The sequence below is a fragment of the Balaenoptera physalus genome (assembly GCF_965194825.1).
Source record: "Balaenoptera physalus genome assembly, chromosome: 20".
Classification (NCBI taxonomy): domain Eukaryota; kingdom Metazoa; phylum Chordata; class Mammalia; order Artiodactyla; family Balaenopteridae; genus Balaenoptera; species Balaenoptera physalus.
Genome location: NC_138901.1, coordinates 25,857,598 through 25,984,885, shown reverse-complemented (window position 1 = coordinate 25,984,885; position 127,288 = coordinate 25,857,598). Strand labels below are relative to the sequence as shown.

Genomic DNA, 127,288 nt, shown 5'->3' with positions numbered 1-127,288 from the left:
GAAATCAGGCAGGACTTGAAGTGGGGGCATCCCGGCTATACTGATTTTGGTGTCCTTTAACCTTGGCCAGTCCAACCAGGGGCAAAGACCTTGCCTGCCAAAAGCTGGTCCTCTGTGAATCCACGAAGAGACATGGAACCTAAATCTCTTTTGAAGGCAATTCTCCCCTCTCCACCTGCCTCCCCACTTGTTTGATAGAAGTTTCAGGTGCAGGAACTGAAAAAATAACCATGACCCCTGTGCTCAGATGGTAGACGCCAGCTTCATCCACCTGAGATTACAAAACAAAGTTAGGCGCTTGAATCCCCTCAGGGAGGTGGGGACAGACAGGTCTGGCTGAATGAAAGAGAATTTTCTGTTTACAAGTCCTATTTTTCCAGCAGTGGGGATGAGAAGGTCAATAATTCCATGTTCAGAGTTTCTTGTAAAATGCTGAGAAGGAAAGTGCATTTCAAATAGTATTACCTCAAGAGAAGGATGTTCCCCCTCTGGTTGTAAGGTAGGAAATAGGAGTTAAAAAAAAAATAGAGCTCTCAGGTCGGAGAGACCTGAGTTCATGTCTCAGCTCTAGTATTTACTCCAGTGGTTGTTGTGATCTTGGCGGGTATGATCTTGGCAAGTTATGTGACCTCTCTAAGCTTCAGTTTCCTCATCTGCAAAATGGGGATAGTAGTAACTAGTCATAGGGTGGTTGTGAGGATTAAACAGTAAGACTTGTAAAGAAAGCACTTAGAGGCCTTCCCTGGTGGCGCAGTGGTTGAGAATCTGCCTGCTAACGCAGGGGACATGGGTTCGAGCCCTGGTCTGGGAAGATCCCACATGCCGCAGGGCAACTAGGCCCGTGAGCCACAACTACTGAGCCTGCGCATCTGGAGCCTGTGCTCCGCAACAAGAGAGGCCGCGATAGTGAAGAGGCCCGCGCACCGCGATGAAGAGTGGCCCCCGCTTGCCGCAACTAGAGGAAGCCCTCGCACAGAAACGAAGACCCAACAGAGCCAAAAATAATATAAAAAATAAATAAATAAATAAATAAATAAAAGATTACTATTAAAGGAAAAAAAAAGCACTTAGAGTGATACAATGTAACACTCAGTAAATGGCAGCCACTATTAGTAATGAGATCTCAGCCACTGAAAGAAAACTTAGAGACAGGAAAATGAAAATTATCTAAGAAGAGTTTGGAAGGGGCAGGATTTGAGCACAGAACACAGGTTTATTCTTTTAAAAACCCCATTTTATTATAAAAATTTCAAACATATACATAAATAAAAGAATATAATGGACTCGCATATACCCAACAATACACAGCCTCACAACTAACAAACAAGGCCAATCTTCTATCATCCATACTCCCTGCATATGTATAGTCTGTTTTAAGTTAGCTCTTTTGGCCACAAGTGTAGATTATTTTCTTATAGGAGAGGGAATATGGGATTTAGAGTCTAAAAACATGTTCCATCCTTGATTAGCTGTATGACCTTGGGCAGGTCGCTCTCAGTTTCTTCATCTGTAAAATGAAGTTGATAATAATACTACTTGCCATGCATATTTCACAGAGCTCTTACAGAGAGGAAATAAGATATCTGTAAAAGGGCCTTGTAAAAGGAAGTGCTATGCCAATAGTATTGGTTGTTATAGCCCCACCCACCTCTCACTGTGGGTGGCACCAAGTATGTGCTCAACAAACATTTATTGAGGTCTTGTGCAGTGCTAGGTCAGGCCAACGACCTGCTCTGCAGTCTTAGGTGGCACCCCTGTGTCTAGCTGGTCACATTGCAAATGCTGTCACTAAGGCAACACCGATCACTCAGCGTGTCCCGGCCCCACACTCAGAGAAGTATATCCCTCAGTCTACACATCCTGTTGGACCCAGAGTCACTTCTTATACCACTTGTCCTTGTTCAATGTCAAGGCCTGGAAAATGTCACGTCATGTCCACAGTCTCCAGTGCTATATCTCTGTTAAGGTTCAGAATGAGAATTACAGAGACAGTGGGTAAGACCTCAAAATTACATTTTGAAAAAGAAGCTATCAGGAACATAACCCAAATCACCCTTTCAAAAACTATATGGGGATAGGTCTTAGATCCAGCATTGAAAGCTGCAATGGGAAACCAGAGGGTGACTCAAAGGGTGACCTTAAAGTTATTTAGGCTATAGCTGGAGAGATGCTATTTCTCTCTCGTTTTTCTTCCCTTAGAGAGAAGAGAATTTCAGAATTTCATCCTTGCCGCAACCTCTGCATCCTGGGGGCCCACAAAAAAATATTTTCCTGCTCAGCAGGGCAAAACCTCTTATTTCCTGATGTCCTTTTCCCATCTCCTAGCTCCACACTGAAGTCCTTGCTGTAGACAGATTTCTCTAGCAAGTTATTTTCTCACCACTGAGCCCCAGCTGTTTTGCATCCCTGGAGCCCGTCAGGGCCAGAGCAGAAATGAAAGGACTGAGGCAGTGTCAGTTAGTGGGGCGTAGGTCACTAGTGATCAGATTTTTTAATGAACCTGAGGGCCAGGGACTTGAAAGGAAGGTCAGGGTTCACAGAAGGGTGATAGCAATATGCGTCTGGATTATTAAATCCTGAATGTGTAGACATCGATGTTCTTCTAATACCCACTCCTCCCAGGAGCTCCATGCTGCACTGAGCAGTCAAGTCTTTGACTTCATGCTGTCAGAGGAGCATGAAGGACATTTGACAATTGGGTTATATCCTAAGACTTTGGTTCCTACTCTGACTCTCTAGGTGACTGACTTCTCCTTTCTCCCAGAAAGAATCCAAGGCCAAGTTTTCAAAGTAGTTCAGGAGAAAGATGTGGCCTACAGATCGGAATTCTTGCTCAACAGTCCCCTCTGGCCTGTCCCTAATGCAACTGTTTCCCTCATTCCCATTTGATTACACCTTTGAGTTTTGGAGATCTTGATTTCTTGGTTCCAAGAATGAGAGCTTTCTTAGCATTATAATCCTAAGCATCATTGGAAGGAACACATTTCTTTTTTTTTTTTTGGTTGCGTCAGGTCTTCGTTGCTGCTCGCGGGCTTTCTCTAGTTGCGGTGAGTGGGGGCTACTCTTCCTTGCAGTACGTGGGCATCTCATTGTGGTGGCTTCTCTTGTTGCAGAGCACGGGCTCTAGGAGCCCGGGCTTCCGTAGTTGCAGTACATTGGCTCGGTAGTTGCGGCACACGGGCTTAGTTGCTCTGCGGCATGTGGGATCTTCCTGGACCAGGGCTCGAACTCGTGTCCCCTGCATTGGCAGGCGGATTCTTAACCACTGCACCACCAGGGAAGTCCCCAGGACACATTTATTGATGGGAATCAATCTTTATTTCTTTCACGTCAGAGTTGTTTTCTTTATTTGCTTCTAGGAGCAAGATACAATCCAGTCCTCCATAACGAGGTGATGCCCATCTTCAGTAGTGGTTGTGGTTAAGCCAGCCATGCAAATGTTCACAGGACATATGTTCACAGGAGATATGGGGGAAGACCCAAAGGGAATCTTAGAGTCATTGAGAGATCTCAGGGTCACCTGGTCTAGGCTCCCACCCAAGAACTTTCCCTTCAGTATCCCTGACAGATGGCCATATACTGATGCTTTAACACCTCAAGTGATAGGGAGCCGATTAAGAAGCCCAGTTCAATTTTGGACAGTTTTATTATCAAAAACTTCTTCCTAATTTCACTCATAACAGCAAAACAAGATGAATGGAAGCCCTTTCAAGAAACCCATGTGACATTCCTTCAGATCTTTGAAAATATCTATAATATCTGGCCTAAGTCTTTTCTACTCCAAGCTAAGCATTTCCAGTTACTTCAACAATACCCTCCACAGGAAAAGAACAATGAATTGGGAGTGAAAAGACCTGGGTTCAAGTCCTAGCTCCACCAGTTATCAGCTGTGTAGCATTAGGAAAGTCATTTAACTTCTCTTAAGTTCACTTTCTTCCTCTGTAAAATGGAGATTAAATCTATATACCTTACTTATTGTTATGAGGATTGAATAAGATAATATAATACCACAGAAATACAAAGGATCATAAGAGACTACTATGAACAATTATATGCCAACAAATTGGATAACCTTTAAGAAATGGATAAATTCCTAGAAACATACAACCTACCAAGACTGAATCATGAAGAAAAAGAAAATCTGAACAGACCAATAAAGTCAGGAGATTGAATCAGTAATCAAAAGAAAAGCCCAGGGGACTTGCCTGGTGGCGCAGTGGTTAAGAATCCGCCTGCCAGTGCAGGGGACACGGGTTCCATCCCTGGTCCAGGAAGATCCCACATGCCGCGGAGCAACTAAGCCCGTGCACCACAACTACTGAGCCTGCACTCTAGAGCCCACGAGCCACAACTACTGAAGCATGCATGCTGCAACTACTGAGGCCCGTGCTCCGCAACAAGAGAAGCCACCGCACTGAGAAACCCACCCACCGCAACGAAGAGTAGCCCCTGCTCACTGCAACTAAAGAAAGCCCGCGCACAGCAACAAAGACCCAACGCAGCCAAAAATAAATAAATAAATAATAAATTTTTAAAAAGAAAGAAAGAAAGAAAACCCCAGGACCAGTTGGCTTCACTGGTAAATCTACCAAACATTTAAAGAAAAACTAATGCCAATCCTTCTCAAACTTGCAAAAAATTGAAGAGGAGAGAATACTTCCAAACTCATTTTACAAGGCCAGCATTACCCTGATACCAAAGCCAGACAAGGACACTACAAGAAAAGAAAACTTCAGCCAATATCCCTAATGAACATAGATGCAAAAATCCTCAACAGAATATTAGCAAACCAATTCAACAGCACATTAAACGGATCATACACCACGATCAAGTAGGATTTTTCCCTGGGATGCAAGGATGATTCAACATATGCAAATTAGTAAGTGTGATATACTGCATTAACAGAATAAAAGATAAAAACCATATAGTCATCTTCATAGATGCAGAAAAAGCATTTACCAAAATTCAATATCCTTTCATTATTCACAACTCTCCATAAATTAGGTATAGAAGAAATGTACCTCAACATACGAAGGCCATATATCACAAACCCACAGCTAACATCATACTCAGTGGTGAAAAGTTGAAAACATTTCCTCTAAGATCAAAAACATGACAAGGATGCCCAGTCTCATAACCGCTATTCAACATTGTACTGGAAGATCTAGCCAGAACAATCAGGCAAGAGAAAGAAGTAAGAGGCATCCACATCAGAAAAGAAGTTAAATTCTCTCTACTTGCAGATGACAGGATCTTATATTTAGAAAACCCTAAAGACACCACCAAAACACTGTTAGTACTAATGAAAGAATTCAGTATAGTTGCAAGATATAAATTGAACATACAAAAATCATTTGCATTTCTATACACTAACAATGAGCTATTGAAAAGGAAATTAAGAAAACAATCCCACTTACAATAGCATCAGAAAGAATAAAATACAAGGAGGTGAAAGATCTGTATACTGAAAACTATTAGACACTGATGAAAGAAATTGAAGAGGATGCAAATAAATGGAAAGATATCACATGTTCATGAATTGGAAGAATTAATATTGTTAAAATGCTCATACTACCCAAAATGATCTACAGATTTAATGCAATCCCTATCAAAATTTCAATGGCATTTTCCACAGAAATAGAAAAAAATCCCAAAATTCATATGGAACCACAAAAGACCCTGACTAGCGAAAGCAATCTTGAGAAAGAAGAACAAACCCGGAGGAATAACAACTCTTCACTTCAAACTGCCTTGTAAAGTTTTAGTAATAATAACAGTATAATACTGGCATAAAAACAGTCACATTGACCAATGGAACAGAATACAGAGCCTAGAAATAAACCCACACATATATGGTCAACTAGTCTTTGACAAGGGCACCAAGAATACACAACGTTAAGAGGTTAGTCTCTTCAATAAATAGTGCTGGGAAAATTGGATATCCACATGCAACAGAATGAATTGGAACCTATCTTATACCATACACAAAAAATAACTCAAAATGGATTAAAGATTTAAATGTAAAACCTGAGACCATATAACTGCTAGAAGAAAACATAGGGAGAACTAAACTAAAAATCTTCTGTACAGCAAAGTGAACCATCAACAAAATAAAAAGGCAAACTATGGAATAGGAGAAAATATTTGCAAACCATATCCAAAATATACAAAGAACTCATACAACTCAATGACAAAAAAATAAAAATAACGATTAAAAATGGACAAAGGTCAGCTCAGTGCTTTGCAATGACCTAAAGGGGTGGGATAAGGAGGATGGGAGGGAGGCTCAAGAGGGAGGGGATATGGGGACATGTGTATGCATGTGGCTGATTCGCTTTGTTGTACAACAGAAACTAACACAGTATTGTGAAGCAATTATACTCCAATAAAGATCTATCAAAAAAAAATGGACAAAGAACCTGAATAGACATTTTTTCAAAGACATACAAATGGCCAACAGGTACATGAAAAGTTGCTCACATGACTAATCATCAGGGAAATGCAAATCAAAACCACAATGAAATATCACCTCACATCTGTTAGGATGGCTAGGATGGCTCTTATCAAAAAGACAGAGATGGGGCTTCCCTGGTGGCGCAGTGGTTGAGAATCTGCCTGCCAATGAAGGGGACACGGGTTTGAGCCCTGGTCTGGGAAGATCCCACATGCCGCGGAGCTACTGGGCCCGTGAGCCACAATTGCTGAGCCTGCGCGTCTGGAGCCTGTGCTCCGCAACAAGAGAGGCCGCAATAGTGAGAGGCCTGCGCACAGCGATGAAGAGTGGCCCCCACTTGCCGCAACTAGAGAAAGCCCTCGTACAGAAACGAAGACCCAACACAGCCATAAATAAATAAATAAATAATTAAAATATATCATTAAAAAAAAAAAAAAAAAGGGGTAAAATAAAAAAAAAAAAAAAAAAGACAGAGATAACAAGTGTTGGTGAGGATGTGGAGAAAGGAACCATTGTACACTGTTGATGGGAATGTAAATTTGGACAACCATTATGGAAAAAAGTATTGGGGCTTCTCAAAAAATTAAAAATAGAATTATCATATGATCCAGTAATCCCTCTCCTGGGTATATATCCAAAGGAAATAGAATCACTATCTTGAAGAGATATCTGTATTCTCATGTTTGTTGCAGCATTATTTACAATAACCAAGATATGGAAACAACCTCAGTATCAATCCATTGACCGATGAATGGATAAAGAAAATGTGATACACACACACACACACACACACAGAAATATTATTCAGCCATAAAAAAAGAAATCGTGCCATTTGCATCAACATGGATGAACCTGAAGGACATTAAGTGAAATAAGCCAGCCACAGAAGACAAATGTTGTGTGATCTCACTTATATGTGGAATCTAGAAACGTTGAACTCACAGAACCAAAGATTAGAATGGTGGTTGCCAGGCACTGAGATGTAGGGGATATGGGGAGATGTAGGGGATATGGGGAGATGTTGGTCAAAGGGTACAAACTTTCAGTTATAAGATGAATAAGTTCTGGGGAACTAATGTACAGCATGGTGATTATAATTAATAATAGTGTATTGTATACTCTATATTTGCTAAGAGTAGATCTTAAGAGTTCTCACCACAAAAACCAAAAACAAATAAACAAACAAACAAAACTATGTGAGGTGAGGGAATTCCCTGGTGGTCCAATGGTTAGGACTCCGTGCTTTCACGGCTGAGGACACAGGTTCAATCCCTGGTCAGGGAACTAAGATCCCGCAAGCCGTGCGGAGTGGCCAAAAAAAAAAAAAAACCTGTGTATATTAAATCATCACATTGTACACCTTTTAAAAATCACATTGTATAACCTAAATACATACAAATTTTGTTTGTCAATAATACTTCAACAAAGCTGGGGGGAATGAAATAATATATGCCTACATTATTTGATGATTATAAAAGGTACACATGCTTTGTAGTCATCATTACTTTCCTCCCTTCTGGTTGACTTCCTCTGATCTCTCTAGTTCAGAATGTTCAGCTAAATATAACGTTTGCTAATTCAATAGGAATTTATGAGCCACTGTTCTAGGCACTGGGAAAACAAAGACTAACAAGATGGTCTCTGCCTTCAAGGCAATCGGAGGATTATAATGCACTGGACTAAAAGCCATAATAGAGGCACGTTCAGAGAGCACTCTAGGAATACAGGAGTAAGGCTTCTAACTCATACAGGAGTGGAGGAAGTGACAACTGCGCTGAGTCTTGGAGGATGCATAAGAGTTATCCAAACAGAGGCAGGTACAGGGATATTCTAGGCAGGGATGAAAACATGCAAAGCCATGAAATTTAGTTGGGATAAAGGTAAGCTACTTTGAATTCAAAAAGTCACTGTTGCAACAAAGGACACAATCAACAGAGTGGAAGGCAACCCTCGGAATGGGAGAAATTATTTACAAATCACATATCTGATAAGGGGTTAATACCCAGAAAATATAAAAAATTCTTACACTTCAACAACAAAAAACAAACAACTCTATCAAAAACGGGCAGGGACTTCCCTGGTGGCGCAGTGGTTAAGAATCCGCCTGCCAATGCAGGGGACAAGGATTTGAACCCTGGTCCTGGAAGATCCCACATGCCGTGGAGCAGCTGGGCCCGTGCACCACAACTACTGAGTCTTTACTCTAGAGCCTGAGAGCCACAACTACTGAGCCCATGTGCCACAACTACTGAGGCCCACGCGCCTAGAGCCCGTGCTCCAAAACAAGAGAGTCCACGGCAATGAGAAGCCCTCCTACCACAACGAAGAGTAGCCCCCGCTCGCTGCAACCAGAGAAAGCCCGCGCGCAGCAACAAAGACCCAATGCAGCCAAAAATAAATTAATTAATTAATTAATTTTTAAAAAGGACAGAGGACTTGAATAGACATTTCTCCAAAAAAGATATACAAATGGCCAATAAGCACACGAAAGGATGCACAGCATCACTAATCATTAGAGTAAAGTAAATCAAAACCACAATGACATACCACCTCACACCCATTAGGATAGCTACCATAAAAAAAAAAGGAAAGAAAGAAAATAAAAGAACAAGCATTGGCAAGGATGTGAAGAAATTAGAACTTCGAACACTGTTGGTGAGAATGTAAGATGGTGCAGCTGCTGTGGAAAACAGTATGGAGGTTCCTCAAAAAAACATTCTATGAATTATCATATAATCCAGCAATTCCACTTCTGGGTATATAACAAAAAGAAATCAGATCAGGGCCTTAAAGAGATATTTATGCATGCATGTTCACAGCAGCACTATTTACAACAGCCTAAAGGTGAAAGCAACTCAAGTGTCCATCAATAAATGAATAAATAAATAAAATGTGATATATACATACAATGGAATATATTCAGCCTTAAAAAGGAAAGAAATTCTACATTTCCCATGCTACAATGTGGATGAAACTGGATGATATTATGCTAAGTGAAATAAGCAGTCACAACAAGACAAACATTGTATGATTTCACGTACATGAGGTACCCAGAGTAGTCAAGTTCATAGAGACAGACAATGGAATGGTGGTTGTCAGGGGCTGGGGGAGAAGGGAATGAGGAGTGCTTGTTTAATAATTATGGAGTTTCAGTTTTTCAACATGAAAAGAGTTCTGGAGGGACTTCCCTGGTGGTCCAGTGGTAAAGAATCCACCTTTCAGTGCAGGGGACTTGGGTTCAATCCCTGGTCGGGGAACTAAGATCCCACATGCCACGGGGCAACTAAGCCCGCGTGCCACAACTACTGAGTTCACGCACCTCAACTAGAGCCCATGTGTCGCAACTAAGACCCGTCGCAACCAAATAAATAAATAAATATTTTTAAAAAAAGAAAAAATTTCTGCAGTTGATTGCACGCCAGTGTGAATGTACTTTACGCTAGGGCTCTGTATGCTTAAAAATTATTAAAATGGTAAATTTTATGTGATGTGTATTTTAAGATATTTTGGGAAAGTTAGAGAAGTTTGTAATGATCTGGGTATTATTGCTAAATTTTTAAAAATAAATTTATTTATATTTTTATTTATTTATTTTTGGCTGCGTTGGGTCTTCGTTGCTGCGGGGACTTTCTCTAGTTGCAGCGAGCGGGGGCTACTCTTCCTTGCGGTGCGAGTGCTTCTCCCTGTGGTGGCTTCTCTTGTTGCGGAGCATGGGCTCTAGAGCACAGTCTCAGTAGTTGTGGCACACGGGCTTAGCTGCTCCGCAGCATGTGGGATCTTCCCAGACCAGCGATTGAATCCGTGTCCCCTGCATTGGCAGGCAGACTCTTTTTAAAAAAAATATTTTTTTACTTTTTTATACAGCAGGTTCTTATTAGTTATCCATTTTATACATATTAGTGTATATATGTCAATCCCAGTCTCCCAATTCATCACACCACCATCACCCCCCTGCCACTTTCCCCTCTTGGTGTCCATAGGTTTGTTCTCTACGTCTGTGTCTCTATTTCTTGGCAGGCGGACTCTTAACCACTGCACCACCAGGGAAATCCCACTAATTTTTTTAGGTGTGACAACTGGTTATATAGGACAATGTCCTTTATTCTTAGGAGATGCACACTAAAAAATTTAAAGATGAAGTGCAACCTATTTTGAAATGCGTTGATGGAAGGATGGATGCATAAATAAAAAGTTATATGAAACCAACCTGACAAAATGGTAACCACTGAATTCAGGTGGTAGATGTACAGTGCTCATTGTACTATTCTTTTAATATTTTCTCAATATTTGACATTTTTCATAATAAAAATTTGGAAAAAATACCTTTTAATTCACTGTATGAATCTAGGTGGAGAAAATAAAACCAAGCCACCATATATGCAAAAAATAATTAGATGTTTCAGTATGAGTTAACTCTGGGTATGACTGCCAAAAAAAATGTCAACAAAACAAAAAAGAATAACCATGAGCTGTATTAATAGAAACATAGTATTTGTAGTGTGACTCTGTTCAATGTATTTATCCTCTATAAGTCTCAGTTCCATCGTGTGCAAAATGGGAAAAGAATTAAAGGAGACAATGTGTGTAAAGGGCTTGAAACAAAAGTCAATGTTCAACAAGTCTCCATAAGTAGCTGGTAGGACTACAAGAATGAAGAAAATGTTATAGTCCTAATGGACTTCTGTGCTGATACACCATGCAGAACAGTTTACACTTTGCTCGGGGCGTTGTCAGAGGATATTCCTCTGGTTCCTTGTGTGACACTGTCGTGTCATATAATGAGTTGCTGAAGGATAACAGGGTTTCACCTGGAGTGGGAAAGACTGAGGTAAGGAAGGCATTATGAATGTCTTCTGGTAGCTGAAGGAATAGCAATAAGAGCAAAGGGGGAAAGTTTCAGTAAAACAAATTTCATCTTAAATAAGGAAAAGCAGTCAGAGTGGTTTGAAGAGAAATTTGACCATCTCAGGAAGTTGTGAGCTCCCTGGATCTGGTGATGGGTGGGTTGCAATCAGAGGCTGGACAGCCACTTGATGAAAACATTGTCATAAAAAGGAGATTGAGCCAGATAATCTTTACGGTCCCTTCCAATCTAGGCAGTCTAAGATGCTCTTAAAATATGGCACCTGGAACTGAATGTGATGCTATAGATGTGAGTTAGTGAGACAAATACCCTCCTTAATAAAGTTATTGTTATTTAAATCTTGAAGATCTTTATGTTACATGAAGAAGATAGAAAACCAAAAACTGAATATATTTGCTATATCTATCAGCTATTAATATCATGCCACCTATGCCAAATGTTGGATCTGTCTCATCTTTACTCTTGTATTCATTCATCTTTTCAATATTCCATATATATTTACAAGATATGTCTTATCCCCTAGGTACTAAGGATACAAAAATGAACAGACATATAAACAAGTGATACATGCAACATAAGGGCCCAGTGGTGGAATTAAGGAGACATGGACTCCAATAAAAATTAATAAAAATTTTTTAAAAAGGAGACATGGGTAGAGTAACAAGGACAGAGATTCACTCTGTCTAGGGATGGTGGGAAGGCTTCCTTGAGGAAGTGATGTTTGAGCTGCATCTTGGGAAACAAATAAGGTTTTCCAGGCATAGAATGAGTAGAATATCTTTCAGGAAAATGGAAGAGCTTATTAGAAGTCAAAATAGAAAGAGTGCCATGTTTTGGAGGGGAAATTAACCAGGTAAGACCGGGTCTTAAGGATATATGAAAGGCCAAGAACATTAGGAACACGTATCACAATTCCAACAGGAGAGACAAAAGGAGAGACAGAGAGAGACTTAAGCACCCAGCCTTCTCTTTCTTCTCACTTTTAGAGATCCCCTCTCCTAAAACCTGGTATATTTTCATTCTTTAAGCTGGTGACCCCATTCACACTATGCTTATCCTCCCAGTTATCCTTCAAGAGAATTTGCAGCTATAGCGATCTGGAATTAATCTCTTTCTAGTTGTACATTTCAGATTATTGACCCTTCGAAGCACACCCCACCTCCTTACTCTACCTTTCGATGGGCTTGTCTTGGATCTCCCATCAGAACCCTCTCTGCAAGCTTGTCATGTGTGGGGCACTCTCGGGTTCCTCCAATATTGCCTCCAATTAACTGAAATTTCTTGTTCCTCCATTTCTTTAGCTAACGAGCAGGGCTGATGATGGGAAGGATGAAAGAATGGAAGAGACTCATGAAGCCTTAATTTTTTTTTAACATCTTTATTGGAGTATAATTGCTTTACAATGGCATGCTAGTTTCTGCTTTATAACAAAGTGATGAAGCCTTAATTTGACTATAAAAAGAACTCTAATTCCTGGCCCCTCATCACTGCTATTTAATAATTTTTACTGATTCTCAGCAAAAATTGATATTCCCTTTGGTCAGGGGGCTGAGTGACTATCTGCAAAGTAAGTGAAGGATGGCGTGCTTGGAGTCCCTTAGCTTGTGAAATTACCAAGACCCATTATTTCAGCATGGTTGTCTCCAGGCTGGCTCCAACACAAGAAAAAAGGACTGGTAAGATGCCTGGCTCCTGCCTTCCCATCAACTATTTAATTTGTTTGACACATCTTACTGGTAAAAGCTCAGGTGAAGGGATACTGAAGCCGGATGAGGGCTAGGATCTCTAAATATGTTGAAAATGTTATCTGTTCTTTCTCAAATATGTCTCTCCCCTTCAGGTATTTGCTCTCTGATAGCCTTTTCCCTTGGCAGCTGTTGAGTCTCTGTGCCTTGTATTTCAAAACCGATAAGGAAAGGCGAGATCCTCCTGCATTGCAGGGCACCTGGGGAAGAGAGGCCATGTGTGACTTGGGCTGCGTAGCCTCACAACCAGCGCTCACCCACCTCCCCCTTGCTGTGCATGCCTTGCTCGGCTAGAGAGCAGAAGGTAACAGAAAAGGAGAAAATAAATGGGCTTTCTCTGAGGGACTCACACATGCATTCTCTCTAGTGATCTCCTTATCTGCAGACTTTGCAAATTCTCTACAACATCTGATCAAGGAAGGGCTTTCTTGATGTTTCTGCATGTTCTCGATTTACTGCCCTGCTGCTGGGATATGATGAGATGCCCTTATCAGGAGCCCCTTCAGAGCTTTCCAGACGGGTTGCAAAGTCTGTGTATTTTTAAATAAACAGCAAACTAGTCCCGGAATGTGGCTTCTTTGGAGCTAAAGCAACATTTGCATAAAGCAGGAGGGTAGATGCCAGACCCAAGTGATCTACTGCCCCTAATCTGACTCTGTGTCCCTCCTCTCCCCCCTTCCTGTCTCTCCCTAGACTCCCCATCATGTTAATTCTGCTGTCAGGACCACTCTATAAGTCCCCAGGGCCTGGACTGAGTTACAGGATGGGAAGCTGCTCGTGGCCTCCAGGCTTCTACCTTGCATCTGCCTTGTGCCTGGCTCTGCCGACCAGTGCTGGGAAGCTCACAGGTGGAAGGGGCTGGAGATTTGGACTTTTTGATCTGCTTATTCCTCAAAGTCTTCAAAGCTCTGGTCTATATGTCTACCATGACCAGGATCTCCAACGAAGTGGTGGGGTGGGGGAGATATAGGGGGAGGCCGATTAATGTGAGAGCAGGCGCATGAGGAAAAAAGCTGAAGGCCCCCACTTCTTGTTAAATTAATTAATTTATTTATTTTTATTGAGCTATAGTTGTTTTACAATGTTGTGTTAGTTGCTACTGTACAGTGAAGTAGAGTTCCCTGTGCTATACAGCAGGTTCTCATTAGTTATCTATTTTATACATATTAGTGTATATATGTCAATCCCAATCTCCCAATTCATCCCACCACCCCCCTTTTCCCCCTTGGTGTCCATATGTTTGTTCTCTACATCTGTGTCTCATTTCTGCCTTGCAAACCGGTTCATCTCTACCATTTTTCTAGATTCCACATATATGCGTTAATATATGATATTTGTTTTTCTCTTTCTGACTTACTTCACTCTGTATGACAGTCTCTAGGTCCATCCATGTTTCTACAAATGACCCAGTTTCGTTCCTTTTTATGAAAGTTCCCACTTCTTATCCATCCCTGTATCATGACTCCCAGTACCTAGGAAGTCATAGCATTTGCATACCCATCATAAGAATTTGGAAAGATGTGTCCTCAAGGAGAACCCCTTCCCAAATTCATGTTAATAGCCCCCTTCCCATTGCCCCCAGGGTTGCTGTAATATGCCAAACCTGAACCCTTTCAACATCAAGATCGATCATGTTCAAAGTGCCTACATCTTTCCAAACTTGGAGAAGACCCCCCCACTTCAAGTGGAAGGTCTCTAAAGCAAGACCTCCCATAATGGCCAAACCCTGACCGTTAGAGGTTTTCACAGAATCTGTGAGTCAACCAATATCTGACTTGGACACTATTTGCGGGAATTCTCAATCTTTAAGAGTTACAAAGACAGAGAGAGATTCCCTAGTTAAACCTGGTAATCTTGAATATTGGGGTAGTCTGCTTGATTTCTCTCTCCCAAAAGGAAAAAAGCAGTACCTCAGACTCTAAGCAATGCCTCATGGTCTGATAGCTAAGGCAGGGTTAAGAGTAGAATGAGGGGCTTTCCTGGTGGTGCAGTGGTTGAGAATCTGCCTGCCAATGCAGGGGACACGGGTTCGAGCCCTGGTCTGGGAAGATCCCACATGCCGCAGAGCAACTGGGCCCGTGAGCCACAATTACTGAGCCTGCGCGTCTGGAGCCTGTTCCCTGAAACAAGGGAAGCCGCGATAGTGAGAGGCCCGCGCACCGTGATGAAGAGAGGCCCCTGCTTGCCGCAACTGGAGAAAGCCCTCACACAGAAACGAAGACCCAACACAGCCATAAATAAATAAGAGATCTTCTTTAAAAAAAAAAAAAAAAAAAAAAGAGTAGAATGAGGTGGAAGAGAGGCTGACATCCTAAATGCATTGCATATTCCAGATATGTGGGCTTATATATAAATCCTAGAGGGCCAGAGGCACAAAAAGAAAAATGATGTGTTGCTTTTCAGGTATGTGATCTTGGGTACATTATTTATTTTCTCTGAGCCTCGGGCTCCTCATATGTGAGAATAATGATCATACTAACCTCCCAGAGATGTGATGAGAAGTAAAGACTAATAGCAAAGTTCTATATAAATGTCAATAACATCAACAATGATAACAAAAATAATAACAGCTGCCACCAACAAGGGAAGTGGGAAAAGCATTGTGAAAGAAGTAGAGTTACCTGGGCAGCAATGATAAGGAGCAGGACTGGAGTAGCTGCCGTAGCCGAGGTAAATCGGCACTTCCTTCCCTTGAGATAATAGGGCCACTCCTTCTCACCTTTCACATTGCTTCTCTACTCTAATGCTCCTTTCCCTTCTCACAAATTAAACAGTCTCTGCTCAGCAAATGTTTGTTCCCCATGATGGCTGCCAATCTGGCAGCTCCCTCACAGAGCTTGGGGATTTGTGTGGATCATGGTATCAGTGACTACTGCAGCCCTAGAGGTCAAGTAGATGGACACAATTTGAAAGAGAGAAAGGATTCCTCCTATTTCTCAGCTGCCACCAGCCTGCCCCGTTGTTCTTTCCTGTGCAAGCTATCCTGCCTGTATCAACAGAAATATAGTGCCCAGATCGAGGGATATAATATTTCCACTCTACTTAGAACTGATCCAGTCACACTTTATATTTTCTGTTCAGTTTTGGACACTTTGTTTTGTAGAAAATATTGACTAAGGAAGAAAGAGCAGGATGGGGAAAGATCTGGAAATCAGGTCTTAGGAGAAACAAATTAAGGAATTGGGAATGTATATTACTCTAGGGATACACACGACAGCTGTCTTCAAATATTTGAAGGGGTAGCATGTGGGAAAGGAATTGAGTCATTCTCTTGGCTCCAGAAGGCAGCAAAGAAGTAAGATCAATGGGTGCAAGTCCCAAGAAGACGAACTCGTATTCCTTATAAAGAAGTATTTTCTAGTATTTAGGACAGTCCAACATCGGGGAAATCTCCCTTATAAATAGCAATCTTCCCATTGCTAGAGGTGTCCAAGTCCAGGATATTGTACTAAAGATTGGGTGAGGGTATAAAGGATAAAGTCTTTACGTTCCTTCCATATCCAAGCTTTCAGTTGTCGTTTTGCTTTGATTTGTGCCACTTTCATTCTCCTAAGTCCATCTCAGGTGGGCACTAGTGAGGTTGAGAAAAGCAAGGAATTCCCAGCAGTTGTCACCTTCAGCCCTGATATGTCTTGGGAAACTCAATCACCTAAGGAGAAACAAAAAAGCTCCTGGGTTATGTTCAGGAGGTATATGGGGAAAGAGAGAAAGGAACCAAAAAGCGTTCAGCGATGCAGATTCCTCACCTCTCTCTATGAGCTAAGAAGCAGCTAGATGGCCATCAAAATATCCAAAGGCAATGTTGATTTGAAATCTGGATTAGTAGTTAATGGTATCTCATTATTGAGCAGGAATTTCTCTCCACATCTGCCAAAGTTCTGAAGAAAACACCTCTCCCTGTTGCCGGAAGCAGATTTACAAGTAACTCCCTCCTCCTCTGTCTCCATTCCATTAAACAGTAAAATTCCTTCATTAAGCTTGCAGGGTTGTTGGGTGTGTGTGTGTGTGTGTGTGTATGTGCGTGTGTGTTGGGAGGAGAGGAAAGTCCTTTCTCTCCAGGTTCACCTACATAGAAAGACCTGCTCTTCACACCTATCAGGGACCCATGAGCTTTTCTCTCTCCTCTCTCAATCAAGGGCTTCAGACCTCAACAGAGAATGGACCCTGGGACTCAGGAGGCTGCTCTCAATTCCAAGCTGAAGTGGGAAGGGGCTCTAAGGGTGCTGAGTGAGACCCTCTGTGACTCCAAAACAACTATATACGTCTGGAGCCCTGCCTCAGTTGAAAGGAGAGGATGGAAGAGGGCTCCTGACCCCAGAGAAGAATCTGAGTTATGTCTCAGCAACTGAGCAAACATTTACACTTGTCACCAAAAATAAAACTGAAAACTAAACTTTAAAGTTCTGGGGAGGGAAAAAAAAAAGAGAGAGAGAATCCGGTCTTTTCTTGTTTCCCAAGGAGAAATCTGAGATTGGGAGCAGCTCAGCACCTGGCCAATGCAAAAGACATAAAAGCAAGAAGTTTTTGTACTGATTAAATTAAATTCAAACCCTGGACCCCTTTTTTTCCAGAGAACTGCGTGCAAGAGGGCTGGAGGAAGAGAGAAAGAGTAAAGCAAAAAATCACTTTGACTTAGAAAGAGTAGAGACGGAAGGAAGGCTGCTCCAGATAAACCCCCTTTCTTATTCAAAGAGAGGAATTTTTTAAAAAACAGATATTTTTTCTCTAGTGAACTAGAGGGAGTTTTTCATAAAGGGAGGATTTTGGAACACACTCAGATTATTTTTGGTAGATTTATTGAACACACTTTTGAAACTATGTTTTTTCTTTTTTCTTTTTTTTTTCAAAATAGGATGTTGGAGAACCCAAAGTTAGTATTGGTATTGGGCACTAACTGGATGCTATTTTTCTTTTATTTTTGTATCTGTCCCTCTGTTCTTCATCATTAAATTCTAGGGATAAGCACAAGCTCTTTTTCTTTTTCCTACTTAAGGTGGGAAGACTCAGGTAAAGCCTACTAAACTCTGGGTCCAAACACCCAAATGAAAACCAGGGGAAAAATCAGCTTTCCAGATCTTTGGTATTCTGTGAAGGAAAAGTAGGAAATTAGTCACGTTTGGGATTTTTTGTTTGTTTGTTTCGTTTTCTCTTAATTTTTGCTTTCCCTCTGAGTGCGCAGCCGCACACCACCCAGCACAGAGAGGTGACTCATTACTCACCTCCTTCCTTTTCATTTCCATTCTGGGAATTCTGTAGAGATGAGACTGAAGCATTTTTAGCAAAAGGCCCTCTTCCTTTTCACCTCTTTGCGGAGAACTCTTCTGTTTTCCACTCACACTTCTCAGAAGCTTCATTTGGTACCACTTAACAGTCAAAACATAAACTCCAAAGAGTGAAGAGAAACAGAACCTTTCCACGCAGGTAACAATACCTGTCTCTCCAGCCCGCTTTCTCTGGCTGTTGCAGCCACGTGTGCAGAGCTGCGTACAAGGTCAGTTTATTTGCCGGTCTGAGGCACGAGTAACAATGCTTGTTTACAGACAGGTCTGCGAACGTGTGAGGGAGGTTGGCGTGTCCCTTCGGGGATGTGTCAAGGTGTGGATTTCAGTGGGTTTTGAAATGTGCTGCTTGGTAAGGCGGGAGCCTGCAAGCATGCAGACCCTTTCAAAGGTGTCTTTGCAAGTCCCCATCCAATGCACCCAAATCACTGAATTTGAATTGCTGAATACAGACCCCCTGCTGGATTAGGAATTGCCCCACCCACCCCACCCATCCTCCAAGGAAGGTGTTGCCCTCCTGCCTTCCTCTAACTCTGGGTAGTGTCCCTCCTGCCAGGCCCCGAAAGGTGGGGATTGAAAATTGAATTCCGGAAAACGACTGAGTGTAAATTGGAGAGACAGTGGAGTAACTGGAGGCGGTGGATGGTGGAAAGAAAGCTCAGGGCTGGAGAGGAGCGTGGGACAGCTCTTTCCACCAGCTGCCAGCCTATTTCCTCACATACACCTCAAAGGCTTTTCTTCCGCACATCTTGTTGTCCAGATTTTGCCTCTTCAGACTCCCCATCCCCCAAAACAACAGCTCCCAGCAAAGGCTGTGTCTGAAATGGGGAATCAGAGAACTCTGGCCAAATTTGTCAGAGCCATGCCCAGAAGCCTTGAACCTTTGAGTTTTTTCAGGTCACTGCTGAGGAATTCCATTCCCCAACTCCGTTCTTCCTAGGGGGCCCTTGATCTGGAAATCTAATGCCAGGGAGGAACAGGAGGTGGAGGTGTCTTTTCCTTTTCCTTGACACTTTTCCCTTCCTTTTTCTTGCTTTAAATCAGGTTTCCTGTTCTGTGATCAGGATCCACGTGTGTAGGTCTGTGGCGGGAGTATGCAAGAGGATGTCATCAATTCCCAACAATTTCCAAGAATGGTAACTGACCACACCAGAATGGGTGATCTTCTCAAGCATTCTGAGAAACTTCCAACAGGTGACCATCCTTGCCCTCGAGTTTCACTAAGCATTAGAAGTAATGCTTCCCCTCGCTGTCCCCTTTCAGACCCAAACAAACCTAAGTGAATTCACTTTATTGGGCCTAGAAGGGGAAGACTTCCCAAAGGTTTTTAGAAACGGAAAACTTGGTCCATTGGCATATAAAGGACACTGCACCCTGCGGGGCTGCATTGGGTGATGGAGAGGAGAAGGGAAGGCTTGTCTGCAGCAGCTGCACCTGCCTGGATCTCTCAACAGAAGGGTTGGCTTCTCTGTCTATTTTCTACCAACATTTCTACCAATCTAAACATCCAGCTGGGCCTTCAAATCCTTTGCATTTCTAAAGTTGAGTCTTTTCTTGAGTTTACACTTGCTAAAGTAAAGGAAGTTCAAACAAAACAAACAAACAAAAACTCTATGGGTGAACCCTGGGAGCAGACTCGCCCTGAAGCTGTAAAAGAAACTCTGTCATTTGCCTGAGATAAATACCTTTAACGAATGAACGGAAAGTCAGAGAATAAGAAGATGCTTCCCAGGTCCCCTTCCATCACTTGTCCTACTTTCATTATTTTCATATGAATACACTGATCAGGTAACACTCTTGGACTAATCAAACATCTAAAACTGATGTCATTTCAGAAGACCATTTTGGGGGGTGACTGGCTTCTAGACAAGAGAAATTTGCTTCAATGTTCACTTGTCCAACAAATATTTACTGAGCATCTACTACATGCCAGGCATTGTTCAAGGCACTAGAAATGCAGCAATGAACAAAACAGAAATCTCAGCCTTCATGGATCTTATATTCTAGAAAGTTAGGAGGTTAGAGACTATTTTTCATATATGGTTGCTGAGAACATGCATGTCACTTCTTTATCATATTAGCCCTTTTAGTGTCTTTAGAAAGAGAGTCCAGACCATTACAAGTTTACCAAATTTCTCTTCCATTAGACATAGTTTATGACACTAATAACATGCAGATATGTGGCCCTTTGCAGTCCTGGATGATGTTCCCAACCTGACAGTCCCATTTTAGCCAATCTCCCTACACCCCTTCCCCAAAAAGACAATCATTTCCTGAGTCGTCTCTCCTCTGGGAGGCTCAGGCACTGGTCCAGCAAGAGTGGAGAGACCAGGGCATGACCCCACGACCGGGACCCTTCCCCCGCCCTCTGGCCTCAGCAATCCCCTGGACAGGCAGCTCCTCCAGGGCTGGGGGGTGGGGGGCTGTAAGGCATTTCAGGGCTGAACTCTCCATGAACCAGGAAGGGAAGGGGGTGAGGGCTGCAGAGCAGAGCCAGCAGGAGCTGGCTGGGAGGCAAGGCTTCTGGGCAAACCTCTCCGGCTGAGTAAATACTGAGCTGCCTCATCTCCAAGGTGGGGTAGAAACAGAGCTGTCAGGCCAGAGTAAACTCAAGGGAGCTTCGGGCCTCTAAGGAGCAGAGGGCACATGCTTTTTGGGACTCCCTCCCTCCTAGGTTCTCCCTTCAGGCAGAAAGGGCTACAGGGCTCAGAATTGTCTGGACCCAGGCCAGTGATCTTGAGAGCATGGAGGAAATTGACCCGGGTGGGGGGGAGAAACAGTAATTTTAATTAGCTCCAACTTGGCCAGTAGACTATGTGGGACATGATGCTTCCCCCACCCCACCCTACCACCCCCCATCCCAGACCAAGTTTAACATTCTTTCTTACTTACATCTTCTTCTATCATCAGAGGGAAGGATCAGTAAAGCTGCAGTGAGATAATGCAACTTATATTAAAGACTGGGAAAGCAGGCCCAGAGAGGTTAAGTGATTGATTCAAGGACACACAGGAGGCCCTTGGTAGAGGAAGCTCTGGTCTCCTGACTTCCTACAAAATTCTTTCTTCTCTGAAGTACCTGATCCACTTATTTCCCGATGAAGAGAATGACAGTGGCCAAGAGGTCCTACTCTGAGCTGAAGTTAATAGCTGCTTGAGCCAATCTGTTCTCCCAGAAATGGGCATTAAATATTTGGCATCTCCAACTCCTGTTCCACCCAGGACCCACTCTGAGGATATCAAGCATTTAGAGAGCCTGGGAAATAGCAAAAGTTAAAGCATCTGGAATATTGTGGTTGAGTCATGTAAAGGAGGCCATGCAAGGAAGTTCTTAGAGCTAGGACTGAGCCATCAGGAAAAAATCTGGTACAACTGCAGGGCGTGCCAACCGCATGGACCACAGTGAGAACGTGCTACCAGAGTTATGCAGTGAGACTGTCCTGCCAAAAGCATGTCTCATTACGATGCTGCACTTACTATGAACTAGTATTCTGTGGAATTACCCTGAACCTTTTCATTCATAATTATTTTATTCCCTAGCAGCAAATTCCATGGTTACAGTACTAGATGAGTCTGCAGGTACAGTGCTGGAGGATGAAGGCTAGCGAATATCTGCTTCCATCACACCAAGGCCAAGAAAAACTCAGTACAAGAAAGTAATAAAAAATGTCTTGTATGAATATATAAAACAGAAACTCTCTACTGAACACTGCCAGGCAGTGTTCTAAGCATGTCTCATATATCTCACTTATTCAACTTCCCTCATTTTACATCTGAAGAAATGGAAGCACCGGGAAATTGAATAACTGGCATAAGCTCACTCACCCAGCTGATAAGAGAGGAACCACGTTGAAAACTAAGTTACACTTCAGAACCCTTGCCCTCCACCACTCGAAATCAGGAACTCAAACTGTCTGCCTTCAGGACTTCTGAGCCTTCTTCCCAATGGAGAAGGGAGGGAGAGTTCAAGAGGCCCAGGACAACTGTCCTCTTCTACAGGTGAGTGGGCTGAGACCTGAAGGAAAGGAAAGGGTCTCAGCCAGACCCACCTGGGTGTTCTCAGCTGCTAAGAAGGGAATCCCCTCTACCTGTCCTTAGCCCCAGAACCTGTCTCTAGTATCATATACCTATCAGGGATCAAACAAGATATGAATATGAGAAGTGAGAGGGTGTGTGCGCCCCAAAGGGTCAAGATGTGCCCTGGAATCAATTAGGGACTATAGATAGGGGAGAGGACATGTCCCCTTTAATAATGATAAGTATTATTATAGCGCATATTTATTTATTAGGGACTGCTCTCGAATATTTTACACATATAAACTTATTTATTAACATCCACCCTATGAAATAAGTACGATTATGATGCCCATTTTGGAGAAAATGGCCACAAGGCTGTGAGAGGCAGGGCTGGAAGGATTTGAACCCACGTATCTTGGCCTTCCTCTCAGTTTCATCTGGATCTCCATGCTCTCAGTCATCTGCAGATGCCCCCAGCCTCCCCATCTCCACCTTCTTCTACTCCGCATCCCACCAACTCCCTTCCAGCAGCCCAGTGGTATTGGTGCAAAGAATGTTCATAACAAAGAAACCCACATTAAAAGTAAGAAGAACTTTAGGGTTTTTTAAATCTCTTTTCCTTGTCTCTCTTGTCCTGGAGATCAAAGGGCCTCACGTTGGGAGAACAAATGCTGAAGAAGAAAGCAAATGAAAGAGGAAAAGTTCACACTTGGGGCTGAGAAACAGATGGTGCAGAGTGTTGGGTGGAGTGGAGGCTACGTGGTGGAGGAGGGGCTGGGAGATACTCCTCAGAAACCTTGACAAACTTTCAACCTGAGAAGAATTCTCCCCCCCATAAAGAATCAAAGGGGGAAAAAAATCTCTATTTTAAGATTTTTATTTTCAAAATAGGAGACTTTTTGGAGATTTGGTAAATGGAGGTGTTGGGGTGGAGGGCTTTAAATCTTGCAGAAAATGTACTTTCAGATCTTCTGGGAAATATAATTCCCTTTGCCCCCTCAAGGGCTGTGAAAAACCCACCTATCTGAAAGGCACGGTGGAGTCTATGAGGGAAGCAGTTTGTCATCTATTCTGGAAAGTTTAACAATGTGTTTTTGTTTGTTTGATTGTTTGTTTTTACCAACCTCTCCTTTGTCATTTATGATAGGAAAATACAGTGACCTTTTGTTTCTGCAAATAAATGCTTTCCGTGTAGACCAGTCTGAGGCCTCAGATAAGTGGGACTTTAGGAGAGCACAAAGTGGGGAAGGGGTTAGGATCAAAGGAGATGGGGGGGCTCAGATGTATTGCAGATTCTTCTGAGCCTGCCCCTCTGTTAACAGAGAATTCATTTGCCCCTCATCCCTCCCTGGGGGAATCTGATAGTTCCTTCTGCTGTGGCCAAAAACCAAAGAGACCAGCCTCCCCCAGGACCTGTCAGCCCCAGTCTAAGGCCCAGCTTCACCATCCTTGGGGTCCTGCTCTAACCAAAGCTCCTTCCTCTTCCCTGATCTTCTGCCCACTGGTCCAAAGGTTGCAGGATCCAGAAATATCCCAACCAGAAGGCTCTACCAGCTTACACTGAATGGCTCCAAGCAAGCGTTTTGTTTCCACAGACACTGCTCTGTCCCCTCTGTCAAGGTGACCCCCTTGGGAAAGCCAACCTTGGTGGCAATTTTAATTAAATGCAGAAGAGCAGTTAATAGATTTTTTTTTTTTTTTAAGACAGAGGGCAAGGCATCAAGCTCTGGGAAAGCTGAGCTTCCTCTTGCAAACACACTTCTCTTCCTCTCCAGCTGGGCTGTGACATTATTGATAATTTGGCCTCTCCTATAATAGCACCAATTTCATTAGGAAGCAAACGCTCGGCTTTTCTTGCACACACTCCTAGTCCTCTTCGCTCCTTGTCTTCCTCTGAAAGGTCGAGAATTCAGTAGATGGGGTGGGTAAGACGCCCCCTTTGGTCCTGCTGCCCGACCCCAGCTGTCTTGACTCCAGGGCATCGGGGGTCCCCGTTAGCAATAAACCGGTCGGGAGCGCGCAGGCCCGCGTCCTCCGGACGGCACTGCAGGGCGAGAGCGCTGGCGGTTAGGCGGCCGTCGCGGCGCTGCCGGAGCCAGGCCCGCCTCCGCCTCCGCCAGCCTCCGCCGACCAAAGGGTTGTCAGTGGGACCCGCCAGGAGACAATAGCTGCCCCCGAGGGCGCGCCGTCGGCTTGTTTGGAAAGCCCGGGGGCGCTTCGAGGTAAAAAGGTCAGCGCGGGACTGAGGTTTACCTCGGCCTCCTTCGCCCACCCCAGGCCCTCGGGACTCCAACATGCCGCTCCCGCCGCAGCCCTCCCTTCCCCGCCTCCCCCTCGGCCCTTTCTCCTCGCCTCCCCTGCTGTCCAGCGCCGGAGACCCGGGAGTCACCGGGAGCCTGGTGGACGGCACTTCGGAGGCGGGCGGCTGCGGCCAGAGTCTCTCAGCCTCGCCGGCTCCCGAGCCCCGACGTCCCGGGTGGGTGGAAGGGCGCCAGGCTGGGAGCGGGAGTGGAGGGGTAACCTGTGTGCCAATCTGAAGTTTGTCGGGGGACCTGTCCTCTGACTTTCTCTGAGCAAGAATTGGCGGGGAGGGGGACGATGCACAGCCTCCCCAGCAAATATTTATATTTACCGAGGCACACTCTATGCCAGGCCTCGCTCTGGACGTGGGGGACGCAGAAGGGAGAAGGGGCAGTGGGCCCTTTGCCTTCCCCCGAACTTCCTCCTCTTTTCACACCCTTTTCTGTTCTCTCCAAACAGATCCGTTTTTCTTCTTTCCTGCCTTCCTTTCAGGACCCTCTCTGCACTGTATCCTCCCCACCACCCTTTCCCTCCAGGTCTTCCCACATTCCTCCAATGACCTGAGGGCTGACGGCTGTCAGATCTGGAAACCTAGGGCCCTGTTCTGCTTAGGCCCCACCCAGTAAGTCCTTCTCTTTATCCAGCCGAGCTCTTAAAGCTCAGCTCCTTCCCGCCCAACCGGCCTGCACCTACTCTTTCCTCATCTCTCCCCCAGGGCTCTTGGAGAGAGCCTCCTTTACCCCTAGGTGGAGGAGCAGAAGAGGCGGAAGAGGGGAAAACACAGACTTTATTGAAATGAGGCAGCTGGAGGTACAGAGAGAACCCGATTGCTTGGGGCTCAGGTTTCCAGAAAGAAGTGGTGCCTCCACTGTCTCCAAGGTTCAGAGAAATGCTTGCTGCTGGTAGGAGCTCTCCCTGCACCTGGGCCTCCCTGGGCTGTGCCAGGGGTCGGGGTGGAGATGAGGAGGAGGGTCCTGGCTTTTCCAGGAGGCAATAAATAGGGGAGGAACTAGTGGGGGCGTGCCTGCGCCTTCCTGGTAGAGGCTTGCTGGGGTCCAGCCTCAAACAAAATTGCAGAAGTCTCCGAAGTACCAAGTTCCAAAACACTTTGGTAGCTTAGAGATGAGGTCACTGGTGGGAGGGGAGGTAGGTCTCAGAAAACAACCTCTGGAGGCTGCTAGTGCAATACAAATGTGCCAGGAGGGGGTTAATAGGCTTAGATTTGGGGGGGGGGTGCTTTTTGGTCTGTCGCAAGGCAGCTGGTGCTATTGTAAGGTCTGTGGTGACTAGAAAGATTAAGCATTGGTAATATGCCTGCACCCAAACACCTCCCACACCAGAAACCTCAAGGCCTTCTCTCTGTCCTGGGCCTAGAAGGGGGAGTTAGGATAAGAGTGCATGAGGAGAGTCCTCGAAGCTCAAAGGCACTGGACTGAACAAATCGAAGTTGGGAGGGAAAGGAGAATCCAGGGGGCTGGGACTTGTTCCCACCCCGGCCACATGCTGATCCCCAGATTAAAGGCAGAGGGAAGCCCTTCCCTTTACTCTTGACAGGTTGGGTGTCTCCCATGCCTCTGGTCCTCCTGTAGGGTCCCCAGCCATCAGCACCTTGCCCAGACCGGAGAAAAGGGGCCCCCATTCCTCCCCAAAGCAGCTCTAAACTGGCGCCCCAGCCTTGGTGAGGATCGCCTGAGTAGTAAAGCCGAGGCCCAGGGTTAGGGAGAGCAGAGGAGAGGGCTGGACGGCGGCGCTCCGGTGCTGGGGAGCCCCGTCGGTTGCGAGGTTTAGTTCAGGAGGTGACGGAGCTGGGCGAAGCTTCCGGGGAGGTGCACGTGGACTGGTCGGAGGCGTCTCCAGCCGCCTCCTTGGGACAGCCTGAAGGGGCTGCGGGCACCCGGCCTCCCTCCCGCTCGCGCTTCTTCTGCTTCATGCGCCGGTTCTGGAACCAAATCTTGACCTGCGTCTCGTTGAGCTCCAGGGTGGCGGCGATCTCCACCCTCCGGGCCCGGCTCAGGTACTTGTTGAAATGGAACTCCTTCTCCAGCTCGGTCAGCTGCCGCGTGGTGAAGTTGGTGCGGAGGCCACCGGGCGCGCCCAGGCCCAGCTCGGACACCTTCGCTAAGGACGGGGCGAGAGAAAGGCCACGTCAGTTCTCTCACCTCTTTCTCCTTCCCCTCCCCTCCCCCCTGGCCAGCTCTGCACCCGCATTCACCATGCTGTCCCGCTTCAGCTCTCGAAGCACCAAGCACCCCTCCAGGTGATCTGGATCAGCCTCCCCTCGCTCCCATCCCCCATCCCTCCGCAGGACAGCGGGTCCTGGGCCTGAGCTGGGCACACAGATCCGGAAGTGCGGCTATGTGTGGAGACTTACTCTTAATGGCAACCGGGCACTCTCGGGGTGGGGAGACCCCACCTGACCTGAGACCGGGCAGAGTGCTCTTACCTGCCTCTACCCGGCGGCGCAGAGACAGGAACCCAGCCCAGGACACCTCAGTGCAGAAGCAGCAGAGCCGCTCTGAGCCCCAGAGAGGGGGTGGCCACGTCTGAGCCCTACCTGTCTTGGGTGGGTTCCTCTTAACCTTCATCCAGTCGAAGGTCCGGGCTGTGGGGAGGCTGGTTTCTGACGCGCAGGGCGATTCCTTGGCCTCGGAGAGGAGCTCAGCATAGGCCGGTGCAAAGTTCCCTGTCTGCTCGTTCCCGTAAGGGGGCTGCGGCGGAGGGTACGGCCCCGGGCCCGTTCCAGCGGTTCCATAGCCGTCGGGCAAGGCCCCCAGCTGGGCCCCATAGCTTGAAGGATGAAAATAGCCTCCATCTCCTTCCGGCTGGCCCAGAGGGTAGTACTGAGAAGGCCCGTAGCTGGGGCTGCAGGCAGCCGGGGCGTACCCCGAGGTCGCGGAGCTGGGGAAGGGCACCCCTAACGCCGAGGGCGGGTGCTGGGCCGGATAGCCTGAGTTCTGCTGGAGCGTGGGGCTGGGCAGCCCCCCACCATAGCGGGTCTCGCCTGCATAGCTGTCAACAGAGGGAGCCGAGCTGGGGGGGAAAGAGGTAGGGGCGCTGTAGGCGCTGGGTGCCCGGTTACAGAGTGGGTACTCTAAGAAGGAGTTCATCCTATTATAGTCCATGCGTCGAGGCCGCCGCAGGAGGGTCGGCCCGTTTGGGGGAGACACCCTCTTGCCCTACAACCTTTCCGCAGTATGTCACAGCGCCGAAGCTTGCATCCATGGCCTAAACCCAGCTCGCCTGGGCCAGGGCTCCCCCAGGAAGGGGGTAGGGAGTGGGGGTGGAGGGGCGCATGTGATCTCTCCCAGACCAATGGGCGCAGCGGGCCAGAGTTTGGCAGCCCCAGCGCCCATCCATCACCCCCTGAGCATTAGCATGACAAAGACACTTCAATCACCCGCAGCCCATCCATCTGAGGGCGACATGGAAGCGTCAAAAACATCTTTCTTCAAAGACTTTTGGAAAGAAGGGACCAGAGGGAGAGGGGGGAAAAGTTAGAGGAATATTCAGGACTTTCCTCCCCTCCCAACCCCCAAGGCCTTCAATAGGCTTCTAGGTTATTAGATTTGGACAAATTCAACCCAGCTGCCCTTCATTCTTCCCACCCCCCACCCAAAGGAGCCTTCCCCCCTCACCAAGTCTGTAGACCAGGAGATGGGGAATCCAGCCTCCTTTGCCCAGAACTCCCACTCTGAGTTTCTTTCTCCCAATTTGGGGTGATGGGCTAGGACAGCCGAGTGAGGTATGTTATTTTGGGCCAAATGGATGACTGTGAAGGAAGAGGGTGCAAAAACACCTAAGGGTGTGGGGCAGGGCCCAGAATCTAGAGGAAGAATTAAGTGAGGGGTGGGAAACTGGCATATCAAGGAGCAAGACGAGATGACAGAAATGTGGAGAGGAGGATGAGAAATGCCCCATTCCTCTCTCCATCTCTCCACATAACCACTCTCTCCTCATTCACACATGCATTTCTCTCCCTCGGCTTCTTTTTATATTCTCTCTGTCTCAATCCATCTCTCTCTTCGTCCATCTCTCTCCATATTTATATTCGTTCCCTACCTATCCATCAACTCATTTCTCTGGATGTATTTATCCTCTCTCTAGCCATCCATAGCTGTAGCTGGCTCACTCACTCAGACTCAGATAACTCCCTGTATCTCTCCAGAGAGCCACAATGAGCACAGAGCTAGGTAATGTTTACTTACAGGTGAAGAGGAGGGAATTTTTATTCTCTTTCTGAAGTGTTTAAAACTAGTGTAGTGCATTCTTCTGGTTCATTCCTACCCCACAGCACACCCCCCCAAATCCCAAGCCTCAAATCCATACATTCAATACCAATTACATCTTAAAGATGACTCAAATTTCTGATGACTTTCTAGAACAGGTCAAAGGAGTTTGCTTAGAGAATGGGAGCTTCAGGCTCAGGAGCAGAGTTTCACCCCTTTCTGCTCCGTGTGTCTGTTGGGTTAGGGTTGGGGGAGGGGAGGAGAACAGGAAGTGGCTCCTTCACTCTATTCAGACAGGGATGGAACTGGAAGGGAAGCTCTTAGGTAGAGCCCATTGATTCTCCTCCTCCAGACTCCGAGGACAAGAGCTGGGCGCAATCTAACACCCACGCTCATTTGTAACCTGTCAGGGTGTCTGCCTGGCCGGAGGCCTGGGGCCAGGGCTAGGGCAAGTCCAGGAGGGCAAGAGTTCAGGGGAGGATCTCTGTAAACAACTGAGCTGAGGAGAGGAAGGGGAAGCAGGTGGGACAGGTCCAGAGAGGACCCTCAAAACTTCTCAGGTTTCCCTGCCCCAAAAAGGGCAGGGTGAGTACTCATCCCTCTGCAAGGAGGCCCTAAGTTGTCTCTCAGTCACTGTGTCGCTCCCTCTTTCTGTTTCCCGGTCCCCTCATTTTGCCTGTCCCCTCCTACTTTCTGTCTCTATCACCAGAATCACACTGCCTTTCTCTTTTCTTAATAACTGTGAGCCTTGCTTAGCCCTCAGCTATGAAAGAGCTTAGAGCATTTCACAGGACCCCTGCCCCCCTCCCTCCTCACGTGTACTCTGCTTCAGACCCTGCTTCAGAGCAGGACAAGTTGGGGGGAGGGGACCAGCTGGCAACTCCTTTAAGAGAGATGCAATGGGGGAGGGTGAGAGAATGTTCAGTGCAAAGGGATGAGGGCAGACAAAGGAAAGGAGAATTGAGGTGGGGGGCGGGGGCGTCCTGCAGAGGGACTGAAGAGAAAAGGAGTGTTGAGGTGAGAACAAGATTTCTTTCTATTTCCCCTTTTGGGTCTGTAGATGCTCCCAACAGTTTCCTCTCACTTTAAGATGTTCTCCACAGAGGCATTTGGAGAAGAGGGAAGCAGGGAACCAGGGTTTCTCTTCAAACCCCAAATCTGAACTAGGTCTATATCTGACCTGGCTGTCTTGCTTCTGGGAGACTTGAGACTCTACTTTCCACCTTTCCCTCAACCCAGGGAGACCCTCCTCACCTCATCCCTCGCCCTCCTAATTAAGGGAACAATTTGAGGTCTAAAGGGGGAAGTAAACTCCAAATCAGTTTAATAAAAGAGTAGAAATCATTCTGGGAATTGGGGAAATGCAGTCTCCCTAGTAACAGCTGAAGTCACCAATAGTCTATTATAAAGACTAGAAGGAAGGGGGAGGAGAAAATGTGCCTCAAGTTATATTGTCAAGTGCAGTGGTTGCTTTGGTCTCAGCTCTCCCAATTCACTCTGCTCTCCAATTCATCCCTGAGCCTTGCTACCTTCTCTTGTGTAGCAGAAAGAGGAAAACTTTTCAGATTTCCTGGTGGCTCTCCCAGCCCCAGCAGAAAGGACTGGGAGAAAAAGCAACATGGGTCCTTAGGTTCCCAAGTCTCTTCCTCCTTAAAAGAAACTCCACTGGCCTCTGGCCTGAGGAGAAACCCTATGGAGCCTGGATTCCTTGCTAAGCCCATAGCTGAGTGAAACACAAAACAAACAAACAAACAGTGTAATCCACATCTGAAGTAACCTATGGCCTATAGGATTATCTGGTTGACCAAATTAAAGTCACCAGAGATGGTCTGGGAAGACCCAACACCAAAGTGAAATATAGTTGATTTCCTCTTTTCTATAATCTATTTAGACATATAGGAGAGCAAGGAAAACACAGGCATGTTTAGTACTGAAATGATCTTTGAGAGATACTGATCCCTGTACCACTAAGGCAGGGAGACCATTCTAATCAGAATGGGGAAGTGTTAGAAGTTTGCACCTAATTCTGGCCTTTTCTATGGAGGAAGCTGCTTTAGCTGGGGGTTGGCAGGAGCAATCTAACAGTTCTTTCATTAGGCCCTCAAGTGCCTTTCTGCCTGCTCTCCCCAGCCCAGATCTTGAAGACCAAAGTTCAAGATCAAAGATTGGAACTTAAGAATTTAAAAGATATTCAGGGTTATAATTTTTTTCTCCATAAGAAATGGTTTCTTGTTGCTGTTTTGGGGGAGGATGCAATCTGAATTCAGTGCTGTTTGTTTTACTACAAGCTCATTAAAATGTCACAAATCTGGCTGAGAACCATAGGCTATGGATGGTGCATAATGTACTGGGAAGACTATTAGTTTTGGGGCCAGAATACTTGGGTTCAAATCCTTGCTTGGCCATTTCTTAGCATTATGGTCCTGGACAAGTTTCCTGGTTCCTCTGAATCTCAGCCTCAGAGAAGAAGAATGGGTTTAATACTGCTTACTTCACTGCATTGTTAGTAGGATTAAAGCAAACAAGAAAATATAAACCATAGAGAACTCTATAAGTGTATGATATTGACATTACATGCACATTCTGAAATAGTGTGAGTCAGTCTTCAGTTTTTTAATATAACTAGCATATTAAAATATGGAAATATGTGATAGGAAAATAGCACATGTGCTATATCTTTATGTAACATATCACCATATATTGTACAATATGTACTTTATCATATGCAGATTTCATTGAGAATTCAGAAGGCTGGCTCCGTTTAGGCAAAGGATTTTCTTCTAAACTGAAGAGTTTTTTTGAAAAGTAAAGCCTAATATTTTATAATCTATAACAAATCCAAATGATTAAAACTGCAGCAGAGGGACTTCCCTGGTGGCACAGTGGTTAAGAATCCGCCTGCTAATGCAGGGGACACAGGTTCGAACCTTGGTCCGGGAAGATCCCACATGCCACGGAACAACTAAGCCCATGCGCCACAACTACTGAGCCTGCGCTCTAGAGTCTGCAAGCCACAACTACTGAGCCCTCATGCCACAACTACTGAAGCCCGCGTGCCTAGAGCCCGTGCTCCGCAACAAGAGAAGCCACCACAATGAGAAGCCCGTGCACTGCAACGAAGAGTAGCCCCCGCTCACCGCAACTAGAGAAAGCCCGCACGCAGCAACAAAGACCCAATGCAGCCAAAAATAAAATAAATAAATAAATTAAAAAAAAAAAAAACTGCAGCAGAAAGATTTGAGGTTGGGTATTAGCAAGAACTTCCTGACCTTCCAAATTTTGGAGAAAAGTTTTCTAGATGTTTTCTCTCTTCCCTTGAAGGGTTTAGCTTAGAAACTGTCCTTCCCAAGGTAGGGGTTGAACCTGACTTCTGTGATGTCAGAATAGGATGTAAACTTTCACCTGGAGGGAAAAGTAGGTCAGAGAGTCGGGATCTTTCTAAAAGGAAAGATTAGAGAAACATGAAGAATTGAAATAACTTTCTACTTAATTGGGTCTATCCAAGTATGGTGGTTGCAGCCAAAATACCCGCAGTGGAGAACTTACTGAACACCCATCAAGCTGAATTTGTATCTGAATGACTGTCCAGACTGTGATTTTTCTGTGGTGGTTGGGAATTAGAGAAGGTTTTAGGAAGGCACTTTTACTGTTGACTCTCTCCTCAGAGGAGGAAGCAGTTTGTTAGATCTCCTTCAGGCACCAAATATCTGCCTCACCACTGAGTGTGGAGAGGGATGGGGGTGGGGGAGCAGGAGGGCAGAGCTGGGCTGGAGAGGTCAGTGGAGGATTTGGGCCACACCAGCCATAGCAGGTGAAGGGAACGATGTAGGGCCCGAGAGTCTCCTTTCTGCAAACTGAGGACATGTACTTGATAGACCATATTTCAGGAAGATGTACAGTGGGGCCAGTGAGTGTTTGTCAGAGACTTGGAGGAAAGGTGGGCAGGGGGTTCAGCAGAGCTCTTTAGGGGGACCCAGAATTTGTACCTATGCTCTGATACCCTAGCAACCAGATAAAACCTGACCACAGGGGACTTTTAAAGTCTAGTACACTGGGAATTCCCTGGAGGCCCAGTGGTTAGGACTCCATGCTTCCACTACAGAGGGCAGGGGTTTGATCCCTGGTCCTGGTCTGGAAACTAAGATCCCACATGCCTCGTGGAGTGACCAAAATAAATAAATAAACATTAAAAAAAATAAAGTCTAATACACCATGACAAAGAAGTTTGGTGCCTCTTTTTGTATAAAATGTCCTACTCTTTTTCAAACAAGAGTAAACATAACCAAATGTTGGGGAAGGTGGCAGAGAATGAAAGCCAGAGGAAAACTTGGCTAGGACACTTTTTTTGTTTTGTTTTCATTTATTTTTTTTTTAATTAACTGTTTTTAAAAAGAAAAGTTTAATTAAAGACCAAGTTTAGTTCAGAAACAATGTTCATCAGGCAATAAATTAAGCACCCTGTATAGTGGACCAGAAATTCTATTTCTCTGCTGCCTTTACAGGAGTAGCACCACAAAGGTGAAACTGGTAGCATGTAATGCTCGAGTACTTGGTTCACATCTTGCTGAGTGTTGTGTCCCCCGTGCCCAGCTCAGGGCACGTAGTGGATGCTCATTAAACACCAGGGGGAAGTGACTCTGGGGTCTTGATGGAAGAGTGAGAGTCAGCCTGCAGGATCCCGAGACTTAAAAGGGCCGACCCTTGAAATAAAGAACACTGTCTAGCTACAGATGGTTCAGAGCTCCCTGTATGATGCTTATTCTCCTCTTTTAGCCCATCAAAATTTGCATTCTTGGTCCTCCTGCTGTGGGAAAATCCAGCATCGCTGAAGTGTTGTCCAAATACTACAAACTGCATCACATTAAATTGAAGGATGTCATTTCTGAAGCCATAGCAAAACTGGTAACACTTTTAACTACTTTATTGGGAATTTTTATATTTTTAGGACACTTCTTAATACTCATATTCATTGAATACCTGGCACCTGGCACACAGCACTACAACCAATTACATGCTTGTTGAAAAGATTTCTCTCCCTGCTTTTAAATAGTGATTGGGGCATGATTGTTTGTGTAAAGATACAAATTGAAATTTGTTAAAATGGCTGTACCAGATACTTGGGAGGTGGGCTATCATCAAACATCAAGAGTCACCACCTCCATTTAAAAGCACATGACACCAGCCATAATAAATATTTGATACATTGTTTGTGAAGTCTACTGAATATACTTTTGGCATATACTGACGCAGAGAACATTAGAGGCATTTAGTTCTTCCATTTATTTTATAGTTAGAGAAACTGAGGTCCGGAAATGGGAAGGGATTTACCCTGGCATAAGTTTAAAAAAAAAAATTTTAATGACTCATGGTTATCATGATTGCAAATAATTCCTCAATCTAACGGTCTTTTGCTTTCACCATAATATTAATGGGCCATTCTTCTTAAAAGAATGACTCACCAAGAGCAGGGCAGACTGACCAGCAGCTTTCAGTACTGCACTGAAGCCTTCCCACTCCAACCACAGCCAGTTTATAACCAGTCTGTGCTACATACCACTCAAGAGGAGTCCTGCCCCATCAGGATAGGATAAGTGAGTACAGCCACCTGGCACTGCCCTCTAACCTGCCATCACTGGGGGGTCTGCTGCCTTATCTGGGAAACCATCCTCTTCTCCTTCCTTCTCCATAGCCAGGCTGGAAAACTCAGGTTAAAGAGGATGACCCTAGAGATGAAACAAGGAAAAGGAGCTAATTTGGAACACAGGCATCCTGAATCCTGGCCCCTTATGAATCCTAAATTGCCAGGCATTCCTTTGAATTTAAAATTGGTTGGGATAGAAGAGAGGAGTCATTTCCTTTTGGAAATACCTTGCCTCTTTGTTCTGCTCTGGTGGCATCAGAGATGGTGAGTTACGTGAAACACGGGACAGAAGAAAGAGAGGGAGGCTGTGTGTTGCCTGTAAAAGGAGTTCTAACTCCTCTCTAATTAATAATCAATCAAGGGAAATGCTGGACCTCCTGCTTCCCTGGATTGGTTGCTTCTCACTCCCAGGACACACAAAGTACCTAGATCTAAACAGGTAGATTGAGCCTTTTGTTGGGCCCTCCACTCACTTTGGCAGGAAGGATTAGGGAATGATGCAGCCTCAGGCAGGAGCTGAAATTCAGTGCCCTTTGGGCCACTGGTTTGGGTTGGGGTAGATTGGAAGGCAGTGGCCAGGTAAAGTGGGTCAAAAATTCTTAAGCATGGGAGGAAGGCAGGAAGAAAGGTGGCATTATGATCCAGCAGTACTTCTCAAACTTTAATGTGCATATAGATTACTTGGGGATCTGCTGAATTGAGATTTTGATTCAGAAGATTCGGAGTGGGGCCTAAGATTCTGCATTTCTCTAACTAGCCCACAGATGCAGCCGATGCTGCTGGTCCATCAAGTCTCTTAGAGAACTGGAGCCTTAGAGGCCCCCGAGTACTGCAGACCAAGCCATGATTCCAGGAGGTGAATTCTCTGCAGCGGAGCAGATCCTGCATTTTTGGCAATGATCAAGGGTGCTCTCCTTCTGACCAAAGAAAGCCGGAAGGTGGGCAGTCAGCAAGGTCCTTCTGGTGTTCTCGCTCTTTGCTATAGCTGAAAGAGCATTTTTAATTAGACCGAATTATCTAGTTTGGCTGTCCACAGAAATCAACACCCCAGCTGAAATGTCTTTATTTTGTTGGTGTAGAGATAGCCATGTGCTGTGATTTCAAAGATGTTAAACACTGTCTATGGGCATATTTTATGGAGAAATAAACACACAGCCCAATGAGATGTATAGTGTGGTTTTAATAGATTATATGTTCACTTATTTATGGGGAAAATAAACACACAAGCCAATAAGCTGTGTATTATTACTTTAATATATTGAATTTATTTCATACCTATATATTTTATGAGGGAAAATAAACTAATAAGATACATGATATCATTATTAATAACACATCTAATTGTTCTATATTAATTTATTTATGAAAGAAATAAGTGCAATTTAACGTGGCATAACATTATTTAATGCAGGAGATGAATTCTATATTAAGACAGTTTAAGGGATTGATTAAATTCCAGCAGAATAAGATGTGTGTGCTTCCCACACTGAGGGACCAGGTTAAAAAAATATGCAAGGGCCTGTCTGGTCCTATATGTCACGACCTATGTTGGCTCCTGGCTCTTCCTGACAGTTGTTGCCTCTCGGTGCCTGGTACTCCAAGTCCCCGTCCTGCTGGTTCAGGGGAAAGTCTGGGAGGCCTGGGAAATAAACTGCTTTTCAAGAACGGCAGCATCTGCTGGGGAGGTAGCCCTGTGGTGTCTGTTTCTGAGCCCGAGAAATATTAAATAAACCTAAGGAGGATGGATGGCTTTCCAGGGCCCTTTAAATCTCCACGTTCCCCGGAACAAACCAGGAGGCAGATGGGGCGATCGATCCTTGCTTCCCGCTTACCGGGTTTGCAAGAAGCCTGGCAAGGTGCGGTGGGGGATAGGAGATAGTGTTGAGATGGCAAATGAAGTTGTGGGCAAAGACAGGTAGGTCTGCACTTGGAGAAAGCTCTGGCCGGGCATCAAATCCCAGAGCGAAGGATCAAAAGTCAGATTCGGCTAGGCAGACCCGGGCCAACAAGATCCGCCGTTCACCCCCTCCCACTCCCACCCCCTCGCGGACTCTCCGTCCATCTCGCGTCCTCAGCATCCGTTGGGCTGATTTTTTAAACAATACAAAAACCAAAAGGAGGCTCCCGGGCTCCCTTTCTTCACTGGCATCTGGATGATCCGGAAAGGCGAAGGTGGGTGCGGGGACGGTCCCCGGGGCTGGCCCCGCGCATCCCGAGGCGGCTGTCATGGCGGCCACAAGCTCTTCCTTCGCCCTCCCTGCCGCCCGGCCCCAGCGCCATTTTGAGCATCTTCCTTGCTTCCCTGTGTCCCTCCCGCGTTCCTCGCTCCTCCTTCGCTGCCTGCAGGCCAAGCGCCTCCCAACGCAGCCCGGGATTCCCGGGGCTTGTCGCCCGGCAGCTCTTCGGACTCTCCTCCCAACTCCAGGAGCCTTAGGGTGACTGAGGGGCCCGAAGAGCATTGGTGCCCGGCCCCCGCTACATTTTCCACCCGGTCTCCTTTCTTGTCCACTTGGAGGTCAGTTACCATCCCTGGGCACAGGCCCTGCTTCCCCAGAAATCCCCCGACCCCACTCCACTCTTTGGCCCTGCCCACGACCCCAGGAGTCGGGTCCCCAGGGGTCCTGGAAAAAGCTCCTCCACCCTGCTTGGGGCACTGAGGCGAGAAGCCTAGGAAACCCTAGGACCCCTCCCAATCTAGCTGAACCTCTGCGCCTCCCACCACGACCCCGAAGCCTCTTCTCCTGGCACCCACTTCAGTTGGCAGCGCACCCTCTCCCCCTACGTTTATTTTTAAGCAGAGCCAAAGGCTATCTGTTAGGGGGTGGCAACAAACGCCCAATCTCGTCAGAGCTGCGGGCGGAGAGGCGGGCGGCCAAATAGGGCCCCTTTTGTACCACCCGGGCTTAGTCGGCCCAGGGCCAGACAAACCTGGCGCTGGTCCTGAGGGAGTGAGGGCCGGCCTAGGGGGTGCGAAGAGGAAAGGGGCTGGGTCCCAACACAAACACTCGTTTTCGTATTATAAAGACATTTATTTAATCTATGAAAATAATGTACAATAAATACTTTTCCCTTTTCCTATTATTAAAGAGTTTTAATAAATAATCTACGATCTAAAACTTAAAAAAAAAAGAGGAAAATAGGTTCCTCTAGTTCCTTTTAAGAAAGCACACCCCCGCCCCCGCGCCAGAGTTTAATTATTCCTGAGATTTCGTTGGAAGGACTCTACCAAACGGACTTTTTCTGTGTGACTTTTAAAAGACGCCCGAGTGCCCAGTATTTTAAAGAGAGAAGAAAGGAAGTGGATTAAACGGTAATTCAATAATACCTGAATTTTAGCAAAACACATAAAGAAGTCTACACAGCTCGGGGAGGGGGATCCTCGGCAGCCGTGGGGGGCGGGGGTCGAGGGCCGGGAGGAGGAAGCAGGTTATTAGGAGAACTGCAGGTCGATGGCACAGAGGGTGCTGGTGAAGAAGTCCAGCTCTTCCTCGGAAAAGGGAACCGGGCTGTCGAGCGAGCCCTGGAGGCTGGGGGAGAGGCCTCCGGACAGCTGGAGACAGGAGTCGGCCGCGAAGAAGCTGAGGTCGGGGAGGAAAGGTGAATCCTGCCGCTCCGGAAAGGCGTCTTCTGGCAACGGCTCCGGCCCCAGCCCGCCCGCCCCGCGCAGCGCGCCGCCCGGCCTCCGCGCGCCCGTGTCCTCCACGCGAGCTGCCAAAGGCCGGGGGCCCGAGGCGCTCGGAGGCCCCGGCGCGACCTCGGGCGGGTGACAGCAGGCTTCCCGCGCCGCCTGCGAGGCGGTGGGGCGGCCCGGGCTGGTCACGGGCTCCTCGGCGGGCTCGCCGGTGTCCTTCGGCGCGCCGGGGCAGGCTGGCTCCTCGTCGGGCGGCTCTCGGTGCTGCGTCTGCCGCTTGTGCTTCATGCGTCTATTCTGGAACCACACTTTGACCTGCCTCTCGGTGAGGTCCAGCAAGGCCGCTATCTCCACGCGGCGCGGCCGGCACAGGTACTTGTTAAAGTGGAATTCCTTCTCCAGCTCCAGCAGCTGCGTGTTGGTGTAAGCAGTGCGCAGCCTGCGCGCCCCGCCGCCCGCGGCCTCCTGCAGTCCCGGCCCATCTGCAGGGAAAGCGGGCTGGGCGTCAACGCGGGCCGTGTCCTTAGCCCAACCTCGACTTGGTTGAAATAAAGACTACCCCATCCGCCCAAAACAATATCAGCAGCACCCCCGCCCTGACCGCTTACCAAAGCGGCTCGCTCCCAAGGCTCTTGCCTTCTTTCCCGTCCCTCTCTCGCCTCCAGACTCGGCCCGGGTCAGGGCAAAGCATTCAGAGAGCCGCCCACGAGCCACGCAGGGGGTGGTAGGAAGCGGTTCCCTTTCTCCCCCAGAACCTCAGAGCCCCCTCCCAGGTCCTCTGAGTGGACCCCTCATTTCGGCACTTTCCAACTCAGCCTGGGGGAGAGGGTTCATAAAGAAAGATTGTTCCTCACCTCCTTTCCTCCCTAGCTCCCTAGCTCTCAAATTCCCCCTCTTCTCCTAGAGCTGGGGTAGATGGGACCGAATCTTTTCCTGCCTCCAGATTCGACCCCAGCCAACAACACTCCTCCACACAGATAAAGGTGAAACCTCAATCAAATCCTTTTCTTCTAGCATAAAAAAAAAAAGCTCTTCCCCAACCAGCTTCCAAAATCTGCTGTAGAAAGAAAAAAAAAAAAAAGTGCAGGCAGCGGTCAGGCCTGAACCCCATGGGTCTTTTCTGCTTCCTCGTCCCTGGAATCGACGGGGGCAAAGAACCCCAACAGGCTCGCCAGCTTTTCTACCTCCCCCATCGCTCCTTCTCCCCCTTTCTTTCTAGCTGCCCCTCACCCCATCCCTACCGCGCTTACCGACCTGCGGGCGATCCGACCCCGGAGGCCGGGACGGAGGAGGCGGCCGGGGGAGACGTGGCGGATTGGCTGGGTTTCTTGGCGGATTTCTTCTCTTTCATCCAGGGGAACTCAGGGGCCATGGGGGCGGCGGGGAACGGCGGCGGCGGCAGAGCGGGCCCATCTTCAGCTCGCTTTTGGCTCCCGGGTCTCTGAAGGGTGGAGGCGCCGGGCTGGAGGCTGGGGAAGGTTTGCTCGAAAGGAGGAGGAGGAGGAATTAATGTCGACTCCTTGATTGATGAAGTTTGAAATGTCTCCAAGACAGCGGGGAAGGAAGTCAGACACTCGGCGAGCGATGGCTGGCTGTTTATAAACCCAATCTCCCTCTCAAATTCAAAATTCATGGCTTTCAATGGTGGGGGAGGGGGCCTGCTGGGGGGGCGTCAGGAGGGAGGATCGGAAGGGACCCCCCCTCCTGCCCCCCCCAGGTCTGTGTGATGGAGCGATTTTGGGAGGGGAAGATTTTGCTTTTTTTTTTTTTTAATTTTGGTCCTTTATAATTGTATATTGCTGATAAATACAAGCGTATGGGGACTCTCTCTATTAAACCCAGGACTCCGGCGAAATTGCAGGGAATTCATGGTCACGGGACCGGCCTTGGCCAATCGCTTGTCTGGGCCTGGTGGAAAACAGAGAGCATTATTTGCTTTAATTGATTCAAAAACTCTAGAGGACCATGACCTGGACACCATGAGCTCCCCAGTCCTACACTCCCTCTCCCCATGCCTCCCTTTCTCCAGAAAAGCTAAAGGAACCTTTTCCTCATCCCCTTCAGAGGATGGGAGGTTCTGGAATCCCAGGAAACGAGAACCTAAGGGAGAAATCATCCTCTTCTGCAAATATTTTTAATAGAGTAAATTAAAGCTTTCTTTACAAGGCCAGCAGCATTCTCTTCCCCTCCCCTCCCCCCAAAAGGAAGCTGAGTGAGGATCTCAATGTGAGAGGAAGAGGTAGTAAAAAGAGGCTTTCGCCTTTGGGAAAGGTCGGTGTTACCGTGCAGTAAGCAAGAGATTTGCAAGCATCAGCACCACTATCCCCAACCCACCCCCCAAAAGCAACAGATAAACCTTGGGAAATCGACAAGCACTCCTAGCTGACACAGAGGGGTGAGAGAGATAGTGAGGGGCCCTTTTGCACCTCTGGCCTACATAGCTGTGTGGTCTCAGTTGCATTCTCTGCCCAGCGTTTGCAGCACTACCCCTGCCCCTGTGTCTACCTGCCTCCTCACCTGGAGGCATCTGCACTCCTCTGTGACACCCCCAACAGACAGGGTCTAAGATGCATATGCACCCACCCACTCAAGCCTCAAGCCTGTATCTGCATCTATATCCAGCAACAGGAACAAGAACCAAGGTAGCCACCGATTTAACTTAGAGAACTCTCAAACCTCAGGTCAATGTATGGGGTGGAGGTGGGGCTTTTCCCTCTAGGAATCCCCCTGCCATTTTTGCCATTGTATTAATTAATATCCCTGACAAGATAGAATTCCCTGAACATGGAGGGTGTGAAAAAATAATGACCACTGAGATGATATTCCATTTCTGGCCCCTGGGGGGAATTGTTGTTGTTTATTTCTTTTCAGAGGATCAAGATAGTATGAACTTTAGGGAGTGCTGTAATTTACTGGAGGGAAGGGATACAAGACTCAGGACCCCAAGCAGTCGGTGGGAAACTAGATCTCAAAGCAGAAAATGAAAAGTCGATCTGGGGTAAGATTTTTAAATAAGTGGGTCAGAGGGACCGAGAGGAGATGAGGCGATCAATCTTAGCCCCCCTGACAGCTCCCTCGGATGGCATCAAAGAATTTGGCTCTTTGGGAAAGCAGAGGGAACAGCCGAAATTCCACATCCCTTTAAAAGGCCTGGGGGTGGGGGGTGTTAGCAAAAGAGAAAGGTGATTCTGGGAGAGCAGGGAAACAGATGGGAAATGGGGACAGAGGAAGGGCGCTGGGTTGGGTGGAAAGTTTGTCTGGAGAACTCCCACGGCTCTGGCCTCCCCTCCCCCTCCTTGCTCGCTGCCTCCTAGCAAGAAGGAGAAGGCTGGTTAGCAGAGAAATGGCAACTCGGCCGGGAGCTGGAACTAGAAACTTTCTGTCAATGTAACAGACGCGTGGGTGGTGGTGAGTATTCATCCGCGTGGGTGGTGGGTGAGTAAAAAAAGACAGAGAAATCTGAGGAAAAGTGTGGGGTGGAGGAGAGCCAGGAGGAAAAAAGGGGAGCTGGAGGCGAGGGCTGCAGGGCAGGGGGCGGCAAGCTCTGGAGGGTTCAGATCCAAGAGAGCTGCTCTGAAAAACTGGGCAAACTTGCCAGAGACGATTAGTTGTATCCAACTCAGCTCCAAATAAAGTAATTTTTGCTACTTGGAGGTGAGGATGGGGGTGGCGGTGGGGAGTAGGCAGAGAAGAATCTGAAGAGTAGTTGTCTGGAAGTTGTGCAGTGAGGCCTGAGAGGGTTCTTCCTCCGGCCACCCCCTTGAAAAGCCCTGCAAGTTTTTTCACAACCTCTCCAGCTGGCTGCAGGGTTGAACGCTTCTCTCCGCAACAACTTCGGCTGTCCCTGCAGGAAATACGGCTCTCTCTAACCCTGCTGACAGATTTTATGGCCAGATTAGAGAACAGCAGAAAACTTGGGTGTTAAAAGGGACCAAGAGAACCTTCCTTCCCCGAGACACTGCTTCCCCGCCCCCTTGTTGTGCTGTGAATCTTACAGCACAGATATTTCCCCCTTGACCAGATATTTTCCCCTTCCCCCTGCTTAGCTAGGGCCTGAAATCCCTCAGAGGGAAGGGTAGGGGACACCAAGCCAAGGCAGCCCTTATTTTTCTTGTTTGCAATTACAATTTCAAGCCAAAGCTCTGTTTTTCAAACTTGAGCTAAACTCTGATTTGGCCTGCCTCTCTCCTGCTAGATAAATAATCTATCCACTCTACCCCCAGAGCCAAACATGGCGCTTCATCTAGTTACATCATTCAGAAAATGTTACTCAGGGAAGAGGAAGAGAGAGAGAAAGACAGAAAGAAAGAAAAACCCTTGAGCATTATTTGATCCCAATCAAACTTTGCACGCTCTTATGCCTTTAAATTATAGCCTGACCCAATGCTAAATTGTTTGCTGCTTGGGTGAGCCTAGTCCAGTTAAAATCCTACTTGGTGGTGGTGGGGGAGTGTAGAATTCAGGTTGCTTTTTTATTGTTATTTATTGTTGCATAAAGACTGTAATTACTAACCTTGGACTGCCAGGATGCAACATAAAAATGAAAATCAGCTCTCGCTTTAAGGCTGAGGGCCTGGAACGATTCTCACCGACACGCCCCCCCCCCATCACTATCACCAAATATATGCTCCTAATTAAGCAATGCGGGCGCATCGCTTACAATTAGAATTATGCAACTCTTCAGCAAGCAGCCATCGCTTCTCTTTCAACGAATTAGCTCCATATTTCAGCCGCCCTGTCTCCTCGCTCTTATCGGCTCCAGCGACGCGGCGGTGACATTTCATCTTTGACAGACTCTCTCTATCCTCGCTCCAATGTGATAAAAGTTTTATGGAACCACGACTAAGAAATGAAGTTTTCCCAAGGATCGTGGAAACAGAGCAGCACATTAGCCTGGGGACCATTTTATTTACGCTTGGATCCAACAGCTTCTCCTACCCTCCTCCTCTCCCCTTTCCCTGGCAGTGGAAATCAAACACGCCTCCTCTCCCTCCGTCCTGAGTTTTATTTAGTGATTTAATTTCACTTTAGTTTTAAGGTTTGACCTGAGAAGTCTAGGCCTCAGATTTTTTTTTTTAGATTAATCATTTTCCTTTGTTTTCATTTTAGACCCAATGGTGGTTGGGCTTCGGGTCACGTGACGACTTCTTTGTCGCTCCGGAAGAGAACTGTGAATTTTAGGTTGCGTGTAAGAAGCAGTAATGGGCCAAGTTTTTGTTGTTGTCCATGGGGTGGGGTGGAGGGGGTGGGGGGAGCGGTGAGGAGGTTGTGGCCAAAGAAGCAAAAAGACAAAAGACCAATAAATGAGAAAAACTGAGAGGCAAAGAAGCCAAACAGAAAGATGGAGAGAGAGCGCCCAAGTCTCCTTTCCCGCCAAACTTGTTACTTATATCTTAGCTAAAGAAGTTGGCAGAATGTTCCAAGCTTGTGTGAGAAAAACCAAATAAACCTGAGACACAGATGGGGGAGGTAGGGGCCTGAGCAGTAGACTAAAAAGGCCAGGATAGGGTCTTCACCATTCTTCTTCCCTTGGGGGAAATCTGGCAGTCAGCAGCCTGCTGCTCTGCTATCTAAATTGGACCACCAGGACAAGATAAAATTGATAACAGAAAGTTTATTCAAGAATTGTTTGACAGACAACCCTTTTAAGTAAGGAAAAAAGTAACTACAGAAGAACAAAGAAAGTTCCAAGAGGGAATTAACTCTAATTCTACAAATTCAGGACTATACAGTGACAATTAGGAGCTGAGTTCATGCCTTTTAGAACTAATTACAATTGCTCATAAGTACGAGTTTAACATAAATCTACAGCTCTTTTCTAGAGTACAATATAACTAAAATAGCTGGTTTTACATGACAGGGAACACAACATCCTTTATAACAAGTAAATACTAAAAAAAGTACAATTTTTTCCTTTTTCCTCATATAAATACATAAGGTAGGGGGATAAATAATACAAAAAAGGAAAATATTTTAACAGGCTATAACCAATAAATATATATGAAAATGTTCACTAGAACACACACTTTTTGAGCAATGCTGGACTCCTGCAGGCCCAGGCATCTCTCACAGTTGTTTTTATATCCATTAAAATGTAAACTCTAAGTGCAACAAAAGTGTCCTGTCCCGGTTGAGCAAGGCACACAGGCCCAGCTGCAGACCCCGCCTGGGACAGACAGTTTGTTAAAATATACCCTGTTTTCACGTTAAGTCAAGAGAGCAACGGAAGAAAAGAAAAGTGTAGAACCTCGTGTCACCGACTGCTTTCTGTGGAGAGAGGGGGATGGCCCTGGAGCTGAGATGCGAAGCGGCAGAATGGGCAAACCTTTAGTCCTGACAACTTGCCTGCCCTCACCTCCCAGCTCTGCCATAAAAGAAAAAATATATATATATATATTTATAATATAGACAGCTCTGACTTTCAGGATCTCTCACCATCCCTGAGCCCTCTGAAGACTGTAATTGATGGGGGCGGGGTATAGATATTAATGTCCTAGAGCAGGAAAAGTGTGGGACTAGAAATGGAGGGAGTGCCCAATCAACCTCAAATCGATTGACAGAAATTTGAGGATTCAGGGAAGTGGGAGGGGTACGTGCTTTGTGCCCTTGGTTTTGAAATATGTTTTAATTTTTTTTTTAAAAAAGGAGAATTGCCAGGAAAAAAAAAAATCAAGATTTGGGGGAATTACCCACATAGACGGAAGGTAAGTTGGTTGGTTGGCTGGTGATGGCCTAGCCATCTTGTCTGTTTTTTAAAATGTGCTTCTCTGCCTTGTTTCCCTATCTCCTCTTTCTCTAACCCACTCTCGAGGGTGGAATTCCAACTGGGTATTGCTGGAGGCCTAGGATTGATAGGGTCATCTCCAATCTGCTGTAGATTCCTTTCCAATGGGTTGGCAGGTGGACTTAACAAGAGCTGCAGGACTTAAAAAGCAACTTCTTAGGCCAGGGGAAGGGGAAGGAACTCCAGGCCCTTTCTTCCCGGGAAGCCTGGCTGCCACCTCCCTGCCTCCTCTTTCAGACCTCCAGGCTGTCCCCCAGAATTCCACAGCCCCCGCCCCTCCTGGGTCTCCCCCACCCCAGGACCTGCCCCTCAGCCCCCCCTCTCCCATCACAGGTGTGTTAACTTGGGCGCTTCTTGGATTCTACCCTGAGGAGGAGGCGCATGGTGAGAGGAGAGGTCTGTGTAGGTGGGGTGGGGGTCGCAGGGTCCGTGGTGCTGGCTGGGGGCCATAGGGGGTGCCCCGTTGTAGTCCAGGTTCCCCGAGGGGTGGTGGGAAAGGTGGTTGAGGCCGTAGAGGGAGGGGCCGGCAGGGGGCGGCAGCGGATCCGCGTAGCCGCCCCCGCCCACGTACACCGGGCTGCCCTGCATGGTGGGCGTCCCGTAGGCGCCCCCGTTGGCTTGGAGGACATGAGGCTCGTAATCGGGCGCCGGGGTCGGGGGGTACTTCTGAGGGGCGCCGCAGCCTTTGAGGGGGGGCTGGTAGTTGGAGGGCAGCGCATAGGCATTCTGGTGGGCTTTGCCGAAGGCGGGCGGGGACGGGCTCTCGTAGCTGGGGGTCATGGAATGCAAGGCGTTCATGAAGCCGGCCGTGGACTGCATGGGCTGCGGGGGGCTGCCAGCGGGGGAGGGGCCCCCCGAAGACGAGGCCAGGCCCTTGGCCTTCTGGTCCTTCTTGTACTTCATGCGCCGGTTCTGGAACCAGATCTTGATTTGCCGCTCGCTGAGGTTCAGCAGGTTGGCCATCTCCACGCGGCGCGGCCGGCACAGGTAGCGGTTGAAGTGGAACTCCTTCTCCAGCTCCACCAGCTGCGCGCTAGTGTACGCCGTCCGCGCCCGTTTGGACGCCGCCGACCCCGGGGGGCTCTTGTCCCCTCCCCCGCCGCCGCCGCCCCCGCCGCCGCCACTGCCTCCTCCTCCGCCGCCGCCGCCGCCGCAGCCCTCTGCTGGATCCGAGGGGGAGGGGTGGGAAGGGGAGAAAATGAAATAAAAGATAATTACTGAACACGCCGAAATTGAATGCATCGTTTCTTAATAAATCCAGGCCTGGACTCGGAGCACCCGCCGCCCTCCCCTTCGCGTCCCCGCCTCCTCCTCTCACCGCCCCCCCACCCGCCCGTCGCATTAGCGGACACTCTATAATAGTGGCATTTATTAAGAGACCTGTTCGCCTCTCGCTGCCCCAGCTTATGAAAATTTGATCATGTCACGCAGACAGAGCCGCATGGCCATTTATTTAGGGCTGGATTTTCTCGCGCACGCTTCCTCCCCCTTATCCCCAGTTCCAGGTGTGGCAGACACTCCTCCCACCCCCACCCCGCCCGGTCCTGTGGACCCGGCAGGTGCCTGAAGAGAACCCCGGGGGGAGTCTGGACATTCTGGGCAGGGCACGGAAATGTGGGGCGAAGAGGCTGTAGTGCCTGGAGGCCAGGACCCCGGGCCGCCCGAGCGACTGTGATTAATGCCCACAGTAATCATCCTTAATAATAATCAATCGTTGACGACTCTGCGTCTACTGGCAGCGTCTGACTCTGCGGCCTTGCGAAGGGCTGAGGCCGAGCACCTGGACTTCTGGACCTCTCAGAAGCTCAGGTGGAGGGGGCTGGAGGGAGAGGGTGTTGGCGGGGTCAGGGGTCATTAGGTGGTGGGGGGTACGGGGAAATGCGCCGCTGCCGCAGCCACCTGATATTGTTCCCAGGCCGCCGCCTGGGCGCCTAGGGGCTGGGTGCTAGAATAACAGTGACATTCCTGGCCCGGACAAACGCTGACGACGAGGAAGCCAGAGAGCCGGTACCTGTGCCGGGGGAGATGTTTTTCAGCTTGGACGTTTGCCTCGACTCTTTCATCCAGGGGAATATCTGTTTGGTGAGGGTGGAGTTGGAGCCGGGACCGCACTTGGGGGGGCCGCTTTTGCTGGGGCCGCCCCCGTTACTGCTGTTGCTAGTGGTACTGGTAGGTGCAGCGCTGGGCGGGGGTGAGCCCGGCGGGGCGGGCAGGGGCTCGGGGGCCAGCCCGGGCCTCATGCAGCTGCCATTGAGCTCCTTGCTCTTGGCGTGCGGGGTGGCGTTGCCCAGGGACTGCAGCGAGCACGCTGAGCGCTGGTAGTCACCCTCCAGGTGCGTAGCGGCCTGGAAGGGGGGTTGAGGGGGACCGTCGTAGCCGAAGCCATTGCTGCCAGGGTACGAGGAGTAGCCTCCGAAGAGTGCAGCCGCGGCGTTGTCGTAGTAGGTGGCTTTCTGCATCGCTGGGCGAGGCCCGGGCGGTGGGTGGCAACTTGCAAGGGCCTGATACCCTCACGACCGGACATTGGCACCCCTGGGGTCACGTGGCTCGCCGGACCCCCCTCCCCTTTCTGCCCCCCTCCTCCCGGGGTCTGTTCGTAGCGGTTGACCTGCGGGGTGAGAGAAGAGACACAGGGGGAGAAGAGGACTGGGGCTCGAATCCATCTTAGGAACTGAAAAGGGAACTGACATCAATAGGGTTTTTCTTCTCCCCCACCCAACATCTTCACAGCAGATGCTGAGGCCACTTCCTTGACCTGAAATGGATTTTTCTTATTGCAACCCTTTAATTTTAAAAGAAAAAGCCCACCAGTTTTCATTTCCACTCAAAAAATAAGGACTCGACTCCTTTGGGGACTGCCTAGATATAGAATCTTACTATTGCAAGGGACATTGCTTCTCTCCTGCCTGCACACTAGCCCCTGATCTCTCCTCTTCCCTCTCCCTACACCCCCCCCCCAATCTGGGATAGGTGTTGGGGGGGTGTTGCAGACTCCAAAATAAAAGCATCATCAACACCGTCCTCTGAGCTGAGAGGCCTCCTGCCTTTGCCTCCATCTAGGTTCCTTTCATCCAGAGTCTAGCCTGGAGAAAAAACTGAGTATCTCTGAAAGAGGCAGGAGGGAGAAGCAAGTTGAGCAGGGAACCTTCTGGTGTGAGGGATACTCTCTTTCCCCTCCCACCCCACGAAGACTGTAGCCTGACCTAGAAACTTCCTGAAGATTTTTAACCTCCAGAGCCAGTGGAACTGAGCCTCCTCCATGGCCTTGCTGCAGGTACCAATACCTCCAGTCTGAGTCTTTTCTAGCCAAGTCTGGGACCCCACAGCCAGCAGCCCCCATGGGGCCCCCAAATGGAACAGGATTGTTTCCCTGGCGGGGCTGGTTGGTGCTGTGACCATTTGGCCCAGGTCTCCCCCCACCCTCTGTTTTTTTTTTCATCAGGCTTAATTTTTTCCCCGCCCTTTTCTTGACAGTCTGTTTCCTTTGATTTTTCTAAAGAAGAAAAGAAGAAAGAAATTGGATAACTGCTGGACTTTTCTACTGAGAGATGGGAAAGTGCTTTCTAAAACAGAAAATTTTTCCCTAGGAAAAAAGAAAGTAAACAAAGCAATTTGAACAATATTATTCTCTGGGTTGGAAACTGGGTGCCCCTGTTTACTGAAGTTCTCTGAGGCCAAAAAAAAAAAAAAGATTATTTTAATGCAGGCTTTTAAAAATGTGCTGGAAAAATAAAGGTTCAAGCTGTCATAGGATTTTGTGTATTTCTTCTGAAACTTCTGACTGCATCCCCCCATCTATCTTCCCAACCCCTCACCATCACTTTTCATAAAATGTTAAGACTGACCCTCTCTTCTGACATATGAGTTTGGACTACTTAAATCCCATTCAGCCCAGCTGGTCGACTCCAAAGAAAACTAAAAATAGGAAAATAAAACAGAATGGAGTGCAGGTGAAGGAAATCCCTCCCACACATAAACCCCCTTCTTAATGGCACAGATTTATACTCAAAAGGGAGCTGGGTAGCCTTGAGTTCTGATTGGGTTCTGGGAAGAATTTGTTTCTGGGAAACACGCATGGGTCTGCAAAGCAGCAGATCCTTCCAGGGAGGAGGACTGGAGTTCAATTGACCAGGCTGACCCAATCCCTTTATTATTATTACCATTAGCCTCTGATGATTTAACCAAAATTAGCTTCGGAGTAGCCCTGGCTGAAGGGGGAATTAATTAACAGGCATCAGTTGAGTTTGTTATTAATAGATAGGAGAATGAAATAAAACTGTTGGAGGGGGTTGGCTGGCTGGGCCCTGGCTTTATTTAGTCTAAATGATTGTTACAGCAGTAATGATGATGATGATGATGATAAAACAATAATTTGACTAGACGCCTGGGGCTGAAATTCCTGTCGCTCCCCCTGCAATAAACTCGCAAACCATCGCAGGACCGAGGCCAGGCGAGTGTGGGAAGCAAGAAGCCAGAGACGTGATAGGAAAGAATGGAGATTCCGCTGGCGGCGAGAAAGGGCCGGGAAGGTTTGCGGACAGAGTTAGCCCCTGGCTGCCGCCGCCGGGCTGTCTCGGCTGCTGCTGCCGCGGTGGCTGGCGACGAGCTATGTTGGCCCAAGGAGGAGAAGAGAAAGCGTTCAGGACACGGAAACGGTTAGCAGCGGCAGGTTCCAAGCACACCCGGCCGAGGGCCGAGCCCTAGGGCGGCAGCAAGTTTGGGCGCTGGAGGTAACCGAATTAAAAGACGTCTTAGCAACTCCGCACCGGGACTTTGCCAGGCCGGACTCGGCTGGAGGGCGCAGAGGCCTGGCTGATGGGACAGTGAGAAGAGGGAAAGGTGCCAAGGGGATCCGAGATCTGGGGATCCAGGAAAAGGGGGGGTGGGGAGCAGCTCTACCAAGCCAAACATGTCTATTTCCCGTGCCTCCATGTTGGAAAACTCCAGGCTCCATATGGCTTCTCGGGAGAAAGGGAGGGAGGGAAATAGACGTGGCTCCCGGCTTCCCCCCAGGGTCTCGCTGAAGAAGGGCGGTGAGCCACCCCAAGAAACCCACCTTTCCAGGCACACCCCCGAAATCCTGGGAGAGTAACAATAGCTGGGAAGCCCTGGGAGAGGGGATAGGCCACCGTCCAGGACTTAAAAAAAAAAAAAAATAGAAGGAAGAAAAATAAAAGAACAAAAAAGGAAAAGAGAAAAAGGTTAGGCTCTTCTTAGCAGCGGGGCAAAAATTCAGCCCTGATCTGACTGCTGAAAGAAAAGAGAAGAGAAAAGGAGAGAAGCAGGAAGAGAGAGGGAGAGGGAGAGAGGGAGGGAGGGAGAGAGAGAGAGAGAGAGAGAGAGAGAGAGGGAGAGAGGGAGAGAGGGAGAGAGGGAGAGAGGGAGAGAGGGAGAGAGAGAGAGAGAGAGAGAGTCGCTGCGTGGAAGGAAGCTTAAAGCTTGTGAACTCTTCTTGAACCGAGATTGGAGTCATATGGGCCATAAATCATTGAGACATACTCTCCGCCATTCACAAACTGATAGCCTATTTCAGTCCAGCTTACCTTAGCCACCGATGAGGGGAGAACAGGCAGACATAATATATATTCACATCGAGCCCCAGCGCGAGCGGCAGGCGAGAAATCTCCCCTCCTTGAAGGCAAAGGAAAAAAAGACCACTGTTTAAAGCGGCGTCGCCCCCCTCCCCAACAGCCACCCCGGCTGGGGAGCCTGAGGGGCAGACCGGCCAGAGGAGCCGCGCGGCGTCCGCTTCAATTCACTCGGCTTAGGAGAGGGGGTGCGCAGGAGGGAGGGGGTGGGGGAGAGGGGAAAAAAATAGAAGAAGACCAAAAGGTGCTCGGGCGGCTCAGCTCGCTGAGAATCCAGCTCCGGGCTCCGGCACGGCCAAGCCGCCACAGTGTGGTTGCCCTATAAGACTGGTACGCCCTACTCTCCGTAACAATGGCCTCTGCTTTTGCACAGGGAAAAAAACCACACAGACACACACACTCACACACTCACTCACTCACACACACACAAGCTCACACACACCCCCACCTCTCCCCCTTTAGCAAGCTTAGATGCCTGATAAGGAAGGAAGGTGATGGTGGTGATGGGAGAGGGGCGACATTTTGAAAACCCCCCCCTCAGTTTAAAAGAAAAATGAGTGAGGAAGGAAAGGAGGTAGAGGTTTTGAGTTTTGTCTTTGTTTTTTAAGGACAGGTAAATTTTTAAATTCAGATTTTGGCGGGGGAGGAAGAGGAGCGCAAAGATAAGGCAAAGCCCATGGAGTTCACAGCTCCCCCCAGCACCACTAGTAAACCCTTCCTCTAATTGGAGAAGTAGCTTGGGAGGCCCTAGCCTGGGGGGGGGGGCGTTTCCTGGGTGTCCCTCTGCATTCATTCGCAGTGGGAACACTAGGACTTTTTTTTTTTAAAGTAGTTTCACTCTTGTGGGACTGGTGGCTGCGTCTCTGGCCCTCTGGCTCTGTCTCCCTCCTTCCGAGTCTCCCAGTCTCTGTTTCTTCTCTCCCCCACACCCTCTCTATTCCTCCTCTATCCCGGCAAATCTCCTGGCCCAGTTTCCAACCTGTGTGGGAGGGTGGGGAGCCAGACCTCTCTTTTCTTTTTAACAGACCACCCCCCCCCCAATTTCTGAGAGCAGACAACAAGCGGTGAGTGATTATTTAAAGAATCCAGACCATCTTGTAGGGGGAGGGGGGTTGAGGAGAGGGTGACAAAAGGAGAACCTTGTGTTTAGCTTGAGTTCCAGACACGGCTGCCAATAGAGAGGCTGTAAGAACTGCATGAAGAAGTTTCTGTTGAGATTCTCACCTCTGGATAGGCAGAAGGGGCTAAGAGGTGATAAGGACATTTGTACTTCTAAGAAGATGAGAAGAACCAGCAAAATGGCTTAATTTTAAATGCACTGGCAGAAGAGATGGAGGATAGTTATTTATATTATTATTATTCAGAACAAACCTGTTAATATCTCTTAGCTCTACAAGATTTAGGACTCTTGGAACAGGTGAGGAAGACTACAAAAGCTCAACTTTTCTTCGGGTGTGTTTTAGAAGGGCAGGAAAAGGCGAGGAAGCCTGTAGGAGGAAGACAGGAGGCAAGAATGTAGGTGTCTGCAGATTTGGGGTGGGGGTGGGGAAGAGCCATTCCTGGCGGAGGAAAAAGACAAAAAGAGCACCAGGACTTCTCCAAAAGCAGGAGTGTCTGCAACTCCGCCGAACTGCTGACTCGGGCTTAGAGGATAAAATAGAAGGCCGACAGTCTCTCTGTTCTACAAAGGCAGCTTGGAAAACTTGTTCTCTTAACTTCTCCGTAGACAGAGCCAGCCACTACCTTGTGACCTCCTGGTTAGAATCCTTGGCTTTTGCCTTCTCCCATCTGGATGCACCAGGAGAGAAGGGACGGGGAGAACAAAGGTGAGAGATGGTTTCCAGCTGTTGTCTCCCCTCCAGGAGAGGGTGGCTGTGTCTGGCAAAGCTTCCCTCACACCCCATAGCTCCCCACTCACAGGCTTTTCTTTGGGCTGAGAAAGGGTCCTACTATCTACTCTCGTAGGGGGTGGTCCCTGGCTTCCTCCGGCCCCCACTTCTTTCAGGCCCACTAAGTCAGGCTTCGTGGGCTGGAGCAGCCAGTTTCCTGGGGCCCTGCTGAATGGGGGTGGAGGGGGGGACCCATGGCCTCCCTACCCTCCAGCAAGGAACTGCATGAAGAGTCTCCCGCTGTGATGTCCTGAGGATCCTGCCGCCTGCCTAGAGAGTTGGTGGCTGAGGGAAGTGTGGTGGGGAGGTGAAGACGGAAGGTGGAAGCCATTTTCTGTATTTATTAGTTGTATCAAGAAAAGAAAATGCCCAAGCCAGACCCAGTGCTGGTGCTCAAGCCAGGACCCTCAGAGAAAGCAGTCAGGGCTACAAAGAATCTGTCCTGAGATCTCTGGACCCTGGTTAGAGACCTGCTGGATTGGACCTTATATAGCTTTGGGCCTGGTGGGTCAGGGACTTGCCCATGGCGGCTTCTAGAGGCTTTAGAGAACAGCACCTTTGGGTCTTTTCCTCCCCAAATTAAAAAGTCAAGAATGTACCTCAGACCCTCCAACTCTCCTAGCTGTTGCTACCACTAGCTAGAGAAGGTCATTGTGAAATTAAGAGAAGAGGAGGACCTGTTCACTTGTGGGACTGCACAGCTTTGCCCCAAGGAATAAAAAGAGAGCCCAGGGGGCACACAACTAGCTGCGGGCCTGCAGGAGGATCGGCCTGAAGCTAAGCTGAGGGGAGAGGGGGAGAGTAGTTTTCCAGAGACAGCAGGGGACCCCTCCCCTCTCGGAGCTTCAACTCATGTGGTCCCTTCTGGCTACACAAGGAGGTGGGGTGCAGTGGGGTAGGAGCAAAAAGGAGGGCTAGAAGGAAGAGAGCTAACCTGGAGAAGATTTTCAGAGCACACGTACCCCCAAATGTGGTAGGAAATGGGGTGGGGGCTTCTTAAGGAATTCTGAGAGCAGAGCCTATTCGAAATGCTTGGGACGCAATTAGATCCCAGTTTGGTTTCTTTCTTGCCTTTTTTATCCCTTTCTGGCTGGCCAATTGCCCCTGTTTGGGGCTGGGAAGGTGGCGGGTGGATGGTAGAACTGGCAACCCCAGGACACCCATTTCGTTTGAGGTGTTGCTGCAGGCTGGGGACCTTCCAAACTTCAGGGGATAGGGCAGGGGCAGTGAGGAGCCTGGGCAGGGACCTTGGGGTGGGAAACACCAGAGGGGTCTGAGGGAAGACTTTGAGGTCTGGAAAAGGAGGAGAGAGGGATTTATCACCCCTGACAGTGAAGTCGTGATTTAGGCGCAGACTAGAGAGAGAAGAGGGAACAATCTCTTCCTGGATTCAAGGAGGGAAACTTGAGCAACTTACCATGTGTGAGAGACAGAGAGGGAGAGAACATGAAAAAGAAAAATTGAGAGAAAGATTAAGACACAGGTAACTTAGTGTAATCTAATAAGGGCAGAAATTAATAATAAAGGCAAAAATCAGAGAAAATGTCCACCTTCCTAGACATTCTTTCCTCTCAGGTTCAGTTTCTCCAGAGCTAGAACACTCGCTCCCGCACTCCCCTCCCCCACTCCTAATCTGTACCCAGTACCAGGGGACCGGGCCCTTAAAACCCCCTTGAGGGATCACTGGGCGCCCATCCTTCAAGGCCTTCAGGAATCATGTCTCTCCCCCCAAAAACCATCAAAGAGCAAACGAAAATTCTCCTCTCAATAAGGACAAACTGGCTGGCTCCCTTAAAATCGATTTCTGATATCAGCCTTGGGATGACCAAGGATTCCCCCCTTCCCCAAGCCCCCAGCTCAGCCAGCCCCAAATTCGCCTGGCCCACCGGGCTCCCTGAGAAGCCAGGACCTGGGAGTCGGGGAGGGGGGCGGCGGCAAGGCTTTTAGCGATCTCTTTCTTTCTGGTCCAGTCTGGGTTCCCAGTCCCACACTCTTCCAGCTTCACTGCCCAACTTTGTGGCCTCGGCAGAGTCGTGAAAAGTTCACACGCACACACCCGAATCTCCATCGCTTTTAAATATTAATAAAGATTTCCAAGCTGGGTGTTGTAAAATGGGAATTGCTACTGCAAATCGCTCTTGGTATTTGGATCCCCAACTCCCACCTCTCTAAGATGCCCGAGCGGGAGGGAACAAAGGGGCTGAGGAAACGAGAAGATTCCGAGCCTGGGCGGAGGCCCGTGTAGACCTGGCTCAGTAGAAGCTGAGATTGAAAGAAGAAAACGGCCGCTAAGATTGGAAAAGAAAAATCCGAGCTGAACTCTCCCCTCATCCCAGGCGTGGGAGCGCGAAAAGGAGGCAGGACAAAACAGGGTAGCCACGAGGGTTTGCAAAGTCTGCTCGGTGACCAAGGAGGCCGCACCAGTGGCTGATGGTGCTTAAGGCAAAGTCGGGAGTTGGGAGCTGGCGGCGCCTGGATGGGAATGAGCCTGACTGAATCGGGGGTCCCGCCTCATCTAGAAGCTCTGTCCTGCCCTGGCAAACCCCACCCCGGCGGATGTCGAGACAAAGGTGGGCAGAGTGGAGAAGGCAAGAAGGAGAGGGGAAAATCTTGGACAGCTTGGGGAAGGGTGGGAGTGGGTGTGGGGTGGGGTTTGCTGGGGAAGGAACAGAGAAGCAGACAAGAGAGGAACAGGGCCCAGCCCGCTGCGAGGGACTGCGCAGGTCTCTCCTGACAGATTGGATGTCTCTCCCAGTGACCTCTGTTCAGCAGGCAATAACTCACCGGATTAATGACCAATCAGCGGAAGGCCTCCCGAATTGCCTCTGAATATAAAAAGTCAGAATGGGATAGGGCCAGAATCTGGGCCTGCCGGCCCTTTTGGTTTTTTTCTTTCTCTCTCTCTCAAATAGGGTTTGGGGTGAGGCTCTAAGAAATGGATTATCTGGCCAGAGACTCTGATTTCCAGAACCCCAAAGATGAATTTGTTTCTCATCTCTTCCCACTTCCTCCACCAGAATTCATATCCTTGACCACACTTCCCAAGGCAGCCTGGAAGCCTCCCCTCCTCTGCTGGCCTCCTCATATCCCTGATCCTACAAGAAATCTCCCTTCTCACAACCATGCAACTTCCGAGAAGCCCCCATCTCTTTTGAATCTTATTTTATTTTTTCCCAGTTAGGAGAAGAGATGGAAAATAAGAGCAAGAATAGGACAGGGGTCATCCACCTTGCAGGCCTTCTCTGTCCTGGCTGCCCTGGGAGGAGACCTGGTATAGTGCTGTGGTAGCCTGTGTGTGTCCTCTCCCAAGAAGAGGGGGCCCAAAGGCCCAGGGGTCAGGATCAGGCTGGATGTAGTGGTGGTGGCGGCCTGCTGTCATAGAATCTAAATTCTGAAACCACAAATCAGTCCCTAGGCTATACTGCCAACAACTCCAGCCTCAGCTCCCATGCCTGGCGGGGAAAGTGCCTTTCTCTGAAAGGCTGAGCCCCTCCTTCCTTAGCACCCCCTCCAAATGCCAATCTCAGCCCAACCCACCCAGCTAGCCCCTCCCACTGCCTTCTATCTCCATTGCTCTAGGCCTGGGCTTCTCCTTTGCTGAGAATAAGAACACCTTCAGGAGGAGGAATGGTCCAGATTCCAATGGATTTCTTAGAGCCAGTCTGAGTAACCATGCACTGCTCTGGGCATATGCAAACTCCCTGTATATTGCAAATATGCATGCAGTGACCTATACCCAGATGCCCACAGAACTCCAAGACACAAAAGGGAGCTGCTCCTAAGCACTAGAGAGTTACTCAAGGTCAGAAGAACTCAGGGAGTGTCCTGTCCAACCCTGCCATTGTCAAAGATAAACTGAGGTCCAGAGCCAGGAAGTGGTTTGTCTAAAGTCATACTTGGGATAGGCTTGGATTCTAGGTGGTCCAGATTGACTGTGTGCTCTGAAGCAGAGAATTCATTGGGCCTCAGTTGTCCCCTTCTGAAAAGCCAGATCCTGTGTGGAGGGGAGGGCTTGGGCTAACTGATCTTCCAAGGTCCCTTTTTTGGGCTGACAGTTTGTGGTTCTGTGTGTACTGATGTAAAAGTGAGTGACAATAAGCAGTAATAAACTGAGTTCAGACAGTAATGGGCACCATCTTGGCCAAAGGCAGACTATTTCCTCTTGGGATTTAAATGCTTACACCCCCGCAACTGAGTACCAGCCCCACTCCTGGTCCTCCTTGTCCCCTCAGAGGCTGGTGCACTGGTTTTTACTGCTCTTCTGTGTCAGGGGTGGGTATTCTTCAAATCAAAAGTGCTATTTTTGGACACAGCAACCTGAGCAGTAAATAATTAATTTGTGTAATTAGAAGAGGAAGGCTTAAATCTGACAATTTTTAACCAGGAGTCAATGCACCCATTGTACCAGCCTGGCCTTCTCACCCGACCAACCCCCAACACTGCCCACACACCTACCAGCTTCCCCAACTGCCTCCCCCAACTGGGAGACCAGCATTCCCAAGACTGCCAGCAGGGTTCATGGAATCAGACTCTGCTCCCTCCCCAACAAAGTTCCATTCTCTGCCTTCTCCCCTACAGAAATTGGTCTGCCTGCAGCTGCCCCTCACAGCTTGCTTTCCTGACCCCCTAAAGCTGTGCTGGGCTCCAGGTCCAGGCTCTCTGCTCTTGGGACACATGTAATCTACCTCCCCTGCTCGAGATGCCCCAACAATTCAGGGAGTTTGCATTTCAAGAAACTCCCATTAATATCAATTTACTTCACTGAAACCTCGGGTTCTTCATCAAGTTGATGATTTATGATAAAATCAATTAAATTACAGCCACTTAGGGCCCAGCCGCTTCCTCTCAGATTTCATTGGTGCGGGGCCCAAGTGTCTGGTGGAAAAATGCAAGTTTAGCTGGAGGCGAGGAAAGATAATTCTGTGGCTGAGAAAATTTAATGCAAAACAATTTCCAGGCAAAGCCGGGCGTCTGGACAGAAATGCAAGAGCCACCAGTTGGCCTGCGGAAATAACTATCTGGGGGTCAAAATATTTTTCTCCCCACCTCCATCATCCTGCATGGCTCCTTTGCTCTGTTCCCCTTTGTGCTCACCCGTCCCCTCCCAAACAGACTTTGGGGGAGTTTGAGCAGTACTGGTGGCACCCAAGCCAGCCTCAAACCAACATCCCCTACCACTGCAGGCCTTTTTCTCCACTACCCTACCCTACCCTTCCCTCCCCACTCCCTCCCCTCTTTCCTCCTCCCCCTCTCCTTCCTCCCCCCTCCCCTCCCCCCTCCCCTCCCCCCTCCCCTCCCCTCCCCTTCCCTCCCCTTCCCTCCCCTTCTCCACCCTCCTCTCCTCCCCTCCCGTCCTCCTCCTCCTCCTCCCCCCCACCTAGCTGTGCTCACTAATTCCTCAGTCTCCCATGGCAAAGTTAAAGGTTCAAAGTGAGTATCTGGCAGCGTGGGCAGATGGCACACAGGGGCCAGGGACCAAGCCAGGTGGGCGCTGTTGCGCGTGGCTGTGGGAGGAAAGAAAGCACAGGCTGAAGGAGCACTACTCCATGGTGAGGGCACAAGGCGGCAAAGTGTGTCCAGAGCTACCCCTTGCCAGGGTACCAAGACCTGAGAACACCGAGTCCCCCCTCTGGCTACCTGTGTGCTCACTTGTAAAGCGATGCCGTACCCAACAAACCCCAACCTGAACACAATGTGCACTCACACAATACACAAAACACATCTACGTGTGTGTGCTTTCACACTCTTCTTATACCTCACATCTTGTCCCGGCAAAGGGACAGTTCCCACCATCTCCCCACATCTGGGAAAATAAATCCCAGTGAATCAACCTGGCATTGCCTTCCACTCCAAGGAGAGAGGCTTCTCCCGCCTCTGCTCTCTTTGGTTTTTGGTTTCCAGAGCAGGCAGGGAGTAAACACATCTTCTCTGAAGCCATAAATCACCCCCTCTCCTACCTTCTCAGTTTAACACCCGGCCTCAGCGCAACCCCTTGTAGTTTCAGCTTCAAATAACCCTCGAGGTGCTAGAAGGTTCTGGCCATAGGTGGCAACTGGACTGCGGGAGCAGGGCCCAGCCATCCCCCACCCCAGCAGATGCCCCTCACATTCGCCGCACAACCCTGAGCTCCCAACTCCCGCGGAAAACCGTCTGCAGCCTCCAACCGTCTGCAGCCCTTCCTGAGCGGGAGCGCTCCCCAGGCCCTAACCGGGTGCTGTCCACACCCCACATTCCTCCACACCGCCCCGCACCCTCCGCCCGCACCGCCTCTTTAACTCGCCCCCATCTCTGTCTTCCAATGTTGCGATCGTCCTCCTTCCCGACCCGGGGGCGGGGATTTCAGGCACCCCCCCTGCTCTCCACCCGGAGCCCGGCCTGGCGCCCTCTCGGCACCAACACCTACCTGTGCGGCTCCGCTAGGGCGCGGGCAGCGGCGGGGGGCCGGCCGGGCCCGGATCCCGGGGCGCCACTGGGGGCTGGGCGGCCGGCCGCATCTCGGTCCCGCCGGCCGGCGCGGGGAGAGGCCCGGAAGCGCGCCCCCAGTCCGCCGCCGCTGCCGCCGCCGCTTTGTTCGGCCCTCGAAGCGGCGCGCGGCCGGCCCGCGTGGGGCTGCGGGAGGCGGGCGGGCCCGGCGCGGAGCGGGGTCGCGGCTTCGCTGCGCGAGCGGGCCGAGCGGCCGGGCGGGAGGAGCCGCGTCTGCTGGGGGCACCGCGAGGCGAGGCACGGGGAGCCGGGGGCGCCATGGCGGAAGGCGGGCGCGCAGCGGCTCTTCAATGTCACCGGCGAAATGGGTTCCATATGTCCGGCTCGGCGGAGGAGGGAGGGGAAGGGAGAGCGTTGTGGGCAGGACGGGACAGGAGGATGGGGGGCGCGATGGGGAGAGCCCAGCGGCGGCCAGTGGGTGATGGGAGGATTGGAGAGGCGAGAAAGGTTTGCGTTTTCCATTTTCCCTGGAGTTGTCTAAAGCTGCTTAGGCTGGTGGGAACTTTCTTTCCCTTTTCCCTTTTCTTTCCAGAAAGATCGGGGAGGGAGGAGATAAGCGAGGGTAGCATCCGTTTGTTCAGACTGGGGTGGGGGTGGGGTTCAAGGGAGGAGATGTGGATTGGAGGTGAAAGGGAAAGTTCTCAGGCTGCTGGAAGATCAACTTCTTCTCCCTGTCCCGGAAGAGGGAAAGAAGAGACCAAACCCAGGAGGGGGAGAGAGGCCAAGGAAGGATTCCCTGGGTCTGGGTGTGAGAGACTGACACCAACCACCAGCCCACCCACCCACCCAACCCCACCCCACCCCAGGGATTCAGTTTTGGGAGATTCCAACCTTTAAGTTATTGAAGATGGTGGTGGAAGAGGAGTTTGAAGTGCCCAAGACATCTTGGCCATTCCAGACACTTCAATTCCTACCCCAGCTGCCTCACACCTGATTTAGCACCCCCCAGGGTCTACTCTAGTCCCCTTGTTTCTGGGATAGCCTCGGCTTTGGGCAGCTGCCTGTAAGAAAGCACAGAGTCTGGAGGAGCTTCCAGACCCTACAGCCCTCTCCTCAGTCTGTGCCCGCCGGCCCCCGCCCCGCAAGGGGATGGGCTCTTTCTCTGCATTTCTGTCTCTATTTGTTTTTCTCTCTTCTCTTCTCTTTTCCCTTCCCTTCCTTTTATTTCCCTTTCTCTCTCTCTCTCTGCCTTTTCTAACCTTCTCTGTGGTCTCTGTCCCTTTCTCACAGTCCCTTTGTCTTCTCACACTCTGCTTCTCTCTTTGTCTTAAGTGAATTTGAATTTTGCCTTGCTAAGGACTTAGGAGTGTCTCCAGAAGTCACTTCTGGCCTCACTTATTAGGCTGCCCCTCTGGGCAGTGTGGAGCCTTTGGCCTCAGAGCCCTGTCCTTTTGGCGGGGGGTGGGGAACCCATCCTTCTGCCGTGGAGACATCTTCTTCTACAAAGAAGGGGGCAAAGTGAGTGGTTTCCTTTCCACTTCCCTTCTCACTTAACTCTGGTTTTGTGAGTGTGTTTGTGTACCCATCCAAGTTGTGGGATGTCTTCTGCCAGGACAACCTCCCTGCCCCTCTGAGTGGCCTTTGTCTCCATTCTCCCTGTCATCCTTTCCTTGGCCTCTGCCTTGACTTCCCCCCTCAGAAAGGGATCCTGCTGCTTGTTCTCTCTCTGGGCCCTCTCTTTTTCCTTCAACCTCTCTCTCCTCATCTTTCTATCTAACTCCTCTGCTCATTAAAGCATTAGCAGCCCAGTTTCTTAAAGGCACAGGGATAAACACTATAATTATATAGAGAAAGTGGACACCAGCAGCGTCTGGGGAGAAGACAGAGTCAGCAGCTTTCCTAAAGCCCCTTCCATCAAATATATTCTACCTCATCTCCTGCACAGCAAAAAAGCAAATGGGGTGCGTGTGTGTGCAGAACTGGTAAGAAGCAGCGTGCTTCGTAGCTAAATGAACCAAATGCATATATTTTAAAAAAAACAACAAACTTGCTGATTTGAAGGGTAGGCCTATATGCCTGGATGGAGGGCATCAGGCCTCACATAGGGAGATTTAGCAAGGGGCCAGCGATTGACTAAAAGATAATGGTGGAGAGGGATGGTCTCTCTGCTTTTGTCTCCTGGGCAGAGTCTGCATGTGAGTTGGGGAAAGGGAAGAGGAGGGGGTATCCCGAGGGCCAGAAGAGACAAAGACCTGAACGGGGCTGAGAGAATGGAGAGGAAAAGCGGGGGGACCAGGCCTCCACGTCACAGGCAGAGGCAGCAGGAGGAGGGGAGATGGAGAAGGGGGGAGGAGTTGGAATCACAGGGGCAGGGGCCTGTGAGATTGGCTCCCAGCTCTCCCCACTGGCTCTGGCCTGTCCCAAGGAGCACATCCTTCAGCCTTCTCCTGCTTTTCCCAGCCTCCAAAACAGGTTGAATTCAGAAGCTACTAACACCCACCATTCCACCCTTCATGTCCCTTTTCCTCTCCAAGGAAGAGTTAATCCTTTCCCCCTCTCTCTGGCATTCTAAGACTATGGCCTAAATTCTGGAGCACTGGATTGGGGGTGAACTCACCCTCTCCACATTTACCCCCCTTCACTTTCCAGGTGAGGGAGAAGGAAATCCTTGCTTCCCACACTGAGTGTGTGTGGTATTCTTCAACACCCAAGGATGGGGGGCCTGAAGGGTATGGAGCCCGCTATCCCTCAGGTCTCTCTGCTGCCTCCTCCGGCCCTTCCCACCCGCCCCGTGATCTCCAGCCCTGTCAAAGCTGCCCCTGAATCCAGACTCTCCCCAGGCCCTTTTAGTGAGGCCAGGTAATGTCCCCACCCATCCCAGCCTAGGGTCTTGGCCTTTTCCTCCTCTTTCTCCTTAAACCCTTTTCAACCCAGACTCCCAAATTAGGAGGCCTCACCTACCACCCACCCTAAAAGCTGCCTGTTAACAAGAAGAGGGCTCAGCGCCCACTTGGAGGAGAGCATGGAAGTGAGCTCCTGGACGCCAGCACTGGGGCCTAAGCCGCCACTCCAGGACGCAGCTGATGCCATGAATAATTAACACCTGGGCGCGGCATCACTAATTTTCCTGCTCAAAGGTTTACACTAGCAGGCAGAGTTAAGTATCACAGATAATAGTGGCTATAAAGTCAGTTGGCCAGGCTCCAGCCAGGGAAGGAGAAGCTAGCAGCCCTGACCGAACTTGGCTCTGTCCCTCATCCATAACAACTTCGGGGCGCAGCGCATAATATCCCCAAAAGCCCCCTCTGGCTTTGCTCTCTACCAGCAGACCCTTCCCTAATGGGGAGGTACTCAGACCTCCACGTGAAATCAGAGGGGAAAGTTACCAGCTCTCCCCTTCCCAATCTGTACCCCATTTGCTCCCTTTTTGGATGGGGGTTTAGTGAGGGGAACACACCCCATGTCCTGAAACACTCTCCAACTTTCTGAGACCACCTGATTCCTGGAACATTTCTTTTCTAGAACAACTTAGAGAACTTTTCCCTCCTTTAGCCCCAGACACGTATAGTCCCTCACTGCTGAGGAAACTTTCTTTGTTTCAGGAGGTCGAAGGAAGGCTACTGGGGTGTGAATTCACTTCCTTGTTTTGTTAGACAGAAGGATGGGGAGCCAAAGCTTTCAGCTTCCCTCCCTGCCCTTCAGCCTCTGCCTTCATTGTCTCCCCCAGTTTGGGTAGCTCCTTCCCCACCCTCAGCTCCCTGTCATATATTCAATACATCAGTCCTATAGGTTAAGCTTTAATACTATAACTGAATCCCTCCAGCCCTCTCCAGTTGCAAAGGACCTCTACTTGGTCCCCATCGACTACAAAAATCTTTGCCTTCAACTTCAGTTATTTTTTCCGCTGCCTCCACCTCTCTTGCCCCCAGGTTCCTTCTGCTTTCAGAGTTGGGTTCTTTACCCACAGCCGGCGTCAGAGCAGCCAAACTCCTGGAGGGGAACCGCTGAAAAATGAAGCTCTGTCTGCTGCTGCAGGAATGTTGGCTCTATCAGGCTCACAAACATAATTTTTATATTAGGTTGTGGTCTTTGACTGGGTTTATATGCCAATGAGGCATTTCTGGTTTACCAAATTTATACAGATCTCACCTTAACTGATAATCACAGATGCTGCAATTTAAGACCTCCAGCTATAGAGCTTTCATATTAACTGCTGATATATTACTGAAAATCGTCTGAAATAACCAACTTCTGGGAGCAGAGCAGAGAGAGAGGAAGTGCCTCCGAGAGTGACTCTTTCCCGGCCACAGAAATAGCCCAGCTTCCACATCATTTTCTGTGAGAAATGATTTATCGAAGACATGGCCATAAACAACACAACTCACAAACACACGCAGATGCGCGCACACACACACACACACACACACACACACACACACACAATGGCTGGCATGCCGGCAGAGAAGCTGACACCCATATTGCTATAAATCAAGAAAAAGGTTGGAGGAGAGGGAGAGGGAGAGAGATAGAGAAGAGGAATATTCCTAAAATCTCTATGCAATGCCTCAATGGGTATAAACACACAGAGGACCGTGTGAAGAGAAATGGCAGGAAATGAAGATGGCTATTTGTCACATTTTACGACAATAACATTAATAACAAACAATAAATTTACATGGACATATAAGACGCGGTAGGTAGTGAGAAATCCCTTCTACTTACAATACCCCAGCCCGCGGTGTGGCTCCGGCTGCGGGGCTGTTTTATTGCTGCCTCCCTCTCTTTTTCTCTCTCTCTCCCTCTCTCTCCCCCTCTCTCTTTTTTTTCTCGGGGTACAGGCTTGTTTTTCAAAGGACAGTTGAATTGCACGTCAGAAACAGGGAGACCGAGCCTGCGATTTTCCTGACGAATACATATCTATTCTGCAACCTCGGCATTAATTATTTAATGAATCACGTGACCAGGAGGGGGAAGGGGGTCTTTCGATTTCAGGCTCAAAGGACCACTATGACCTTCCCCTTCAGGAGGAGAAATTTTCCTGCAAAATAGGTTCCCCCCAACCCACAAATGGAATAGTAGCTAGTTCTCTCTCCCACATTCACATCTGTATCTGCTGTATCTACATTCCCTAACCAGCCCCCCCAGAACACACACTTACCCACAGCCCACCTCTCCTCTCTCCCTTCTCCTCCTGCTTCTGCTTAGTTCGTGGAGGTGCAGAAGTAGTCTGCAGGGGCTTCTGGGGGGTGGGGTGGGATGGGCGCAGAGTCCTTCTCCAAGCCCCTGCATTTCTCAGCAACCAGTTCCTCTCTCTGCATCCCCCAACTCTATTCTCTCTCTCACTCCTAGGGTATTTTAGTGGGACCCACTCCCCCTCTTCCTTAAATAACCAACAAAATTTCTAAAGAGACCAGCTTCAAAAGAAGCATTTCATAAGTCCAGATTGTATATGTATAAAGAATGGGGCTTCTGGCTTTAATTCTCTTTTTAAAAAGATCTTTTGTGGTACCTTTTGAAAGGGCAGAAAAGGGACAGGGTGAAGAGATGACTCGGGAGCTTCCAGAGTTGAGAGTAACCACAAGGGGGACTTGTTTTCGTTGTGTTGTTACTATTACAGGAAACCAAATTCTACTGACTGACTGAGAATACGCTCTAGAGACAAAAGACCTGGACTAAGTTTCCTACACAAAAGAAGTGGACACTCAGTCTCTCTGTACCTATGTCACATCCTGTCTCAGCCCTTCCCCACCCCCCAACACACCAGTGAAGACAGCTGGAGATTTGAACTGGAGGGGAGGAGAGGGAAAGGGAAGAAAGAGGCTTTGAAGTTGGCCTGACAGCCCCGTCCCCATTTCCCAGGTGTTAGTACCCCTTGCTTCCAAGCAGCAGACAATGGAGACAGATCAATAGGAAAAAGATGGGGGGATTGCATATTAAAGTGTTAAACACTGGTGATGATAGGAGAAATCCAGTCCCTTGGCCTAGAGAGAGAAATGTACACAGACTTCTTCCTCTCAGATATGAACAAAACAAAACAAAACAAAGTATACCCCCAAACCTTCACATACAGCTTGGCGCCAGAAGGAGCAGACCAGTTACGACCAGAATCCCAGAACCGGAGTATTTGGCCACGGTGTGGGATGGGGTTGCAAAGGGAAGCAGGGAAGACATTCCTGAAGGAGCCCCTCGCCCACACTCCCAGCCTTATCTTCAGCAGCTCTGGGGCAGCCGCAGCGGCCGGTGGACTGGGAAGAACAGATGCGTTTTGGGGAGGGGGGCATGGGGCCGAGGGGCCGCCAGCAGTTTGTTTGGAGGGGTCTGAACCAAAAGCGACTGGATGGGGAGAAGTTTGAGGACCCAGGTGCCCTAACCACCCCCGAAGAAACCGCCACTCCCGGGTGGTGTCCGGTCCAGCGGTAGCAGCAGCGCAGCCCCTGCCTCGGGCACTGGGCCGGCCTGGTCCCCTCGGAATCCCTCTCCCAACCCTCGGGTGGGGCGCCGGCGGGCCTGGGCTCTGTAGGGGGGTGGTCGGCTTTCATTGTGCAGATACAAAACCCAGGCTGGTATTGAATTCAGCCCCGTGCCCGGCTCCAATGAGGGCAACTCCCTGCATGGTCCTGGCCAGAAATCCATTAAAACTGGTCCCCCAAAGAAAAGCAGTCCACTAAAGTCTAAAAGAAAAATACTAGGGCGTGGGGAGTGAGGGGGTGGGGGAGAGAAAAGAGGAGAGAGAATATGCTGGAGCATGGGAAGACAGCAATCTCTGAAACGGAGAAATTATTTTTAAGGACGAGCAAAAGAAAAGCCAGTGACACGAAGGCACGCCGGGCAGGTTCTATTAAAATGCCCACACTCTTCGGATCCTGGGAATGTCCATGTTCAAATAAACAAGCGCCCGGGCGTGAGCAGAGTGCTTTCTTGCTGCCGATAAAGCGAACGTTTATACTGTGAGAAAGGCGAGATTGATTTACGAATCTGAACGCGCCTGTTTTATTGCCGATCACAAATCCGTCAGCGCTCAACTCACGCTGGGAAACTTCCCAACTCCGCTTTCCAACCAGACCCCCCTCCCGGGCCGCTGCTTCCCAGGGAGACCCACCACGGGCGCTGGGGCTGCCCCGGCGGCGACAGGCTCTGGCAGGACCCGGCAGCCCTACTCTGCCAAGACCGGTGCAAGTAGGAGCGAGGGTGGTGAGGGCCCAGGAGCTGGAGGAAGAGAGGTCCAAAGATTCGGAGGATAGAGGTGGCCGCTAGAATTGTAGATGGTGAGCCCAAGGGGCTGGGGAGCCTGCCTGCAGCACTCAGCTCTGCAGAGGTTGGGGTCTGGGAGTGAGGGAGGGGGAAAGTCCCTCAGTTCCCACCTGTGGGGCTGAAACCCTCAAAGGAACCCCAACCTTCTCTTTCCATTGTTTCCCTCCTCTTTCCCTTTGGTGGACCTCTAATCCTCACATTGCAGAAAGCAGGTCGTAAAGACTCAGGGGACTAGACCTTTATCACCTGGGCCTATGGAGGGCTCACAACTGGTTATCTGCCCTTATGAGTTATGGGTGTATATCGCCCCAAATATTTTCATCCCAGGAGCAGTCCAGCTTGCCTTTCTGCTCGCTCCCTTTTCTTACCAAGGCCTCCAGCTCCTGCATTTATTAAACCTCCCAGGGACAAAGGAGAGGATACCAACCAACGCCAGTTATTTCTTGCCTGAGACAGTCCCCAAGACATAGGAGAAAATTTACAAAATGCAAACCAACACCCCACATACATCCCAGCAAGTTTCTTTCTCTCCTAGTCTTAACTCAAGGGAACACTTCCTTCTTCCCAGCTGGAGTCTGTCTGTGTGTCTGTCTGTCTCTCTCTTTGTCTCTATTCCCTCCTAGGAGGATGGCTGCTGGTGTAGATTTTTAAGATACAGCAAGTAGAATATAGATTTGAAAAGGCTCTGTGTTCAGAGTTCACTTCTTAGCAAATCCTCCACACATCTCTTGAAAGTTGCTGGAAACTTTGGTTAACATGGCACAGCTGTCCCTGGCAATGGTCAGAACAGCCTGCACTGACCCTTCTCCCATCTCTCTTGCTCCTCTGGTGGGGAGGTACTCCGTGGGCTCTGTGAATAGCTGGGGTGGGATTGGGGAGTGGGGAAGGGGGTGAGAGTGATTACAGAAATAGCTTCCTAAACAAAGGGACTTCAGAAAATGGGTTAAGATTTTGTGGATTTGGATAACAGACCTCGAGAGACAGTAACCACAATGGGGGCCCTCTGTCCCCTTAGGACCCAGGGGTTTGTCCCCCTAGCCCTCTGAAGCCTCTGGACCACTCATATCTGCCTCCCTTTGTCTTTCTTCCCTCAGCTCCCTCCAACGAAACAGGAAAGAAGGAGGGATGAACTGGACATGGATGGCGGGGTGAGTCTGCCTGAGGGAAGGAGCTCTGCACAGAGAGAGACCAGCACCCTACTTTCTTCCCCCAGCTGAGCTAAAAAAATTTTTTGTTCCTTTTCTCCCCAATGGACAGTAACAGAAAAACAATCCAGAAATTTCAAGATAGCAAAGAAGGGGTTGGGGGGGCTGGTGGGGGGTGGAGAAGATGGGACATACAACAGCCCAAGGACCCCTCCCTGCGGAGGTGTGACTTTCCCTTCTGGGCAGGAGGCAAGAGCCAACACAATGTCCAGTCTCAGAGAGGTCAAGGGGCTTCCGAGGTCATTTTGTGGTTCTAATACTGAGCTAATCGCCTAGAAAACGTGGCCTCTCCATGAACTCTCTCTCCTGCCAGCCTCCTACTTCCAAAGCCTCACTGAGCCCCAGGGAAAAAAGGCCAGCACATTCTGGTCTGAGGCAGAGCCCACTGGCTCCCTCACCCTCAGAAGCGGGGCCCCAGAGGGGAGAACAGAGCCCCCAGACCAAGAGAGCAAAAGGAAACCAAACTAAACTCTGAGCCTCCAGGAAGAAGGAAGGGAGCAGAGTGGAAGAAGAGGAAGATTCCGGCATCAACGAACCTTGCCTGTGAACAGAACAGTTTCCTGCTCCAGAGAGTTGCAAATATTTGTCTAGAATTCCAACCTAGACACAAAAAGAAAAACTGAAGACATCCACCTATACCCTGCTCTGAGGTTGGGGCATTCCATCCAAAAATTGCATTCCATTTTTCCAGGAGGTGGCAGTGACAACTGCTCACCGGTAAACAGACCTGTGGGACACCAGCCCCCAGTGTAGTAGACAAGCAGAGTCACGGAACCCACGGGCCACATGTGCACCTCACCTCGCTACACACACACACACACACACACACACACACATGCTGGGGCTCCCAAGGCCCTCCTGCATTTTCTAAAACCAGAAAGCACTTCTGAGCTGCCTCGTAAACAACCTTTTCTGGGGTTTTTCTGGTGCCTAACACCTCAGTCCCAATCAATTCAAACACTCTCCAGGTGTCAGTCCCTGACCCAAGCATCTGTCATCATAAAAGGCATCAAACCTGACCAACCGTCCACCATAAAAACCCCGCAAAGATAGTTGAAAAAGAAAAAGAAGGAGGCGAGAGAGTGTTTCTTCTTTCCCTAGTAAAAAGAGCTCATAAAACGATTAAAAAAAAAAGCCAGCCCAGGCGGGGCTTTGTTACCTTTGAGCCTCTCGCCTCCTCTCGCCTGAACTCTGCAGATCCCATTCATGACGAACGGCTTCTTCCAAACTGAGAGAAAAAAGTTTTCAGCTTTATGGTTCCAAATTTTTTCCCCCTTGCAGATCCGGGAGTGGCGGCTAACACTTTTTTCCCCCAACAGCCGGTCTGCGGAGATTTGCTGTTGAATAATAACAAAGGAGAGAGGATACGTATTTAAAGAAAAGAAGTGATTAATGGTTTTCTGTATAATTCTCACATTTTTCTTAGCTCTTGTCTACACAGAATGGCTGTGAACTTTAAGCTCCATAGAAATCTTTTTTATTCTATTCATACCTTCCTAAGAGCAGCTTTGATTTGGTTCTATAGAGACATGGGGGGGGGCATATGCTTTTTAAGAACTATTTTCCCCTCTAGAAGGGAAGGGCCGCCGCATCCCTTGGCAGCTAAACATCACACCGCGATTCCACCGAAAACAAAGCTCGCCACTCTCAACCTCCAGTTCCGGGCGATTTGCTACCAGTATCCCCGCAGCATTGAAACGAGCGGTTCAAACGCCCCTTCCCGCGCGGTGGACCCCAGCCCGGGCTCTCCCGGGCCCGACACAGCCTCAGACGCCCGGGAGCTGCACACCGGAAGAATGCAAAAGAAATAACAGTAAAACGCGCTGGTGGAATTGGTTATTTTTATTTTCTGAAGGGAGATGGGACCGAAAAATGACTTTTAACTGCATCTGCTCTCCCGAGCCCTGAGCTTTTGGGAGGCGGGATGGCTGTACCCGGAGCCACCACCGGACCAGAGCCCCGAGGCCGGAGCCCCCAGACCTTAGAACTTCTCTTGGGCTCAGCCCCAAAGCGGCCCAAGCCTGACAGAGCTTCTGAGGGTCACCTGCACCCCTCCCTTCCCCCACTCCATTCTAGGGGTGACTGGGACCTCAGAGACAGAAAGCTATTTGGTCCCCAGTCATACTTTCGATACTTTCTATGAGAAAGAAAATGAAAATTAATACAGGAGCAGGGCTTCACAAAAGAGGCCATTTGTCTTCTTGATTATCTATTTGCTTGTCAGAGTTTGAGCTATGGCACCGGCTAGCTCCTTTGTAATATAAAAATACTCTGAAAACCTGCAAACACCCAGAAACATCTGTGCAAAAAATTAGACTCATTAAAGCCTTAAACACCTCAGAAGAAAACGATACCTTCTTACGCGGGAGGAAAGAGGCCGGCCGCTCAGAATCCTCTCTCGGAACTTTAATAAGCAAAGAGCCGTCTGTCTAGAAGGAGACAGCTTTAACCGCATTTTATTTGCTTATGACAAATAAATCACTATATGAAAGCCTTTGTCATACTTAAGCCTCTTGTGTTCTACAATGAAACATTTTCCCCTCATTAGGGATTGGAGTCAGCCCTCCCAGTCCTTTCAATCCATTTTTGGACTAGAGGGGAAAAATTAAAAGCCCCAAACAAAACACACCCACCCCAAAAGGAAAACAAACCAGCCACCACAATTTGGAGTCCTCTGAGATACAAATTCCCATCGGATCCTTTGAAAAAATTCCTCAGCCACATAAATGTGCGGTCGAATGGACTGGGGTGCCTAAAATATAGTCTGGGAGACATTTATCTGCATCTTTATATCAAGGTTTCAACAAAAACACGCCGTGCTGGTCACAAGAAACCAAACATTTATTTCTATTGTCACTCTGTACAGGACACACATTTTCACGCCAACAAAGGGTTCTAGACTCAGGCAGCCCCAGAACTAAGAATGGTCCTGGTTTGGAATGTCAGAAAGAGCATAGGAGAGAGGACGCACATGACATAAAATAATTAATAATAATAATAATAATAATAATCAATGCAACAATGATAAACTATGGGAGAGGTCTCTGTAACCTCATCTCCCAGGTGGGAAGGGCATTTTATTTCCTAGTTTCACATTCACTTTCAGTCTGGAACAGGCCTCCACTGTACAACTCCAGATTGGCCAGAGGGTTGTGCCCAGCTCTCACAACGCAACTGGCCCCTCACCCCGCCAGACACGGCTTGACCTTCCAGAGGAAGGCCCTCCTGGTCTCTGGGTCCTCTCTTTCTCTTGGACTCAATTTCCCTGCCCTGCTCCTGCGTAGCCGAGGCACGCATCCCCCCACCCGCCTCCACTTGTCCCCTTGCTGTGGTCCCTACCCCAGCCCCGCAGTGGAAGGGGGTGAGCGGCCAGCGTCCTCGTGAACGGGCACGGAGGGGGAGAGAGGTTGTGTGCGTGTGTTTGTTACCGTGGCCAAAACACTGCGCTATCTGGCAGTCAGAGGATGCTTTCGCTGGGTTTCAGTAATGGGGGACAAAGAAAAAAAATCCAGACTGTCTTCCAGCAGCGGCAGCAGCAGAGGCAGAGGCGGCGGCGGCGGCCGAGCCGGGCCTCATTTGTTAGCGGGGTGTCGAGGTAATGGTCGCCACCGAGGCCCGTCCTCTCCTCGGCAGAGTAAACAAGACAGATGGGCCTGGGCCTGGCGTGATTAAAGATGAAACGTGGATCCATCTTCACCAAAGCTGAAAATGAGGAGTGCAGCCTCCTCCTATTTCTCTTTTTCTTTCTTCCTTCTTTTTTTAAGGAAGAAAGCAAGAGACTTGAACCTTGCTTCTGGGGGGCCTCGCCCGCCTCCCTATTGTCATTTCTATAAATAAAGCTTCCCCTCCCCCCTCCTCTGCATTTATTCGTGTAAATAGACAAAGTGGGGGGAGGGCAGGTAGGCTTTTTCGGACCCAGGCCTCAGGGTCCCCTCCCGCGTCTCCCCCAACCGCCCCCCCCGCGCTCGCAACCCACCCCCGCCCCGAGGTTCGCGGCTCCCACGTGGGGGACACTAGAGCGCGGGAGGGCCTCCGTTGGGCCGGCCAGGGGGCCCTCCGGCTGCGCCTGCGGTGCCACCCGAGCGGATCTTGGTGTTGGGCAACTTGTGGTCTTTTTTCCACTTCATTCGCCGGTTCTGGAACCAAATCTTAATCTGGCGTTCAGAGAGGCAGAGCGCGTGGGCGATCTCCACCCTCCGGCGCCGCGTCAGGTAGCGGTTGTAGTGAAATTCTTTCTCCAGCTCCAAGACCTGCTGGCGAGTGTAGGCGGTCCGAGAGCGCTTGGGCTCCCCGCCGGCGTAATTGGGGTTTACTGGACACACACAAAGAGGGAGAAAGAGAAAGTTTTATTGCCCCGAAAGGGAGGAGGGAGAGCCCTTTCTTCCAGCTAACACAGTGTCTCCCTCCCTCCTTCTCCCGCCACCTCTTCTTCCTCCGGAGGGGGTGGGGATGAAAGAGAAAGCGGGACCCCAGGAAGAGAAAGAGACCTCTAAGTTTTGGAGGATTGTGTGGTCACGACGTTGTTGTTTGGGTGTCTGGGGGGAGTGAGGAATCTTCACAAGGTTTTTAATCGCTCCTCTCTCCCCGCACGTGGCCTGGGGCCCGGGATGGGAGAATGAGGGGTGAAAGAGGGAGGGGGCTTCATTAAACCTTTCTTCTGTTAGTTCCCACCCTCTCTGCTCAGATTCCAAGCAGTGCCTGCCCCCAGTAAAAACTTTTGCCCACTTCTCAAGCCAAGGAGCCAGACTAGAGGAAAGAAAGGAAAAAAAAAAAAAATACAGGGAGTTGACTCAACTCTCAGCTTAAATACAGATCACCTCCTCCCCCTTCTCCTCCCCCCCTTACACCCCTCCCCAATTTCCAATTTCACTGAGACTGCATCTCCCTGGCGAAAAAGTCGCTGGTGAGAATGGCAAAGAGGATGGGGAACCGACTTCAAAGGCGCGGGGCCCACCAGGCCATAAAAATTTATGGGGGATGTAATTATGTGGCTCTGAAAACAGGCGACCGTAAATCTCCGGCAATGGCGAGTTTATAGCGGGGACAATTGGCTTCCCCTAGCTCCCCCCCCACCCCGCCCCATGCCTCGAGGTCCCTTTGGTGTAAAGCGCCGGGGGTGGGAGGGGGAAGGGGTGCCCACGCACTCACCCGTGCTCACGTGAACTTTGCGCATCCAGGGGTAGACGACGGGCTCTTTGCACGCGGAGTGGGACGGGCTGGGGTGCAGGGGGTTCTGAGCGCAGGGAGGCGGCGGGGGGCTGCTGCTGACCGCCTCGCAGCGCTGGCCGGGCTCCGGGAGGAGGGCCCCAGAGGGCGGCGGAGCGGGAGCCCGAGGGGACAGCCCGGGCGGTGGCGGGGGCGGCGGGGGCGGTGGCGGAGGCGGCGGGGGCCCAGGGTCCCGGCAGGCCGCGTAACGCTGCACGGTGCACGCGGAGCGCCGCCCGAAGCCCGCCTCCGGCTGGAAGCTGCTCTCTCGCCTCTGGCCGCCGGCGTAGTACCCCGGCGAGTGGTCGCTGGGTAGGTAATCGCTCTGTGAATATTCCTCGCACGGAGGGAACTTGGGGTCGACATAGTTTGAGTTGATCAAAAAAGAACTCATAGCCATTAATTTCTGGGAATTGTCCACAAAATATACTAAAATTTATTCCGACCCCTGACTCGTTTTCCTGTTTCCGAAAGCCCTCCTACTTACTGTCAAGTGAACAAAGTTAGGGGCCCACGTGATCCTCGGAGCCAATGGCCGCCCCGCCTGCGATTCCCGGATAAGGAAATCTGCTCACCCGGACCCTACTCTAGCCAAAGAGGTTTATTTCCCCTTCTTCTCTTCCCCCCCACCTCCCCACCCAACACTAGGATTTACATAGGGCTCCTGCGGGGCGACCGCCTCCTCGCTTCTCCTCACCAGGATCGGGGAGAGGGAGGGAGGGAGATGGAGAGCGAGTGAGCAGGTTGCCACCCGAGGGCCTGTTGGGGCGCTGGGCGGAGCGCAATCCCTGGATCCCCTCAGAAGCTGGGGCTCCGGGTGTGGCCCCTCCTGTCCTGCCTCACCTCCCCAAGGCCTTCCTTAGGGCCCCAGCCCCTCCTCACGACGTGGCGAGGGGGAGCCCCTGCACCCGGCGTCTGTGCGGGGGAGTTAAGTGAGGGACGGACTAGGGGCTCCGCCTGAGAGGGGACCCCACACGGGGGAGAGGCACTGAGCGTGGGCCTTTTCTCTGCAGCCGCACGGGGAGGGGTAAGGAGTGAGAGAGGAGGCATCGGAGCAACCAGGCGGGTGCACGGAGGGACTTGTCAGAGATGAATGGAACCGCGGGCGGATCGATAGGAAATTCATGCACTAATTCGGGGAGACCTCGCCTTCCAAATCGCATTTAGCTGCGCTATTAGTTTGGCTGTGTCAGTCAGTCCGTCTGTTTCCCTCTCCTATCCACTCCTCCCCTTACCCCACGCGGCCCAAGCCGGGAGAAACGACTTGGTTTCCCACATTAAACATGAGCACTGGAGTAAAAAACCTCCAACTTTTGAGAGCACGTTGAATAGAAATTTGCTAATTCCAGAAGCACCGGAGCAACGCTAACCTCGGCGTCAAGACGTTGTAATTGCCGCTAATGCGGCCGCCTGCGCAGCGAGCAGAAATCTCACATCCTTGTGATGCTGAGGATAGGAGACAGGGGTGACCCCACACAATAACACCCCTTGGTAATCGTGTGTTTCCAGGGCATCTTGTTCTGAACCCAAACGGAAAGGCGACCTCTGCATCCGTTTGAAAAGCAAATTTCCTTTGCCTTCGCACACTGAAGACAAGTCATTTTTACCGGATTTTCAGTGAAGCCTCCCTAAGCCCAAAATAGGGAATAGGTGGGCTGGAGGGAGAGGATAAAATAAAACATCAGCAACAATATTAACCTTTTAAGAGAAGTGAAAAAGGACCAAGGCTCCCAAGGGCAGGCAGGGGGAGATTTCAGGTAGACGATTCCTCCATCTCTAAGCAGTTGAGGGAGAAAAAGAAAGAGAAAGAAGAAGGAAGGAGTCTTCGTGTGGTCAGTCACCGGATGGTCCTCATTTAGGAAAAAAAAAATGAGCGGAGTGTTTATGTCAACTACATATTCCCCTAGATACGAATTTGTGACCACAAAATTCCTTACACAAATTCGGATCTACAGGGTATATACAGAAGACAGATATATCTTCTTGGCCCAGAAATTTTCCAGTTCTCCTACTTTCCACGCGTCCTTCGTTTGGGGTGTGGTTTGAGTGCTTCGATTTTATTTCGTTTTGTTCAAGTTTTGAGGTCTGGGAGCAGGAAAAGTCACTGCGGGTCCATTCCTGCGATTACAAGGTTTTCAACTCTCTTCCTCTTCTATTAGAAATAGAAGCTGCCGGTCCCGCAAAGGGACGCGAACCATGGGGCCGCTGCGCAACTCGGCGGCGCATGAATTATGAGATGTAAACATTAGCTAAGCACAAAAGGAGGAAGGGTCATCCTGAGGCTGCGGCATAGTCAGAATCAGGCCCTTCTGGGTGCCCTCGCGCCCCTCCCCTCCCCCCAGGACTTTTTTTTTTAAAAAAAAGAAACAAAACCCCAATCGGCAACTCCGTGCCCCTTGCAGCCTTTAGTTTTCGATCAAACGAATATCTAGATATTTTCCAAGGCGCCTCTCAGCAAAAGGAAGAGGGAGAGGCGGCTGGGTGTGAAGGGGGGGGGGTCATAAAAGTCCTTTTAGAAAAATTCAATGGTAAAAAGAGAGAGAAACAGCTGTAAAGAAAAATGCTGGGAGACCAAGCAGATGGGGCCCCGGATATTTAATGATGGGCAATTCCGTTTACAACCTGAGAAAAGATCAAAGGCGTTTCATTTCCGAATGAAGGGCAATGAGGAACCATAAAAGATGCAGCCAGATGATATTCCGGCCCCTCCCAACCTCCCATACCTCCTGGGGCCAGAAAAGAAGGATAATAGGTAAAGCGTGAGGAGGAACCCCATTTCCCCCACCTCCCTAGCTCCGGGCACGCTCTCTCAGTCTAAACTTGCTCATTCAGCCACCTGCTAGGGTTGCTGGCAGTGGGACCAAAATGGGGGTCTGGGAAACCTGGGGGATCTGGAATTTCTGAAGGGACTTCCTGAGGCTGCCAGTAACCACTGAATTTACTAAGCTGGGAGACTGAGGATGGAGCTGAAGGGAACTGCGTCCTAGACTGTGAAAGCTGAGGGCCTTCACAGCGTGAGGAGAAAGGTTCACAGAAGCCTCTTCTGCACCCAGACTCCCCATTCATCTCTCTAGGTCTGAAGAATACTTGCATCCCTAGTGAACAAATCAGAATAATATCAATTTCTTTAACAAGTACATCAACAAAACAAAAAGCAACCCTCTAACCACCATACTCTAAAGGTCTCTGCCCATCCCTAGTCCTGGGACCCTTGCAGGTGGATAGGAGGAGAGTTTCCACCTACCAGCAGCTAAGCCCAGAGACCCTCTGATTTTCTGTCCCAAATCTAGATTACCAAGGTTGGCTTCCGGGCCTGATTTCTAACACCAACACTCTCCCAGCCAGGCTGGACTCACCTATATTTGAAAAATCACACACACACACACACACACACACACACACACACTAATATTGTAGTTATCTTTGCCAAGAGAGGGTCCAATAAGTAATCTCAGAACCCCATTTAGGCACCCAGGGAGACTGGCACCTGACCCTGGATCCACAGACAAAATGTGTGGATAGGACCCCCAACAGCCCCAGCGTCAAGCAGGGGCTTTCCCAAGTCTTGTCAAGGGCCACTTTAGTGAGGGGCTCCACGACCCTTTCCAGCTGGCCAGGCCCCTCCCCCACCCCATACCTCCTGTCCTCAGCTCGCCTCCCTGAAACCCGTCCAACTCGAACGCTTTTCGGAATTTGGGGAGGGCCAATGCGCTGGCCACCGGGGCCTCTCTGTTGCTCTACACTTTCTCAAGAGATGCGGTCCAGGTGCCCCAAGCACCCCAAGAGAGAGGGATGGGAAGCAGAGCCCGCGGGGCTGTGTGTGGCTGATTCTGGGGACAGAGCGCTGCGCGCTGAGAGCCGCCACCTGCCCATCCCACCGTGGCGCCGCACCCCCCATCCCAGCCAGTCCCACCGCGATGGGTGGAGGACTTGGTTTATCAGCGACTTCCAAGACGGGGTTCAGAGCAGGAGGCTGCCTCTCCCTCCACCCCCGAAGAGCACTAACATCAATACGCATAATCATAAGAAAGAACCAAGGCTCCACCCGCGTTCAGAGCCACCTCCCCGGCGCTCCCGGTGGCTCGCTGGCCCGCCGGCCGCCTTTTCCCTGCAGCCACAGGTTGCTGGAGTGACCTCTCGCTGCTCAGTCCCTCCGCCGTCCCAGGCGTGCCCAGCCCGCGTCGCAACGGCTACCTTTTGTCGGCGGTGAGGGAGGGACTGAGCGAGGGAGGGAGACCCTGAGGCCGGGAGGGCGAGCCCCCGCGGCCCGCACCGCCAGCGGCGCGGAGGAGCGCCAGGCCCGGAGGGGCGCGGGCGGGAGTACTCACCGGGCCGCTCCCCGCGCCCTCCAGGCCGCCAACCCGCCCGCGGGCCCGCGCGGCCCCCGACGAGCTCGCTCTCGTCCAGTATTGTGTGTTCCGAAAACCGAACCGCGGCGGCGGGCAGAGGAGCTCCGGGCCCCCTTGGTGGCCGGAACAAGCCTTTTTTTTTTTTTTTTTTTTTTGGTGTGTTTTTGTTTTTGAAGCGCAAGTTTTCGTATTAATCTCATACTTTGGCAGTCTTTGTTAAACAGCTAGGCGCGTCACCAGGCTCTCGAACATTTTAATAATTTTTAGACGCCGTGACCTGCGGTTCACCCCTCTCGGGCCTCCCCCACGAGCAGGCAGTTACTATAATACGCTCGCGCAGTTCGCTCGGTCATATTGAATTTTGCGCAGGTCATTACTTGGGAGAAAAATGACAGAGCAAGGAATTTGATTCAGCTCATCCTCTCCAGCTCTTTTTGCCAGAAACTCCTCTCCCCAACCCCCACCCCCACCCCCGAAAAGTCCCATTCGTATAAGACTCAGCCCGGCCCCGCCTCTTCTTTGATATCCCATCATTCCTATATTTTTTGTCAGCTCTCGTTCGGGGGGCCAAGAGGGAAAGGGTAGAACTCCACGGGGGTTCCCTTTGCGGCCTGTGATGGAGGCTGGCACCTGGAGAGGTGGAAATGTGGGGATCTGGGTCCCAGAGAGCAGGCCTCAGCCAGAGCCCCCTTCCCTCCTTCCTCCCCTATAAATGGCTGCACTGACAAGGCCTGTACTCCCACCCAGCTGCACACTCCATCTGCTTTGTTCTGCCCCTCAATGCCAGAGAGACCCCCATTTCTGCCAAAACTTTAGAGGCTCCAGGGCCCCAGGAATGACCCCTCTACCTCCTGGTGCTGAGATTTGGTTCATAGGCCAGCATGTTTGAGGAAGATAGAATCCTGAGAGAAGGGCTGGACTGCACTGGTCAAAGCTGGGACACTGGCTTTCAGAGGCTCTAATTCTCCTTTAAAAATCAAACAGTATCCTCCCCATCTGCATTTTTATTTAAAACTACTTCTCATCTGTACAGTAACTCCTTTGCCTACCCCCAGCACCACCACAAGGAGGTTGAGGAGCAAATCAGAGAGGTGTTAAAAATACTCAAGAGATTTTCTTTGCTTTGTCCCTCCAGGATCAGAAATAGGTGACGGGCCAGCAACACATTTCCCCCTTTCTCCAGCCTCCAAGGAACCAGCAGAAGTAGATCAGGTGACTCCCCCTCCACCCAGTTCAAGTCTACGGGGAGTGTCTGCAAGGGGGTATCTCCCTAGTGCGAGGAGGCCGGAAGAGAGCATCCCAAGGTACCCAGCTTGGCCTGGGATGGCAGAATACTCCTCTTTCTCATTCTGAGGCCTCTCCAGCTCAGGACCTTGGGCTGCTCCAGTCTATTCCACAAAACTATCAACTTGCTAACATACTGTACTGGAATGGAGGGAAAAGAGACTGAGGAGGAACAGAAAGAGATAGATTCTCCAGTTCAGGTTTTGACCTCTACCTCCTCTGGACTCTAGGAATTCCCTGTGGCCTGACTCCCCAGAAAAACTTGCCTGAAGGCCAAGTAGAAATGAGGACCCACACCCAATTGGTTTAATTAAAAAAAATTGGGGTCAAATTGATTTGAAATTTGACATTAAACTGTGGTCTCTTCTGGCCATATTTCAAAACGCATCTTTATAAAAACTCCCAGGCTATCTTTTTTTTCTGGCGGGACAAACACCCAGAGAGTACCTCCTACATTAAATGCTTAGAAGAGAATATGATGACATCTCATAATGCAACAAACAGTTACTTAAAGACCCCAAATAAGCATATGTCCTGGTGTTATAATTAGTCTCTCTAAGCATTTTACTTATGAGCTAAGCTTAATGCACGGATTCAAGGTTCATTTCAGGTCGCCAGTTAAAAAGATCTCTGTGAGGCCATTCAGTATTTTTCCTTCTCATTTCCCCTCCCTCCTTGAAATAGGAAGAGAGGGACTCTGGAAGAACATACAAATGTAGGTTTGGGAGAGAGTGAGAGAATTAACAAGCTAACCTTCTTTCAGTATCCAAGTGCTTAAACCCAAGCGATCGGGAAAGAGGGATGGGAGTTTTTAAACTCCCTCCAGTCCTGGCCCATGGTTACTGTACTCCAACTGCCTGGACCCCGTCTGGGGGTAATCCCTGAAAAAACAGGCCTGCCTGGAGGGAGGAGGAGCTGGGGGATCCAGCTGTTTGGCCCCTTTAGGGGAAGCCTGGTGGGGCTGATGTGGGTTGGAGTCAGGTCTTCACCTTGGAAGACTTCTTTGGCCCCACCAAACGTCCTGCAAGGACGTGTGGGTAATTGGATTTTTTAAATGTGTGCGGCTGGGTAGGTTTTAATTAAATTTTATATGGTGACTCAAAGGTTGTCTTTGGGAGAGAAAATTGCGCAGAGGATTGGCCATGCCCAGAGCGCTTTCTTTTGTGCAGCTCCCCACCCCACCAGAGCCAGTCGGGGGAGAAGGGTTTCTTCCTCCCTCAGTTTCTCCTTCCCCAGATATCTGCCTCTCCCCTCTCCAGTTCCGCTCCCGCACTCCCCAAGCCCACAAGTCTTCCTTACCTCGAGCATCCCTTGCTCGCTTTCTTCTGTCTTCACACACACACACACACACACACACACACACACACACACACACACTGCCTCCTCCCCTCTTCCACCCCACCCCAGCCGCTAGACGCCGCTGCGGCCGGCTCACGCACGCTGTAAACTTTTGACCCTCCAACTTCGCGACCCCTCGGGCAATAACACTGGCCTCACGGCCCAGGGTCTCATTATGCTGCGCCGGCTGCAGAAACCCAAGCGCAAAACGTCTTCCCTGCCCTTCCTCCCCCGCCCCCACTAAGGGCCTTAGGCCTGGAGAAGAGGAGTCAGTCTTTAGATTATTCAATAACTCCTCCTCGGGAAAAGATGCTGACTCCACTTCCGGCTTTTTTCACCACTTCCCGCATTTTCACCGTTCTCTCATGTTTAGATGGCTGGAAGAGCTTTTGACGACCCACCCCTCTACATTCTTGTCCCCCAGAATGGGGCCGCAGTTGCCGTTGACAGGAGTGGGGACATATGGGAAGCCATAGAATGGGCTGACCTGGAGAAGGGTGTTTCTGGGGTGAAGAGTGGAAAGAACTTGGAGCAAGTGTTCCTTGGGAGAGGAGGGGGCCATAGGCCCCCAAAAGGCTGGAGAGAGAGCTCAGCGTCCAGGCTTTGCGAGGCCCAGCGGGCCCGGGGCCACCTTGCGCGGCCGCTCGCTGGCGCCTTGGAGGCTCCAGCCTGGCTGTGAACTTGGTCTAAGGCGGACTCTACTGGCAGCTCGGGGACGTTACAGCCTCAGCCTCTGCCTCTCGGCCAGCGCAGCGGCCGCGCGGCGACCTGCGCTGTTTCGGTTTCCTTTGCTCCCAAATATCGCTTCCCAAGCCCCCACTTCTCAGAGAAGGATTTTGTTCCTCCTTTCCTTGGGGCCCTTGGGGGTTGGAAAACAGAAAAGAGAGAGTTAGAGAGAAAAAGAGACTGGAACAAGCAGAAGCTCCGATATACAGGGATTATGCTCCATCGTGTCTCCAAGCCCCAAAGAGGAGATGTTCCCACACGCAGGGACTTTCCCCCTTCGGCTCCCCTAAACGCTTCTTTTCAGGCTGAATCCCCTCCTCTCCACCTGGCCCTCCTGGGTCATCTCTTGGCTAGGCAAGCGGTGTTCGGGCCTGCGAAGTACCTTTCCTCTCTAGACACATTCGTCCCTACCCCACTGGGCTCCGAGGTCAGGGATCGCTGCAGCCAAAGTCAGCCGCCACGCTCAGAGGCTGCAGCGAGGCCGCAGCTATGGGGGCTCAGCCCGAATCCACTCAGAGAAAAAGACCAGAGCGTGGCTGTGCACCTAGGGAGGAAAAGCTAGAAGATGCCAAGACGAGATTTAAGGAGAGAAAAGACAGGACAGAGGACGCCTAAATCATAGAGAAAGGAGAGAGAAGGGGGGAGAGAAAGGGATTAAAAGTTATAAAGGTGCTGATATTCGGGGTCCGACAGGTCCAGAACTGCCCGAAGTCCAATCCTCTCCAGTCTCCTAAATCCCCCACTTCCTCTTGGAGCCCGAAATCTGGGTCTCAATAAATTCGCCAAAAGGAGGGGAAAAATCGGTCTAAACCTGTGGGCCTGCCCCCAACCCGGCCGGGAGCGATGTAGGTGGCGGCGGTGCGGCCAGCGGCGCGTAATGTATGCGGCAGCGGCTCGGAGCCCCAAGTAGGCCGGCGCTCCGGCCCTGTCTGCTGACCTCTGCGTGATCCCGGACTCTATGAATTATTGATGAGATATGAGCGTTGATTTCCCCTTTCAGGATGCAAACTCCATTATATTGTTAAAATGGCGATTTAATCGTTGAGAATAGCTTTGGTGTGGGTTTTTTCCCCAAACTCATTTGCGCCTCCTTCCTTTTCATTTAACTCTCTTAATTAAATCCTTTAACAGATTTTAATCACTTTTTGGAGGGAGGGGTAGGAGGAAGAGGAAGGACATCACTACCACCACCAACAAACACTAAAAACAAGCCAGAAAACCATAAAAAGCTTCTACCTTGGGAAAGTTGAAAGGAAGGTGGGGAGGAGGTGTTAACCCCTCTAGAAAGGTCGTGCTGGGAACAACCACCAGAGGATACATGCATCCGAGTGCTGGGGCAAACTAACTCTGACAAGGAAGTGTTGGGCCTGGGAGGTGTTTTAATTCCACCCGGGAGGAGAGCTGTGTGTGGAGTCCGACTGTGGAGAGTAAGTCAGGCTTACCCTTCTTGCTGAGAAGTCGAGGAACATGGAGCTTGGGGAAGACACGTGTTTCTTGAGGGGAGCGATTCTCCAATCTGAAACCCGGGGCACGGCTTACCGAGAAATGTCCATTCTCTTTACCGCCCCCATTTCTCCCCTCCCCCACCCCAAGCAGCTCGGTTTCCAGGCGGTGTCTGGGTTAATTAATATGGATGTGTAACAGCGCTGCAGCAATCGATAAATCCCGCTGTGGGCAGATCCCAGCCTCGAAATCCGATTACTCTGAGAAACTCCAAAAAATGGAAACAGTGACCAGTGGGCTCTCCGCTAAAAGAGGGGAAAGGTTCTTGCTAAGCCCCGTTCTCCTTGGTTGGCCGGGTTGGTCCCCAAGCTGGGAAACCCATGCAGGCAAGCGCCTTCTCTGCTCTGTCCCAAAAGGGACTGAGTCTGGGGGACCATGCTGAGCGGTTCACTTCTCCCTTGCTCTGAATTCTTGGCTTCCACCTCAGCATCCAAACCCCAAGGATAAAGGAACCAGCCCAAGAGAAGAGCTTCCACGTGGATCCTGCCCCCATACCCTGCCCCCCCGAACCCCAGTGAATACTTCTCACAGCCAGGGAAGAGTTAAGTGTCCCTGTTGCGGTTACCAAGAGGAAGCCGATGAAATATGGGCGCTTGGAACTCCAGGCCCGGCTGGCTTTCCTGTTTACATTTCTTTATACTTCCTCCTACCCCGAAGCCTCGGAGAAACAAAACAAAAAACCAAACCAAAAAAATAACCAAATAAAACAAAACAAAATTAAATTGTCCATTGAGTGGTGGTCAAGCTGGCCTCAGAGGGAAAAGGGAAAATGTAGCTTTACCCTCCCGCTGCTGACCTCCTCTGCCCTGCCCAGGTGGAGGGTGCTGATGGATGGGCATGAGGATTTGGCTAGTGGGTTCTGGCCTGCAGCTCAGAAAGTTGGGGCCTGGACCCAGCTGGGGAGGGGAATCAGATGGGAGAGGAGAGAGAGGAACAGCTTTCCCAGAGAACGTCTTGAGGAAGACTGGAGAGGAGGACACAGGTCTGGGGCAGAGAGAGTTCCTTTGCACCAGAAACCATTGGAAAACTCTCATCCTCTCCCCCAACACGTCCTTGCTGGGGTTCAGGGGAGACAGTTGCCCAGAAAACCTGAAGTGGGGAAGAGGAAAGCCCAGCTAGGGTGGGGTCTTCTCCAGGCAGGATCTGCTCAGAGCCGGAGGAGACCCTTCAAGAGTTCTGGCTGTTGCAGCAGAAGTGGGCACCCCTGCCAGAGCTGCTCTTCACCACTCCGGAAAATCTCTCTAGATATGCTCAGCAGATGTCCCTGGGCCGCTGGCCCCAGACATTCTATATCAGAGTTTGCAGGACTGATGTGGGAGGGGGCCAAAAAATCTTTAGTGGCAGGCCTGGTGGTCTGGGGTTTCTGGGAGAGGGTGGCTGGCGGCATCAGAGTGAGACCAGGGGCACAATAGGAGTGGGGTTTCCCAGGAGACCCCAGGTCAGATTCTGTGCCCACTGCACTCTTCCTTTGCATCTCATTCACCTCATTTGTCTTGTCCAGAGTGGAAGCCTGTGGAAGTTATGCCTCCAAAATTTATTGGTATTTTAAATGGTGCTCGACATCCTTTGGGAACTGACCAGAGTCTCCTTTCCATGGGATACAAATGCCCTATCGTTTCGGGGGAGATGTATCTTCACAGTAAGGTGAGGACCCCAAGCTCTCTGTCCTCTTTGCACTCAAAGCCTGTGAAAGGTCTCCTGTAAATCAGGCCTGGGCAGGGAATGCAGAGCTCAGGGAATAGAGAGCAGCTGCAGGAGAGAGAGGAAATTAGGAGAGAGTGCAGATGTTCTTTAATGTGAAATGGGGAGAATCTTGTGACCCTCTCCTTGTCCCAAAGATCAGAAGCCCCTTAAGATGCCACATGACCAATTCCAGGAACAATGGGAGCTGATGAGCTAAATCCAGAGAGGGTGGGCTGGCAAAAGCAGGAGTGACAGGGTGGTTGACCCCCCATGGGTCTTAAAATTGGGAGGTCAGTTTGGTGAGGAAGAGGCCTCCAGTTTTTAGAAGGAGGGTGACTTATCCTTAGAAAATAACGGGCCCCAGGGAGTCAAATAATAAAATCCTTCTGGTTTGTGGTGCCACAAAACAAAGGGGCCTCTGGGCTCTGGTAGGGAGAGAAGAAGGAGAAAGGAGAGGAGAGGAGAGGGAAAGAGCACCTTTCCAATTTTCTCTCCCAGCTCCTAAGTCCCTTTTTATTCTCCTGACAGTTGGGGCTCTGTGTTCTTCAGCAAGTTTTATTTTTGGAGGGATTGCCAGGGATCTGCTTAAACACCTACATCCTCTAGATAAAAAAAGAAGCTCTATATGTTAATATAAATGTTTCAGACATTAAAAAAAAAAAGGAAGCTCTCCCCTTCCCCCCACTCCTGGCCAGAAATTTGAGGGAAATGCCCCCTCTGTCTGCTCCCTGCTTGGACCTCAGGACCCTACATAGAGCCAAGACAGAAGGTTGGCCTGGGACCAAAAGGCTGAAGCTGGGTGCAAAGGTGCCATGCTCCCCATCCCTGATAGCCCTAATGGGGCCATGGAGAACCAGGGGTACCCCCTTTCACGGGTTTCGAAGATCTAAAAGCCAGAGAGTGTCCCAGTGCAAGGCAGCCCACAGCAGCTGCATTAGCCTTCTCCGGACTTTTTCTCAGCTCAGATGTATCCAGATAAAAGTGCCTGGCGGCTCGCTCCCACACACCCCTGACAAATGAATGTCATAAAGTTCCTTTCCTGGGGGTGGGGAGATGGCTGTCTGAAGATACCCAGTAGTGAAGTGGCCCCCCCACACACAGGGCCCTCCCTTCAGCAGTAAACACCCCTCTTTCTTGCCCCCTAAATTTCCAAGGGCACTGAAAGAACCCACACAAGCTTTGTCCCCACAAAGACTCAGACACTCCTGCAAATAAAACCAGGCACCCCGGACTGCAAAGGCCTTATTGAACGGACCCGAGTGCCCCTCTTCAGACACCCAGCTGGTCAGAACTTGATGCAAAACCAGGCTAAATTTCCTCCACTTATCACCCCACAGTCCTGCCGGAGGCAAGGTTTCCTTCCCCCAGTTCCAAGCCCCACAATTGCGAGGGGAAAAGCAAAAACTGGAAGCGACTTACTGCGGGAGAGCTGGGCCTGGGCTGCTGCCACACCACCGCCTTCTGGGCTGGGAGAGCGCTCACCTACCTCTGCCCCCTTCCCCACCACTGCGAGCAGTTAAAGTGTCACTTAACATTCTGGAGAATGTGAAATATACCGCGCGGTGTCAACTCCCCAAAACCATAAAACTAACTTTATGGACCTCACGTGACTTTCTCGAGCCAGTGAGGGGTATCTGTCTGACTTCTCCGCGATTTTTACGATCTAACTTCAAGATAAAACCCCTATCCATTTGACATCTAAATGTCATAGCGACTTTTGGGATAGTTTGCTATGGACAAAGGGGGACAAAGTCAAGGGGGAAGGGGGAAGGAAGGCCCAGTAGAGCCACCAAGACCCTCAGCTGCCTCCTCACCAGCTCCCCCTCCCCCCACAAGTCCTGTAAGAAGTTGGGCCAAGCTGGAAGGGATTGATCGGGTAAGTGTCCAGACTTGACTCTTGTGCTCAGGGTGGAGGCTGACTTGGATGGAGGAGGACTGGCCCCTGGCCCTGAGCCAGTCCAGTTGATGGGGGAACCAAGGGTCTTCCAGGAGGGACCCCAGCTCCTAATCAAGAGGGCAGGTCAGTTGGGCCCCTGGAGAGAGGAAGCCCTTGATAAGTGTAGAGAAGACTGAGGGTGAGAGGAAACCTTTGAAATTGAGCTGATTTTTTTTTTTTTTTTTGGCCTTAGTGGGTGGCAGAGCTGAACTGGGATTTGGACCAGGGGACAGTGGCGCTGGGCAGGCCTGTATCACTCCCAAAAGGCCAGGAGCCTCCTGCTCAGGACTTAGGCCCAAATTACTTTCCGCTAAGCGGTTTCCAGAGACTTTTTGGCCAGCTGGTGGAAGGCCAGGGTGGAGTCCAGCTCAGCAAAGGCTTGCTTTTTGCCCCAGCCTTGCCCCTTGCCCCAGGCTCATGTGGGGTTTCTGGGTCTCTCAGCCCCCCAGGCATGAAAGCCTGTCCCCTGGCCCAAGTACCGCTGACCAAGCAGAGACATAGGTGGTTGAGAGGGGCTGCTGGTGAGCATCCTGCTTTCCCTTCCCTACAACCCAGGTCTATCAAGAATGGCCTAGGGTGTGCCCGGTGATGGGAGAGGCAGGCCCCAGAGAAAAGACAAGTGGAAGGGCAGTGGAGGAGGGGAAACATTTATTTGACTTCAAGGAAAGCTACAAACAAATACCAAAAGCGAATCACTGAGACAGGCCCGCCCGGCAAAGACAGATTTCACATGTAGCACAGCATCCACTCGCTCACTACAAATGGTCTTGGAAGTGAAATGGGTAGGGAGGAGAGGATAGATCTGACCCAGACTATCCCCATATTTACAAGCTTTGGGCCCTCTATGCCAGACCCATAGATTCACAGAGAAATACACAAGACATTTTACACTGAGGATTATTTTTGTTTCCGGATGCTCCAAGACCAGGCCTTGTGTGGCCTACCCAGGCGGCAGGAACTTAAATCTCATTATTTACCGGCCCTCTTCTCAACATCACCCCTTTGGTCCTCCCCGGTCCCCTCCCACCCCAGGACCAAGTCTTGGGAGACTTGGGCCTGGGAGTGGGGAGGGAGGAGGAAGAGGAAGGTGGAATGAGACACAGTCATGGACTCCGGTCTCCGAGGCCAGCTCAGCTGGGCCCGGTGCTGCGGCACTATCCGACCTCAACTGCTGCCCCTTTTAGAGAAGTTTCTAGCTGAAACTCAAAATACAGCGATCATCCTTTTATAAATAAGTTAGAAGAACACAGATGGGGAGGGGAAAGTTCACATTAAACATGCGAGTTTCTTTTTTTCCTGGGGGAAGGAGTGCAACCACAGACACGAACGTTCAGAAACACTGGCGGATTTGGGGTGAGCAGAGGGGAGTGGGGAGCATGGTGGGAAAATAATAATTATCATTATTATTACAATAATAACAAGATTAACCAGTCCAAGAGAGAGGGAGCCACAGGAAGACTTAAGACCAAACGAAAAATCGTAGCACAAGGCCCGGGCGAGGCAGGCTCGTGGGAACCGGTCCCCTGCGGGCGGCGGCAGCGCGGGGAGGCTTGGAGGGGCCAGGGCTGGGAGCAGCACGGGCTCTTGGGCCGCCCGGGGCTCCTCCCGGCGGGCTCAGGGCTGGAAGGCGCTGCCGGCTGTAGCCAGGCTCATACTTTTCAGTTTGTTGTCTTTCTTCCACTTCATGCGCCGGTTCTGGAACCAGATCTTGATCTGGCGCTCGGACAGGCAGAGCGCGTGGGCGATCTCGATGCGCCGCCGCCGCGTCAGGTAGCGGTTGAAGTGGAACTCCTTCTCCAGCTCTAGGGTCTGGTAGCGGGTATAAGCGGTCCGGGCCCTTTTCCCGTCCGGCCCGGTCATATCTGGAGCAGACAGAGCAGCGAGGCAACGTTATTCCGGTTAAGGGAGGGGGCCCTGGGTGGGAGGGGGGCGTGGAGCAGGACCCAGGCGTCCCCGGCACCCAGCTCACCGCAGCTCCAATTCTCCCCACTCCAGATGCCCGCATCCGAGCTCGCTTTCTGCACCCCTTTCTCCTGCAGCCCCCACTTCTGCCGGCAGCGAATGCGCCCGGCTTTGTCTGTTGCTCCCTCCCTGTGCCTCACCCTTCGCTGGGCTCAGGCGGTCGCTCACCCCGGGAGGGAGGAGAACGGTTGCACTTTTGCCCTGGAAGGCTCGTTTTACTGCTCGCCCCTCCTCTGCTAGAAACAGTCTCAAAATTTCGGGGGCAAAGCAGGACCCTTCCCCACGTTACATAAACCTCATCCTTCATCCTAAAGCTAGTTCAAGCTGGGCAAATAAAACCTAAGGCGAATCTGGGAACAAATTATTAAAAATACTGCTCCCCAAACCCCCAGCTAAAGACCTTCCTTGGCTCTGTCCCCCGAGCTGTGAGGACCCTCTTAGAGACTTCTCCCCCTCTGGAGAAAAGAAATCTATATTTGAGGAAAAGCCAAGTTCTCCTCGCCGCCCCCCCCCCCAAACGCGGAGAAGGAAAGCCGAGAAGACAAAAAGGGGAGCGAGAGCGAGAATTACCATGGCTGATGTGAAGCTTCCTCATCCAGGGGAATATCTGCGGAGTCTGCCCCTCGGGCGCGGCTGTGGAGGTGGCCATGGGCTCTGGCTGCGCCCGAGCTAGGCTTGGGCTGCTTAGCTGGCTCGCCGCTTCCTCGGGCTCCGAGGACACGCTGGCCTCGTCTATTTCGGTGAAATTGGCGCTGGAGCTGGCCGGGGTCGCCTGGTCGGAGGGGGACGAAGCAGAGGGCTTGGCGCCGTGGCTGTCGCCGTTGGTGCAGGGCAGGGACTCGGGCGAGGACAGGGAGCAGCTCGACGCCGCTTGCCTGAAGCGGGGCTCCTGGGAGGGCGCAGGGAAGGCGCGCGAGCTCTCGCCCACCGCCCCAAAGTGGCTGGAGGAGGCCGAGGAGCGGTTGACGCTGAGGTCCATCCCATTGTAATTGTAGCCGTAAGAGCCGGTGTGCATGGCAGCGGGATCCCTGTAAGAGCCGCTCAGAGAGCTGCCACTGCCATAATTTAGCAACTGATAGTCCGGGCCATTTGGATAACGCCCCGAGAAGGAGTTTACAAAGTACGAGCTCATTTGGGTGATTTTGGAGGGCTTGATTTGTGGATCGTGGTCGTTATAACCCTGTGCTTCACGATTTATGATGTATTAATGAATTATAGCGATGCACTGTACTTCGTTTTGCTATGTATGCGGCCAAATATGGGGGGGGTGGAAGGGGGATGGGGGGGCGTTAGGGAATCACGTGCTTTTGTTGACCAGTCGTAAATTCTCGCTGATGACCTCAAGAGGTAATTCATGCTCTATGGTTACAAATAATGACGATCCGAGAATCGTTAGGGCCGATTCAATGCGAGCCTCCGAGAGAGGGGGAAAAAGGAGAAGGGGGAGAAACAGGGAGAAGGTTGGCGGCGGCCTCTGAGCAGAGCGCGCCACCTCCCGGCGAACGGCGGGAGCGCGGGCCGCAGACCGCCATGGCGGCGACAGCTGCCTCCCTGCTGGCTCCGTGCAACCGCGGGGCTCGAAAGAAACCCGGCCTAGGCTCACCCACAGGGTTGAATCTTTTAGAGGAGAAACCCGATTGAGCCTTTACCCACCTTCTCGGGAGTGGAGTTCGTCTGTGCATCGGTCCTTCTCCCTGTAGTTATTATTATTATTATTATTATAACAACTCTGGATAAGATGACCAAAAATTGAGTTGCTCTTCCCTTACTCGGGCTTTGCAAGTCTCCGAGTTGGGGACGGAAATGGGGGAGAGGTTGGAAGATGTCTGTGAAAAACAATGATTGCAAAGGGTTTCCCCTGTGAGCTCAGCCTGGCCTGCTTCCTGACCGGGATGCAGTGGCCCATCCACAGCATCCAGGCCAAGCCGGTAAGGCTAAGCCGAGGGTTCGAAGGAGAAGCCTTCGCTTCTCCTTGTTCCCTTAGAAGTTTGAAATCCTCTTCCTGACCTCTTCGTCATCCTTAGCCCAGGACGTAACAAAGGCAGAGCAAGACAGGGACCCCAAAGGAAGAGGCCGGCTGGGGCTAAGTGGCCTAGTTGCGAGAAAAACGGTGGAGGCGACCGCGTCGGGGGCTGGGGTTTGGGTGTAAACATGGTCCTGAGAGTTTGGGACCAAGGCAGAATCCTTTCGCCTTCTCACCAGCTGCCCGCTATTGCCTTGGGATGCCCCACTTGAGACCCCTTGCTGGCATCTGGGTAGTTTCAGAATTTGCCCAGCGGCCCACTCCTTCCCAGGAAAAGGGTTCCGAGGACCCGCGGCCCCTTGCTGAGCGCGCTGGGCGGCCAAAGACCGCCACAGCTGGGCCCCTTCTGCCAGGCGGCTATTTTCTTTAAAAATAAAAAAGGGAGAGAGAGGGAGGAGGAAGAAAGGAAAACAGTCTCCGCAGCTTGCCGCCTGGGTGAGGGTGAGGGTGAGGGTGGGGGTGGGGACAGAATGGGTCGGTTTTGGTTGATGGGATGAGACCGAACTGCCCCATCACCTGGCCTCCTGCCCTCAGGTCTCTAAAGAGCGGGGGAAAGTCTTGCCCTTCGCCCAGCGCCTGCCAGCGGCTTCACATTCCCCTACTTGTCGCTGAGCTACTACTTGAGGCAGGAAGGGGTGCCGGGAGCCTTCAGCTGAGGGCAGAGAGATAGATACCCGGTGGCCCCAATTTAGGCCAGGAGCCAAGGGCCAAGGCCGGCGGAGACCAGGCCATGTAGGCAGGCCAAAGACCACGGGCCTTGGCGATCCTGCGGACAGAACAGCGCTGCTGAGGCGCTGAGACCCGCCTGGCTCAGTCTCTGCAAGAGCTCCCGGCTAGAGGGCCTCGGTGGCGTCCCTCGTGCCACGGACAAACGAGGAAATGCTAGAGACTGAGAGGGAAACGGCCCTTCTCACTCCCCCAATTCCGCACCAGGAGAGGCCGTTGTGAGCCTCAGCACTGGCGAGGCGAGGCGCTGGAGCCTGGGCCGAACCGCTGTAGCCTTTATCTCAACTGTAACTTCCGAGCCGCATCTGGCCCTCTGGGGCCGACCAGGGCTCCTGCCTTTGCTGCGGAGTTTCCGGCACGGGGACGCAGGGGTGGCGGTGGGGGTGGGGGAGTGGCAGGGGAGGAGCAGAGGTGACCCAGCAGCGAGGTTTTACGTCTTTATTATTATTATTATCATTATTAATAATATTATTATTATTACCGAAGTATTTCACGTCCAGAGCTAAGACAAGACTACAAACACAACACATAGAAAATTAATAAAATAGAACTTTGTTTTCTTCTGAGGCTCCTCTTCTTACTTCTAGGTAGTATGTGCTCTTTCCAGTGGCTTTGGGGACGGGCTGGGAGAGAGGTCTGGGGTCAGGGAGTCTTCGAGGCCCCCGCTGAGGGGACTGCGAATCTACCATTGAACCGTGCACGGGGGACATGGACGAAATGAGACGCGACACGGACGAGAGCATTTTGCTCTGCTTCCAGGAAACATCAAGTGAGTCCGGTCCTCAGTTCTCACGGGGGAGCCTCTTTGGGCTCAGGAGGTTCCACGGGGATGGAGGGGGCGCTGGGGTGCTGGCTGGGCTCAGGCAGCGCGGCCTCCCAGCGCCTAGCGAGAGCTCTGCGGGCGGGGGCGTCCAGGAGAGCAGTGGCCCCGCCTGTCGCGCGCTGGAGAGTAGGTCCCCAGGCTCCCCTGCCCGCAGAGCCTTCTCGGGGCTCTCCGATGCCCTCGGCTCCCCAAAGGCCTCTCCCTTCGCGTCCCCCCGCCCCCTTCCAGCGCCTTCATTCGGCTGGTTTTTCTTCTTCCTCCTCGGCACTGAGCTGAGACGCGCTGAGCAGTTTGCTCTCCTTTTTCCACTTCATGCGCCGGTTCTGGAACCAGATCTTGATCTGCCTTTCCGTCAGGCACAGGGCGTGCGCGATCTCGATGCGCCGCCGCCGCGTCAGGTAGCGATTGTAGTGAAACTCCTTCTCCAGCTCCAGTGTCTGGTAGCGCGTGTAGGTCTGGCGGCCTCGCCGGCCACTGGGCCCAAAGGAGGAACCTGTTACGCAGAGAGGAGATGCTGAGGCCTGGGGTCACCAGGGCCAGAGCCCCCCTCCCCCACTCGACCCTCGAACGGGGACTCTAGCCTGTCCCGGGATGCCCTCCACTCTCCCTGTTTCCCTGCCCCCCACCCTTCCTCACTCCTCCAGCGCCCCCTCCAGATTCCCTCCAGGTCTCCTAGGCTTATGCCTTCTGTCTAGATTCTTGGTGGGGGGATGGGAGGAGCAGTTTTAAATCCCACCTGAGCCTAGGGGGAGGGGCTGGGAAAGCACTGGCCAGGTGTGTCTCTTCCTAGCCGCATCTTTTCTTTCCATCCATCTGGCTCCCCCACCATCCTGTGATAGATTCCGGCCCTTAATCCGTAATGACGTAGATCGATCCGTAGTCGGCATTAAGGGCGCCTCACTTTCGTGTCCCGTTAATGGACATCAATTTGGGACTAAAGGCCGACAAATAATCCAACCTGAGATCCCGGCGCCTGCTTCTCCTTCTGTTCCCCTCCGCTCGCTCCCTCTCTTTCTTCTTCTTCTTCTCCCTCCCTCCTCTGACTACCACCCCTTTCCTGGTGCCTCATCTTTCCCCAGCCCCCGACCCCCAGGGAAAACCAGTCCGGGACAGACTCAACCCTCCCTCGCCAGCGTCACGCCGCCCCTCTTCCCATGACGCACTCCGTTTTTAATGAACAGTCTTGGAGTGGGGGATCGGACCAGAGCTGGGGGTGACAGGGAGAGCCCAGCCAGTGACTGCGGCCCCTGCCCGCCTCCCTGACCCAGAATCCCGGCTGCGGCCTGGCGCTCCGGGAGAACCCACTCGTTCCCCCTGACTCGGAGTGCATCTGGGACTTTGCAAACTTTGCAACTCCTGAGGGCGAGAGGGCAGCGCGGGAGACCGGTGCAGGCGCCCAATCTTCCCTAAGCTCCGACCCGAGACGCTCTCTCTGGAGGAGAAGGGGGTGCTCTCTAGCTCTGGCTCCGGGAGGGGGGCCCGTGGGGGTCGCGGCGGCCGCAGCAAGTCTCACTCACTGTTGCATGAATTCATCCGCTGCATCCAGGGGTAGACCGGGGTGGAGCACTTCTGCTCCTCCGCCTCGCCGAACGCGCTCTTGTCCTGCGCGCAGTCGGACTTCCGCGGCTCCGGGTGGAACGGGGGCGGCTCGTCGGCACCCGAAAGCGCGCAGGCCGACTCCTTCTCGCGGTAGAAGGCCGGCGCCGGCCCGTAGTCGCAGGGCGCCGCCCGGCCGTAGCCGCTGCCGGCCGGCGGGTAATAGGCGGAAGCTGCAAAGCCCTTGTCCTGGCCGGGCCCGGGCCCGTAGGGCGCGGGGTAGTGCCTCAGCGGGTCCGCATAGCCCGACGAGTAGAGCGGGAGCTGGCCCAGGAAGGACTCCTGCCCGCTGGCCAGAGTGACGGGGAAGGTGGAGTTCACGAAATAGGAACTCATTGGGAGGGGAGGCGCGCGCGGCCGCTGCTGCTCCGCCGGGTTTATGATTTGTTGTGTTTTATAGTCCGAGCGCCGCGCCTATTAGTAGTATATCTGAGATTGGGTTTTAGCTGAGGGGGGATGGCGAGGTGCCAGTGAGGGCCAGAAGGAAATACAACCATCTGATCCAACACTGACCAATGGCAGAGGCAGGAATTGTCAAATAGCACCCAGGAGGAGCGCAGCCCGCGCTAGGGACCCGCGCACAAACCTATCAACCTTTTTTTCCCCTCCTTCTTCTCCTTCTGCTTTCTCTCTCTCTCCCCAGCAGCACAACGCGTCCTGTTCCACCTACGTAGGATCTGCGAAAGAGGAGTCTGTGCCTTTGAGGGAGGAGGGAGCACTTGGATTGATACCACCCCATCCCCCAGTGATCAAATAAATATATCCCTCCCCTCCCCACGCAGAATAGGAAAAAGTTAATTGTGTTTTCAGAAAAGTTAACCCCTGCCTTGCTTGGGGTTAGGCAAGGCAGGGGTTATTCCCTCCAGGGAAGGTGGGTAAATGTCTCCGAATCTTGAACCTCAATCTCCTTAGAAGAGAACTAAAGGAGAAGGCTGGTTTCTCGGGTTTTGTACTGGTAGAAGGGGAGAAGAGTTCTCCACTGATCAGCATTGTTTTCAGAAAGCGAGAAGCAAAGAAGAAGAAACCCTCTCCTTCTCAGGTTTTGAAAAACGTTTTTCCTGTTTCTCAGATCTACTCCATCTCCTCCAAGCCTGGGTTTATTATTCCTGCTTCCCTGCAACTCTTATGGTCTGAGAGACAGGCCAGAGCCTGCTGCCCAGAGGACCCAGAAGGCTGGGAAATGGGAGCAGGGTCTGAGGCTAAGCTTCTCCCTCTGGTTGTGCAGCTAGGCTAGGAGCTTCTGGGAAGGCTACCGCTGCCGCTGCCCAAGACATCTTGCCTGGTTCTAGTATGTACTGCTTGCTCTTGGCACAGGAAGGGGCACCGGGAAGAGGGGGATAGGGAGGGGAGGGGTGAAAGGCATCCTCCAACCTAGGTTGTCTGATCCCTATCCTGCCTGCAACCCTCCCTCCACCCCACCTCCTACCCCAAAAGACATTAGAATATACTGGGCTATAGATTCTTAGGAGTCAAAGGTGTTTCAGTAAGTCTGGGTTCAGGGAAGAAATTGTTCCCTCCTCCAGTTCTGGGTCCTCAAACCCTCCTGATATTGGAGACAATCAGAGACCAACGGGAAGAGAGGAGCCCTTGCTCCTTTTCCAGGTCTCTCCAGAAGCTGACAGTTCTTTTTAAAATTAATTCTTTCTCAAGACTTGGTTTTTGTTTAGTTTTATAAGGAGGGAGGGGGGTTGGGTCCTCCTGGGGTTGCAGTAGGCAGCTTACAACTATCATTCCATATCCCTTCTCCAGATGCTCACTACCCTTCTGTTTGTCTCTCAGCATCTCTACAATCCCTACCACATCTCATGTTTGTATCACCAGCTTGCTGCCTACAAGCTTTGGTGTGAGAGAGTGTGTACCTCTCTGACTCTCTCTCTCTCTCATCTAAGGAAAATGAGCATTGGAGGCAGGCTGGAAGACTCAGCCATGGTGTATTTTCAACATTCTAATGTGCACGTGGAGGCCAGGCATAAAGGGTGACAACCTTCGGACCTGGGGCCAGGAATGGGCCAGGGTGGGAGACAAAACCTGATGATGAAGGGGCTGGGCTGACCCTTCTCTGACTTGTTCTTTGGGCTCCTTTTTATGGGACAATTCTGCCCACTGAAGATGGCACAAGACATTAGGAAAAGAGGTAGAGGGCTGAAGTTGGTGACCAAGGGTGGGAACTTGGTTGCTTGCAAAGTGGCCTCCAAGGCTCCCTGAACTCAGGACAACTTCTGGGCTGCAACTTCATGGCTAAGTGGCTATTCCCAGTTGTCCCATCAACCACTTCCTAGCCCAACTCTTTGGGAGGTTTTGTCAAGATTTAAGAAAATAAACTCAAGCCTCCTAATGACGGAGAGTCATAAGTGCTCTAATCCAGCTGTGGTTAGGCCCACTCCTGGAGAGGAATGGGGAACATTTGGGCTGGAGGAGCAAGGTGGGGAGAGTGCCTTGTGTACCTCCCTCCTCCTTGCTACTGAGGTGGGGCCTTGGGCCTCAGTCCTCTGTGCCTCCTCTCTGGCCACAATGTCCTCATACTAGGACTGGATGGTGTGGGCTTTTCCATGAAGCCTGGATAACATAAGATTTGGTGAGGGAGGAAGTCTTCCCCTGTGACAGAAGCACGAGAATAATCGCCTTATCTTTAGAGTCATAGCCCCAAATTAACCTCACCTCTGCAGGTTGCCTGTCGTGAGATGGAGCCGCAAAGGCAGAGCCTGGGCGCCTGGAGTCCGGCATGAAAGGAAATAGCGCCTCATCGCTCTTATCTAAGCCCAGAGGTATTTATGAGCGTTTATTCGTCTGATCCGTTTGTTTGGGAGAAAGAGCAGGCAGGCAGGGCCGGGCCAGAGGCCGCCTGGCTTCTGGAGCCAGATCTCTATGAATCTGTCTGTGGTTCCGTCCACTGCCGTCTGTCTGTCTCCAAGGGGGAATATGTAAAGTAAATACACAGTGGGCACAGCCATCGGCAGGTCTGGGGTGTCTCCCCCTGCTCAACGAGGAAGTGTGTGTATGGAGAGGTGGATATAAATGTGTACTAAGTCTTGAGTACACAACAGAAGGATTGCATAGAAATCTCACAGGCAGGATTTATAATTGTAATTTTCTGAGCTGTGACTCTGTGGTCCTGTGGACGTACACACATTCCAGCTCCCAGAGAAAAGTGTAAGTTGTGTTCAGCTCTGGAGTAAAATTCTCCTGCACCGGTAATATCAGGGAGGATATTTGCCAGTAGGTGTGTGGAGGGGAGGGGATTGAGACATTGTCCAGGCTTCCCACTTCCTCTCAGCTGCAAAGCTCCCCCCACCCGCAGCTCTTAGGACTGTGGGCACCTCCCCCCACCCCACTCCCAACTGTGATTGGGGTGGGGTGAATTCAAACATCTCAACCCAGTTCTTCCCCTAGACTCTGTGATTCTCTGGTTTTGGGGAACACAAATGTTCCCAGAGGGAGCAGTGTGGCCTCTCCCACTCTTTGAGAGCTGTTTAGAGAGAACATTGCCTTAAAATTGGCCAGTCCAAAGCACAGTACAAAGACATTTCCATTATGCAAATGAACGGCATCTTCTCTGATGGAGGGGGGAGCAGTGACAGTTCAGCTCCCTCTCCCCAGGTCCTTGGGCACCCTAAGAGCCCTTAAGGGTTTCAATCCTCTATACCAGCCGCCTTCCCCTCCCCATCTGTCCTTCGGATTGTCCACAAGAAAAAACCTCCGAGGGGCCCAAGACCTTCGGAGAGCGCTCCCTCGGGGCCTCCGGCACTGGGCCGGGCCTTCTAGCCGCCAGAAAGTCACTCTCTGCTTAAGAGCTGAAAGGGCTGCTCCTGCGGCCCAGACTCGCGAGGCGCCGAAGGCTCCGGGCCGCAGCCCCCGCGTTTGCCCCCAGTACCGCTGGGCCCCTCGACCTCGGCAGCTCCTCCAGCTCCGGGCCAGACCCTACTAACACCTCGGCCTGCCTGGCACCGCAGGCAATTTCCTGGAGCCCCCGCCCAGGAACTGGGGCCACAGCACCTTGAAAGGGGCGGCCAGAGCTTCCTCCTGCGGCTTGAAAGCCCGAGCTAATCAGTAACCCGTGAAACAGGGGCCAATATTCAAACTCGGCGGCAGCGGCGCGTACCCCCGCCCTCGCCACCCGCTTCTGGGAAAGCAGTCGCCTTAAGCGGGTGTGAGGGGTCCGGCAGGAACGGAAATTACAATGGTTGGGTTCCTTACTGATTGATCCCCACTCCCACTCCCCGTTTTTTCCCAAAGCATATTTGTGTCGATTTCGCTTGAAATGATCGGGAATGGGGAAGGGGACCCACACTCACTTGCAAGACACCAACAGTTTCCAGAAAACTCGGCTCAATTCCTTCACCACAGACTCAAATGGCCAAGAAACTGGTAAGACCCACCACCCAACCAGGAGAACACAGACTCGGTTTGTCTTTTGACAACCGAGTGGAACTGCCCGGGCCAGCGCCTCCCCTGCGGGACCCCACCCCCCCCTTAGTCGAAAAGAAAACCAAATAAACCTTGAACAGCCTTGGCCTCGGATCTCCCTAGCGGCCCTGGTGATCCCCTCTTGATCTTGGAGGGGGATAGCGGGGAGAGGGCTCTCGACTCTGATCCCCCAATCCTTTGATTCAGGGCCCCCTGCCCGCGGGATGAAGTATTAGTCCTTTTTAAATATGCCCTAGAAAAAGCCGCTTCCCTCAGCCAGCCGCCAGGTTTGGAGCTGGGATGAGGCTGACAAGGGGGAGGGGACGCTTGTTCTCCAATGCACACGCGGGCAGGCGGGAACCAAGATCCAGCGGAAAGCGTCAATCTGGGCCGACGTCCCCAGAATCCCGCCGAACCAGAGCGGCGGGGGCTCCAGTCGTCGGGCATGGTTCAGGCAGTGTCGCGGGGCATTCGGCGCCGAAGCCGCATGTCTCCAAACGGACGGTAGATGGCAGCAAAACGCATAATTTGGGTCAGAGCAAACTGTCTAAGGGATGATTTATACCCCGCCAAGACTACAGGAGAAAAAGACCTTTAGTCTGGGTGAGTTTGGGGAATTTTTCCTTTGAGAATAGGCTCTTAGTGCCGTGGGTGCTGGCCGAGAACTTCTCTGGCTACGCAGCCTAGGAGTCCCTTCAGGCACCCATTCCGGGCCTGCTTCGAGGGCATCTACCTGTGCCTCCAGGGGCCCCCCTCCAGCGCCACAAGTGGCTGCTTCTCTCTTCTCAGCTCAGGATTGAGAGGGCCAATATCCCCCTACACACACCCAGACCCCACAATCCCTGGGCAACCAGAGGCCCGAGGCTGAATGCTCTGCATCTGGTCTTTAAAAAGAGGAAAGCAATCACCTATTCCTGCAAACCAAACTAAATCACAGTCTCTCCTGCCCTCCGCGCCCTAAGTCCCTTATCGGTCGTCTGGCAGCTTCCCCAGAAGCCCTCTGTATTTTTAAGTCCTCACCTAGCGACTTGTGCCTTTTTCAACCCCAGCAGCTACTTTAGGAATCTCGGCCTCCCGCCCTACGGTTCTTCTCCCCCCTACCCCCGCCCCCGGAGGCCTGGCTGGGGAATGAAATCAGGCGCCGGAGGGACAGGATTAGCTGTCTGAGCTCAGTGCCAGGCAGCTTTCTGGCCCGGACACCATCAGGTCCCCTAATGGGATTTTCTTTTAATTTTATTTTTCTCTTTTTTGTTTTTGTTTTTCTCTTTTGTTTACACGCCTAAAACAACGTGTTAAACAGCTTCTTCACAATCACCACATTTGGATCTAGGAAAGTTTGAAATGTTTCCACATCAAGACACACACGGCAATTTTCTCCTCCACCAAAATCCATACCAATAAAACAAGTAATAGAACCAATATTGCACAGAAATCAACACGCTGAAACCTACCGCGTTAAAAACCACAAAATTGTCTCCCTGCAGAGCGAGGCTCCCTCCTGCGGGAGTGGCGAACGACCTGGGCATTTTCAGGCATGCTTCCTGGGAGGTCTCCCTCGATTTGGGTGCCTCCACCCACAGCCCTTTAATTTCAGAAATATCTCCGAAGGGAGATAATGAGTATTTCTCTGTGAATTGTTCTTTCTGTGTCCCTCTAGACGCCTCCTCGCCCTCGCTGGCTCTGCGGAGATTCCAGGCCCTCCAGAGACCAGGACGTCCCTCAGCGCCACCGCCCCTTGTGCCAGTGCTGCCGGGAAACCACCGATACCCGATACCCGCACCGGGCAAGAGAACTGCGCGGGGGCAATTGGGGGAGGCCGGAACAAGGGAAGGATGGTGGGAGGGGGAGAGGGCGCAAACCCACAGAGGCCGTCGCAACCGGCTTCTGCCGGCGTCCGAAGCCCAGACATCCCCATCCTCTCTTTTGCAGCCCCCTCGCTTAAACCTCTCCTCCCAGCTTAAAAAGGCTACTTAGAGCTCGCCTCCGTGGCCCCTTTCGGTTCCTCTTCCCGTCTCCCTGCCTTGCTCCCCCTCCAGGAAGCAGCCACCCCTCTCTCGGCCACCGAATGTCCTGGGAAGCTTCTCCCTGCAGCGCCCAGAGGTGGGGTTCAGCCCCGTCTTGGGGGGGAAAGAGAGAGACAAACCCAAGCCCCACCCCCTATAAAATCGATGCAAAAGAATCAGAAGAAATTGTAGAATCTCCCTTACCTTTGCAGAGCTTGGGATTTCTTTCCTCCGATTGAAGGGGGTGGAGAGAAAGGAAAAAAAAAAAAAAGAGAGAGAGAGAGCGTTCGGCTTCTTCTTCATCTTCCAGATAATATTGTCCCAACCTGAGAGCCGTTGCTTCCCCTTCTCTGACTTGGGAAGAGAGGGTGTTCGCTTTTCTGATATTTGCATAGAAAATGGAGTAAGTTCTGGCTTTGAAAAATGGTATCAGGTTGCAGTCCTGGGCAGATTGTCCATTTACCCTCCATTATGACTAAAATCCCAGATCAGCAAGCAAATTAACTTAGAAATTAAAATTATTTTTGGTTTTCTCTTTTGTGTAATTCCCACCCCTCCTTCTCTCTCTCTCTCTCTCTTCTTTCCTCTCCCCCTCGCTTTTCCTCTCTCTCTTTTGCTTTATCGAGCTGATACTGAAGTATAAAAATATCAAGAGGCTGGAGCCCTGAAGGACGACAGTGCTCCGACCTAGGTGTGGTGTCCAAAAGAATGCTGCATTATAACCACCAGGGAAATGATAAAAAGTTCATGTTCACGATCGCCCGGCCACATGACCGGCGCTGGCCAATCGCTGGATTCAACCACTCATAAACTTCTATCACAAAGTTGTAAATTTTCATAAAACAACAAGGAATTTATTGCATTTCTTCATGGCTGCTCCACCAGCAACGCTTTTCTCAGTCGCCATCTTCTTTTCTTCTCCTTCTCGATTTTTGGGGAAACCCCAATCTGAGAAGGGGTGCGATTTGGGGTGTGGGGAATCAGGCAGAGGAGGCACAAGCATCCAGCTGGGAGGGGGGGGTTCTTTTTGGAACCTCCCTATTCTCACAGGAGCTCTGTCCCCCTCTTCTAGTAAAAATTCACCCCAAAACCTCCACACAGGGACCGTTCTAAGGCAATCTGGGGGTGAGTTAGGAGCAGCAGCCAGTGTCCAGAGCTACCACTTGCATCAGGGCAAAATGAAAGCTTCAGTGCCCCCTTTCCCACCTCTGAATGCCCCCCTCACTCCCAGCACTATAGATGGCGGGGAACCCCACCTGTGAAGCTTGTAGCACTGCCGGTGTGGGGCCCTAGATCTCCTAGGGCCTACTTTTTGCCCCAAAGAGGCTAATGGGGGCCAAGGCGGACACTCTAGCCACTGGATGCTTGCCTCTGCACCCCAGAAATTGGAGGAGGGTAAAGCCGGACCCTTGACTCTCCCACCCACATGTCCACACGCCCAGGTTCCCAGGGACAATTCCCTGTGCTCTGCGGGGGGGGGGGGTTGAGGTCATTAATGAGGGAACTGAAGGTTTAGGAGCCTTTTACTTACAAATTCAGATTAAACAGATTCTCCTAAAACACGCTTCCTTCCAACCCTCTTCCCCTTCTCTGTTCCAACGCCCGATCTTTAAATTTAAATAATCCAGGGTTTATAATCGAATAGATACTAAAAATCAACTCCGCAGGTCTAGCTACGTAGGCACCGTCCTCTGGGTATTTATCCCTCAATCAAGGGGGTGTTTTGGAGACAAACAACAACCCAGATTCACCCCAGGTTTCCCAGGTCCCCTGAAATATGCCCGAATTTTGAATTGAGCTACCAGCGCCCAAATGCAGGAAAGGAAATAACCTCCCCCACACACAAATGTTTTTCTTTTTTCTCTTTCTCTGTACTCCGGAGAAGATTCCAGTTTGCCGGCAGCGCGGACAGCAGGCAGAAAGGCTCAGAGGCAGCCCGCGGAAGGCGGGCGGCCGGGCTCAGAGCAGCAGGGATGCGGCCACAGCAGCCGGGTAGTTCGCACCGCTCAGCTTCTCGCTATCGGCGCTCATTTTCTTCCCCCAATTTCAAGTTTTACTTGGGTCGCTGGGTCAATTTAGAATGAGATAAATTAAAATAAATTAAAGTAAAATAAATTGCAATAAAATAACCGAATAGCTCTTGTGGAAAATGTTTGCCGACCGAGCGGAAAGCCAGGAGCATCTTGACGTTGGAGGCCTGATTGGGCGGCCGGGAGGTTTTGCTCGCCGGCCTGGCCTCTGCCCAATGCCGCCCGCCCGTCGGCGCGAGAAGGGGGAGTGGATTTGGGTGGTCACCTTCCCTTTCCTTCCGCTCCTTCTTCGCTTGAGGCCTAGCACTTAAGATTTCAGCTCTATATTTGTGCCTCGGCGGCGGTGCCGAGCCAGAGCCTGGTGTGAAGGCCTGAATGAGGAAGAGTTTGTGGAACTGTGGGGTGTTTGTTTTTTGTTTTGTTTTGTGAATGTGTGCAACTGGGCATGTGGACTCAAGGACGTGTTTACTTGGGGGCAAATGTGAATCTGTGTGTTTTATGAGCCAATGTGTGAGTGTACCCTGGTATGTATAAATGTCTGTGAGTATGAATGTGGGGTTACTTGTGTGAGTGAATGTGAATACTATGTGTCCTGGGCAGGGTTTGGGATGTGTGAATGCCTGTATGTTTATTTGTGAACATAAGAATATGCGTGTTTGTGACTGTGTGTGACAATGTATATATTTATTTATGTGCAGTGTCAGCCTGTAAATAGGTGTGGTTGGGTGCATCTGTGTGTCAATATGTGTAAAAAAATGTAATGGGAATGTGTGTGTGTGGTATCCGAGGTTCACTAGTTGGCAGCCCCCAGAGCAAGGGGCACAAGAAAAAAGAGCAAGCCCCAGCACAGAAAGAAATGGGCCAGCAGCAGAAGTTGGAGCAAAGGAGTGCTGGGATGCATGACTATCCCTCACCCCTCCCAGCCTTAGGGAGACACAGAAAATAGGGGATCTGTTTATTTTTAATTGCTTTTATTTCTTCATCCTTCAGATACACATAGAATGCAAAGAGGATCACAGGGGCTGGTGGGAGCAAGGAGCAGCGGGCAGGCCAGGTGCACAGAGGGGACACTTGAGCTAGTTGGTGGGTCCTTGGGGCTCCCTAAGGCCCCTTCAGCGCCGCTACTGGGAAGGGGGTGTTGCTCAGGAAGCTGGGGAACCACACATGTTATTCCAGACCCACAGACCACACAGACAGCGTCAAAGATGGGGCTTACAAAACAGCAAGATTTTACCAAAGACCTTAACAATTAGCGACATAGAAAAGGGGAGGCAAATTCCAGAAAGCTACAGAACAGGTAGATGATGTCCTTCCCATACTGTACAAAACAAACCTGATGGACTTTCCTATAGGTAGTATTTTTTTTTCAGTGTTAAGAAACCAAAATTTCACCTTCTCTCCTTAAAAGAAATTAACTGCTTTCCATTTAAATAGGTTTTTTTCCCCTCCCTATTTGACTTGAGTTTCCTGGTTCAGTTCCCAGAGCTGGGTTTCTCTCTCTTTCCCTTTTTCGTCTCTCTTCCTCTGCCCTTCCTCTGTCCCTCACTCTTCCTCGTCCTCCTCCGCCTCGGCCTTGTCCTGCCTGGTGGCCCCGGGGCCTGCTGTCTTGTTCTCTTTTTTCCACTTCATGCGGCGGTTCTGGAACCAGATCTTGATCTGTCTTTCGGTGAGGCAGAGCGCGTGCGCGATCTCGATGCGCCGCCGCCGCGTCAGGTAGCGATTGTAGTGAAACTCCTTCTCCAGCTCCAGGGTCTGATAGCGGGTATAGGTCTGGCGACCTCGCTTTCGGTCGGTCCCTGCGCAGGTTATTTGCAGGAGAAAAATCAGTGAGTGAGGAACGAGCCATGAGAGTACTCACCTCCCTCTTGGACCCTGTATGCGGTTTGGCATCGGTGGTTGGAAGAGCCTATTTCCCATTACATAAAATTGTCACTATCCATACCCCAGCCTATGCCTGCCATCTTTCCTCAACGTGCAGACCTTTCTACAGACCTCCCAAGGCAAACACTCCCATCTTCCACCCAGGAAGTCTTCTAGCCTAGGGCTTCTGAACACAAGGTCTAACCTGCTGGCTCTTGAAGGCCCTGTGCCTAAAGGGGTGTATGTGGGATGAAAGGCAGTTAATCCTCCGGGACCAGGAACCCCAAGTCTCCCCTTTTGCATGCTGACTCTGATGGTCTCTGGGGGTACAGGACAACAGAAACCATGCAAGTGACCCTGGAGTGGGACTCTAGGCCTGGCCTGAGGGCTTTTCCCAAAAAGAAAAGGAGACAAACAGCCTCATAGGTCCAGTCTCCCCCCTCCCCCAGCCTGTTGTGGAATGAGGAGGAGGTGAGAATTTGCAGATTTCCTTGGAGCGTGGAGTCAGTTGGAGAGCAGCTGCCTTCTGATGACTATTTTCCAGTGAGTGGCTGAGGTTCAGACAGGGCCAGGCTGTCCTGCCTGCCCACCTGTCCAGACAACCCAGCCCTCCAAAGCAATCTTTGGGCCTCCAGGAAGGCACAGAGGGAGAGGAGAGACAGCAGCCTGGGTTGGGGTAGAACATTCAGTATCTGGCTGGTGGGGGCTGAAGGGCAGGGAAGAGCTTCCCAGGTTAGGCCCCAAACCCTGAGGAGGCTTGGGGGAGGTGCTGGTGCCAGCCCTCCTAGGAAGGAGACAGTGGGAGGAGGGGCTAGGGGCCCTAATTTCAAGTCAGATAAAAGCCAAGCTGAAATGTTTATGAGCAGAAAAATTGGGGCTTTAATAAATCAACTGGAAAGACAGTTGAATTATGAAGCAGGTAATGGGGACCGTGACCACTAATACTGAAAGTGTAAGAGCTGGGCTCCTCCTGGCCCTCAACCCTGGCTGGATTGGGAGCATCTGACCACAAGTCTTGGGTCTTCTGGACCTTGAGATTGGCCTCTGAGTCCAGGACAACATTATGAAGGATGTCTGGGACAGGCTTGTCAGGAGACCCCACGGAGCCTCTGGTCTCTTGGGGTTCCTGCAGCAGCTTCCTCGGTGGCCTGCACTCTCTAACTCTTGATTTGGCTCCTTGGAGTCCTAGTGTCTCCCCCAAGAGGACATCCACCCTTCTGGAACGACACTTGCAAACTAGTTGGCCAGTTCTCCAGGGGAGCTAGGAAGGGCACCTGAGGAAGCCAGCTGTACTCCCCTGAGGCCTCTGCTCCTTTCTCTAGTTCGCCTGCCTCCCCCTTCCCAAGTTTACTGGGGGTCAGGAGCCTGCTCTCTCTTGGCCTTAGCCCCCCTCTCTGCACCTGCCTCTCTGGCTCTGTGTCCCTGGCTGAATCCTCATCACCTCTCACACCCCCTCCTCCCACCAGGCCTCTAGAGCCCACCTCTAATTGTCCAGAAGGGAATAATGGGGGAGCGGGGTTGGCTGGGAAGAAAGGGGGAGGGGAGAACTGCTCAGCGCTGCAGCCCCCTCCCCTAGACCTTATCCAAGCTGGGGCTGGGGGACACACCCAGAGCTGAGATCCCCGGCTGGGGAAGGGAGAAGGGAGGGGGGGAGACCCTAATGGCTATTCTCTGAAAACCCCAGCCTTCCTCCGCAAGACAAACGGCCTCCTCTCCAGCCCGTGCCGGCGCGGCTGATAAATATTTAAAGCTAAAAGGACGGGAGGAAGGGTGGGGGGGGCGGGTGGGCTGGGGGCTCAGAGCGCCGCGGCGTCGGCGGAGAGGGATCCGCTAGGGAACAGAGCGAGCCTGAGAGCACCAAGCAAAAACGGGAATGGGGGCGGCGCGCCGGGTCGCGGCTCGGGGTGGGGGGCCGCGTCCCCAGGGCCGACCTCCTACCAGGAGCACTCTGGACACGGAGAGGGGCACTTGGCCGGGAAGGGGGCGCCTTCCGGGGAATGTGCCCGGGCCACTGCGGCTCGGGGCCGCTCGGGACTGCTCGGTGCGCGGCGTTACCTGAGCTTCGCATCCAAGGGTAGATCCGGAAGTTACTCTCGGCCGCCAAGTCCGAGTCCCTCTGCTCCTTGGCGCCCGCCGCCTTGGCAGAGTCGCCGGGACACACCCCGGAGAGGTTCTGCTCAAAGGGTGCGCAGTGCATGTTGAAGGAACTCGGCTCGAGCCCGTAGCCGGCCGCGTAGACGCCGGCTGCACTCTGGCCCGCCATGCCCCCCCCGCCGGGGTACAAGCCCTGCATCGAGGCGGCGAAGGAAGCGCCCGAACCCGCTCCATAGCCCGGGCGCTGGGGGTTAGAAGCAAACGCACAAGAAGTTTGTTCGGGGAAGGCTCCGGTAGCGAAAACCGAACTTGCGGCTGGATATTTAGAAAATAAAGCATTCGCATAATACAATGAACTCATAATTTGGCCGGATGATTTGTAGGCAGGGACGTTTTAGTGTCGGTTTTACGAGATTCCTTGATATATTACAGAATTAGAGTCCAGATTTACACCAAAAAGGACCCCCTTTTTCCTCTCTGGACCACGTGACCCCGCCCACGTGACGTCCCCTCTGCCAATAGCCGGGCAGCCTCCCCACGGCTCCCGGTAATGTGGAAAAAATTGTGTGGCGTTGGATTTATAAAATATGATCAATAATGAATGAGAAAACCAGGCCCTGTGGATTGGGGCTGGGGGCTCAAGGGCCGCTGTCGACCCCCGTGGGCTGGAGGCAGCTTGCAGGCGAGATTTGGGGAAGAAGGGATTGAGTGGAACGGAAAATAAATAACCTCCGAGAGCGATCCTTGTTGTCACCCCCTCCTCCCCAGCCCGTTACCCAGCCAGAAACAAACGCAGGGATTGCATACAACCGGGTGAGTGGGTGGGTGGGGGCAGGCCAGGTCTTTATTAATCCGGACCGCTTCAGCCTGGCTGGGCCTTTGGGGGAACTTGGTCCGGAATTGGTCCGTTTCTCCCGAGGTGAGGAGCGAGGTGAGCCTGGCCTCAAGGCTCGCTCGCTCGCTCTCTGCCCCAGACGGGCAGGGATGGAGTGAGGTTTCCTGGGTGCTCCCAGAGGCGCGGAATCCAGCCCGTGGGCGTTGGATGCTGCGGTTTCTGGTGCCTAAAAAATAAAAAATAAAAAAAAGGTTTTAAAATTTAAAAAGGAAGGGGGTGGAGAGGGTGGGAAGAGAAAGGAAGGGAGGAGGGTGGCCCGGTATGCTGCTCTCCTGGTTCCCGGAGGCGGATGCCTCAGTCGAGCGTGGCTGCTGGAGAAGCAGAGGGAGCGAAGGAAGGAAGGCGGCGAGCCACCACCTCGGAGCTGGGCGAAGGTGGCCAAGTCCCAGCAAGGGAGAGGCAGGGAAGAGCATCTCCCTTCTCCTCCTGCTCCCCACCACGAGAGTACAAAAAAAATTAAAAATTTTTTTTTTTTTATTTTTCAGCTTGTTCAGCAGCTCCGCACTCCACCTCTACCCCTGCACACACACACACACAGGAGAGGGCACACAAAAACAAAGGGGGAGGTTGGGGAGATAAAGCCACCATCCCAGGCGCATCTCTCCCGCATGGCCTGGGCGCGGGGGGTCTCCGGGGCCGGCAGCCTCGGAACGCGAAGGGAAGGGGAGGGGGTTTCTCTCGGCTCCCCTCCCTCGTTCGTCTCTCCTCCAATCACGCGCAGCCGCCTCCCTCACCCCCTGCGCCCCTGGGCCAAGGGACTCTCACCACCTGCCTCCAGCCCCCGCCCCCTCCGCTGCGCGGCCAGGCGGACGCAGGAGCCCGGTGACCGGCTCCCCCCCTCCGCAGCTCTGCAAGGCGCCGGGAGCAAATGAGGAGTATGGGCCGGGCAAGTCTCGGGTTCTCGCTTGTAAACTTTATTGTAACTCTTCCGCCCTTTTCAGGCGCAGACAACAGAACAAAGTATAGAGGAACAACAAAATATATAATTAGCCCTCCCGCCCCCCAATAAAGCAATTCACGGATACAGGATACATTCTCTTCACAGTAAACCTAAGAACACTTTAAACAATTGCCCACAGCGCGCATGCTAACTAAAGTAACCTCTTTTGAGAAACACTTAAGACAAAATTGTCAAACCAAAGCGGTGTGGGGGGGGGGGGGGGGAGGAAAAGAGAGAAGCCAGAGAAAAAGCCAGCGAGCTAGGGAGGGCAGCGGGGAGGGGGATGGGAGGGGAAATGAGGACGAGGCGAGAGATAGATAGAGAGAGAGAGAGAGAGAGGGAGAGAGAGAGAGAGGGAGACAGAAAGAATTACGGCGTGAATAGGCAGTTTCATGTTGTTGGGAGAACTTAGCAGAAATCGGTACCTCGGTCATTACAAAGAAGCACGTTCAAAGGAAAAAAGACCATTGCACAAGGAGGCTTTTTACACGGGGCAGGGGCGTGGGGGTGGGGCTCAGCCAGGCCGCAGCCGCTCACCCTAGCAGGGAGAGGAAGTCCTTGCTTAAAATCCTTTTCTTTCCCCCCCGGCCCCCAAGAGATGGGAAGGAGATCCACGGTAGCTCACACACAGAAGCTATTACGAGAAACTACCACTAGCGGGGACTGGCGCGGCGGGGACGCTGCGGTGGGAGGCCAGGCTCCGGGCCCCGCTCACGGGGCCAGAGCTCTCTCGGGCGGGGGCGGGCGACGGCAGCGCGGTCGGGTGACCCGCGGAAGCAGGGCGGCCGCGGCCCTGGCAGTCCCAGCTGGAGCCTACTTCTTGTCGCCCTTCTGCGCGTCGCCCTCGTCCGCCGCCTCCGGGGCCCGCTCCAGCTTCTGTTTCTCCAGCTCCTCCTGCTCGCATTTGCTGCTAGGGAACTTGTCTTTGTTGTTCTCTTTTTTCCACTTCATCCTTCGGTTCTGGAACCAGATTTTGACCTGTCTCTCTGTCAGTCCCAGCGCATGCGATACCTCGATCCGCCGCTTGCGAGTCAGATAGGGATTAAATAGGAACTCCTTCTCCAGCTCCAGGGTCTGGTAGCGGCTGTAGGTCTGTCGGCCTCGCCTGCGTCCGGCGGCTGCTGGGAATGGGGGAAAGGGCGAGACAGAGGGGAGGGGAGGGTGGGGGAGGGGGCAGAGACAGAGAAGGTTGGAAGATTCGTGAACCAGCCTAGGAGACCAGTATAATAAGGGCAGGGGACCTTCTACCCCGTGCAGGGGCGGGAGCGCTGGGAGGCCGCGGTCAGCCGAGGGGGGGCGGGTGAGGGGGATCAGACACCACTGAATCTAAGGGAGCCAGAAAGGGGAGCCCCCTCCCCTGGTAACCAGCACCAGAGAGTTGGGCGGGGGTGGTTGAACCTATTAAAAGTGCCATAAACTTTAGAAGGAAAGATGTGAAGGAGGGGGAAACGTAAGAATAAAAAAGCCGGGATGGGGACGAATGGACCCACCTTGAAAAGCCCCCAGAGCCTCTGCCCCAGAAGAAAAGTTTCTTCAGGGTAATTAAACTATAAAGCAATTGAGAAGTGCAAAAGTTGAGCGCCCCATTCCCACCACCCTTTCTCCACTACCCCCCATAAAACAGTAAAAGGGGAAAAAAGGAGGGGAAGAAGAAAAAAAGTCAGGCAGGGTGAGGGGTTTATGGATTCAGGAAATGTCGCTTAGCGACCTCCTTCAAGGGAAACAAAAAAAGAAAGAAGGAAAGGGAAGGAAGGAAGGAAGGGAGGGAGGGAGGAAACAAGGAAGGAAAGAAGGGGGAGCCTATCTGAACGGAGCAAGCAAGTCTTCCAGGGGCTGGCGGAACCGCGCCTGGCCTGCCCGGCCCCCCGTGCCGGCCTGGGCCCCGGGTCTCCCTTCCCCCCGCCGGCCCCGACGCGAGCTCACCTTGCGGGCGCATCCAGGGGAAGAGCTGTGTGGGCGACGGGCTCTGCTCGGACCCCTCGGCCTCCTCCCCCAGGCCGCTGGCGGCGGCGAGCTTGCAGTCTGCGTACTGCACCAGGTCTGGATCCTGCGCACCGAACAGGCTCTGCCGCTGCAGCGGGTCGTAGCCGTAGAAGTTGCCCGGGTCCCCGTGGCACGCCACGGCGCACGGGTTCTGCTGATAGGGAGCCGTGGACAGCGACGACGGCCCGTGGTAGAACTCCTGGATTTGCGACGGGTGCTGGAAGCTGCCGCCGCTGCTGGGACCGTACACCACGGTGGGTCGGCCGCCCAGGTCCTGGGCGAAGCCGCAGTCATAATAATTGGGGCGCAGGGACTCCCCGGTTTTGTATTTGGAGAACAGTGAGTTGACGAAATAAGAGCTCATTTTATTGAATTTTGAGGCGGCGGCGGCGGCGGCGGCTGTAGTTGGGGGCTGTTGGGGAGGGGGTGGGGAGGGGGAAAGGGAGGGAGAGAGAGAGAAAAAAACGCGGATTCGCCGGCTCCTGGTCACCCTCGCCAGGAAAGGAGAGGAAAAGGAGGAGGGGGGAAAAAGAAAAGAAAGAAAAGGAGAAGAAGATCTCGAAGCCACCACACTTTTTGTGATTTCCAGGAATAGAAAAGGACAGCGAAGCCTCCAAAAGTCTAAGCTTGCATGGCAGCCGCTGCTCGCTCGCCCTCCCCCACCCCCCACCCCCCCCAAAAAATATACCGCCACTTAAAGAGGTCCTCGCTTTACATTTCGAAGAAGGGATGCCAGTTCATAAACAGTTTTCGGTGATTTACTTCCCTGCAAATGAGTTGTTTCATATTTTGCACTGTCTTTTCATGATCATTTGCATCCATTAGAGACCCCGCATCCTATTGGCTTCTCCGTACTCCTCCCGGACAGAACGCAGAGCTAGGGTGAGAGCGAGAGAGAGCGAGCAAGAGAGAGAGCTAGAGCGAGAGAGTGCCAGGGAGTGAGGAGAGAGCAGAAAAAAAAAAAAGAAGGGGAAGGAAAAAAAAAAAAAAAACACCCAGGGAGAGAGAGGGGGAGAGGGGGAGAGAGCGGGGAGGAGAGGGGGGAGAGAGAATGAATACGGATTAAATCTGTTTAACTACCTACATTAATGAGATATCTCTCGCCTCACAACAAATCAAATACCTTCGCAGACCACCCCCAAAGACTGATGTGGGGCGCACGGAAAAAACCACACACACACATACACAACGCGCCAGGCGTAGGCACGCTGTTAATTTCGCGATTTTAACGAGGCAGTTGGAGTCTTTTTAAATGTCAGGGTCGCTTCGGAAAAATGTAAAAGAACACGGTTTAATTGCACCGAGTTTTAAAAGGTCCTATAAATGTAATTGGTATTTTAATACAAGTTATCAAATCATACAGCTTCCTCTCCTAAACATATTTTCAAACAAACGAGGTAGTCATATTTAAAGCTTTAATGATCAATTTCCTTATTATTGATAAAGGTTTAACTATCGTGTGGAGGGAATTGGCTGGGTAACTGGCCCCCAAAAACGGCTGTAAACTCTTTAACAAACTATAAAACGCAATAAAGCCGAGTCTGTTGTTGTTTATGCCGCAGCGCATAAAAGCTGTTAGCATTTTACGAGTTCTTTCCTCTACAGCTATAAAACTGCAGCTTCGATCGCCCCCGCTGCCCGACTGCAGCATGGTGGGGGTGACAAAGCCGAAATGAGAATGATTATGAGTTTTTTCGGCGCAAACTGTGACTTTTCAGAGATTTTCCGCCTCCTTCAGCTGTTGAAGCACCTGCCCCCACTCCCTCTCCGGAGCCCCCAACCACACTCTCTGCCCCACCCAGGCCACTCACCAACTTTCCAACAAACAAACAAGGCTTTTCTTTGGAGAAGGGATCCAGGAGAGCTTGAGGAGGCACCAGGAGGAAGAGCTGAAACTTTCTGGTTAATGGGCAGTGGTGAAGTCCTGACCAAAGCTCAGCCTGCAACTGCGATTCTGCAGTTTTACACAACCTGGGGTGGCCTGGGAGGGGGTTGCTGGAATGGGGAAGGAGTCTCTAGAAGGTACTGGAGCCCAGTCAGCAAGCCTTTGGTAGACCAACTCTGTGTGATGGGAGAGGGGCCTGATGCCACCAGCAGGATAACATTCAGTTGGGCCGCCCTAGTCCTGCACCCAGGCCTCGGGACCCAGTAACCAAGCCCAACTGGCTCCCAACCTTCCCAGGCCAGTCCTCCACACCTTCCGCATCACCCTCGGTTGAGAGGGCAGTTCCAGGCTCATCAGCACATCAGAGGGAGGGAAGAGCAGTGGAGGCTGCTGCCCTGGTGCCTGGCCTTGGTGCCCACTGTCTTGTGCCCTCCTCTGCCCTGGACACTGACTGCAGAGTGTATGAATGGGAGGGGCACCATTTAGCCTTCACCGTCCTTTGAGCCACTGTCACTACCTAAACTGACTTTGGGGTAGAAGGGATTTGGATGCAGCAAGGTCACTGAGTCCCCATTTTCTCTCCTCTCCCCTTGGGAGCCTCTAGTTAAACCCTGCTCTCCCTCCAGACCTGAGGACCTAGGTCCTGAAACAGACTGCAGGACCCAGCTGACTGGATGCCACACTCTCTTGCCAGTTGCCTTTCCCGGCCTACTGGGCCTAGTGACAATGGTGGCCAGGCTTTAGAAGGCCCCAATCTGAGGGTCCAAACCAATGGCTTCCTGAAGTGGCTCACTGAGCAAGGAAAGAAAAGGAAAGGAAAGGCAAAGAAAGGAGAGGAAAGGAAAGGAAAAGAAAGGAAAGAAGGAAGGAAGGGAGAGAGAGATAAAGAAATCTTCTAGCAACAAAGGTGGAGCCTTTACAAATACATTGGATCCACAGTTGATCCATTGTTTATTCACGAGAGAGTGGCTTCCTTTTGGAGGGGTGCTTTTTGGGGATCCCACTCACCCCAACCTTTGTAAAAAGGAAATTATCACCTTTTCCAAAGGGAAGGTACCAGTGGGGCCACTTGGTCCTTCAAAAGTGAATCTGGAGAATGGGAGAGGGGCTGAAAGGGAGAGAGAGAAAGGAGAAAAGGAGGGCAGAGGACCAGGGTCTGGAATTTTCAGCGCCAGGCTGAGGGGGCGGTGAGGCAGCGGAAGGCAAAGTTAAGTTGTTGCCAAAGCGAACATTTTTATCAAGTGCCGGGGATTTTATGGTCATGATTTGAGGACTCACCGGTGAGGTAGAAATTCAATGGCTTGTTCTAAATCATCCCTACACCGTGCCAGAAATTCCTGATGGAAGGAAAATGTTTCTATTATAAGAAAAAACAAGAAAGAGCGAGGAGATAATTTATAAACACCCAACGGAGCGCAGATTTATTAGAGAAACTCAAGTTGAGAAACTCCGCTAGCCTCTTCGCACCCGGTCCTGGGGGAGGAGAGGCGAGGCTGCAGCGGGGCTAATCTTAAGGGGGGGGGGCATCTATTTCTCGCACGCGTTTGTCCGGATGGAGGGCAAGGATCGGCCGGGCCGGGTCGAAATGGGAGATGTGGAATCTAAGGGGCTATGGGCAGGCTGACAGCGCTCAGGTCTCAGAGCGAGAAATGCCTGAAGTCCAGGCCTCCAGCTGCTAAGATGCGAAGGGACCGTTGTTCCCCAGGTCTGTCTGGGGCCGGGGCCTCGGGGCACGGAGCCCGAGCTCTCACCTGGAAGCCACGGGACGCGGGGAGAACCAATCCCCTACTTCCTGCACTGCGCCTGTTCCCACATCCATCCGGAAAACGCACTCTTTTTTGGCGGCCCAAATTGGAGCGCGCAGATCAACCGAGGAAATATCCAAGCCTTTCGCACCTCGCCGTTCTGGGAGCCCCTGCCCTGAGCCCGGGTCGCCCGGCGCCGCCCCGCCCAGCCCCGGCCACATACAAAGGCTCTAGAGCCTCGGTCCGTGCGGAGCCGCCCCGCCGGCTCTGGGCACCTCCGAATCCCCGCCAAAGCCACGGATCCGTTTCCCCCAAAGTGCTCCCACCCCTACCCCGGACTGGCTCACCCGGTTCCCTCTCCCGCCGATCCCGCAGCAGGTTGGGGCGGCTTCCTCTGTATCCGACCTTCTGCTGGCTCGCCCCTCTCACCTGACCTGCTCACCCGTATCCGCAGACATTCCTCTCGCCCCCCTCCCCTGATAATCTCATTTTTCCGAACCAATCCTCCTCTTTTATTTGGATCCACTAATCCTATTATTACTATTATTCCCCGTTTTCTTGCATTTGTTGTCCCACCGAACGTAGAAACTGGGTGAGAAGCCCTGAGCCCTGCTCCTGGGGGAAATTCAGAAAATTGACCATTTGAGGAGAGGGGGTCAACACCACTATATCTGAAATCTACAAAATGGGGGAAATGGCCACAATGAACCCTGTATTTTTATTCTGGGCAAATTATTCATGACTTTTGGTAGCGCTCAATTCGTAGATTCAGGGCCGACCGAAGTGCGAGGTGCAGCCGCGGGCGCCGGCAGCCGCAGCACGGGGTATTTTCACGTGGAGCAAGGGTGCCATCTAGCGGCCATGCTGAGAAAAGGCGCCGCCGCCACCGGCTCCTCCAGCTTCTCAGAGAGCCAGCCAGTGCGGCGACAATGCGGAGAAACTTTCAGTATTAGCAGAAAAGGACGAGGGAAACGAGAGCGGGCGAAAGAAAAGGCGTCGGAAATCAGGCAGTGGTTCATAAAATTGTGCAGATAAGCTAAAACAATTTTTTTAAAAACAAAACAAAACAAACAAACAAAAACAAACAAACAAGGAGAGGGGATAAGGAGCGAAAAAGAAACCAGAGGCTTTTCTCTCTCGTCCCCACCCCCCACCTCAAGCCCCTAATTTCGGGCAGATACCGCCGAGCAGTGCGCCGTTTATGGCCCGTAAAAGGGGGAGCCGAGCACATTTCAAACCCAACACGATTGTTTCAAATTCTGAGGGGAAACAATTGGGCTTTTTGTGGGGGAAGAGGAGGCCTGAGAGGGTGGGACGAGACTGTAAAAGGATCAAGAGGCTGCCAGCGCCCAGACGTCTGGCCCCGCCGGACCTGCGTGCGTGTGTGTGTGTGTGTGTGTGTGTGTGTGTGTGCGCGCGCGCGCGCGCGCGCGCGCGCGCGTGCAGGGGGCTTCTCTTTATGACGCCCGATTCTGGAAGGGGGTGCGGTTTCGAAGAACAAAGACGAGTCCCAGTTGCATTCCGTGAAGCATTTGTGACAACAAAAGTGTTCTTCCCTCTCCTCTCCCTCCTCGCCCCTCTTTGCCCCCTGGGGCCCCCGGAAACCCCGCGCCCCGCACTTCGGGAGGGTGAGGATGGGGGCGGCCCAGTCAGGCCCACCCATTCGCCCGCCAGGCCCGGAGCCCAGGCCCAGCTGTGGCTCTCTCAGCTCCGGAAAGTTTCCCCTCACTGTTTGCTTTGCTGCTGTTTAGTTTCTTAACCTTCAGAAATTTATACGCTATAAACTTTTATAGCGGTCATATTCTTTTATTGCTGAGCACACGGCATTGAATTCCTCTCCCGGCTTCCCTCTGTCTCGCACTCTCCCGGTCCCCCTCTCTGAATCTCTCTTTTATGACAGCAGATTTCCCCATCTCCGGCTTCCGAGCCTCCGCATCTTCGCCTTTGTTTGTTTTTAAAGAAGCCACCCCGGGCTGGGGACCCAGACGCCGGAGGCTTCCCGGGGCGCCCTCGCCCCCTACTCCGCAGCACTCCGTTCAGTTCCTGCCTCACTTTCTTGCGTTTCCTCTGGGCGGAATCCGGCCTTTTCGTCTCACTCTCAGCACGGGCTGGCTCCTGGGAGCCCAGGATGGGGAGGGAGCCCATTCTACACAAGCTTTAAAGGCAGATTCACTTTATATATCGACTGGAACCCTCGGAGGAGGAGGCGGGTTGGGGCCCAGCAGTATCAGGAGCTTCGCGTTCTCCTGCCTCCTGCTGTCTCTCCGATTAGCTCATCCTTCCGTTCGCCGGAGAGGGGTAGGCAGGGCCTTTTCGCTTCCAGGCTGCTTTCTCGAGGGTCAGGCTTTGTCCCCAACTCTACCCCAACCTCAGGGTCTCCGCGGACTGCAGCGCTGCTGGGTGGGCCCGGTGGGAGGCTCTGGCAGGAGGCCGGCTCCCAAGCGCCAGCACGGCAGAAGCAGAATCCCAGCGGCTGGATGAGAACGGCCGGGCTGCCGAGAACAGCGCTCCCCATTTGAGGCTTTGGTGGGACGCCACAGTCTGAGGGGGACAGAAAGGTGCCTTGAAACCGAATTTAATTCTGGGGTCCGACTGGGAAGGGTTTTTTTGTTTGTTTGTTTTTCTCCTGAACCATTTCTGTTTCACACTCAACCATCTCTCCCAGCCTGTCGGAGCTGCCTCCACCCCTACCAAACTCCACCCGCCTTACACCAAGGCTGCTACCCTGTGGCTCAAATTGGAGCCTCATCCTCCAGGTGGGGATTGAAAACCCTAAGGGGCTCACTCTTTCTGAGTGGATAAAAGGACAGCCTGGCCTTCCGGAGGCCTCTATCTGCATCCCATTCCTCTGCTGCAGGGAATAGCAGAAGGAAGTTACTGCCTTCTTCACTTGCATGATATTTTAAAGTAGCCAAAGCAAGGTGGATTTCTCAGCCAGCTGAGAGAGGACCTGCTTCCAGGGATGGCAGGGCAGGTCTTGCCTTCCTCTGGCTCTGGAGGTGGTGGGGAAGTCTCTAGTGCAACTTAAGAGGACGATTCTCATTGCCCCCTGCAGACCCAGACCCCTCTCCAAACCACTAATCTTTCCTTTTCTCCCCCTCCAGTCTCCCAGCTCTCCTGTTGGAAGGCTCTTGCTCAGTTTAAGCAGTGGTCTTGGGAACCTTGGTCTGGACCAGCTCTCAGCTCCACTAGGAAGCCCACCCTGCAACCTCTTGGGCACAGGACTCTCTCTTTATTCCAAGCCACCCTCTTGGAGCTAGCATCTCTACCTCTGGTCAGGTGAGGTGAGCCAACACAGAATGACACACAGGAGAGATTTATTTTCTAGAGTGATATATATTTTTTGTTCTTTTTCTTTGTTTTTTTCCTTCCAAAACGAACAATCAGCTCTAAGCCCCTCGCCCTCCCCACTCCCACCCACAACCCTCCCATATAAGCAACAACTGAAAACAGGCGAGACAATCACCCCGAAAGAAATCACAAAACACAGCACAATTTCACGACTGCCACCGACAAAGCAAAAGAAGTTCTACTGGAATGTCCCCTTGCAGGGTTGGGAGAAGCAGGAGCGAGAGTCCATGAATTGAAAGGGATTGGAGAAGTGGGGTAGCAGGGGGAGGAAAGAAAGCCGAGAGTAAGCTCCGGCCTAATACTTAGGTGCGATTTCGCCTCTTTCCTTAGCAAGCGGGACTGCTTCCCAGAAGCGTGCGCGCGCAGATCGCCATCCAGGCCCGAGTCTCGGGAGGCAAAGCCAGGCACTGGGGCTGGTCTCTGCGCTTCTGCGCTGGGGCGGCAGCTGACAAGCCCGGGGCTCCTCCGCAGGGGTCAGACTGGGCAGGACGGGAGGAAGAAGTCAAGCTCCGTGCGCCCGGGGAGACTTTGCTCCTCCCTATCCTCCACAACTTGCTCTGGAGAGGAGCCCGGGAATCGATTCACAATAAATTCTCCATCGGGTTCTCCTGACTTGGCTTTTCCGCCTGTGGAGGGGTAGAGCTAGCAGAGGATGGAGGGTGGAGGGGGATTTCTACAGGGGCGACTTGACTCGCTGGTGCAAGGTGGATTGGCCGAACAGAGTTGATTTCAGAGCTGGAGAGGATGCGGAAGAATGCAGGGCTGGTGTTGAGCAAGAGAAGCTACAGTCTCTGTCAAGCGGGGCACAGATGAACATGAGGACGACATTGTCAAGGCTTACGACCCACGATCTGACCTCCTTTTGTTGGAAGGAGAGGAAAACAACATGCAGAATTAAACATTTCCTGCAGCAAAATGTGTGCATGTGGACTACCTTCATAAAACCTAAGAGACTCTCATAAGACCACCGCTGCCTTTCCTTGCCCTTTCTAACCCACCAGCTTGGGAGCTGAATTTACCCCACTCGCCCTTGAGTCCATGCCCAGGTATAGTTAAGGATTCCGTGGGGATGGTGTCGTGATGCTGGGCCTTTTGAGCTGCAGCGCCTCATTCAGGAGTGTGTCAATAGACTTCTTCTTGGTGTGCATTGCATCAGGGGCAGACCCTGGACTTGCCTGATGGTCTGTGGGCTATTCCACCAGATTTGGGGTGTGATGGTCTGCATTTAGGGTGCCACTTCATTTGAGTGTTGACTGTGAGTGCTTCCCATTGTTACTGTGGGCTCCAGGCTTTTTGCAGGTGGACGTCTGTTGGGCTGTGTGCAGTTGGAGTGTCCCTGGGTGACTTTGGGATGGTGCAGGGAGGAAACAAGCAGGCTGGAAGTGAGGGGCTGGGGTTTCCCAGGAAAATTAAGAGGGTTGCTAGGGGCTCTACTAGGGGCACTCTTTCCTTGGGGCCCATCACCTTCTTAGGAACCAACTATATCTACCTTCTAAATCAATAAAACTCCCTCCTGAGGCCCAGGGAGAAGAGAAGGACAGGTGAGGGCAAAGGAAAGGAGAGAGGCTCTAGATGCAGAAAAGGACTTTGAAGAAAAAGACCCCCTTCCCCATTCACTTGAACACATCCCAGACAGCACAGGCTCCACAGCCATCCCTTATAAATAAGCATGAGATGGGGAAGGGGTGGGGAGGGCTGGGGGGAATCTTTACTCTTTGCCCTGTTCCTTATTCATTTTCTTCATTTTCATCCGCCGGTTCTGAAACCAGATTTTGACTTGTCTCTCACTCAGATTGAGGAGTCTGGCCACTTCGTGCCTACGGTCCCTGGTGAGGTACATATTGAACAGAAACTCCTTCTCTAGCTCCAGCGTCTGGTATTTGGTGTAGGGACAGCGCTTTTTCCGGGAAGAGCGAGCGTGCAGCCAGTTGGCGGAGAGGTTGGCTGAAAGAGAAGCAGCAATAGAATCAAAGAAAGGAAAGGGGGTGAAGGGCCTCTGTGTTCTCCTTCCAAGAGGGTGCACCCCTGGTCTCCACTCCCCATCTTACATTGGAGAAAGGGGCACCTGGGCCTTCAGGTTCCCAGAAAGGCTTCCAGAGATGGGCCAAGAGTTGCTATAGGTACCTCCAGGTGCGTTATTTGGACAGGATGGAGCCAAACGTGTGCCAGGCTTCTCACCACTTGCAAAGCTTTGCTTGCCCCAGGTCCTCACTCAGTCTCTTTCTCCACTTGGGTCGGAACTGGTTAGGACTTAGGTCAGAGCCCAGCCTGGCTAAAGCCCTCTCCCCCACCAGCTCTACCAGACTAACTAGTGGTGGCTGACTGAAGGGTCCTGGCTCTAGGTCTGAGAGGTGAGAGAAGGACTGGGCTGGGGGAGAGGAGAGTGGCTTCTGCTCAGCCACAGCCAAGAGATCTCCTGGCCCTCCAGTCCAGTTTGAGTGCACCCTCCTGCCTTGATCACAAGCTTGCATCTCTTGGCCACATGGCAGCAGCCATGTGTGTCTGTGTAGATATCTCACTGCCCCCCCACACACACCACAAATAGGGACTCACATTTAGAGATGCAAACATCCAGCACACTCCAGTTCACATGCAACCCAATTGCAACCATTTATCAACTCCAGCCTGTGGACAAGGGAGTGCTGGAGGCTCACAGATAACTTATGGTTGCAATAGTCTCCTTTTCCACTCCTGCTCAGCTCGCAGTTTGGTTAAAGTAAGTTCAGGGAAATTGGGATGCAAGATTGGTCCAGTCCTAAGGGGGGGAGCCATGGATCATGTGGGGGTAACAGAAGTCCTTCAGAGCATAGCTAACTCCAACCGGCTCCATGTAGTGAGAGGGAAAAGAGAAAGGGAAGGGGTGACTGAGTAGAAGAGGGGAAAAAAGAGGAAACAAATATATATACAGGCTTCTCTTCTCCTTACCCCTGAACTCAGAAAAGTTGCCAAATAAAGCAGAGCCAATTAAAAATAACAGCCACCCTCTACTAGATTCCTTCACCCCAAATGAAAAGCACTGAATATTAAAAAAAAAAAAAAATCTGGTTCATCCTGCGCTAAGTACCGTGTCTTACCAATTTGCAGCGCTATTTCCTTAATGTGATTGCCTGGGATGGCACCCACAGCCGCATTAAATATGAAAGAGGAAAAAAACTGTTAATAATTGATCCTAGCCAAACTGCTGCCTTGCACTAATGGACTTTCCAGGTAGAGTTTGTGGGCTTGGGGTGGGGGGGTGGTCTGTTTGGGTGTGAGCAGGGAGGGTTTGGGAAGAGCCGTGTGTTACCCAAATGCCAACTCCTGTGATTCAACCTGGCAGGTTGGAGGTGGTGGGACCTCACAGAGACCTCAGGGGAGTTGGGCAGTTCTCTACCCTCCAGCAGGCAAGGGCACCCCCAAAGGGCCTGTGGGCCACTCTGCTGATGGGAAATCCGGCAGGGCAAGCAGATACTAAAAGATCTGACCCTTACTCTCCAAAAAGAGTAAGGGGTGAGGACTTGTGCCCACCATCCTGAAGGTTATTGTTTGGGGGCTAAGAGCCCCGACCAATTTGCCCTTCTCAACCTTAAAAAACGAAAAATCCGCGACTCCCCTCCTGCCGCCCTTAGCGAGCAGCACATCCTGGAAATTAGCCAGACTTCGGTTCCTGGCGCGGGTGCGTTTGGAGGGGTGGGAGATGGTGAGAAACTACGTTCCGAGGATATAGTTAGCCTCTCCGGCAAGCCTCTCTTCCCCCCACCCTTTTACTCCCCAGGGTCCTTTCGGGATCTCTCCTTCACGCAGCCGGTCGGCCGCGAAGTTCGGAAGCGATTCCCCAACTCCCTGCGAGGCGGACAGTTCTGGCTGGGGCTAGGGAGCCCCGCGGAGAGCAGCGGGAGCCGCAGAAAAGGAAGCTGCAAACCGGGCGAGGATGCCACGGAGGGGAGGGGGCGACCGGAGGGAAGGCTCCCGGGGAGGGGCCGGCGCATCCGGGGAGGGGGCTCAGTCTCCGGGTCCTGGGCTTCCCGCGCCCCTCCCGGCGCCGGCTGCGGACCCTGAGCGGCTACTGAGCGAGATCTGCTAAAAACAATCCACCGTCAAGCTGTTGCATCGCAAATAAAATCCTAATGAGCCCCCTCCCACTACCCCTTGGCCGGCTTTTACGGTGTGCGCGTGGCGCGGGGAGCTCTGCCAGCCGTGCGGTGCCCGGCAGCCCGGTGCGCTCCCGCCCTGGCCCGCGCGGGCTCTCGGCCTCGCTGGCTGCCTCCCCGGCCCCGCCAGCTCCTCTCCCAGCCGGCGGTGGTCGGCTTCTTCCCGGGCTTTCAGCCCGGGCCGCGGGGGCGTGGGGGAAGGGAGGCCGAGAGAGCGGCGAGCTGGTCCTTGCGCCCCGGGTCCCCCGTGGACTTGGAGGAGTGGGGGCGGCGCTCCTCCAGCGGCCTCAGTCTCCCTTTCTGGGGCACTCAGCTGCCTCCCTCCATCTTCCCTCCGCCCCCGCTCGCTCTCCGGCCGTCGCCGCGGTTTCCCTTCACATTGTCCGCAGTTTATTGCCTCTCCCCTCCCCTCCCCTCCCCCTCGCCTGGCCTTCGGCCTGGGTATTTCCTCACTTTTTATAACTTACTTTGATCCGGCCTCTCTTTGTCCTCGCTTCCTTCGCAAATTTTATTGTCCCCGTAGCCGGGTCTTTGATTAGACAGGACGGCCTCCCTGCCCGCCGAAGTTTCCAAACTGTACTCGGGCGTGCCCTGCTTGAGCAGCTCCCCAGGCGCGCCCAGCAGCGGCTCCGCCTTCACCGCCGCCTGGCCCTGCGCAGGAGCAGCTTCGCCGCGCGGCGCCGGCTCCAGCCAGGTGCGGAGGTACCTGCTCTCGGCCGGCGGGACGCCCTGGGGCTGGATGTAGGGGTGGTAGACGGACGGCAGGCTTCCGGACGCGTGCGGGCTCAGCGGCGCCCAGGAGGCGCCGAACACCGGCGCTTTGGGCTGGAAGCTGCACGAGGGGAACTCCAGGTGCTCCGCGTGGCCCGGCTGCCGGGGGCTCGCGTACTGGCCGGAAGGAAACTTGGCTGGAGGCGCGTCCTCACTCTCGTGACTTATGATCGAGTCGACATAATAGCTGCTAAGCGTCCCAGAAATGGACATTCTCAGACATTATCCGGGCGCTCGCAGGGGTAAGGGAAGCGCTCGCGCGCGGCGCCCAAGCAGGGAGAGGTGGCACCCGGACCGGTGTGAGGGCTTTCGGACGCGACCCCCCCCAGCCCCCCACCCTCCCACCCCCACCCCTGCTCAACTTCTCAGCCAACAAAGTACAGTGGAGCAGCCTGGCTCAGCGCTCCTTGCAAAATGATTGGTCAAAGTTTTTCCGACTGCCTGATAAAGCGTCAGCTCCGACATAAATCAATCGGGCGAGGGGGCTGCGCTCTCGCTGTCATCCGTCCGCACAGCATTCCATATCGAGGATGGATTGTTTTATGCTGATGCAATGTGCTATCACGTCAGGGCTCCGGCGGCCACGTAACCTCAGCCCGAGCTGCCGGCCGGCCCCCCCCCCCCTTTTGCAGGAAGGGGGGCCGTTCTCGACATGGGGCGGCGGGGGCGGAGGAGAGGCGGAGGGAAAGCAGCGGGCTGCCTCGGGAGGGACGCTGGCTGTGGAGCCCTCTCCCCAGACGGGTCCGGGAGGGAGAGAGGGAGCGCAGGACAGAGGGAGGGAGCGAGCCCCAGCCTGGGGAGCAGCCGGAGAGGCCCAGGGCATAATTAAAGAAAGAGGAGGTGGTACCGTCCCCCCCACAAACACACCTCCACCCCACCCCGCCGGCTCTCCTTTCCTCTTCTCTGTCCCCTGACACCAGATATTTATTAAACAACAGCGCAGCAGCAAGCCACTGGAGATGAAGTAAAAGAGATGGGGGAGAAGTTGGGATTTTATAGGATGTTGTCTGCTTTGGAGGGGACTCTGTAACTAGTTTGGGAGGTTTGTAGGCCTGGGAGTTTCTCCTGACCCTTCAGTGGCTGAGGGAGGAGAGAAGGGAATAAAAGGGCCTGCGTGTCCAAAGATCCTGTCCGAACATTTAGCTGTCCTGAAATTAGAACCCGCATGAGGTTAAAGGGATTCATCAGCCCCTGGAAAGTTGAGCCTCTGAACGAGTTTAATACAGATAGTCAAAGCTCCTTTAAATTTTTTGGGCCCCTCTCTGGCCCTGGTCAGAGGAAAGGCGGGTGCATAGCCATTTCTCCTTTCCTCCACTGAATAACAGACCCTTAAAATTGCCCAGATTGGGGAGCCGAACAGGAGAAGGGGTTAAGGGAACTTCCCTAAGGTGTCAGCAGAGCAGAGGTGTGGGAAGGGGTCCAGAGTTATCTCCCCTTCCACCCAGTGGGGAAGGAGGTGAGTCGGAGTTTTCGCCTCTCCTGCTCGGAAGTATTTCCAAACACCCTGTATTGGACACCAGCATAGACAGGGAGCCTGTAGGGTCAGTCTCCCGCCCTCCCGCCACTTTCCCTCCTGCAGACTCTCTCGCAGGAGCTTCTAAATAGCCGGCTTTATTAGTATCTCCTCTGCGGCCCTGCGCTGGGGCTCCCTCGGGGCCACCGGCGGGCTTCCTGGCCCATCTCCAGCCATCTTTCCTCCGGCTTCTGCCCCGGGTGCCGTGGCTTCTCGTGGTGTGGGCTCTCAGGGAGGTGCGGCCCCTGGACAGACCCTATCCTCTCCGGTTGGGTTTCGGGCAGGATAGGGCCGATTTTCTCAGCATTCTCCGACCCTGGGTCCTTATAAGATAGGCTGCCCCAGTCCTGTCGTTTTAACAAAAGCGGAAGCATTCTAATTTGAGGTTTTATCTTTTTGGCCATGTACCCGTCTGCCGTGCAGAAAGCTGCGGATCACCTCCGCACACGCACACACTCCCGCCCGCTTTTCTTTCCAAATGAAGCCATCTCGTGTCATTACGTGTGAAATACGAGGGCAAAGCGCCATATTTCTTCACATTATGGCGATTTCAAAATGATTTTTTAAAGATCAATGCCGGCGCCCAGCCGGCCCCCTCCTTTTCCACTCCAGCTCTCCGAGGGCGACAGCCCAGCAGATCTGGAACCAAACAGTGTGAAGATCTGCTTTTTGCATAGGACCCAAGTGGGAAGTCCGATGCAAATTCTTCTAAGTAGCGGTTGGACGCTTGGGAAAGTCTAGGGAGCTCCCCGGACTCGCCAGCGGAAAAAGCTGGGCGCCTAGTGAATGAATCACAGTTAAGGCAAAGCACCTGTTCTCGATTTGCCAGACCTATGGAGTCTGCTGTTGGCTTTACCTGTAATAAATATATTCTTCTTCAGAAAAAAAAAAAAAGCAAAAACTCCTCTCCTGCTGTAAATAATGGTGTTATGAAGCATGGCGGGCTTGAGTATATGACTTTCTGTAGTATATAAATTAGGGCCCAAAAGGACATGTGGGCTGTGGGCAGGGGCTTTTTTATTTATGGCAAAGTCATAGCACTGGGCTGTTCTTAAGACCCAGGCTGTGCAGACGCTGGGCTCTGGCTGCAGCCCTTCTGGTTCCCACTCTGGCCCTGGCTTTGCCGCTGTCTCTCTTTGCAGCAAGAGAGAAGTTGAGAGAGCCACTTAGTTTAGGGAAGAAGTTAGAGGAAGAAGAACATTCAGGCTCATGACTTGTGCTCTACAAGGGTGGAGTGTCCCAGCAGACAGGGTTCAGGTTTGTGGGTTGCTGGTTGTCTGGTGAGTTGTCCCTAACCCCTGGTGGCTCCTGGGTGCGCTGGGTAAGGAGGGGACCCAGGCCTCTTTTCTGAGACCAGAACTTAGTCTTTGCTCACAAACGAGCTGGAGGGTGGAAATAATTCCAAAGTGACAGGTTTTGGAGGTCTCGTCGTTTTCTCAGGAGAGGTGGCTCTGGAGGGAAGAGAATGAAATAGCACCCAAGCCCTGGAGTCTGTGCCCCAGCTCTCATCTCCTCCAGGTGGGGATCCAGATACAGCAAGCAAGGAGTCGCACTTCAGCCAGGCTTTCTAGAAAGCACTGCTGCCTCAAATTGAAGCTCAGTTCCAGCTCAGGCAAGTGATTAAAGGGTCAGCTGAGAGGAAGCCCCTTGTTTGGGTGCTCTGAGGACCACCCCCCAAAACATACTTTTCTCTCCCAGACAGTGGTACCCACCATGACAGAGAGAAGCAAACAGTTGCGGCCCCTGGAGCCCAGCTTCTAGAGCTGCTTAATAGAGGGGTTGCTTGAGTGGGAGTCACTCTGCCCTGAGAGACCAAACTGCTCCCCGCCTCCCCCCAGTCCTAAAGAGAAAGAAGGAAAACCCTCTCGAAGCCTTTTGCCATTCCCTGCACCAGCACTGCGCCTGAACACAGCTGGGGCCAGTAGCTGATAGTTCCAGGAAGGGCAGGCAGGGAAAAGCTACAGCTTCTGGCCACAGTAGGTCCCAGAGCAGCCAAGAACCAAGAAGGATGCCGAGGTGGGGAAAGCAGAGGCCAGCCCTGGCCAGGACCAGCCGGTGAGTGCCTGTGGTTTAAGGTCTGCTTGTGGAAAGGCCCTTCACTATAAGAAGAGAGAGAAAATCTAAACAGAGGGAAGGAAATAAAAGCAAGGAGAAAAAAGAAAAAGAAAAACAATAAGTGGAGAAGGGGGAACGTTTTTTTAATCGATAAGCTAAGCTGAAATTTATGCATGCGTACTTGAATAGATGTGTGTTTCCTGTACCTATATTTCAAATCAATATTTCTTTATGGGGAACCCAGTGTGCACATGTGCTGTGCTCTATGTTGTGTATAGAATATGTAATAAATAAATCCACGCAACTATAATACTAACTGTGCTTGGGCATTTGTATGTAAGATCTAATGGTGCATACGTGATGCGTGTATAACCCCTCTGAATGATATGGGCTTACAATTCTGCTCATATAAGATCTATGACCCAAAAGCCTGTGTGTACATTTTTATAACCATCACACACTTACAGAAAGGGCAAAAAACTTGGGTATTTGCGTACTTGAATTGTGGCTATAAAACATCAACTGATTCAGAAGCTTCACTTGAAAATCTGCCTGTTGACTTGATATTCAAGCAAAATATATGCCGTATCCGCAAACACATGTGACTTAAATCTGGATTCTTTTACAACTTCCTTCTAAAATATTTCTCTGGAAGGTGAAAGAAATTCCTGGCCCAGGGCAGGTCATGAAATTTTGTGACTTTTTTGTCTGACCACGAAATCCTTTACTGTGTCTCTTACCCAAAACCGCAGGGACAGAGTACATCGTGTGATGCTTATTTCATGGTAGCAATGGACACGGGGATGAAGGCACTGTTACTTGTGCACAAGCGTGTCCCACACAAGTGTGAATCTGACCAGTGGACAGAAATGAGTTGAATGTGAAAGCTCTCAGGTAACTGTGGAGGTCATAACAAAAGCACTGCTGTGTACAACGAAATTAGAAAACTCCCCACGTCTATGTCCCCAAGCACCTGGAGTTATTTCTTCTGACCCAGAATCAGAGTCCAGACCCACTGTGGGAAAGAAAGAGGTGTGGGGACACTTGCTCCAGGGGGGAAGAAATCAAGGCCCCCAGAACCTTCACCCATTACACACAACAGACTCCAAAAGGGATCACATCGAATCTGCACACATGGGTTCAATCCTTAGTGCTTCCACACCCTCCAAGTGGGAATTTTAATTGTAAAGTAACGAAATCTTCTCCCAAACCTTCCTCCCAGGATGTCAGAGGTGAAAGGAAGGACGGAAAGTTCAGCGGCCCAAGCAGAACTCAGGAATCTTCTTACCAACTATCAGCCACCAGGAATATGGAATGCTGGGGTGGGGGTGGCTGACTTTTCGGGAGGGGGCATCCAGGAGGCCAAACGGGGTGGGCGGCAGGCGGGGCGGAAAGGAGCTGAGCAGGTAGAAGGTTATTACGGAATTGCTTCCATAAAACCTGAGGCTGTTGTAAAACTCTGCTTTCCAAAGACTTTATTTCCTCCTTTCTCTCTAACATCCCCCTTTTTTCTTTTTACAGCACTGTTCGTGGGAGGGGGTGGCAAAGGGACGCCAGTGATGGAAGACAGTCAGGCTCTGAGTGGCTGGGCGGCTTTGTGAGAGGCCGGAGGAGAAGGATGGTAGGCAGCAGGACACTCCAGACCATCTTCACCCAGACCAGAGGATAAGAAAATGCCAAGGGACAGCATTGTTGGCCTTTGCTCACCAGGACAGTGGGTTGAGGGCTGCATTTCCTCCCAGGCTGAGGGTGGGTCTCCCAAGGGCCTCCTCTACCCTAGCAGGGTCCACTTATTCAGAGACACCCTTCGCCCTCCAAGTCAGCCCAGAGCCAGAGCCCCATCCGGTCGAGCCTCTTCCCCAGGCCCCTTTCCGCCTTTCCTCTGGCTGAAGCAGGGGAACAAGTTTGGGAACAAAAGTTAGCTTATGCTTTGTACTGTACCCCTCCTTCTGCCAGCACTTCTAGTTACTCCTTTCCTGGGCAGAGAGCTAGCAGCCTGGAGAGGGCTGGGGTCAAAGAGGGTATCACAGCTTTGCCCCGTCCCACCCGCCCCTGCGCCATCTCCTGCCACTCCATCAGTCTGGGCTGAACTGTCCAACAGTCTAGGGTCCCCACTAGCCTGCAAGACGGGCCCCTCTGTGTGGGGGAGGTGGCCCTCCAGACCTGCGTATACCCGTAGCCCAGCCCAAGGGTCTACAGGGGACGCTTAGCCACTCAGTGGGGAAGGGACCAGCTGAGGGATGGGAAAAGGGAGGACTTTTTTGGACCCACCTCTGTCCCACTAGGGGGCCCTAGAAAGGACCCTGGGGGCCTGTAGGCTGAGTCTGCAAGGGATTCTGATGTTTCCCTTTCAGAATGGGACAGACTGAGCCCTCTTCAAGGACCTGAAGCTTCCTGTTGAGGTGGAGCCCTGTCTACCCCGCAAAAAGTTACAAAGACCTCAAGGACCCCCTGTTTCTCTGTTGAAATCAAGCATTTGCCAAGTTGGGGAGACTTTCTTTGGAAAGTCTGGATGTACACAGGAGCCCAAGCCGGAAGCTTGAAGCCCCAACTCAAATCCTTCTGACTCTGTAGAACAGCCCAGAAATGTGCCTTTGGAGAGTGCAATGCTCCTCATTCCCCCTTTCCCTCCCAACACACATGTAAACAAATACAGAAGTGGAAGACACCCTAGAACATCCCAGCTCTCTTCTCCAGGGAACATTCTTGCTGCTCCTGGGTTAGGGACATCAAACCTCTTCACCATGTTGCAAGGGTGATACAGTAGTCCTGACTCTGCTTCACTACCCACCCACCCACCCCCACTCCTCCAGCTAAGCGAGGAGCAGTAACTGCCGTGAGTCGGGTTGTTTAATGTCGTTGTGTTCAGAAATCCAGGCCCAACAACATGAAACTACCTAATTCACTCAGCAGTTCCAGTTCATGCTCTGGGTCAAGGGCTCACTGGGGGCAGGCCCCTGCAGCCATTTTTGTGGGCCCAAAGGGGTGGCCAGCTAACTCCATTTTCCTCCACCTCTTCCCAAACAGAACACAGTTGCTAGTAAACAACATGTCCAAAGAACTGGAGGCAGGACTCCAGGCAAAAACATGCTGGAGCTGGTCCTGGCAGCTCAGATTCCAGGAACTTTCGCTCTCTCCCAGGAGCCCTGGTCAGAGGGGACCTTAGACCCAGCCTCAGGC

The 127,288-nt window shown here is 51.5% G+C and overlaps 9 protein-coding genes and 2 long non-coding RNA genes across 24 annotated transcripts; 2 read left to right on the top strand and 9 right to left on the bottom strand.

Moving 5' to 3' along the window:
* Positions 1–26,446: 26,446 nt before the first annotated feature.
* Positions 26,447–27,973, bottom strand: HOXB1 (homeobox B1; the record flags this gene model as incomplete). The annotated part of the gene is made up of 2 exons (XM_082440637.1): positions 27,212–27,973; positions 26,447–26,775 (listed from the first exon to the last, which is right to left on the bottom strand). Exons 1-2 carry the CDS (start codon positions 27,777–27,779, stop codon positions 26,447–26,449), a joined length of 897 nt encoding a protein of 298 aa, XP_082296763.1. The 5' UTR covers positions 27,780–27,973.
* Positions 27,974–37,532: 9,559 nt separating this feature from the next.
* On the bottom strand, positions 37,533–39,920 carry HOXB2 (homeobox B2). The gene is made up of 2 exons (XM_082440622.1): positions 39,410–39,920; positions 37,533–38,637 (listed from the first exon to the last, which is right to left on the bottom strand). The coding sequence occupies exons 1-2, from the start codon at positions 39,786–39,788 to the stop codon at positions 37,955–37,957; spliced, it is 1,062 nt and encodes a 353-aa protein (XP_082296748.1). The 5' UTR covers positions 39,789–39,920; the 3' UTR covers positions 37,533–37,954.
* Positions 39,921–40,698: 778 nt separating this feature from the next.
* LOC309649951 lies at positions 40,699–50,100 on the top strand. Of its 7 annotated transcripts, XR_014257367.1 has the most exons (7): positions 40,699–40,797; positions 41,027–41,153; positions 41,470–41,563; positions 43,265–43,343; positions 44,801–44,859; positions 45,273–45,335; positions 45,862–45,991. It is a non-coding gene; the product is annotated as an uncharacterized lncRNA (long non-coding RNA). The 7 variants fall into 7 exon arrangements; XR_014257364.1 differs by lacking the exons at positions 40,699–40,797; positions 41,027–41,153; positions 45,862–45,991 and adding exons at positions 48,000–48,213; positions 48,414–50,100 and having other exon boundaries at positions 41,163–41,563; positions 45,273–45,323; XR_014257365.1 differs by lacking the exons at positions 40,699–40,797; positions 41,027–41,153; positions 45,862–45,991 and adding exons at positions 48,000–48,213; positions 48,414–50,100 and having other exon boundaries at positions 41,163–41,563.
* On the bottom strand, positions 45,267–99,197 carry HOXB3 (homeobox B3; the record flags this gene model as incomplete). 6 transcript variants are annotated; one of them, XM_082440617.1, is made up of 5 exons in its annotated part: positions 99,061–99,197; positions 68,455–68,632; positions 50,483–50,570; positions 46,951–47,547; positions 45,267–46,102 (listed from the first exon to the last, which is right to left on the bottom strand). In XM_082440617.1, exons 4-5 carry the CDS (start codon positions 47,396–47,398, stop codon positions 45,267–45,269), a joined length of 1,284 nt encoding a protein of 427 aa, XP_082296743.1. In that variant the 5' UTR covers positions 47,399–47,547; positions 50,483–50,570; positions 68,455–68,632; positions 99,061–99,197. The 6 variants fall into 6 exon arrangements, with proteins under 6 accessions (XP_082296743.1, XP_082296742.1, XP_082296747.1 ...); XM_082440616.1 differs by lacking the exon at positions 99,061–99,197 and adding an exon at positions 84,803–84,888; XM_082440621.1 differs by lacking the exon at positions 99,061–99,197 and adding an exon at positions 84,803–84,888 and having other exon boundaries at positions 45,267–46,099.
* HOXB4 (homeobox B4) lies at positions 70,113–76,122 on the bottom strand. The gene is made up of 2 exons (XM_082440624.1): positions 72,444–76,122; positions 70,113–71,607 (listed from the first exon to the last, which is right to left on the bottom strand). The coding sequence occupies exons 1-2, from the start codon at positions 72,898–72,900 to the stop codon at positions 71,309–71,311; spliced, it is 756 nt and encodes a 251-aa protein (XP_082296750.1). The 5' UTR covers positions 72,901–76,122; the 3' UTR covers positions 70,113–71,308.
* Positions 85,086–99,387, top strand: LOC309649952. The gene is made up of 2 exons (XR_014257371.1): positions 85,086–85,259; positions 95,116–99,387. It is a non-coding gene; the product is annotated as an uncharacterized lncRNA (long non-coding RNA).
* Positions 85,951–88,695, bottom strand: HOXB5 (homeobox B5). Its single transcript, XM_082440623.1, has 2 exons — positions 87,852–88,695; positions 85,951–87,181 (listed from the first exon to the last, which is right to left on the bottom strand). The coding sequence occupies exons 1-2, from the start codon at positions 88,411–88,413 to the stop codon at positions 86,934–86,936; spliced, it is 810 nt and encodes a 269-aa protein (XP_082296749.1). The 5' UTR covers positions 88,414–88,695; the 3' UTR covers positions 85,951–86,933.
* HOXB6 (homeobox B6) lies at positions 90,455–92,895 on the bottom strand. Its single transcript, XM_082440635.1, has 2 exons — positions 92,371–92,895; positions 90,455–91,346 (listed from the first exon to the last, which is right to left on the bottom strand). Exons 1-2 carry the CDS (start codon positions 92,783–92,785, stop codon positions 91,087–91,089), a joined length of 675 nt encoding a protein of 224 aa, XP_082296761.1. The 5' UTR covers positions 92,786–92,895; the 3' UTR covers positions 90,455–91,086.
* Positions 99,388–101,840: 2,453 nt separating the features above from the next.
* Positions 101,841–120,257, bottom strand: HOXB7 (homeobox B7). The gene is made up of 3 exons (XM_082440636.1): positions 120,237–120,257; positions 104,802–105,901; positions 101,841–102,682 (listed from the first exon to the last, which is right to left on the bottom strand). The coding sequence occupies exons 2-3, from the start codon at positions 105,199–105,201 to the stop codon at positions 102,429–102,431; spliced, it is 654 nt and encodes a 217-aa protein (XP_082296762.1). The 5' UTR covers positions 105,202–105,901; positions 120,237–120,257; the 3' UTR covers positions 101,841–102,428.
* HOXB8 (homeobox B8) lies at positions 106,629–120,309 on the bottom strand. 3 transcript variants are annotated; one of them, XM_082440627.1, is made up of 4 exons: positions 120,237–120,309; positions 109,347–109,535; positions 108,599–109,070; positions 106,629–107,796 (listed from the first exon to the last, which is right to left on the bottom strand). In XM_082440627.1, exons 3-4 carry the CDS (start codon positions 109,020–109,022, stop codon positions 107,489–107,491), a joined length of 732 nt encoding a protein of 243 aa, XP_082296753.1. In that variant the 5' UTR covers positions 109,023–109,070; positions 109,347–109,535; positions 120,237–120,309; the 3' UTR covers positions 106,629–107,488. The 3 variants fall into 3 exon arrangements, with proteins under 3 accessions (XP_082296753.1, XP_082296752.1, XP_082296754.1); XM_082440626.1 differs by lacking the exon at positions 120,237–120,309 and having other exon boundaries at positions 109,347–110,418; XM_082440628.1 differs by lacking the exon at positions 120,237–120,309 and having other exon boundaries at positions 106,629–107,793; positions 109,347–110,418.
* Positions 116,474–120,868, bottom strand: HOXB9 (homeobox B9). The gene is made up of 2 exons (XM_082440625.1): positions 120,237–120,868; positions 116,474–117,583 (listed from the first exon to the last, which is right to left on the bottom strand). Exons 1-2 carry the CDS (start codon positions 120,751–120,753, stop codon positions 117,348–117,350), a joined length of 753 nt encoding a protein of 250 aa, XP_082296751.1. The 5' UTR covers positions 120,754–120,868; the 3' UTR covers positions 116,474–117,347.
* Between the last annotated feature and the right edge of the window lie 6,420 nt (positions 120,869–127,288).

Bases quoted from the DNA above. Each gene is read 5' to 3' on its own strand.
- HOXB2 (XM_082440622.1), bottom strand. From the start codon at position 39,788: ATGAATTTTGAATTTGAGAGGGAGATTGGGTTTATAAACAGCCAGCCA. The intron at 38,638-39,409 runs GTCGGTAAGCGC...CTTTCCCTGCAG, and splicing joins CGGGGTCGGATCGCCCGCAG to ATGGGCCGGGACTGCAGGAG.
- HOXB4 (XM_082440624.1), bottom strand. From the start codon at position 72,900: ATGGCTATGAGTTCTTTTTTGATCAACTCAAACTATGTCGACCCCAAG. The intron at 71,608-72,443 runs GTGAGTGCGTGG...GTGTGTGTCCAG, and splicing joins CAAAGTTCACGTGAGCACGG to TAAACCCCAATTACGCCGGC.
- HOXB5 (XM_082440623.1), bottom strand. From the start codon at position 88,413: ATGAGCTCGTACTTTGTAAACTCCTTCTCGGGGCGTTATCCAAATGGC. The intron at 87,182-87,851 runs GTAATTCTCGCT...TGTCTGCTCCAG, and splicing joins GAAGCTTCACATCAGCCATG to ATATGACCGGGCCGGACGGG.
- HOXB6 (XM_082440635.1), bottom strand. From the start codon at position 92,785: ATGAGTTCCTATTTCGTGAACTCCACCTTCCCCGTCACTCTGGCCAGC. The intron at 91,347-92,370 runs GTGAGTGAGACT...TCTGCGTAACAG, and splicing joins GCGGATGAATTCATGCAACA to GTTCCTCCTTTGGGCCCAGT.
- HOXB7 (XM_082440636.1), bottom strand. From the start codon at position 105,201: ATGAGTTCATTGTATTATGCGAATGCTTTATTTTCTAAATATCCAGCC. The intron at 102,683-104,801 runs GTAACGCCGCGC...TAACCTGCGCAG, and splicing joins CCCTTGGATGCGAAGCTCAG to GGACCGACCGAAAGCGAGGT.
- HOXB8 (XM_082440627.1), bottom strand. From the start codon at position 109,022: ATGAGCTCTTATTTCGTCAACTCACTGTTCTCCAAATACAAAACCGGG. The intron at 107,797-108,598 runs GTGAGCTCGCGT...CCCCATTCCCAG, and splicing joins CCCCTGGATGCGCCCGCAAG to CAGCCGCCGGACGCAGGCGA.
- HOXB9 (XM_082440625.1), bottom strand. From the start codon at position 120,753: ATGTCCATTTCTGGGACGCTTAGCAGCTATTATGTCGACTCGATCATA. The intron at 117,584-120,236 runs GTAAGTTATAAA...CTTCTCTTTCAG, and splicing joins CAAAGAGAGGCCGGATCAAA to CCAACCTCTCCGCCAACTGG.